Source organism: Diplotaxodon limnothrissa, linkage group LG22, assembly GCF_057381915.1.
Source record: "Diplotaxodon limnothrissa isolate DT_005_m linkage group LG22, D_limnothrissa_male_GT1.1, whole genome shotgun sequence".
In the NCBI taxonomy this organism is placed as follows: Eukaryota; Metazoa; Chordata; class Actinopteri; order Cichliformes; family Cichlidae; genus Diplotaxodon; species Diplotaxodon limnothrissa.
In genome coordinates this window covers 17,710,659-17,851,853 of record NC_140616.1, presented here as the reverse complement: position 1 = coordinate 17,851,853, position 141,195 = coordinate 17,710,659, and the positions used below count along the sequence as shown (strand labels likewise).

Here is a 141,195-nt window from a genome sequence, read left to right as displayed (position 1 = left end):
TTTGATCATAAATAAATACAGTAAACAAAGAGTTTAATTCAACACAAAGGTTTCAAGAATATTTTGGTTTGAAGAAGTGTTTAACAAAATGGTAAATTATTATGTTTAGACCTTTTACTTAAATAAAAGTAATAATCCAACTAAATAATAGTGCAAAATTGTAAAAATATAGGCTTATATGCATTAAAAGTAATAACTGTATTGTGGTCCGGAATCATATGCCAAGGTATGCAGGAATGTATCAACAACACACATCTTCACTACATCCATGAATCTTCTCTGTGAGCTTCCTCTTTTCCTCCTTCCTGGCAGCTCCATAGTCACCATCCTTGGTCCCATATATCCAGTATCCCTCCTCTACATGCCCAAACCATCTCAGCCTTGCCTCTCCCTGTGGTTTTATTTGGCAAATATTTTACGACAGACACCCTTCCTGATGAAACACCAACAGTTAACTTAAGTAATAAAAAAATACATTAAAGAACAATTAAATAGTAATTCAGATAAACGATAGCTGCTACATCACCATATTTCATCTCACAAACAATTTGACCCATTTTGATTCTTTATAACAACGATATGTTGGATTTCACTGTGGTAGCTGGCAGAACTAAATGAAAAGGTGACTCATAACCATTTCCCCTTCAGACTCCTGTGGAGGCTGAATTAAGCATTCCTGTGTAACTTGTATAATGTGGTGTATAAATTACATCTTTCTACACATTAAGAGTAAATCAGATATACAACCAATGCTTTGCTTTTTACACTCATTGATAGTTATATTAGGTACACTTGTTTAATCAGCCAAACACATGGCAGAAACTCAGTACACTGAAGAATGTAAATATGAAGACAATGTCAAGAAAAAACGGGCATCAGAACGGGGAAGAAAGGTGATCTAAGTGACCTTGAACATGACATGGTTATTGATGCCAAAAAAGTATGAATATTTCAGAAGCTGCTGATCTACTGGGAGATTTTCTTGTAAGTGGCCGTTCTCTGGTCCGTGATGTCAGAGGTCAGAGGATAATGCCGAGATTTCAACGAGCCACTTAAAAGGCAAGATGCATGTAGAAGAGCATCTCTGAATACAACACACCAAGTTTTAAAGCAGAAGAGCACACAAGGTGCTGCTCATGTCCGCTAAGAGCAGGACGAATCTATGTAACAAAAGGTTAAAGAAGCTCTGAAGGCAACCCAATACTAGAAACATGCAAGTAATAAAATGGCAGTTGAATATAGCTTTGCACTCACAAAATGTGTTGTAGAAAGCCATAGATATTTCAAGTACCCAGGGAAATTGTTCCTTTAAAATGTCAACAAAAGAACTGTAAAATTAATGTTTGTTGTCCTCTTGTTGTTGTTGTTGTTGTTTTGAGGGACACAGAGAACAATGAAATAAAAAAACATGAAAAAAAGACTACATTTATTTAATTTTTGTTTTAATTATGTGTACAAAAACAGTTCAGCCATTCAAATCCTTCATGGGTAGTAACATGTCATGCACTGTTTGCTGTGTTGTCTGCAGTTGAAACTCAATACATTAAAATAATCAGTGAAGAAAGTTAGCACTGAAATTAAAACTAACACTAAATGAAAGCTTATTCTACACATTTAACAGCTTATTTAAAGTAATCACATGTTGTATTATTAATGTCACATTTAGTCAATCCAGATCATAAAAAAATGCATTAAAAAAGATCTTTTTACACAAATATTGAGCCACTGAATGTCACAGTTCTGTGTTGGGTACATCACACATTCATACACAGCATCACACATCTAAAAAAACTTTAATAAAGGAACAGCTGGTTAAGTAATTCTTACACTCGTTTAAAACATAGACAAAGTCTATTTCCTGCTGATGCTGTTTTGATTGAAGAAACTTATAGACAGTAAATGCACCAGCATCATATAACCGTAAAAATATTAAACTGACAACATTAATAATCATCATCATCAAATCATCACAGAATCAACCCATCTACAACTCTTAAACCCAACAGTAATTGAGATCTTTAGTGTTTCTTAAAGCTATTAAGGTCAGTAAATAAAAACACACCAGTTAAAAAGGTTTAGTGCAAATAGTCTACATGAGTGTTGTACAGCAGCGGTCGCCAACCTTTTTTGCGCCACGGACCGGTTTATGCCCGACAATATTTTCACGGACCGGCCTTTAAGGTGTCGCGGATAAATACAACAAAATAAAACTAGTACCGGTACTGAAAAAAAGATTTATTTATAACACGTGTGAAAAGACCCAAGAAAACCGAGTTAACGATAAAAACGATAACAAAATAACGCTGAAAACCGATAAATACCCTGAAAACCATACATTTCACACCTGAGCCTCAACTCTTGCGGCCCGGTACCAAACAACTCACGGACCGGTACCGGTCTGAGACCCGGGGGTTGGGGACCGCTGTTGTACAGGATGGTGGGTGTGGACTGGTTGGTACACCCCTCACTTGACAACATTATTCCAGTGTTTAAAAACAATATTGGTTGTGGAATGACACAGACTGCTGTTACAGTCCAAATAAGGCACCATTTTCTCTCAAACTCCAGCACATATTACCTCATTACTTAAGTTTATTTAGAAACGTCTTTGACATTTAATAGAAAAGAAATTCAATCAAACTTTAAGCCTGCTGTCGTGTTCTGGCCTCCCACACCTTTAGAAGTTCAAACGGTTTATCAAGTAACACCGATATGATTTCTGGAATCTACTTTTTGGGGATTAATTGCACCAATGATGCAACTTACAATATTAATTAAATCCATCCACATAGTGCATACTGTATTCCTCTTGGTAAGCGCATCATTTCCTCATCCTCCTCCACAGAGGTCACAAATATTCAGTATCAGTTGTTGCTTATTGTCTCTTTCCTCCTTGACCATTTACAAATCTGTTCCTGCCTGCAGCTCTCCTCCGTTTTGCAGGCTGCACAGTTCTTGAGGAATATTCCTGAGCTGTGGAGCAAAGAGACACAAGACATGATAAACATTTGAGATGGAGTTTAGTGAAACGTTGTCATCAATCTGCATGTTATGAGACTGACCTGCAGCACCATCTGTGATGAAACCACATGAGTCAATAACACTCCTGTCATTGCAGTCGTGCCTTTGCAGAGAATTTCTCTGCCAACAAAAAGAAAACCAGAGTCACAAACACAAACAGTCTGTACAACTCACTCGCTCAAAACACTGCTCCGGCTTGGTTCAAAATATACAGACGGTTTCAGAGTCCTAGTTTTCTGCATCCATGCTCACCGTCATATTCTAATGGTGGTGCTGTGCCATGCTTACACACAGGGCACTTAGAAACAGTTAACTGTTGACATTAATGCTAACGCCAGAGGGGTGCACCGTGAAGGGAGATTAATGGCACAGTGAGCTATATCGAGGTTAAAGTCAAAGTTTTCTGTGTCAAGAAAGTGACTCTGTTTTGGCTAAATCACCATGGTAACTCATGCTGCACACATAACCTGGTCAGGAGCAGAGTTTTAATTTAAAATAATCAAGAAATGCTTTTCACTGATTCTTTTTTCTTTTTTTAAACATCATATCCATGTGATAAAGATCCTCTGCTGGGTAAATACATCTAATATGTGCAGCTTGTTAAGCCGTAGCTTACTAACACCACCGAACGTGCAGCTAAAAAGTTGAAGCAGTGCATTTTTACTGGGATTTGCATGTGTTCAGTTGGCGATGGAGGAAAAAATTAATATAAATGTTTTTATATTGGGTTCTGATGCTTACACAGCAGCACTGAGATTCACTCAGTATTAAAATAAACTTGATGTATTGACGAGAGTCAAATTTTAAAGCTATTTAACTTTGTTTTATTTATATGTTGTTGTCATTTATATATACTGTTTAATCATCATCATCATCATCGGAAAATAATCTCTGACTGGAGTAGCTGGCACTGAAAGAGATCACTTTGTGCAGAAGAAGCGTCATGTGAAACATTAAACGGCCCTTTTTATGTAAATTTGCACATAACCTTGAAGCAGAAAGCCCGGCTTAACAGAAAGGTTGATAACCACCACTGTGATACCTGCTGTGTGTGACTGGGATTTTAGGTTTTACCTCTTAAGCTTTCTTTGTAGTACATCCCTCTGTTCTATTCCACAGACGGAGGTTTCTACTATCACAAGCAAACCAAAACCTCTAGAAACATTTAAGTAAGCAAGCAGCCCAAGGCCCCATCTCACCTTCACTTTCTTTTGCTCATACCACACCATCCCATATAAGCACAGGAGCGTGATGAGTGCCTGGAAGGAAAAGTATGCAAAAAATGAGTCTGCTTAAAGAAAAAAGAAAATATAATCTGCTACTCCTGTAAAAACCACAGATAATATTTGTTCAGCACATCAGATGCAACATCCTGCAACATCTACCTTATTAATCACTTATTTTCAATCTGTTTTAATAATCAATTACTGTAGGTGACACATATCATTTAATTATAAATGCTCACTTGTCTTTTCTTACCAGACACAGCAGCCACAGGAGCACGTAGCGAATTTGTGTCTTGGAAAACAAGTCATGACCAAATTTTACACAAGCAAGCGCCTCCAGGAAAGCGATGGCTCTTAAAGAGAAATAGAGAATAAAACAGAAATGATGTGTTTGATCTGAATGATTCAAAAACAGACATCTGTATTCAACAATGGCCCCCTCTCTTGGCCATGCCTTTACACTGCGCTAAAATGCCTCTATTGATGCATGAGACTCTAAATGGATGTTGTCCATGTTACTGTTCCCACAGTATTAAGAAGCATAACTGATATTCATTCAGCACACTGTGCAGTGGGAAACTCTTTCATTTTTAAAGGTTACACTGCAGGGGTGAACCTCAGACAAGAGAGCAGCATCAGCGTTAAGTTGCTGACGGAGAGTGTGCCGGTCTCGTTGCTATAGTAACCGGAGCAGACTAAGGACATCAGCACCTTTGTGTCTGAGAGGACTACATGATGTTATGAATTTCAATTGACATGAAGCTACACTGTTATAAAAATGAATCCAAAAGGTTTAAATAAAGATTCAAACTGTAGTCTAATGCGACAGCTTGACACCCGTGCTTCGTGGCCTGATTTGATTATGGTTAAGCTGGCGCCAGTAGCAGGAAGTGTCCATTTACTCTCTGGTTGAAAATGAGCGAAAGCTTTGTTTTATGTGCTGTTCAACAATAGATTTCAACCATAAACAGAATTAGATGAGTAGTATGTGACACTTGTTACAATGTTACTTTGAATTTGCTCTGTTAAAACCAGTGTGGTGACAGCTTCTGCAAAGCATGCAAATAACTAATAAAAAAAGATTCAAGCCAATTTTACATAATGACAAAGGAAATGGACAAGCTATGGCTCTAGCTACAATTTTTAATTTTTACATTTTTTAAAACATCATCTGAAGATACTCTTAGATAAAGAAAATGCTTAAATTGACAGTAAAAAAAAAGATACTCACCCAAAAACCCAACACTGTGTGCCAACTCGCTTACACTGAGTGTCTGTCAGGTAAGCATAATATTGTCTAAAAAACAAACAAACCCCAAAACCCCAAAATCAGTAAGCAAACATTAACACAGCATCCTCACAGACGTGTATTTAGTAGGTACAACCTGAATAAGACCGCATAACATTGTAATTACCACTGCTCAAAGATTGATAAGTGATGTAAATTTGAGGTTTAATCATACCGTACAGTGGGTGCAGTGATGACTCCGATGAGGAGGATACGACACCAGCTGAGAGGGTGAGAGGCCTGGAAGACGAAGATGTGCTTGAGGAAGAATGTGTTCAGCTCTGTCAGCTGTGGAAATAAAGATGTGTAAGACAAAGAGGATTTCACAGGAAGTGTTGCTTATGTACAGTGAGGGTATTACTGAACATATGATTCTTCAAATGAACGATATTCAACGGACACATTAGTGAATTGATCAATGGCTCGCTATTTTGCAAGTACAACCCCGATTCCAAAAAACTTGGGAAGGGGTGTAAAATGCAATTATTTAATAAACCCATATTTAATTCCCCCCAAAACAAGGAAAATATATCAAACTAAGAAAATGGGCCATTTTAAGAACAAGTGAAGTTTTTTTTATTTCTTTTATCTCAAAAATGTTTCTCCATGTGTACCACTGTGTACCATCCACTCTTCTTTTAACAACAGTCTGTAAACGTCAGTGAACCGAGGATAGCTTTCCTATCTGATGTAGGATGCTCAACAGTCTTGGGTGTTCTTTGTTTAGTTTTTTTCTTTCTTGATGCTCCAAATGTCTTCAGTTTGTGAAAGGTCTGGACTGCAGGTAGACCAAAGCCAGGCTCTTGTCTGCAGTGTTTAGCATTGTCTCGCTGTAATATGAGAGGCCTTCCTTAAAAAATACATCTGAGCCACTAGTTTCGCCTTTGTTTTTTGTGTGGTCAGGTTTTTTTTATTTATTTATTTAAATTTGTTGAGCAGTTAGTGTGGATATACGTTTAGTTGCTATTTTTGGCTTTAGTTTAGTTTTATTCATTTGACCTCTTCTAAGGGTCCTGTCTTTTTTGTTCATTTTGTATATTTTTGCATTTTTGGGCATAAATAAAACATTTGATATCTTTTTTTATGTTCTACTGTGAATAAAATATAGATTTATGAGATTTGCAAATCATTGCATTCTGTTTTTAGTTTTTACGAAGCACCCAAACTTTTTAGAACTGAGTTTGTGTTTCTGAATCACGGTACACCCTACCTGCCACAGGATCATAAAGACATAAATGCCTGCAAGCCTCTGGAATGATGATTTTGGATCAAACCAGCGCACGAAGGTCCAGCTGGCTGGAGTGAACTGAAGCACAGCTCGCTTTATCTTCCCTGTGGTAGTGTGGATTTCCCTGGACAGAAACAGTGTATTGTGTCAGGGTTGCACTCATAATACAGAGATCTACTCATGTTTGAAACATTAAACATTTGAACATTATTCAAGGTGAACAAAAAGAAACCAATTGTTCTCCCTGTGGTCAATTATGTGAAAAATATCTCTGAATGTAAATCATTTGAGAACAAAAAGGGAAACAAGAACGCCAGGAAGTTGAATGATTAAGGTTTATTGATAAAGGTTTTAGAGGAATTCCAGAGATGCTTTTTTTTGGCTTTTAGGAATTTAAAAAGACAACTTTGTCTTACACATATTATATCTCTTATCATATTATTAGATTGTTTCAGCTGTTTCTAATGTTCATGGCAATTCTTTTACATATGGGAAAAAAGAGAAGAAAATACTGACTTGATGCTGGCCCAGCGATACGTCCTCATCTCCAGAAAACGGCAGACGGTCATTCCCAGCCAGATGCCTCCTCCATTACACAACAGTATGTCGAGTATCACCTGATCCCACCAGCACTCCGCAAAGTTTGGTAGAAGGTGCATGAAGAAGAGCTGTGACCAAACATGGGACATGAGTTAATATACAGTCAGCGAAATAGAAATTACAGCTTTTTACAGTTCTAAGGTTTATATAAGAGAACAAAGTCCATCTGGTCCCTATCGGGTTCCAAAATCATTTAAATATAAACTGATGGATAACAACACATAATAATTTATACTGCGTTATTCTTTATTGAACTAAAAAATTGTCAAAATGCAGAAGTAGTATGCAAAAATTATTCACCAGGTTGTTGAACCACCTTCAGCAGCAATAACTGGAACTACTCGTTTTCATCAGTCTCACACAACATTGTCGAGGAATTCTAACACAGTCTTCTATGTAGTGTTACTTTGGTTCATTGAGGTTTGCGGGCATATGTTTACGCACAGCTCGCCATGCCATTGCAACACAACGATTAGTTTCCTTTTCAGCCGTTCTGTTTTAGATTTGTTCCTCTGCTTGTCCTGTTGTATGAGCCAGTTTAAGCCAAGCTTTATCTCTCAGACAGATGGTCTCACATTTGACTCTAGAATACTTTAATATACAGAAGAGTTCAGGGCCGCCTCAATGACTGCGGGTGTCCAGAACCTGTGGCAGCAAAAAGAGCGCAAATCATTACCCCTCCACCACCAATGCTTGACAGCATGAGGTGTTTGTGGCGATATGTTGTGTTTGGTTCTCTCGAGATGTGGATTCTGGCCAGACATGTTCACTTAGGTGTCATCTGTCTAAAGGACGTAGGGTTTCTGTTAGATTTGTATTGTTGATTGTCATTTATGCTTAGAAATATTTACTTATATATGCTTAGAGTTTTGTAATTAGTTGTAGATTGGTAGAGGTTTTGATCCTTGATAGTCTGCAAACTTTGTGTGTATTAGACAGGACTTTGGGAGCATGAGAGGTCATACCGTGTCTTATTGTTTTATGGTAGGATTAACGTAGCTACGTCTGTTCTAGTCTAAGTGCTCTTTGTTTAGATGAACTGCAGGACTTCCTCACCGTGTTATCTAGGATGAACCATCTAGGGTGAGGGGGAGGCTACCCTCTTCCTGACCAAGGATGTTTAACCCTTTGATCAGCAACACACACACACACACACACACACACACACGCATACACACAGGCAAGGTACTCTTTGTTTGTATGTAGACGTCGTATGTTAATGAACCTATGCATATTCATGTAACCTCAATAAAAGGGCAGTGTTACAGGAGGACGGACGAGACCAACTGGAGTCAAGCGGTTGTCCGGTTCTCTCCCGTGCACGAGTAACATGAAGAACTTTGCCTATTTGTGTCTTGCTTAGCAGTGTAATTATATTGTCTTAACGTTCCAGCGAATAGGTTTATGCTACAAACCTAACATTAATTGGTCCTTCGAGAGCCGGATCCCTGGAATCGCATTCACCGAGGGGGGGAGAGGCACGCTGAAAGACTGACGTCAGCCAGGAAGTTCCTGTGGATTCGCGGTCTGTCTTTTCTCCTCGATGAATGACGGTCGGCGGGATTCGGGCTGATATTACACTCTAAGCAACGCCAAGTAAGTTTAAAGAGGCCGACTCTATAACCGTGTCGTTGTGCAGTCTCCGCCACTGTGTGAGGCGTTGAGAAGAGGCCGACTCTATAACCGTGTCGTTGTGCAGTCTCCGCCACTGTGTGAGGCGTTGAGAAGTTCGCTACTTTGTGTAGCGATACCCGGGTTCCTTGCTACTTTGTGGAGCAAGAGGTTCCTCGCTACTTTGTGTGGCTAGAGGTGAGTTCTCCGCCGCTTTGTGGGGCGTTGAGAAGTTCCGCGGGGTCCAGACTGTGCTGGACGATAGGCCTATTTTGTGTTGTTTTTGTTGTCGTTGTCATTGTTGTCATCGTTGTTGTTGTTGTGTGTGAGTGTGTGCGGAGCAGAACATGTGGTCTGTGACACCGACTGTTGTTGTTATCATGGGTTTCTAAGCAACCAAGAGTGAGTCGGAGGGAGACAGACGTTTGTGCTGGACTTTGCTCCTGGCAGCACAAAGTATTTATGTAAAAAAGAGAGAGAGCGACGGCTCCACAGCTGCGCGGGTTCACGCGAGCGCGGTCACGCGGGTTTCACGCGGACCTGAGCCGTGCGGTTAATCGCAGGCTTAAAAATGGAAGAGATTAAAATGTTAGAAGTTTTCAGAAAACACACCAGCCTTGAAGAGTGTGTGGAGAAGGCCAGCCCACATCAGCAGCTATGCTCTGGTGGGTGGCTGTCCCCCCACCCCTTGCTGACACAAAACGTTAACTCTTCAGCCTGTGTGCCAGACCATAGACGTAATTGAGGTGGATAGTTGTTAAAAGTCATCTACATTACGCTTGTGATTGCTTAAATTCAGTACGATGACATGTGAGGTGAAGTGATATAGGTAAATATTTAAACTAATGAAGTGCATAGAGGCACTTGACCTGTGTGGAAGACTTTCGTCTTATTATGAGCCATTGTTGAGATATAGAGCACATCTGTGAAAACAACTAATATGCTCAACCCTGTATGAAACATCTAAAAGTACATGATGGAGAAGCTGAGTTGAATATGAAAGTGTAAGACTTTGCCGCTGTGGGCAGAGCAACTACTGTGTGATGTTGCGTTGCAGTTTTTTTTTTTTTCTTCTGAGCTGATGAGCAGGCTACACATTATCAGATCAAGAGCTGTCTGAGAACTACTCTAAGAGAGGGAAACAGCGCTATGATAACTGTGATAACTGGAGTGTGCAACGTTTCCATGAGCAGTTTTCCTGCATCTTGACTTGTGTGTAGAGTGTTCATAACATCAGCATCATGTTTTTGATTATTTGTTTGTTGGGTTGAAAAATAGTTAAATAAACTGGTGATCATATTTACGGATCACCATGGCACATATCATCAGCCATGTGATTTATTTTTGCAGATGACAAAGTGAGTGTGAATGTGTCTGACATCACAGTGTTTTTGTGCACTGTGCAAGAGTAATTGCCTTTGATTGTGAGTGACAGCGGTGATTTTGCAGGTCACCAGCTATTGTAAATAAAAAAAATTAAAAAAAAGAGTGAATAAGAGGGAGAATTTATATTGTAGAAAAAAATAATCATAGGAAAAAGGTTTTGTGTTGATCAACCAAAAAAAAAAAAAACAACTATAATTTCATTTTCTGCTTTTAAGAAAGGACTGTTCACAAAAACACAGAGCGAGAGAGAGAGAGAGATATGTGTTGATTAAGCAGTGATGATAATAATGAAATGTCTTAGTTGTCACTTTCAGGTGAAAAGCAGACCTGAATCAATTTTCCACATGCAGCGGTCGGAAGAAAGTTATAGTTTAACATCATTGGAAACATGCAGGCCAAGTTTCTGGCTGACTTATTTACAGTGCCATGTGTTTCTCAACCTCACAAGCGAGCTCACTCCTCCCTGAAGATAAGGAATGCAGCTCCATGATAAAGAGACAGCAGCAAGTCCTGAGCACAAAAAGTCCCAGCAAAGCAGCAGCAATGTGGATAAACAGCAGCAGAAGAAAGCAAACCCATCTTCCTGTCTGATTGGATGAATTCCACGGAGGGGCGAGCAAGATGGCGGTGGCAGCATGTTGAAATGCTCAAAAAGGACTGAGTGACTCGGGCAAGCCACATGCAGCTAGCATGCTGGCTAGCGACATGAAAGAAATGGACCCTTCATGATGCGTTCAACGTGCCAGCGCTGTGGTGGGAAAGGCTCCATCATAAACACGCCCTGCGCCCTGCGCCGAGGTTCAGGCCAAGAAGAAGAAGACGATGACTTCCAAGCCCAAGAAGGTCAGCCTCAGCGTGGGCGAGCTGATTGTGAAAGCCGTGGCCGCTTCCAAGGAGCGCAACGGCCTGTCCGTGGCCGCCCTCAAGAAGGCTCTGGCTGCCGGAGGCTACGATGTGGACAAGAACAAGGCCCGTGTCAAGACCGCCATCAAGAGTCTGGTGGCGAAGGGCACTCTGGTGCAGACCAAGGGCACCGGGGCCTCCGGATCCTTCAAGATGAACAGGGTTACTGAGACCAAAGCTAAGACGCCCGCCGCGGCCAAAGCCAAGAAACCGGCAGCAGCTGCTAAGAAGTCGCCCAGGAAGGCAGCAGCAGCAGCACTTCAGCCACTAGCACGAAGTCAACCGCATCAGAGGACAATAGTGAGAGTGGCTGTGACTTCACTGTGCATGTGAAGAAAACGTTTGAGGAGAACTGAACAGTTGGAGTTTGACATTTGCCACCTGTGGAGTAAAATGGCAAGAAGAGACAGTGGGACACAGGACAAAGCTGAAGGAGAACTGCCGGCTGTTGGACTGTTGAAGTGGGAGAGGACAACAGAGTGAGAAGACTAGGTGAGAACACATAGGAATTATTTAATGTGGGAAATCAAAATTTGGGTTAGCAAACCTGGGGAAAAGAAAACTGACTGCTTAAGTTGGAAAATTGAGACGGAGTCTGAAACATTGCGAAAATAGAAACATATACAAAATCACACACACACAAGCAGAACATGCATTAACCCTACTAACAATTCCAAACACAAAATGACTCATGAAGACTCATAGCACATTAGTTAAGAAATGATTAAATAATAGCAGAGAAGTGTGTAGGAAAGGCAGCTTTAAGAACATGCTCTGCTGGAGATGCAGCTCCACAGACATGCATTAGACCTGCCTAATAACACAAACACATGTAATGAAAATTAGCTTGTTATCTTTCATCAGTGTTACAATAGTGTCAATTTAGCAGACACTTGTTATCAAATGCTGAATTTATCCTAAAGAAAAAAAATTGACTCTCCAAGTTGCAGGACAACAATTTAACTTTTGTGAGAAAAAAGATCCTGGTTTGACCAACCAGTGATCAGACAATAAATTTAGTTGTTAAAATGGTAAATTGGGAGAAGCTTCCTGCTTGATTGAGGCAGCACATGTAATTTACTGTATGAGGGAAATTGTCTTTTGTGATACTATTTTGAACATGCTTTTCTGTCGTCCTGTCAACTTAGTGGGTTAATAGCTGATATGCAAATTAGTTGATTGGTTTTAGATTAATGAAAGGTGACTGAATTCTAGTATGAGTGAATGAGATGTGTTGGAGTTGTTGTGTGTTGAGTAGAGACTCTAAAACACTGAGTTTCCTGCTTTGATGTGCGAGTGAATCCTGTATTTAGATACACAACTCTGAATACGTCAGAACAGACTGTTTTGTGAAGTGCATGACAGCATGTCACATGTTTTATGATGAAGGGAAAAGGAAAATTGAATAAAATAGATCTGTGGCCTAAATGAGTGAAGAGCACAGACCTGGTAATTAAACTCATAGCTAATAAGACATTAGGATTATGTTGTGTGTTGTGCAGCTGATGGTTGATTTGGAGTGAATCTAGCTGATGATTTTTCTTTTGTTGTGAAGTTGAGCCTGCCGATTAGTATGATGGTATGATAAACCATGCTAATGGTATGATTTACCCTCCTGAGATGAGGAGCTTGTGTCATGACTTAACAAGGCCTTTTTATTTTGATACTTTCACAGTGCACTGAAAGTTTTGTTTGATAATCTCTGTTCTTTAAGCAGATCTGCACGTCGGGAATTAAAAGCGCTACACGTCGTCGAGAAAATTGTGCCAAGTGAGTTCTCCACATTTAAATGGACTCTGGAGAAAGCCACTTATTTGGGACAATTATTAAATGACAGTCCCAGTCCAAAAGGATTCAGCGATGTAATCCAAACTAAAGTTCTTCTTTTTCTTTTTGAAATGACGTCATTTTGCTGAGAGTGGAAACTAAATGCGACGATAGGTTCCACTATCAGCAAAGAAAGAAAGAATGAATGCATGAATGAGTGAGTGAAAGGAAAACAAACTGACTGACTGGTAAAAGCTGACAAAAGCTGACAAGACTTTACTGATGTAACACGACTGTGTGAAGTTGACCCCCGCCTGGCAGGGGTGCAGATGAGTCTGTGTGTGCTTCCCTTTACAGGAGCAGAAAGATGACAGCAACACTCGAGGTTGCGTGATGATTTAACATTTTAAATGCCATTTTCTGTGTCTGTGAATTTACTATGTGTGCGTCATTCACTAGCTTGTGTGCTCACAGAGATATCTGTGACAAAGTATGCATACGCCTGCGCAAGCGCTAACATTTGCATTTTCGTTTTTACAGCATTATGGTTCTTCATGTGTTTGATCATGTGATTTATAGGAATACTGGCTAATGTTTCTCTACTACGAGATTTCTGGGTTTATGTGTGAAGAAAACTGTAGTTACAGGCATATGTTGATGGAGAAATTAATATAGTTTGAGACATACTGTGATGAGACCAGTGTTACTGTTTCCACAGCGAGTGTTAACTTAATGGTGTTTTATGGCACCTCTAGAATCCGTTGACCTGTGTCTGACCTCCGTCTGACCACAGTCAATGTGTATTGCTAATGTTTGTTTCTTTGAGAATGCTGTGGTAGATTCAGCTGAAGCGGACAAGTGACATGGGTAAAACAAATAAGAGATTACGGTATTTATGGAATAGTTTATTATGGGCTCATTTGCTGGCCACTTTTGAACCCATAATAATAATATATGAGTGGAGTGACTTTGCTTAAGAGAAGTCACTGATTACATTAATGTTAACAGAGTACATGGGATAATCCGTGTCTGAGGTGAATTAGGGTAATAGTTGTAGTTACTGATTTGAGAAAACCTGCACATGACACTTGTCTTGCTGATGTTGAATGCTTATTACTCTTATGATACAATTGTTTACAGGTATGAAGTTTGATTTCACTTCCAGATTTTGCTTTCCAGGCCGTGATGGTGTGTATGCAGGCTCCTGGGAGAGCCAGGTGTTAAGCAAACTTAATATGCAACACACGCTAACATCTTTTATTGCAGGGTTACGGAGCTACTCCAGAGGAGATGCCCTGATGTTGCCTGGGACATGATCTAGCTAATCTTTTTCTTTAAGACAGGGATCCAGGTTTGGTGAGTTGACGCATGGGAATGTCCATGCGTCAAGAGGTGGAGTGCAAGGATTAACATTAAACAATGTTTACTATTATTGTTGCAGTGATTTGTGTGATTAGCCGTTTTATTTACAAATATTAAACCTATGCAAGTGGTGCATCCATGTTCAGATGAGGCTTTGATGGCCTATAAGTGAAGTTCACTGAACTAAAGAATGTGGTTTGATGATTGTTGACATGCTCTCCAAATAGAAGTTTTTCTTCTTAGCAAGGAAATACAGGTGCAGCAGTAATCTCCTGAGAAATCTTCAGAGGCCCAGTGAGAAGCGTGAACCATTCCAGGCATAGCCGACAGCCAGGCAGTGGTTGAGGTCAAAGGTCAAGCTGGTTGGGGCCCATCATGAGATCAGACCTTGGAGCCACAGCAAGGACCATGAAACTGCCTGCAAAATAGAGGAGAGGATCGTCCACAAGATGGGAGCTGAGGCCAGGAGAGAGGCTTCAGGAGGATCAGAGATCATCTTCAGCACAGCAGACATCACACAGAGAGCTGTGCTACTGAGCTTCCAGGAGATTTTAAATAAAATGAAAGATTCAATATTGACGCTGAGGAAGACAACTAAGGTGTACGACGTGCTCTGCCTTAAACCTTCAGCAGCGTTGGAACATGAAAACTCGTGGGATGAGGGGAGCGTGCCAAGCTCCATCGACAGCGCAGAAGGAGTTCGGGGATGACATCATGATTCTATGAAAGCACAGGAACCAGAAGCTATGGTGGTGATGACAGCAGTTTCCTATGAACATCACCTAATGCTGTGCCACTATACTGTGCATACGATGACACTCTGAAGGCTGCTGGGATCATAACAGCAGTAAGACAACTGAACCCTGCACCCTTTCCACAGAGGTGTTTCTCTGCAGAGCGTGGACAATTAAGGAGTCATAAATATCCCCCTCACAAGACGAAGGTCTGAAGTCAGGTGATGGGGGCTGGTAAGAGGCCATAAAACTAGAGTGCTGAGAGGTCTGCAGCTTGGAAATAGCTGAGACCCATGTTGACGAACAACAAAACCAACTGGTATGTTTGAATGTCTATTCTACATACATTTGGACTCTGGTCCTATGGACAGTGATGGAAACAACTGGAAGAGACATTCATGACGCCCTGCAGAGCTTAAACCACTCTGCAGAGAGACATGTGATGTGCACACCCGGAGGAAGCACCACCAAGCTGAGATGTTTTTGAAAATGTTACTTTTTTAGTTTCACTATTAAATTAACAATTTCTTTGGTTGCTCGTAAGATGTAGTTTGCCATGAGATGAGCTCAATGAATGGGGTAACTGCTAATACATTTATTAAACTGTGTACCTTTTCAGTAATTTAGGGTGATTTGACATATGCTGAGTATAAAAAGGTTTGCATTGAAACTGTCAGACATGAGGTATTCATACCTGGGAACTTTTTAAGCATAAAGGTCAAAAAGGGGGGAAATGTTAGATTTGTATTGTTGATTGTCATTTATGCTTAGAAATATTTACTTATATATGCTTAGAGTTTTGTAATTAGTTGTAGATTGGTAGAGGTTTTGATCCTTGATAGTCTGCAAACTTTGTGTGTATTAGACAGCACTTTGGGAGCATGAGAGGTCATACCGTGTCTTATTGTTTTATGGTAGGATTAACGTAGCTACGTCTGTTCTAGTCTAAGTGCTCTTTGTTTAGATGAACTGCAGGACTTCCTCACCGTGTTATCTAGGATGAACCATCTAGGGTGAGGGGGAGGCTACCCTCTTCCTGACCAAGGATGTTTAACCCTTTGATCAGCAACACACACACACACACACACACACACGCATACACACAGGCAAGGTACTCTTTGTTTGTATGTAGACGTCGTATGTTAATGAACCTATGCATATTCATGTAACCTCAATAAAAGGGCAGTGTTACAGGAGGACGGACGAGACCAACTGGAGTCAAGCGGTTGTCCGGTTCTCTCCCGTGCACGAGTAACATGAAGAACTTTGCCTATTTGTGTCTTGCTTAGCAGTGTAATTATATTGTCTTAACGTTCCAGCGAATAGGTTTATGCTACAAACCTAACAGTTTCCTTTACAGTGCCTAGAACTGCACGAAGGCACTGTTGTATGCAAATCGTGTGTACAAATGTTTCACAGGAAAATCTGTAGTTGATGAGTATTTTCATACCTCAAATTGCTCATACTATAGGCAGAAATGTAGAAGTCCCTCTGATCATGCGTACAACCAAATCACAGCCTGTCTGACTTGGAAATTTAAACACAAGTCTTTGAAATTGACATAACTACTGCTACTAATTATGACAATAAAACTATGGTTACAGTTTTCCAAAACACCATAAGCTACAAAATGTTCAGAACTACAACAAAAAATGCACATAAAGAAAACAAAATATGTAAAATGGGAAAAATGGAAAGGTCTAAGCGTTAACCTTCCATTTTCTTCAGCTTATCTGGGGACGCGTCATGAAGGCTAAGCCTAGGCAGAGCAGCCCAGCCCAGGCCTCCCAACAGCCCCCTCTTAATTTCCTCAAACTTATCCCAGGGAACACCGAACACTTCACTCTTACACTCGGCTATCTCTTCACCACGACGAACTGGTGTGCTGCGTCCACAATCCCTCTACTTTAAACAAACTCCATTGACCCTTATCTCATCTTATCGTATCTTACATGTTCTCAACTTTCATTAAACATGACTTCTATCATTTCTGGATGTCATCACTTACAGTATAATTTCTTAACAGTATCCCATGGATGCTAGAGAATCTTTTTTTTTTTCTGTTGCAGTGAACTCCTCATCTGGGGTTATTCTTTTCACAAGAAAGAATAACTTTTATTGTAGTTTTGTAATTAGTCTTTTTCCACTTGAGCCACAGTGGGTGTCTCAAGGGAAAAGATATTTAGCTCTTCTGCATTATATGAGCCTGAGAGCTTTTAGTAATTTATTTTTAAACCATCGTCATTCCCATGGAAACACTTTGGAAAGCCGTGCCTCTTCTGGCGATAGTAATTTTGAATATGAACTCATTTTTTCTGCAAGGTAAGAATGTTGCCACGTAAATATTCGTTCTTTTTAGAGCGCAGAGGCTTTCTCCTGACAACCCTTCAGACTTTTTCCAGTTGTAAGATTTAACATTTCGCTCTTGTGTTGTTGCAGTTTGTCTGAGCATTGTACATTCAGACCATGGGGTGGATTTGCTGAGACTTCCACTCCTTGGCAACAGTCAAGACCACAGCTTTTGTTATGTGCAAAAAGCCCCTACTGCTATTATACTGTCATAAATGTCTCCCAGACAAACAATCCCTGTTCCCTGCACAGAATAATCTGAAGCACTGTCATTCTCTCGCATGAGCTGGATTACTACAAATGACTGATAATTACTCTTCTGTGACCTTGCAGACTCCCCGCTTTGTGAATATACAGCATGTTTATGACAGATTTGAATACAGGCAGATCAAGCCTGCTGTCATGCAGAGATCACATGAATGTTACCTCAGTGAGTTCCCAGGTTATGCTGATGGTCCAACACAGGCCGTAGCTGCGGATTAGCAAAGCCTTCATGGCCCATCCTCCAAAGTGGCCAAACGCAAAGATGTCAAAGTGGCTCAGGATGCGCTCCCACGTTATCACTGTACAGTTTACAGCATACTCCTGTTAGGGAGAAAACAACAGTAACAATGCTAACAATCACGCTGATCCCTCCTTTTGATTACATCTTTACTGCTACCACAATTACTTTATTTTACTGAAATCTGACTACAGAAGTGTGTATTCACTGGTCAGCAGATTCTCCAAATAGATCATATTATGGAGCATGTAAGAACATCACTACATAGATCATAAAACTTTATTGAAAAAATAAAACAACTATGCGGCATGATTATTCTAAAGCTATCAAAAAATGGCTTTAGAGGATTTTAAGTTTCACTTCAACAGGTTCCAAAAAATGTCAAAGCTATACTTACCATGACATCAGCCTCCCGTTTTGCATAGCGGAGGTTTGGGTCCAGCCAGTACATTAGAGTCTTCACTTGGTCCCAGTTAAGGAAGATAAGGAAGACAAGAAACAGGAAGTAGAGCACACTGAGACCTACCCAACACGGGAGAAAAGTGAATTAGTGACGATAAGGCTACATGAGAACTGTATCTTAGCAGAAAAGTTAAACACCCACCGAACACCATTCGCCATATTGCAGGGTGTGGCCTAACGAAGGGTCCTGAAATAGAAAGCATCATAAGGTGATTGTACTATTTATAATAAAGTGATCATGGAAAATACAGATCCAATGTCTTTTTTGCACAGTAATGTCTTTAAAAAAAAAAAAAAAAAAAAAAAAAATAATATATATATATATATATATATATATATATATATATATATATATATATATATATATATATATATATATATATATATATATATATAAAATTATACTTCTCCACCTTATATACATTTGGTCTCAATCAAATATACAAGCCGATTTCTGAATTTGCAACTTAAAAACAACTGCATTCAGACAAACAAAGATACCCATGAGGCCATGAATGAAATGTCTTTATGGCCCCACATCTCTGATGCATACAACAATACAGGTATGACGATCTGATTAAACAGCTAACTGAGTTTTAACAGGTAATCCTGAGTCTCTAGCTTTAGTTAACAAACTATAAAGAGCTTACTACATTTATTTTAAAGCTACACTTTAATGGTAGTTTATAACATAAAGTATACATATACTAATAAATTAAGACATTCTTACAGTCATTAATCATATTTAGTTATTTCGTGGGTAAAATCTATTTTTTAATCAAGTCTATTCTGGTCTGGCTAAGATGACATATTTGACAGATTTGAATACAGGCAGATCGAGCCATATTTTTAAAATGACAAAAACTGACAGATTTGATTTCATATTTTCCAGTCACCTAATTCAATCAACCAAAAGTCAAAAACTGAAAATACTTGTAGCCAGAAAAGTAGTAACTCCGTAAAAGCGATTAAACTAGTAATTAATCATCAAAGCAGTACTAATGAATCCACTGTTTCAGATCCACACGGTGACTTTATCACACTCGACCATCCACTAAAGGAATGTTATTATGAGTAGTTATTAACTCACCATTAGGAAAGGCCAGGACACTGATGACCAAGAAGAAGAAGACGACTACCAACAAACCGACACGGAGGTTGTTATCTGTGTGTTCATCATCCCTGTCACGGCACAAATTCGGGTGTGAACTAAAACATGAAGCTTTTTAAAACAATTGTAAACAGCAACGTACAATTTCAGCTTGTTATCTACCTGGTGAAGGCAAAGTACATCAGGCTGAGCACAGTGACTGTCAGCAGAGTGATGGTGTGCGGCTTATAGAAGAAGTCAATGGAGATATCCTCCACTTGTTGCTCGTTTATCATTCGGAAATGTAAGTTATAGTTCGCATCGTCCTTCCTCGGTATTCGGGGTCCAATCGTAGCTGCCATGTCGCTGAGACAAATGCCTCCTCCCCCAATCTTTACCGATGCAAATTTATCCGTGAACACTAAAGTTGTGAAATTATGAGGGGTGATGTAAAAACAGACCAACAATCAGGAACCTTGAAGACGGACTGAACCAAGCCTGATCGTAGGGGCGTGGTATGCCAAAGAGTTTTGTAATACTCCCCAGAGCAAAAGTTATAAACTACAGCAGTGCATTTTTTTAACTGTAGTAATGTTATGTTATGTTTTTAATTTTGTATGTATGACACTTTTTATCTGCTAAATATAAAAAAAGACATCAGGTATGCGTAAAAACACGGGGTTGTGGCACGTCCCATAAAGTGACGTTTACGTGAAGCACTTCCGTTAGCGCGCACGTGAAAATACTTGACATTGCAAGACGGTGAAGAAAATGCTTTGATTCATAAACAGTGAGTAATATAACACTCTATGAACTGACGCTGGATTTAAAGAATTATTATTCTGCTAGCATACAACGATGTAACCGTGTCCAGCTAGCCTCTCGTAGGCTAGCAAATCATTAACCGAGCTATCTGCATAGCTAGCTAATCCGGGGAAAGTATATATTAGTGACTTAAGGTTTTTGTAAATATGAATGACACGAGCATTTCATCTTTGTCTTTTTGAAAAACACACCATCGCGATGAGCAAGGCTGACCGTGACAGTGGTGAACTCCACTGTTGATCCTTTCCCAGTTCTGGCCCACTTGTCAACCAATCAACATTTAACCGATGCACAGTGCCAGTTGAGATTTTAGAGGACTGCACCCAAGCACTTTTGCAATTGGCAATTTTTTAGTGACACGACAGGTCCTTAAGGACCGTCACTTCTTCTTTTGTCCCCCACTTGTCCAGTTTCCTCAGATTTTTTTGTGAGGGCATACTGCAAACTATGCTGAGACATACCTAAAATGTGTAGACACAACACTGGTTCCCTTGAGTCTGCCTTTTTATGGTGGAAGGATTCGTTTGTCCGTGTTAAAATGAGGGAAATAAAAACATTTCTCTGAAGGCCAGATAAAAACAACTTGGCTTAAAATTGGTGAAAAAGCAGCCAATGTCCAAAGAAAACAAAGTGAAAGACCTTCAGAAAGCCTGGAGAACTGTTGCTCAAGACCACTTTAAAAATTACAAGAAAGTCTGGCTACTTGAAAGTAAAATATAAAGGAATGACAATTGACTGAAGACCTTTTCCCACTACTGTATGTTGCATGGTATGCCTCTAAAATATGTCATGTTCATTTCTTACAGAATAACCATGGCCTCTACTTGTGCACAGCTGTGTCTAAGAGGCACAGGTCCTCTTTACTCTAAGACGGTGAGCAGTACCTGGCAGTATTACACTCGGGTTCAGCAGCGGATTAAGGTGACAAGAGTACCAACAAAAGTTATTAGTGGATTATCGATCAGGGGGAATCACACAACAGCAACAACGCTGACAAGACTGAGGTGGAAACAACAGATTTGCTTCTACAGTGACTCAGCAGCTAAATATCTGACAAACGAGGCAAAGGAAGGCACGAATACACAAGAGCTGTCAAGAACTAAAGTTGGAGCACACAAGACCTCACTGTTACCAACCAGAGATGCTGCACTAACTACTGAAAATAGTCATATATCATTAGGTAGGTAGTAGTTTGCTGCTGTGATTGTTCATTAATTTAAAGGGTTTTTTGTATCACGTTGGAATCTTCTCATCTGTAATTTCTTTATCAAGCAGATTTGGATCCTGTGGCTCAGCCTTCAGCTTTAGAAGAGATCAGTGATGAAGAGGCCATCAGTATATCTGTTCCCTCTGCCATCCCTCCAGCCTCCACCACTCTTAGAGATTATGTCGATAAGTCTGAGACGCTTAGCAAGTTGGTACAACTAGGTAATCAAAATAACCACTTTGGAATCACAGTAAAACCTCATCTTCAAAATCTGAACTCAAATGTTATTATTTCAAATCATTCACCCACCCCTTCTCATTGCAGGGGTGAACTTGTGGAAGCTGGAAAAAAGGCCTAATGTAGGCTCCATGCTGCTGAGGCTCAACTTCAACACAGATGTGACCCCGCGGTTACTGTTTCTCAAAGACATCGGCGTGGAGGACTCTCGCTTCGGCTATATTATCTCACACAACCCCTTCATTCTCACTGAGAGTTTGGAAAACCTACAAGCCAGGTAGCTCAAAGGCATCTTAATGAAAAGCTTTACATGTCGAGGATCTTTATTGTAACATAAATGTGTCTGATGTGATTAAGTAAACCCATGAAATTTAAAAAATCTTATCTGATTTTGATTTTGCCTGATCTCCCTCTAAAAGTCATCTTCTCTTGTACATCTGGACCACTTTAAGGGCACTGGAGATGTTTTGTTGTTGTTGTTTTGGGTTTTTTTGCTCATGTAATGTCCCATTTTGAGCACCTGTTTTTTTTTTTTTTTTAAACAATTTAACCTCAGACTTGAACAAAGAGCAGACAACAACCTCTGTGTCATACTGACCCATAATGAGGCTCATCACTTGTAATGAGACCTTGTCTGCATAGTATGAAAGCCCGAAGGTCAGGAGCATGATGATGAGGATGCTCGTTGTTGTTTTTAATGTTCAGGACATTGTCCACATGAATTTGTAAACCAGAAACAGGCTGTCAGTGTGAGGTTTAGCTGTGTTGTCTTAAGGTGGCTGATGGAGGACGTTCAGTGGAAACAGCTGGAACTATGGAGTTTTTTGGCCACACTAAAATTATTGGCCCTCACCATCTGCCTATTTGTTAGATTTGCCTCCCTGGAGCTTACTCAAAGTGAAATCCAAGATAATGTTTTGCCATTTTTACATAATGGAGGTGATACAGTGAGCTTTGGCAGTGCAGATTCAAGGGGTCAGAATAGGATGGAACCCGTGAAAGAGAATAGCAGGACCCCCCGGAGCCTAAATGCTGGTGATGGAGAGGAAGGTGGCTTGAATGGAGCTTGAATGATGACAGCTGGAGATGAGGAAGAGGTGGGTTGTGTTATGACATCTGGGAAGAAGAAAAACGGATGGGCAGTGAGGTTTAAACCAAGCAGCGTAAATGCTGATTGGCCTGGAGAAGGCCGGAAGAAGGTGATTGGACTAGACCAGTGATGACAGAAATGGCTCAACAGTGTGGGGAAAGTGGAAGTGATAAAGTTTAGATTTATCCGGCAGCACCTGGAAGTGGACAGATGTGAGGCCATAGATCTTCATTATTGAACTTACTCATATACTTTAGGACCTTCTTGGTCGGGGTTCCAAGCGATGTGAAGTGAAACGATATGTGATGTCAATGGCCTTTCAGCTGTGTCGCTGTAATGACCCCACGCACATTAGGTGGTACTTGATTGTAATAGAAAACTTCTGAAATTGAGTTGAGTTGAGTAGGTACTGCTGGAAAAGAGCTATTTGTGTTCATGTGTTGTGTTACTGTTATGACACTATGAGTGTTCTCTCTCTCTCTCTCATTTGTGAAGGGTGAACTACCTCAAGTCAAAGAACTTCAGTTCAGAGACGGTTGCGTCCATGGTGTCCAGAGCTCCTTATCTGCTCAACTTCAGCGTGAACAGGCTGGACAACAGATTGGGTTTTTATCAGCAGCAACTTAGCCTCAGTGCTAACAATGTATGCAGCTATGATTGGAGATATAATATATGAGCCGTGCTATTATGCTTTTGTTATAGTGTGTTATTACAGCTTATAGGTTGTTTTGCATTTCTCCCCAGACACGGAATATTGTAGCTCGTCTTCCCAGGTTACTGTGTGGCAGTTTGGAGCCCGTTAAAGAAAACTTAAAGGTACAGGAAAAACAGGAGACATTATTAGAAGTTGTCAGTTTTCAGATGTGTTGTTCTCAGTAGATTTTGTTGATTTACTCTACAGGTGTGTGAAATAGAGCTTGGCTTTAAGAGAAACGAGATCCAGCACATAGTTCTCGCTGTGCCCAAACTTCTGACTGCCAATAAAAGGAAGCTGACAGAGATATTTGACTTCATCCACAACACCATGAAAGTACCCCACCACCTTATCACCAAGTTCCCACAGGTAGGCCTCTCTTGCGCTCATATTTTCAAGTTTTAAAGTACTATGAACTGATTTTCTTTGGCTGTTTTGAGGAATTCTAACTCCAGTATCTGACATCTTTTTCCAGGTCCTCAATTCCAAGTATTTGCGCCTCAGAGAGCGCCACCTTTTCCTCGAGTATCTCGGAAAAGCTCAGTATGATCCAACCCTGCCCAGCTACATCTCTCTGGACCGCTTGGTGTCTTTGCCAGATGAGACGTTTTGCACTGAGTTGGCTTTGGCCACACTGGAAGATTTTTATTTATTCCAAAAGACACTTTGATTTTTCACCAACAGCCACATCAGTTATGTGCCAACATTAAAATATAAACATGGAGCATCAAAAGAGCTTGAAATGAACTGTTTTGTAAATATAATGATATATTAAATAGTAATGTTTAAAGTAAATGGACTGATTCTTACATAGTGCTTTTCTACTCTATTTGAGCACTCACAACACAACTTGCCTCATTCACCCATTCACACCCATTCATGCAAGCAGTTTTTGCTCTTTCAGCCGCAGCAATTGCATAATACAATCATGCAGCTATTTAAATTATCTAAGTTGCATCCAATATTTTTCTGGTCGGGTACCGAAAACCAACATGGGAAATCTGCAATTACCTAAATGGGTTTTCCTTTTCTCATTTGAAAAGCTTGATTGTGAAAGATTCAAATTGCTGATGTCCGCAGTTTTAACTTTGGATGAAATAATAAACTATTTCACACATGCTTTAGAATGAGCAACCATTACTGAATGAAACTTTGAAATTATAAGGACATTTTTAATCTAAATAGGTATTTTTGTCATCCATTCATTTATAAAATCATAATAGTTATTTGGGTTGTGTGTGTGTGTTGTTTTTTTGTTTTGTTTTTAAATGTTGGATAAGTACAACTCTATTCCTTAATTGACCTCTGTGGATTTGAGCACCTGGCAAACATCATGCAAACTTCCTTTTAATTTTAACATTTTAATTTTTGGTTCTGATCAGCTCCATTTATTAATATTTTTAATTCCTCAGGAATACTCATAAACACTGAGGTCCTGGTATATGCAAACTTCTGTCTGGATCCTTACAAAACAAAGATGTGGAGCAATGTTAATAATTTTTGGGAACACTTTAAAAAAAAAAAAATTACCAGTTTCCGATACCATTGTTGTAAACAGTATTCTCTTAAAAATAACAATACGTTAACAACACTTACTGGACTTGTGGAGTTATTTTAAAATCCTAAGAGACTTGTAAACATCTGAAGAAAAATATTCTTTAATCATAGATGCAGACTCATGCAGAAATATTGAAATTTATTTTAAATTTCATTTTGTAGAGTGAGAACAGACGGGATTCTCAAAGTCAGTCAGTTTCTCTGGGTCTGACACAGAAACAGCACACAGTTTTGGGAAGAAGCCATTTTCTTTCTTCTTCGTAATTTTAAGGTCCTCGGACTTTTATGTATTATTGTAAACAGATACAGCTGGCTCAGACATTAATGGAGTTTCAGATGGAGGTTCCTCACAGGGAACATCAGGCATTATTTATACAGTAGTTACACTGATTTACGCTTTATCTTCCTGAGACCCAGCCTGTTCATTATGTCCTCTGTAGTGGACAAAAAACTGTAAGATACTTTTTTTTCCTTGTTTCCCAGGAGGATATTTATACTGCATTGATAACTATTTATACTGTATTATATTGTTTTATATTATGTATACTGTATTATCCCGATTTATAATTTATTTATACTATATTTTTACTGTATTTATTCAGTGTTTACGCTGATTTAAAGTGTATTTACACATTTTTAAACAAAATTTCCGCTGTCCGTGAACGTCGGACCTTACGACAGCGTGACGTCTGATAAAGTTACTTTTGAACGCATCTTTACCCACAACCCACCGCGTTCCTTCTCAGCGATAAACATGGCGACGAGGGCACCAGGTAAATTAACCCCTATCCTTTTTCATATTTCCAGGTTATGCTCGTTAATCCTCTCGTTTTTAACCTGTGGTCAGATCTGTTTTATTCTCTTGCTCACAGCAGGTCGTTATGTTTACTTTGTCAGTATAATTAGGCCTTCCGGTGCCTTTGACTAGTCTGTGTCCTCTAGTGTCCCCGTGCTAGCTGATGCTAACGGGTGCTGGTCAGCTAGCGTTAGCTTAGCGCTCTCCAGTGCTGGTAAAATAAGATAAATGGTATTAAACAAAGACCTCCATCCTGTTGCGCAATAATAAAAACTGTGTTTTACTAAATGACTGATGTAGAGCTCAGCCGTCGTTTGGAGTTAAATGTAAGAAATCAACCAAACTGCTGTTAGCTCATTGCTTATGGAGGTTAAAGTTTGTTTTCTTCAGTGAATAGTTACGTGTGTCTCACAATGACATCTGAGTGGTCGTAGTTGAATGGTTGTTGTCTGATATTCATACACCACATTTGACTAATTGCCTCTTATAAGATGACATATACTTTATGTTGGGAAATCACTGTTACAGCAGCTCATACTAAAATAGCTCAGTAAGATAAATAAAATATGACAAGATAGATTTCTCCCTGTATTTGTTAACTAAGACATCCATGTTTAACTACTAGGTCTCTGATCAGGTGATCAGTGATTGTTGGTGGTACTTTGGTCCAGGTTAGAGAAAGGAGACTGCTTTTGAGATTGAGGTTCCCTAGATCTGTGACACTACTGATACCATTAAAAAGAAGATTAAGGGCCACCTGTACAGGCTTAATTTTATTTAAACCTATCTATTTATACAGTTATAATTTTCTTATTTTGTATTGTAATGTGCTTCATAACTAAAGTTGACTGACTTAAATATGTATACTAAGTGGCTAGAACACTGTTCTCCTTCTTTCCTTCCATCCTCACTGATCCTGTCTGTTTCTGTCTCTTTCTCACGATTTTTTTTTTCTATTTCTTTACAGCTGCAACAGGAAGGCTCCTGGTTGGCTTCCGTAAATGGTATTACAACATGTGTGGCTTCAACAAACTTGGTAAGGCCAGAATATAATAATTTAAGATGATCAGAGTTCATTAGCTAAAAATGTTGCCAGTTTCGAAGCTTGCTAATGAAAACAGGATTGTCTTGAGCTTGTGGGTTTTCTGTTGCAGGTTTAATGCGTGATGACACGATCCATGAGGACCTGGATGTGAAAGAGGCCCTCAGGAGGCTTCCAGAGAATGTGTACAACGACAGGATGTTCAGGATCAAGAGGGCCCTGGATCTCTCTATGAAGCAGCAGATTCTTCCTAAAAACCAGTGGACAAAATTCGATGAGGTGCTTTCACACAAACAGACTAAATTAGCATTTTCAGTGCAGTGTAAAATGTAGTGTTAATGTTAACATGGATAGATGTAGTATTTTTCTGTTGGTCATTTCATTGGACGTGATTATTTGTTAAGTTTTCCACTGAGGCTTGAGTCATGCAGTCCTAAAGATTTGTCAGCACAGGTCTGGCAGCCACTGTTTGTTTGGGGAAAGTCTGATCCCCTGATTGGTTGTGAGTGGTCTTGGCACTTGGTTTGAAACTGGTAGCCACTGGTTGCTAGGGGCAAGTATGTATTCTGTAACTGGTTGGCGACTGGTTTCTGGAGGGTGTTGGGAGTCCATAGCCTGAAGGTGGTTGCAAAGTGGTGTGCAGTGCTGCTTTGTTGCTAGTAGTTTGCACTTAGGATGCTAACTTGTCTGCAAACTTATAACTAGATAAAAGTTGTGCAACCAATACATTTCAAAAGCCACAGCCTTCATTCTCCTTTCCTGGTATGTATCACACTTTCCTCACTACCAATTGAATAGTTTGCAAATGTTCACAGACAAGTTGTCTTCCCTGCAAACTACTGGCACCAGTTTGCTAGTGACTACTGTAATCATAAGGATGTTGTTGGTGCAGAACCCTCTCTATGATTGATTTCACCTCTTATCAGTCAGCTGGAATATAGCTGCTGATGAGTCCTAAGTGAATTCTCAGTGTAAGATATGAAATTTTAGTCAAAGTGTGGAAAAGAAAGATAAGTAAACAGAACTATCACAGAGGTTTTTGGAAAAAAAAATTATTATCTTAGTTTAGGGTGGGATTTTTAGCCTTTGCTGATTACTGATGTCATGTATTGTGCCTTGTGTTTTTCCTGCAGGATGTCCACTATCTGACTCCATACCTGGAGGAGGTGATCCGTGAGAGGAAAGAAAAAGAGGAATGGATGAAGAAATAGACCATTCCAGTTCGCAGCTGTTAATCTTAGTCTTCGGTTGGTTCGTGGTCGTCCCCTGGTGTAATATTTAACATGAAATGTAATCTACATATATAACACAGTGCTCATTAAAGAAATGTACATTTTGAAACATGTCTGTCATTTATTTGATATATTGATATGACAAATTACAGTTTCAGAATTACTATAGAAGGATCTGTCACATGTTTCAGTGTTGGGCTGCTTATAAATATAGTTACAGCATTTAAACAAGAATATATAAATTAAAACATGCACTGTATATACAGCTAATAAAACATCTTAGCAATAACCACTATAGTTGCTATCTGCATTGCACATCTGTTTAGTTTTATATAATTAAGTCCTGGAAGAAAACAGTTAGCATTTGTTGACACTAACATAATCCCTGTCTTAACTATAGTTAAATCTGGTTTACTGGATCCATTTTCACAGGTTTGAATGAAGCAGCAGACTTTGAGCTCAGGACTAGTCACAGTAAAAATCAATCGTCTTTCCAAGTCTGGGATCTCCTGTTGTTCACATCGGTTATCGTACCTATAAAAGTGCCGATGACGGCGTTAAAAGATTTCAACATGGACACCCCTAGCTCATTACTAGTTTCATTGATGTCTGGATCGTAGGCCCCCATGATGGGGGTGCACACTTCCACCCCATCTCTATCTGCTCTTTCCAGGATGGCCATCAGCTGGATCCTGATCTCCTGAAACAGCTCCGTGTTGTAACGCAGCAAGACCGAATCGTCCAGAGGATACGTGACATCATCTGCGTAACATTCACGGGGCACAGGTGCCTCTATGTACCTTAACTTGGGAAACCCTACAGATAGAGTGGAGAATAACCTAAGCAGGGCAACAGATGTCAGAGGGTTTCCCATAAGTCTGAGCTCCTCCAGTTGCTGACAGCAAGCCAGAGCATTAGTGAAAGCGTCCATGTGCTCGTCCTTTATGTTGCACTCCTCGAGAGCCAATCTCGCCAGAGTTCCCGAACTCCTGCTAAGCAATTTGTGTACAGGGGTGGAGAAAGAATCAAAGAGGTTGTGTCCACTGATGTCAAGGTGAACCAGGGTCTCACTGTGGAGACTGTTGGCCAGGTAGGTCATGTCTACACGGTTCAGGCAGCAGTTGGCCAACTCCAAGCATAGTAGAGGTGTGTTGAGAGGACTGAGAAGGAAACAAGGGAGAATAAAAATGACTCTGGTATGAAATGCTAATAGAGGTAGACATTTGTAGTCAAACAGGAGCGGTACAGGAAATGCTTAAAAAGGTACAGCTAACAGGTGACAAAGGATAAAAGAGAACACTCATGGCTCTTATACACTACAGGCTGGCACGTTTTCCTTAGACGGAAGTGTTACGTTAAATCAGTGAAGGACGTAGAGATCCACTTCATCAGTATGAAAATGTTTTTCATTATGTTGGTTGGTCACCCATCTGTACATCTTTGTAAACGCAAATTCAATCTTTTGTCAAAGTCTTTGCTCACTTATTTGTTAATTTTATGAACAATGTGCTGCAAGCTTTTGCTCATCTACACCTTGTTTATTGAGCATCAAAACATTTTACATTACAAAATCTATACTGTGCATACTCGCTCCTGTTCTATTTCCATTTGAAGGTGAAGAATACCCAGCGGGTCTTTGTCCTGCAGCCACCTGTCCTCGCACTGGCACCACATCAGCAATTTTAACAACAGAATACCTTCCACTGTTGACAAAGGTTAAAGGTGGGTATTTTGAGCTGTGTTAAAGCTCTTGGTGTTGTTGCTGATCAGGTCTACAATCAGCATGCATTACATGAATAGACAAACTTAGGGCACCTTGTTGTCTGTCTCTTTATTGCTGTGCTTGTACTCACTTTAGCAGTCTCCGCAGGTGTCCAGTGAGAGTAGAAAAACCAACATAGAGCTCAGTGAGGCTGCTCAGTCGTGCCAGCAGGTTGCCAATGGTGGCCAGCAGATCCTCGTCGTCAGAGCCGAGCCTCCTGACATCCAGGGCGCTGGCTGGCAGGGTCAGAGACTGTAATTTGGGGAATTCCACCCTGGACAGCAGCACCTCCAGGTGTGAGGCCTCTAGAGGAATATTGTGCACCACCTCCAGCTTTGTGATGGACTCTGGCTCTGCTAGGCGAAGAACATAGAACAGCTGCTTGAGAGTGAGAGAATCCGCCCTAAAACTAACAAAGCGAAGCTTCAGGGGACAGTAACGGAGGAGCAGGAAGGCCTGAGCTACCAGCTCGTAGTTGCGGCCTGTGACGAAGCCGTTCAGACGGACATCAACAGATGTTTCAAAGGCAGATTGGGACACGTCCGTATCTTGCATGGCCACCATGGTCTCGTAGCACAGTTTTGTCAGGAGCTGGGTTCTTGCCCATCGACCCAGGGTGGATTTACAAGGGCAGGCCTGATGCTCAGTGTCCTTAAGGGCAGTCAGGTCCACCGTGTGAAGGCTCTTGGCATATGTTCTCGGGGGAGACAGCACATAATCCTTAGAAAACAAGAGAATATTACATTAAAGGTGACTATTCATGAGTGTTTTAAGGCAATGACAACAGAAATGCAACTGAAATGAAAATGATTAGGGGTACATTCAAGGTGGGTGGTTTGGTACCTTTAGGCCGTTGAGAATTGCTTCCAGACAAAGCCGGCAGGTGCGAGATGTGAGGTCTAACTGACAGTCGGCTGTCTTTCCCAGAAGTCTTTGTAGGTTGAGTTCAGGAAGAGGCCACATCTGGACCAAAGCATGCAGCACCTCAGCCTGCTCGTGGAGGTAGCAGGCCTTGAAGAGAAGTGGGTAGAGGTTAAAAGACACACAGGTGAGGTTTTCCAGAGTTCTCGCACCAGCCTGAATGAAGCCCTCAGCAGCAAGGAATCGCAGGGACTTCATGTCTTTAGTTTTTTTTGTGTGTGTTGGTATGTATTTGATTCAGCGTCTTGTCTCTTTTGTAGCTGCTGCTCCGTTGGTATCTTCTGTTGCTGTCTCTCTGGGTGTTTTGCTCTGGTGAGGCAGGAGAGAGGCACAGAGGGTAAGTAAGAGGGTTGAGGTTATAAATAGCAACAGCTGTCTCACGTCCTTCGCTGGACGTGGTTTCTATTTGCAACTTTTGCCAGACAGATTAGCAGGAACAACATCTGAATCCTCACGAGAAGCTTCACTTTCCTCCTCACAGCACACCAAATGTTTGGCGTTTAAACACAGGTTTAACTATTTTGCCATCATGTACTTCATTTTATGTATCTGCTATTCTTTTCCAACCAAACTACTTTGTACAACATAGAGGTGCATGCTTGCAGGGCATTGTTGTGCAACTGAGGATTTTTGTCAGGGGAGATACTGTGGTCACTGCCCCTGTACTAACAGAGCCATCCTCATATAAATAATAACAGTCTAAACAACTTTATTGCATGTGTCTCACATTTGACATTATAATATCTGTATTGGGGCACTGATGAGAAAAGAAAATCCAGAATAAGGTGAAGACTAAGCTAAAATATTACTAAGCTGCTCTTACCTGTCTTATATGATGTGTATTACATGAGGTTATGATGGGTGGTAGTGGTGATGATGGTGATGATGCTCATGGAAGTGATGGTGCTCATGTCTCTGGGCCAGCGGGACACCAAAGGAAGGCTGAAGGCTGTAAAACGTCTCCCTGTCTTGTCCTGGCTGTGCCTGGAAGCCAGCGTGTGTATGGGGTGAGGCAGAATATTGTACCGTGGAATGAAGCTTCCTGCTGTGGGAGCGACGCGGGAGGCTCTGGGAGGCTCGAAGGAGAGTCTGGGTAGGATGGCACCACGAAGCAGGATGCCGGCCATGCAACCTGCAGGACTTTCTCTCAGCTCTGGTCCTATCACACATGGATCTGCTTCTCATGGAGTAAACAACACGGAGGTCTTGAGGTGACTCAGAATGCACAGTGTTCTCACAGTGCACCACTAGATGGTGCTGAAGAGGAGGTGAGTCTAAAAAAAAAAAAAAAAACAGAAGAAAAAAACCCTTAAGTGTATTTTCCAGAAGACAGACGGACGGACGGACGGACGGACACACACACACACACACACAGAATTAATGGAGCTTTTATGATACCTGCATTGTCAAACTTGGAGGCATAATTTTCAATGCCAGCTAGATCCTGGTAGTGCTTTCTGCGCTCTTTGTTTTCATCCACACAGAAGAGCCTTCTCATTGGACGTCCAGCTTCCTGAGATCCACTCTGCTCCTGCTCTGCATCTGTTTTCAGTGAGTGCAGGATGTTGGCATTGCTGACAGTTTAGAAGCTTATTAAAATCTTGACGGTCATGAACTGTTTAGTTTTGGGTCCTTAAATCCTAAAAATCACAATAACACGTACCTGTGTTTGAGCTCTTGTTTGGATAATGTGAGGAAGTTACAGCTAGCTTGATCCTGAGGGGCCTTGTACCACTGCAAGGTTGCTTCACCGATGTCTTTAAAACCTCAAACACGGAGTGCATCAGGCTGGACATGTCCTGCAGAACACAGATATACACACTGCATACAGAGACATTTTACATCTGAAATATGTCAGCAGCAAAAACAAAAACAAAAACCCCTCTCTTACCTCTTTCTTGACCTCATCTGTGTTGTCAAAATTGTACAATGTGAAGGTCCACTCCTGCTGAGAGTCGTCTCCAGGCTGCACGTTACCCTCCATGCCCTGTGTTCACATGCGAACATGCTGTCAGAATAATACTGATGCCATAGTTTGTCATTTACAGTAATATGTGTATTTGCTTATTATATGTATATGTACTGTAACTTTACACTCATGAGACATTTTATTATTATTATTATTATTATTATTATTATTATTATTATTAGGTACACCTTACTATTACACTCCCTTTTGCTTTCAGAGATGCTTTAATTCTTCATGGCACAGATTCAACAAGTGCTGAAAACATTCTTCAGAGGTTTTGGCCATATTGACAAAATATCCCCACACTATTACACCACAAGCAGCCTGAACTACTGACAAAAGGCAGGATGGAGCTACGCTTTCACAGTTTCCTGTTCTCAGCTGATAGGAGTGGCACCCGGTGTGGTCTTCTGCTGCTGTAGCCCTTCACAGTTCAGAGATGCTCAGAGATGCTCTTCTGCATATGACTGGTTATTTGAACTACTGTTGCCTTCCTATCAGCTCAAAGCAAACTGGCCATTCTCCTCTGACCCCAAAATCAAAAACTTCTACAAGGCCTAGAGATGAGCATGTGGGAAAATCCCAGCAGATCAGCAGTTTCTGAAATACCCATCTCTCTCTAACAATCACATGAGTTGCTCCCATGTGATTGTCTCAATAAATATAAGCACTTAAATGGCTAAAAAAAACCAAATTGGCCACTGAGAACATTACAGCCCCTTTATAATAGCAAAATCCTCCATAACAGCCTGCAACCAACCTGATAAGATAACATGTTTTATCAGGTTTGTTTAGTCCATTTCAAGAATACATATTTAAAAATGGGTGTTTATGCAGCTTTTTCTGCGAGACTTCTTCACAGTCAGGAGTCGTCGTCTCATCATGTTTTACTAGAAAACTCCACGAAGTCCCGGCACCCAACCCCACCAGTCTTGGAAAAACCAAAATCTGAGTACACACCAGTTGCTACAATTATACTATATTATAACGTTATTTGAATATCAAATAACGAGGTTACCAGTTACCTCACTCACAGCAGCACGGCTGCTGCTCCTCTTTGTTTCCTTCTTGCACTTGAAGTGAAAATTGGTCCCTTTATCGGGCGTCTTCTCTTCTTCTGGTGGCTGAACCACTAAACAGCACAAAAATGCATCATAATTCTCTTTTTTAACAGACTCACAGTTTATGGGTACTTAAAATTATTGCGGTCTATCTTGTATCTTTCTGATTACTCATGTAAGGCTCTGTCTTAGTCTTATATGAACTATTTCCATTGTTTCGTTTAAGTGGATAAAACCCGATGACATTCACTAAACAATTAAACCTTTAAAGACCTTAGACGGGAAACAGGATGACGTGTGATCGCCCACTCACCCTTCATGTCGCAGTTATGATCAGAAGTGCTTTTCCTCAATTCCACATACAAGTTCTGTGAAAAGAGTCAAGAGTGTAAATTATCAGAGGACACATTTAAGAGCGGGAGGAAGCAATTAAGTGATTTTCTTGTCCCGTGAGTGTGAAGATGGATCTCCAGATGTGAGCAATGTTGAATAATCTGTGCATTTTTCCTTTTTATGAACCCCAAAACACAAAGCAGTGGTATGAATACTTTTGGCTTACTTTGCACACGTTTAAACACACAAACATACGGCACTGCAAAGAAGAAGAAAGCCGGTTTACCCGCATGTTTTTGAATGGTTGACATCTTTTCGCATGCTTTCTTGCATAAATACACGAAGATGAAAACGCTCACTTAAATCCTGAGTCTTGGCTGGACCTCTTTGCACTTCAGGTTTAGGTTTAGACACACTGTATATGTGTTGACTGTTATAAGTCAGCTTACTTTAAATCCTCTAAATCCATTATATACTTATATGCATTTACACATATTTTCAAATCCTACAGCAGACAGGGTTGATGAAAGGACTTGGATCAATTTCTGTTACTTGAAAAATATCGAATAAATAATACTTCAAGAAAATTAATCTTTTTCTGCTTTAGTCTTCCAGTGCAAAACAAAAGAAGACAGGAACAAAAAGCCTCTTATCTGCCAACATGTCCCTCACCCGTGTCACACTGATGCTTCAGCAGATGCAGTTGAGCAACACAGGGAGTGATAATTTGTGGGCATGTCTGCACACCCGCATTCGTGTTCAGATGCAGGCAACACACCCAGCGTATCCTGCCACGCTCTGCCTGCAGTGAAGCTTTGATGAGAGAAGGCGGCATCACCCGTCAGTCCATGTACCCATCCTGATTTCAGTGAGCAGCTTGAGTTCATTTCACTAATGTGTAGCTGATGCACATCTATGCAACTAGGTCCACACCTAATAGCCTGTAGAACCACTTCAGTGGTCTCTCACATTGTTATGGAGGAATTTTGGCCAACTCTTCTTTACAGCATTGCTTCAGTTCATTGAGGGTCCTATGCATGACCTCGATTTTTTTTTTTTCAGCCTTTCTGTTTGCTGATGTTTTGGGGATCGTTGTAGTTTTGGCCAAGCTTTACCTCTCAGACATGTGGCCACACATTTGAATCTAGAATACTTTGGTATTCAGAGGAATTCAGGGTTAACTCGATGACTGCAAAGTGGTGAGTCCTGTGGCTGCAAAACAAGCCCAAACCATCCCCCCTCCACCACCGTGCTTGAAAGTTGGTGTGAGGTGTTTGTGCTGATATGCTGAGTTTGGTTTTCTCCAAATGTGATGCTGTGCTTTATGGTCAAACATTTCCACTTTGGTCTCATCCGTCCAAAGGACATTTTTCCAGAAGTCTTGCAGTTTTTTGAGGTCCAACTTTGCAAACCTAAGTTGTGCAACCTTTTTACAAAGAAGAGCATTTCTCCTGGAAACACTTCCAGACAAGCCAGTCTTTTTCAGTCTTTTTCTAATTGTACTGTCATGAGCTGTAACATTTAACATGTTAACTAAGTTTTTGGGCTTTTCTCTGAGCACTGAACAGTCTGACTTTGGGGTGAATATGCTGAGGCATCCACTCCTGGGAAGATTGACAGCTAGCTTAAATGTTTTCCATTAGCTGTAGAATGATGAACTTAAACTGTTTGGAAATGGCCTTTTAACTCCTCCCAGATGGATGGACATCAACAATTAAGTTTCTTTAAGATCACTGATGACATTTTTCCTCCTTGGCATTGTGTTAAAACACACCTGAATGCTCCAGACCAGCAAACCGGCCAAACATCTGTTTTTAGAGGTGCTCAAACTCTCTTGATCAGTTAATCAAATGCATTTAATTGGCAGCTCCCGGCTGCTGCATAATTCCTACGGAAGCGGTAAGTGTGGACTTAGTTTTCCTGCACAACTGTGTAAACCCTCTTTATCACATGACTGTATACTAATGCATATTTACATGTTTACCGATAGTTCACATTGAGCTGCTTCTATCAATCTGGTATTTTGAACATTTAGCTAAGTAACTAAAACAACTTCACATTTGGTAGAATTCAATTTGAGGAATGTAAGTGAACAAACTCAGATTGTTTGGTCTATAATTGGCTTGCGGGATGGACTATAACCCAAATATAATCACAAAATCCACATTTTGAACACATTATTTTTGAAAAGAAGTTTGGATTCTCTGTCTAAACCAAAAACTAGACAGGATTGTTTTCTTTGAACTTCAAGTTAAACTCGCCACGCCTTTTCTGCTCAGTATGCCAACATTTACTTAAAACTGTAATTATTCAGCCTCTTTTCTGCACACATACTTGACGGAAGATCATAGGAAAGGAAACAGGTTTGTCCGTTCTTTAGACAGTCAACCTGTCAACACCTGAGCCTGCCTCAGTGGTACTTGACAGGTATGTAAACATTCACCTATGAGTCGGCGTGTTTAAAATTTTTACCCACGGCGCTCCCCTCCTCCCCCCTCACTGGATACATCGAACGTTGCACATAAAAGACTTCATTGTTTAGTTATCTCTACAAAATCTTTTTTAAACTGTTCCAGCTTCTAAAAACCGTCTTTAATCTGTCACCTCTGCGAAAACTGTGACAAGGAAATGTTTTAAATGTGATTTTAAGGGGAAGACTTTCTAACAAAGATGCAAAGAACGGAGTCATCTTTTGGAAAAAGAGATGTTTTTGACATTACCACTTCACAGCAGTGGTGTCATGGGGGATAAAACTACATTGGGTTGGAAAATGTAATCGCAGGAAGTGCTCCAAGCGCAGAACCTCCACCACAGCCCTTTAAACATCTTGGCAGAGTCAACATCTTTTTCCAAACTGCAGAACTTTCCAGAACTTTTTTTTTCTTACAGCAGCCCTGTGCAAATATTGTCCTGAGCTTCAGACTTTATTGGCCTTAAAATAACAAGTTATGCCCAAAGATATTAAGAGATCAAACACTTGAAAAGCTGGATCAGTGAATTTTCTGTCCTTAAAGTGTGTAAGACAAATGCAATCAGTGTTTTTAATCAGGTGGTCTCAGAAGCAAACAAATTAAAAAAAAAACCCATTATTACACTTGATGCCATTTATGAAATGAAACAAGCCACACTTCACCCACTCCAGCCCCAAACACCCCACCTCACACCCTCACCCGTCTGGCTGGGGCAGGAAAGCAGTCCCAGATGTGGATTTTTTTTCTTCCTTTTTTCTCTTTTTCCCCCTCAGTGAAGTTGGGCATAAAGACCTCGCTGTCTGGAGGGGGGTGGGTGTGCTGAACTTCACAGACTTGGAAGTCTCTTTATAGAGATGGAGGAGGAAGGGTGGAGAAATAAATAAACGACCACCTTCCAAACATCTTTTATGTCTCCTGGATAGATGTGAGCAGTTTGTCCCCAAGCTGGCACGACTGAAATGAAGCCCTGGATGCTGTGTTAAAGGCGTTTAAAGAGCCAGTGCGGTTTTTTCTGCACTATAAGAACACGTGTACTTGGCTTTAATGTTGCCTCATGTGCATTTATTTATTTGTTGAAAGAAGCTTACACAAAATATGATTTTGCTTTTTGGGCCCTTAGGTCCTACATTATTACCGAAATCACTAGTAAAACCTGGCTGGTTTCCGGAGCTGAATAGTACCCGGGCAGTACTGCACCAGTATCAGGTCTAACCTCTTTTCTGTCAGCACCAGATCAGCGCAGTGATACGGGAAACGTAGGTGAGCGAGTTATAGGTTTAGCTTCTCTCGAATTAGTTATTAATATAAGAACAAAGATAAAACTCATTACCTCTGTCAGCTTTCTTCTGCATATGTGGCTACTCTGCGACTCTCTCAGCACACTGGAAGCCAAACTCCGTCCTGCAGAGGATAAAAACAACCACATATTTAAAAAAAAAAAAAAAAAAAAAAAAAAAGAAAGAAAGAAAAAAATATTATAAATTCATGTACAAATTAGCTATGACAGCATGTGTCTTTTCTGTCTTACCTTCTGGACTCTGCCGGGGCTTCGAAGCTGCCCAAATAATGAGATGACAGTGAGCGGTAGTGATAAGACATTTCAAGTATTTCATTTCTAATAATAATAAAAAAAAGAAGCTAACTAGATGTAACTTCTCACCGTGTTTGGACTGGAATTTGCCCATACTGTGATCAAGAAATGTTCACCATGTCCAGCTCAGAGAAAAAAAAAAAAAACTCAAGACATGAGGAAGTTTTCGCGGACTGGGAATTTCACCGACGACTCCAAAGTTTCACCGAGACGTTTATCCAGGAGTGCACAGGCAGAGAGCGATGACTACCGCGCACTTCCTGCTTCGGTTAAACTCTGTTTGATTGGTTAGAGATCGGTGATGCACGTGACCCAACCTTACGTCTGTAAATCAAAGTAACAGTGTGTTTATTGTTTAAACGACTCTGAACAGCATCCGACTGAGAAACGGACACAAACCACCGACTTAAAGACTTTACAATGAGACGTTCACGGTCAAGAGCTTAACTGACACAAGTGGCTTCATTCCAGTCTTTAGACACCACCAGTCTAACATTTTGACATAAATCAAACGTGACATTTGTTCAATCAGGATGCTGGAACAAAAACCAATCAGATCTCTGTTTGTTTGTTTTTTTTTAAACATTTATTTATATCAGTTTAAAAAAAAAAAAAAAAAAAAAAAGGAACAAAAGAAAAATCACAGGCAACAGTAGTGATGGAAAAGAGCTTTTTGTTTATTATCAAATACAAAAGTAACATTTTTTATGGAAACTTGTTTCTACCACTGGAAAAAAAAAAAAATGGTGTAAACAAGCTTCCATATGTTTCAGCATCACAGCTGTGAATAACACAAAGCAATAAGACACATCATTACCATCAACTTACAACTCGCCTTCAAATGTGAAGTAATGATCAGAAAACCCCAAAATCATTATCTCCTTAATAAATGAAGGAATCTCTGTATGCATTGGTCGTCTGTTCTCCTTCAAACTTGGCGGGTGTATGGACTGGAGGCAGTGCCAAGTTTGAAGTAATTCGGGGGGTGTCTCATTTGTGACGCTTCTTCCTGTTACTAGTCATTGAAAGACCCCGTCGCTCCTGTTGCTAAGCGTCACTAAAAACAAATGTCACATTTCAGACCGTCCTGCGTCCTCACAGATGACACAGTCCTCCCAGATATCAGTATTTATTACATTTAAACCTTATTTACATTTAAACCTCCACTGACTGCAACATCTACCTCTGCAGATGCTCTGCTGATGTGCTGGCGACTGCTGACCCTGCACTAGCATCATGTGAATGTACATTTATTTCTTTAAGAACAGAGTCCATGTCTTTAATCACAGTCCCACTAACTGCTGGCACTGACAGACTCTTTGACAGTGTGGGCCGGTGTGGGTCCTATGTGGGTCCAAATATAGCCTTTTTCTGGTCGTATTGGGATAGTAGGGAACGGGGTGCTCCGAGACTTGAAGTACTCAGAGGGGGCGTGGCACACAAACTCCAAATACTCCATCTTTCTGGGCAGATCCTCCTCTGGACCTATTGCAAAACATTTTTGTTTGTTTTTTAAAGCTTAAATGAACAAATTCCACTAGAGCACTGCATGATCCAGAATAACTGCTCACCAACAATATAGGTGCCAGGATCGAACTGGTCCTTAGGGCTGGCTTGAGTGGGGATGAGCCATGTCAGTGCTGCACTTTTTTCACAGTACTGATCCTGTACAAAGCCTCGAATCTGAGCATAGTAAGGCTTCCCATCTTCTTCATCTGTTACCTTAATCACGTCTCCCATCTGGTAGTATACACCCTGTGATATATTGACAATGATAAAGGATTTAAGGTTAATTTATATAATTAATGCTTTAAAAAGATCAGACCAGTTTCAAGTGAAAGTATTGTTTCTCATGCTTTGCAACAATAAACACCGTACCTTATAAAATATGGATTCTGACGTGATGATAGTCGCTACAGATTCTGGTGCTTTGATTGGCTAAAAAGTTGGCACACACAAGGGTCAAATGCATGAACTCAACAAGAAAGAAGAAAAATCAAATTTACATTATCAAACTTACATTTTTGAGTTTAAATATGTGTCGTCTTCCTTTTCCTTTGGTTGAGACTTTTTTCTCTGATGCAGGAGCTTTGTACTTGGTGCTTCTCAGACGTGCAGACCTCCTGTGGATCTCCTGCTTGGACTATAGACAAACACAAGAAGGGATTGGACAATTGACTGCAGCTTGTCAGTTGAAGAAGATGATGAAAAATAAACAATGAGACAATACTAAGACCAGTACTAACAACTATCAGTTTGTTTGTTTGTTAACTGATTAATCACTTAATGTGAAAAATATCTCAGTAAAATGTGAAGCTATGTAATGTTTAAGGCATATAGGTTTACCCTTCAAGTTTGATCTCACTTGACAACAGACTGCTATATTACCAATTTTAATTAAAAATAAGGGTTTAAATGATCTTGGGGGTTTGTTGAGATGTTTCGCCTCTCATTTAAAGATTTAAATACTTTCACTTTGTACAACACAAATGACTTTCATTTGAAGCATCATTTTTTTATGTTCTGCCATCTGTATTTCGCACAGGCTGCTGCACAAGAGCCTGAAAGTTGTGCCCAGTGCTTTCTCAGGCAGTTATTATGATCAAATCTGCGACACCACATGTAAAAACTCCTGGAGTCACACCGGCTTGTTTCTGTTAAACTGTTTTACACATGAACAGTGAAGACTACAGTCTTGAAATGAGACCTGTGCTCTTCTAATAACTTCAAACAAAAACAAAAAACAAACAAACAAAAAAAAAAAAACCCCACAGTGATCGTCAGTATTTAAACTGAAATGGAAAACCTTCCTAATTCAGCCCAGCGTGGGCTCCGGGAGCGCTATTATATTTTCCCTGTAGGATTATCTGTGAATGATGCAGCTGCAATGTCTGCACACAGCCCCACCAGTCTAAAAAAAAGAGCCCGAAGACAAACTCGTGAGGCTTTACACCATCACAAACAGGCCTGGCTCTAATCTAGAAACACTGGGTTTCACTGACCTGTTTCCCTCCGCCATTGCTGGGCTGAGTGATGGAGGACAGGGAGGGTCCTGACGCCCCGCCGCTGGCGCTCTTTCCCGTGCAGCTGTTACATAGGATCTCTCCCTGGTTTCCTTTCTTCCACATCGAAGAAGAATTAGTCTTGCAAACGGCGCAACATGGTTTCAAACCCAGCGGCATCGTGGCCGCTTCTTAAAACGACGCCGGTGGGCGAAGAAACAACACAGAACTCAGTGATAGGATGAAGATGCTCCGTTTGTGTGGCTGTGACTCTGGTAGAGAGGCTGAAATCTTCCTTCTGGGGCAGTTCGACTTAAAACAAACAGGTATGGCTCTGAGTTACTTACGAGAACAGCCAAATTGATCAGAAACTTGGGTTGTTTATATCTGTAGCCCATTTATAGCCACTACTAGCGGCACAATTCTTCTTCTGCGCTGGCGCCTGCCATCAGTTCTTCTTCTTTGGTTTAGATTTAGGTACATGACTAAATTATGCGACGCCACTGGACTGGAGGACACAACGCTAATAGACGCAGGCGAGCTTGTGAGAGTGTGAAGATGTTGATTAATTTTAACCAATCGTGTTGTGGTAGTGATAAATTACGATTGGTTAAAACGACACAATGAGTAGGTAATATGTTTAGCTGTTTTTCTTAGATGTATAATGTATAAATTATTAATTAATTTGCCCGCTTGCACAAAATGAGTCTTACCTTTCCGCTTTTTACTAACGTAATTTTTCTTTTACTTTTTCCGCTTTTTTGAAATCATTATTGTATATGTAAATTTTGATGTATAATGCCCTCACTATGCACCTGTGGCACTGCTGTTTATTTACTGTAAGTTGTACTATTTTTATTCATTATCCTGCTGTAACAAAGTAATTTCCATCCATCTATCCGTGTATAAAGATTCAAGATAAATGATCTATCTATCTATCTATCTATCTATCTATCTATCTATCTATCTATCTATCTATCTATCTATCTATCTATCTATCTATCTAAAACCAGCTAAACCATTTTTAACCAAAGTGCCTCCTCTTCAGCAGGGGGAGATGTTACAGCGTCGAGTCCGCCAGACGGTTTTAATCTGGTCAGACGAAGAAGAAACAAACCGCGTCACAGTTCAAAACAATACTTGGAAGTTCCGCTTGTCTCGCGCCCTGTCCTTATGAAGATGTCTCATAACAGCTCAGCCAAAGACGACCAAGCGTCGGGCAGCAAAAAGCCGATCTCTCTACCGATATCCAGGGTGAGGCTGATCATGAAGAGCTCCCCTGATGTCTCCAGCATCAACCAGGACGCTCTTTTCCTCACCACCAAAGCTACAGTAAGCTAAACATCATCCGCAGCTCATTCATTTGCTAACACTTTTAGCACCGTTAGCTTGTCTAGGGCATGTGAGCTGAAGCAGCGCGTTTGTGTGTGTCTCCTGTTGTTATTGTTTTAGGAGCTGTTTGTACAACACCTGGCTCTATCCTCCTTCAACAACGGCTCAGGGAAGGAAACAAACACCCTGTCGTACAGCGACCTGGCCAACACCGCTCAGGAGGCGGAGACTTTCCACTTTCTCACAGGTGAGAGGCACCTGCAGGCACCTCGGCGGTCCTATGATGCACCAGCTGGTTACAGATTATATCTCAGACTGCACAGAGTCCAGATTGTTAGAAACAGTGAATTAATACCTCCCCCGTTGCTCTACGCACTGACTCACACAACGCCCGAATAAAAGTCAGCACAAAATCGATTAATTTCCTATTTCACACGATGTCTGAACCTACCTGCAGTGGCCTCACCCACAGTCTAAGAACTACTGTAATGATAACTGATCAGACTTTGGATTATTAAAGTGTTTAAGGTAGTTAAATAACCCAGCATCAGCAAGTGTAGATAAATGGGAAACTGTGGTTCCGTTGTGGTTGTGTGTTTCCAGTTTCACGGGATTTATGCTTCTGTTTCAAATCTACACCATAGAAACGCCACCCTGAACATGTAACAGCTGTTCCATCACGTTATTGTCTCCCCTAAATAATTGTATTTTGTGCACCTCTCAGGGCCATTGTAAGGGACAAATATGTATGTCTCCAAAAACAAAAACAGAAAATAACTGACCGCAACAAAAAGGAAGAAAAATATTTCTGTCATAGATGGTACTGCATATAAAACACTGGGACATCACCCTCAAGTAATAAACACATAAAACACCACAAAAGCATCAAGACTGGTAACAGCGTCAGCCACTTAAGTACATTACCCTGTAGGCTCTACAAAAATTCATCACAGAAGTCTAAAGGGCAAACTGTGGTTGAGCTGAGGCAGTATATTTGCAGTCCACTGGCAGCTTCAAACTACCTGCCTACCTGCAGAGAGCATCTGCTGTCAGATGCATCAAAAACATGTCATGTAACTGTTCTGTGGGTCTTTCTTGTGCTGCTGATGGTCCGTCACCTGGCTGTGGAAAAGAGCAAAGTTATAACATACAAAAACCCAAAGAGAAACTGGGTGTTAAAAGCAATCAAAAGCGTCAATTTCAGACATTGTCTGTGCTTTTTATTCTGTATTTTTGATGTTTTTTTTCCCCCCTCATGCTTCTCCCGCTCCTGGCCGGCCTGTTAGCATGTGACCCTTGCAAAGCGAGCATTGGTTGACAGCCCTTGTCTGTAGGATCTCTATGGTCAAATACCACAACAAACGGACACAATTCCATAAATTAAGCACAAGCAGGAGGAGTACATCAGGAACGGCATCTGATAAAACATTTGTGCCAAATCAAACACGCAGATCAATCCACTATGGTTATCCCTTAGGAAATAAGGGAGCAGCTCACAGTACCTCCACCAGCTGAACACAAGAAGACCAGATTAATCGATGAATTTAAAAAAATAATTAAATTAACTGATTAAGAAAAGAATAAGTATTAGAAACACTGCTTGGTATAATGTAGTATAAACAAAAAGGCTCTAAAATCGCCATAAAACAAAAACTAATTTTAACAGTTTTAACAAAAATCTAAAGTTGTAACCTTCATGAAAGGATGAGTTAGTTTAGCCAGCTTTACTTTAAGGATTATTTGAAGTAGCACTGTTTTTAAGTCTCTCAGGCACTGCTTTAACCCTTAAACACCATCAATAAGACTTTTATCTCTCTCATAACTTCATTTTATCTCCTGTGGTGTTTTTGGGTCTGTATCCAAACAGCTCACACTCACTCCTTTGTTACTTTTAAACGTCGGGCTGTCTGAATCCAGCGATTCAGGGGGTTTAAGGTGGAAATGCTCGGGCATGTTGCTGCTCGTTTTGCCTGTGATATCTGCGGTACTTCTGGCTGCTCGATTGTTTTGGGAGAGGTCACCAGAGCGTGCATGTTTGGTTTGGCACAGAATTACACTGGCTGCCCTTCCTGATGGTTTCCTTCTAGCCATTTATCCAGGCTGGGGGCGGAGACTAGGTATACACCGGATTGTGTCCCATTCTGTCGAGGCTTTGTAAGGCGAACATGTTAACCACTACATCGTGGAGCCACTTGTGCTCAGCATGCGTCTTCTGGACATATGATTATGTCAAGGTTTTAAAAATGGCTTTTCTGTAAAAACATTTTGTAAACAGTTTGTTATAATCTATATAAAGTGAAATATCAGATGAATTTTAAATATACAGAAGCTTAAACGTTAATCTGAAAGTAGATTTTAGTGCAGCTGTGCAGTGTGTCAACTTTTTGACAGCCAAGTTTAAAACCATTTGAGTCTTCCTAATACTCTTGAGTTAATATCACTCACTGACCTGCAACAAAAAATGAGATCTTTTCCTTCAACTATGCATTTTTACAAATTTTTTGCTTTGTTTTCCTGGACAGATATTCTGCCTAAGAAGATCTTGGCTCAAGATTACCTCAACTCTTTGGAGCAAATGCAAGAAGAAGAAGGAGCTGATTACTGAAACAGGAGGATGGTCCACATTTCCCATCTGGACAGATGTTATCGCATCTACTCTTCCAGCCTGTCGCCGAAAGCAAAGTGACCGTCAGTAAAAGACACTTGAACTCTCGAGTTCATTTTCAGGGCTTTTGTAAAAAGTTAGAGGACGTGGAGCTAAACGCAAACTCACACGGGATCAATGTGAAATCAAGTGAAGACTCAAATTTCAAACTCCCCCCCAACAGTAAATGAAGTTCAGCGACCCTTTTCTGCAAACTGACAGATATATTTTGTGTGAGCTAAAGTACTGTCATTACTAATATATGATGCAAACAGGAGTTCAGAACAAGTTTGCATTTAAGCTTGTGTACTTAGACTGTTTATGGAGGTTCCCGGGTAGCACTGACTTAATTGGGCTGCTTGATTTGCGTGCACCGTTATCGGAAATGTTTCTGCATAACTGGCCAGTACGGACTTGTTCCACGTGAGCCAAGACATGGGAATCCAGCCCACGCAGCTGGAGCGCAGACGTCTTAGCTTCTGTGTTACTGTTGGCTTAAAAAAAAACAAGTGGGTGAAAACATTATTTTAAAGGTGCTGTGAAACATTGATCTCAAACTCAGATGTGCTGTTGCTACTGTTAACCATATATTCGTGTTGTGATTTGACTGTCAAGAACTTGAAATTTACTAGAAGTGGAAAAACTACAAAACAACTGAACATGCTCTGAAGTTCAAAATAAAATCTCAGACTCTAACAGATGTAAATATTTAAAGTGTTTCAGCTTAGTCGGCATATCGCCCTCTGTGTATTTACAAATGTGTGGTTTAGATTTGATATTAAAATAAAAATTCATGCTGTCTTGTTTTGCACTGAACGTTTTTATTTTTTTTAAAAATACCAGTTTATGAATTTGGTGTGTTAAACCACTCGCGTACTCTCCTCTGAGCTCCTCGTGTTTCCTGCAGTTTAGAGGTTTAATGTGACCATGAAATCTTCATACCTTTGCAAACAGGTAATATAGAGCCATGGTAAGATTTACGATTTTTATTTGACCTATTGTACTGTGTCATAATTTCTTTAACAAAAACTAAACCAGAATACATAAGCAGCATGTTTTAAAGAAAAAGAAGTCCATAAAACTAAAGTGCACCCCATGATTTAGCAGCTTGTCGAACCACCTTTAGCAGGAACTAATCGTTTTCTGTATGACTGTCAATCTCTCATATCGGTATGGAGGAATTATGACCCACTCTTCTTTATAACATTGCGTTAGTTCATTGATGTTTGCAAAGACTCATTTATGCACAGCTCTCACAGCATTTCACTAATGCTGAGGTCCAAACTTTGTGCCTCTGCAGCACCTTGATTCTTGATTCTACTCAACCCCCAAAGTGTTCCAGAGTCCAAATTCCCAAATAGCTCCACTTTGGTCTTGTCTGTCCAAAGATATCCTTTCAGACGTTATGCAAACCTAAGGCATGCTGCCATTTTCTTTTTAGAGAGAAAGGGTTTTTTCCTGGCAAACCTTCCAATAAACACCACACATGTTCAGGCTTTGTCTAATTGTACTGTCGTGAACTTAAACATTTAACATGCTGAGTGAGGCCTGTAGAGTGTGAGATGAAGCTCTTGGGTTTTTTGCAGTTTCTCTGAGAACTGACTTTGGAGTGAATTCACTGGGACGTCCACGCCTGGAACGACTGGCAACTGTCTTGAACGTTTTCCATTTGTGAATAATCTTTCTTACTGAAGAGTGATGGTATTCAGATTTTTTGAAAATGACCTTATAACCCTTCCCAGAATAATTGGCAGCAGCAGTCGCTTCTGTTGCTGATGTATTACCTCCTTGGCATTGTGTAAACACGCACTTGAACACTTCAGACCACCATAAACGTCTTCTTTTATAGAGGTTCTCACACATGCTGTTACTATTCCTATTAATTCCTATGGAAGCAATAAGAGTGTCCTTAGTTATTTTTATGCAATGTTTTTGCAGTATAGGTTAATTTCTATTAAATAAACAGTAATGTGGTGTAATGTGTTTATTTTAAGAAATGCTACAATGTTCATTTTGTTCTGTTGTGTCAAACGTTGACTGTAAAACTAGACTTTACAACTCTGTTCATCAGAACTCCAAGAAAATGTGACATTTATTCATTTCTGCTGATTCTTGGTTACACGTTTTATTTTGGCAGGCGAGCTGGTGACATAATAAGGTGCAAATCAAGTGTTTTGTTCTCATTACAAACCACACTCATCCTGAGCATGCATGCATGGACTACATCGTTATGAGACATTCATATCATATAAATACAGTTCAAATAAGGGGTTTCCAGCATCATCAGTGATGGATGAGTTTTCTAAGTCGAAGCTGTACATTGAGAAGCGTCGCCTCCAAAGTGGAAAACTTCTCCTCCAGGTGGTTAGCCATGTGGTCTCTGCCTTCGAGAGCATCCCTCGTATTTGCGAGATGCTCCTTCATGCTGCATGGGATGAAAAATCACAAGCAAACACGACAAGAAGTCAAATTTGAACAATTCCCTCAAATGTTCACATCTAATAGAGCCGAATGTCCAAACTTTCAATTTATATTTGTGCCAGAGCCTCGTCTCAACCAGATGTCCAGACAGATGTGTGCAGGGAAATACTGGAAATGACTCAGATTGGCTGGAAGCTGTTTTCACTCAGCATGTTAAGCAGTTAAACACTGGTCCAGGGTTCCCCAGAACCTCACTAATAATAATTTAGGACAAACCCCCAACAACTGGCCTTGGATCACTTTTTGGATCCAAGCCCAGCTGGAAATGTAGCTGCTTTACTTCTTTACTATGTGGCTCAAAGTTGCATCTAATCTGTAGTAAGTACAGTAGAGGAAGTCTGTCTATAAATATGCCAAAACCCTGATTAAAGCACCAGATTTTGCATCATTAAAGAAGAAATCAGGGGATAAGTATTAATTTTCTCTGCATGAAACCAAGTACTGCACTGCATTTTAAAATGAGCAATGGAAGACATCATGGCGTGGTTTCACAAGAGCAAGAAAAAGGGGAAAAAAGAAAGAAAACTGCGGATAACAAAGACAGATGGATACCAATATTTGGACCAGACCGGACAGTCTCCCACAGAAGCTATGATTCTTTCCGGCAGATTTTTTTCTTAAGTATTTTTATTCATTTTTAGCCCTGATTGAGGTTGTCATAATTCATGCATGACACGGTTAAATAACAATAATTAATTAATAATTATTAATGGAGTGACACATCAGTGTCCGATGTAGTGGTTTATGCGCAAGTACTGACACAAATACAAGAAAACAGCCTTTGAATAGCTGTCCAATGTAGTGACCACCTTGCCTGAAAGGGTTAAAACTCTGTTTCTTGATGCCACTGTTTATTTTGTTTATTGATGCCATATTATTTCTATGTAGCATTAATATCACTTTGACTTTCAGATCAATCCATAGACCTTGAGGGAAAGGTCGGAGGCCAACTATGATGTGTTTTAAATCATTATACAGTACTTTCTATATATTGACAACACACTGCCCACTTAGAATCATAGCTTCTAAATTATAAGGCTTTTTGTCAGTTTTTGACCAATAAATCATTAAATTGACATTGAAGACCTCAGTAGATGTAAATTTTAATTCATTGGGTGTGACATGACCCCACTCTAAACCTACAGAGTATTCATTTAAAACTTTAATAACATATAATAATATATAGCCTATTTTATAGTATTCACCTCTCCACCCACCCGCTGATCTCAGGTTATTCCTCCTGAATTCTCCACTGTTATTGTTTCTTACCTTGTAAAGACACCCCGCTCCTTGCCCTCTTTCCTCTTCTCTGCCAGAGAGACAAACACAGTCTCCACGCTTTGTATAGTTTCGGTCACTTTCTGGTGGTCTGATCGGATCCCCTGGACCTCCTCTCTAGCTTGGTGGTCGTAGGACAGCCCTCCCTCTTCCACCCCGCTGGAGGTGGACACCGCCTGCAGGGCGGCCCTGTTCTGCAAAACAAGCAGACGAGACCTGGCAAACTCTTTGGGTCCTGCTATGTTTTCCCAGCAGATTGGAGATGATGGAGGGAGCCAGAAGCGCTGCGTGCAGTTGACTGGCTTTTCTGAGGACTCTGTTGTGAAGGGGCTGTCAGCAGGGAAGCTGTGGAGCAGGTGCAGAAGAGACGATCCAGAGCCCCACTCCCAGTCCTCGAAATCCGACTCCCCTGACCCTTGCTCAGGGGGGAAACTAGGAGGAGGACTTGCTGGTCCTCCATCCTCTGCTGGAGAACAGATCCCCAACAGGAGACAGAAGGACAGGAAGAGCCAAGCCCTGCTAACTGTCCCCTGGAGCATCTCCAAACTGGCTGCATCAACAAGAAAAAGACTTAGACACACAGGAATCACCAAAGAAAATCCATTCACCGTGTTTATTATCAAGTATTCTCATACTTAAGCTTCCTGTACAAGAGAAAACTACTGTGTGAAGGGCAAGAAATTTCTACTGATCAATAGAAACATGAAAAATAACACTTAGACCTCTTGATTGCATGCATTCAATGACATAACATTCAAAATAAAAGCATGACGTTTATTATGTTAAGTTCAATAACAAATAAGCTTAAATAAATTTCTTAATAAATTACACAAAATAAATCCAGTACAAAACCAGAGAACATACATTTGTGTTTTTTCTCCTGCAGTTTAACCGGAAATTTGCCTCAGTTTGGTAGCGTCATAGTTGGCAACAAATCAAAACTGCAAACGCATCACTGAAGGAAATCCTGAACTCCAGATCACCGCGATGTTTTTTTTTTGTTTTGTTTTACGGATGTGATGCGAATTTTCATTCTAAGATGACTTTTGTTCAGCGGTCTTACCTTACAGAGAGAGCACAGAGCAGTCTCTGTTTGTGCGTAGCGGCGCTCCTCTGGTGCCTGCAGCCGTCGGAAAAAATGAGTCGTTCACTGCAGACTGTTACATGCAATCTGAATCACTTTTACTGGCCCGGTAACAGCAGAATCAGGAGCTTGGATTTTCCCTCAGTGGAAGGGGATGGGATGGGCGATTGTAAAATGCATGTGAGGTGTGGGTTACAGTAAAAGCTCCCTGCTGGAGGGAGAGAGCGCCATTCTCTGGATCGTATCCCTGATTTGAAGTGTATTTATTTCTTTGTGAGCTTCATTTTCTGTGCTCATTTGTGCTTTTTTTTTTGGTTTTTAGAAGTGAAGACTTTTTAATTTGAGTGGCAGGAGGAGAAGGAGGTGCGATGCTCTGGGTATTTATGAGCCATTTACAACATCCAAAACAGCTACAGCAAAACGCTCGAATTAAAACACCAAATCTGCTTCTTAAACTTGCTGGTCTGAAACCATCCCTGAGTTACATTTGAACACGATGGTGTCCTGCAGTTACTGGGGAGAAAAGAGTTTCAAAAAGTACCCAGACTGTCCATGAGCTCAAAACTCATGCAGAGCATCTGTAGTTATTTAGCGAGTTTTTTGAATGACCAGAGAGTGGATCCACACAGCCGGAGGCTTTCACCCTGACATAAGCTGCAAGGAATGGGACACATTTTGGCACAAACAAGCCAGGGTTTTGCAATTTAAGGGGAATGACGAGCAGTTTTCTGAAAACAAACAGTAAATTTAAGGATGAATTGTAAAACATAAAAAGGGTGGGACTTAAAAACATTACACCACCACGAGATTCTGTTTATGCAATAAATCACTGGTTTGGCTTAAGTGTGCCTCCTGCCTCGCAAAGTAACGTTTTAAAGGTATTCACTGGTTATTTTAGAAAATAACATGACAATAATAAGAAGTCGAATAAAATTAAAATATGAATTCCAGTTTATTTACATGGTTCAATAACACTTCATTTATTTGATCTGTTTGTAAGAGTTGACTACTTTTATAGTAATTTTGTATCTTTATGCTGTTGTTGTCACCAGAAAGTGACCTAATGTGACTTTGACCTTATTTTAAAAAACAACACTAATATTCTCTTGATGCAGCAAAGCACACAGGTGTGGAAAGAGTTCACTTTATGAGCATGTGTGCTGGAAAATATTGTGATTCACTTTTAATTTTTCTTTTTAGTGAGAGAAAAGCTTAAATTTTACAACTGCAATTCTGAAAAAAATTGGGATGCTGGAAAACATGTCGTCAGATGTTTAAACTTAGAAAGTGTATCTTTTTCAGTCAAACTGAAAAAGGAGTGCTGTTTATAGTATGAACAATCGGCTCTATGAAGGCCATCTGTGTGGTTCACAGATTTGTATAATTGTGTCCAAATGTTGTAAATACAGTGAAAAGCGAAGTCCAAAACTGACTCTGAAATAAAGAGAAATCTGACTCACAATACTTTGAAAATCCTGGCAAAAGCCCTGATCACTTGTATGTTTACCCCCTATTTTGGGTGGTTGTTATATCTGAGGCTATTACATGCCCAGAGTTTTTTTCTTTTGTCATTCATACTACACTAAAGTAATAGATACACAAAAATACAGACATTTCTAAAAAAAAAAAATTAATTATGATTTATTAGTTATGACTTACTCTCCTGTAGTTGCAATTGCAGGACAGTCTGAGCAGTGAGCTATCAGAACCTTTTCCTGCAGTTTTGTAGTTTTCTGTAATGATTTCTTTCATTGACTACAGCAGCATTCCTTTATCATGTACAATCCTGTACTGAGACTTACCATTATAACTGCACTTCTTATTCTTATATTAAATGGGATTAAAAGTGCAGTTAACCATATTTACACTGGGAGAAAACGGGAGGTATGCTTAACAGTTACTTAGTTTTGGTACTCGTGGTCCTCCATATTGTAAAATGAGTTTGCCACCCCTGGTCTACATAAAAAACACAACACAGCGGGACTTTGCTGAGTGAACCTGACACCACAGCCGTGTATAAATAGTAAAATATGGGGCGAGCGTGCTCTGACTGCACTGCCCCGGACCTCAGTAATCCCACAGTGACATCTAGTGGCAACAGCCGTGAGTTGCTGCTTTTTCTTGTCCCACCATTTAAATTCCCAAACTTTATCGTCGCGTTTGGATTTCAGTCATGTCGTTATTATTCTTAGGCTTAAATATGAATAAATATGTATTTGGGGTATTAAATGGAAAACGCTTTTTAAATCAATGCAGTTTATCAGGAAAAAATAAAAAAATTCCTTCAGTGTGCACCAGCATGAACTCTGCCCATGCCCGGGGCCATATCTGAGAGGGGCGTGGACCACCGCGGAGCTCCTCCCCTCTCCAGGCTTCCGTCAGCGGGGCTGCTGCTGCTGCTGGACCGGAGCGAGTCGGCACCAACAACCAGCCGCTGGCTGCTCCTCCGTGCTGAGGGAAAACTCGGTGCAGCCAGGAGCCACCCCGTCATTTCTCACGGTCAACGACATGGCCTCCGACGGCATGGACGAGCGATCTCCGCTGCTGTCGGGCCCCAACTCCGAGAATGTGACCCCAACAGCTCCCCCGTACCTGCAGGATTCAAGTCCCCGAGGTAAACACGCCACACGCAGCACCCCGCCGCTTGCATGCTGAATCATTTTCAGGGCGTATCGAGTTTGTGTGAGTGCGTAAATAAAGCTGCAGCAAGGCGAGGCAAGGGCATCGCTGGGAAATCAGTCGGCAGCTGACTGAAAGGTGGAGCTTGCACTGTGAGAACTGGAGCAGTGGGTTATAGAGGAGAGGGGCCTGCGATAATACCAGCAGTACCATCAAACAGTGTTTTCAGTGCAGAGATTTCTACATCACGATTCACTGGGGCCTGCCGTGATTTTGTCCAGCAAAAAAAAAAGAAAGAAAGAAAGAAAGAAGGTATGAGCTGAAGCTCTGCAAAGCCTCAGTAGATTTTGGGTTGAGTGTTGACGTGGGAGCACTGAGGCATTGCAGATGGAGGCAGGCGAAGCATCCTTTTGTCCAGCTGCAGATCAACAAAAACACCCACAGGTGTGCCCTTTATGGGAGAAATAATGCAGCACGAGTTAAATGTCGTGTTCTCCTGTTTTTAATGATGGTGAGTTTTGCTCGTTTGCATGGTGAATGCACTGTAAGCGACGAGCTTGAGCCTTCTTGCATGATTTGCAGCTTTCATACAGCAGAAAACATAAACATGTAGGTTACAGCCCACAGTGCTTATTCTCAGGACTGGCAGCAGCTGTCTGCACTGACCTTTGCTCTGAATATAATCTCCTCAAATTCTCAATATATTCTTCTCCACAAGAAGAAAGACGAAGCAAAGTGCCTGTGGGAGCTGCAGAAATGCATGATCTCACATAGAGCCCTCCTTGTGTTTTGCTGGCATTAAATATTGATTCAGGCTGTACTTTGACTTCAGTTCACATTCTCTTGTTTGAGGATTAGATTTTGAGTGCTACTTTCAGTAGTATTTGACCTTTTTTCCTGTTTCTGCTTCTACGTTTTTGTCAGCAGCCTGACAGAAACAACGTTTCTTTGCTTTGCAGCAGCTCGGGATGGTCGGCAGCAAATGAATGGACTCATTGACCGTGTAAATCAGTTTAAGGAGCATTTCAGGCCAATTTCAAACAAACAGAGGAGAGAGAGAAGTGCTTGTTGTTCTCGAGAAGTCTAATCCCACAGAATTCATATTTCACCACGGGATTAAACTCTTAATGCTGGACTGTAATAATCTAAGAAGCAAGAGCCTGGCTGGATGCTAACACAGTGACACAGTTCCTCCCCCCTCCCTCTCTGCAGACTGGATTATTGGCTAATTCCAGTTTGGGTTTGTAAAATCAATTACTTTGATCCTAAAATGCCAAAACTGTGACATTTCCCAGAAACACAATGACTGTGATGCTGCTTTGACTAATGAGCAGCTGCATTAAGGCACTAAAGTGAGCTGTGGCTTGAATTTAAATTTTAGGATATCCATGTAATACTTGTTGTGTTCACTGGAATTATTCTGTAGTAGCAGGTAGAAATTCAGTGGTTCCTGCTTGTTGTTTTTGTTTTTTTTTGCCCTAAAATAATCAAAGAAAAACAAGCATGTCTGCCTCGTTTAAAATGAAGCTTTACCAGCTTCACATTATCAGGACTAATTAGTCTAAGGTGAAGTCATGAAACGTCAATATTTTAACAGGTTTCTTTATATGAAGAGATCCAGTTACCCTGCTATTACAATACCGAAATAGAAAGGTCTGATTCTTCTTGTTAGCAACTCATGGTCACTTTAACAGGTACACCTGTTCAACCGTTCATTAATGCAAATATCTAATCAGCCAGTTGCATGGCACTAACTCGGTGCATTGATGCATGAAGACGACTAACTGAGAATCAAACTGGAGAAGAAAGGTGCTTTAAGTGACTTTGAATGTGGCGTTGTTGTTGGAGTCAGACGAGCTGGTTTGAGTATTTCAGAAACTGCTCATCTACTGAGATTTTCCCCACACAACCGTCTATACAGTTTACAGAGATTTGTCAGAAAGTGAGAACAAATCCTGATCTGATAGAACGTCAATAGCAACTGAAAAAAGCAAACGACCAAGATATGGAGAACAGGATCTCTGAGTGCAGAACATTTTGAACCTTGAAGCAGATGAGCTACAGCAGCAGAAGATCACCCCAAGTGAGACTCCTGTCAGCTAATAACAGGAAACTGAGACTACAGTTCACACAAGCTCACCAAACCTGGACAACAGAAGACTGGAAGACTTGTGTGATGAGACTTGATGTTAGATGGTAAGGTTACTGACCACATCCATCGCTTTATGACCGCAGTGTACCCAGCCTCAGATTGTTGCTTCCAGCAGCCATAAACAGGTTTTTTTGAACATGACAGTGAGTTCACTGTGCAGGCGACAGATTTGCAGCAACTGTGTGATGCCATCATGTCAATATGGGCATTACACCATGGAGAAAGCACCTTGTTGAAACCATGAAGAGTTAAGGAAGCTCTGAAGGCAAAAAAAAGGGGTCCCATAAAATCCCGGAAAGGTGTACCTAATAAAATGTCTGGCAAGTGTATATAAATTCAGTTACATTACTTTGAAAAATCAGTTAATTTACTTTCTCACTAAAAAAACATTGTTATCTTGTTTTGTTTTGTTAGTAGTAGAAACTTTCAGTGTTTTATTTATCATGAAAACACAAAGTTAAAAATATTAACTTGCTGACTCCACCATTAAAGAGCTGCCTCCAAAGAGAGAGCAGCTACCGTGTGGAAGCGGGTGGGTTACAAGAACATGTGACCAATGACGAGTCTTTATCACAGGTCAGTGGAAGAGAAAAGTAATTCAGTCTAGTTAAAATAAATCAGTTATCAGTCACGGATTTGCAAACAGAGCCGACCGAACCCAATGCCCTGTCTGACTGATTAACACTAATCAGACGAGTGGAGGAGCTTTATTGATATCTGGCTGAACTGTTCATAGGTGGAAGCTGAGATGACTAAGGCAAAGAACTGCCCAGCCTGGAAAGACTCCTCCATGAATAAAGAGATCAGCTGTCGAGACATGCTGTCCTTTAGTAAATGAACACAACAGGAGACACGGTACAATAACATTGATCTTAACATGATAAAAGCTGACTTATCATCTGAATCAGAGCAGCACTTTATTAGAAGACAACCCAAACCAGTGTGCTTATACACAACCAAGATGTTTAGATTAATAATGTATTGTAATAGTGTAAAACATAGATGTAATTAAGGCACATTGTTTGCAATTTTTATACTGTGTCTTACACACATGCACTAAATGTCTACTAACGTAGCTGCTTTGGGAGAGAACTAGATTTTCTTTCAAATTAACTCTCAAATTTGTGGCTAGATCTTAAAGACTTCAGATTAAATCTAAAATGTTGGCTGTAGTGAGGGATGGGCAGACGCATTGTTGTGTCGGTAAAAGGAAAACTGTAGTATTATTTTAAGATTAAAGAGATAATTTTTTTCTTGCCACACAGAAAGGTCTCCAGAGCTGCTGGTGTCTGAATACCAGATGTTCAGCTTGGCATTCTATCCCACAAACCACAAGTGAAGTCATCGAGTCAATACCCTTAAAGCAGGACTGTATGTTGTGGTGTTGGTGGTGGTTGCAGCAGAGTCTTCTCGTCTTTCCTCTGGCTCCTTGTGAAAACCTATAGCTGCTGTCTTCAGTGTCAGACGTGCATTAAAACACACAAAGCAGCAAGAGGAGGAGAAACAGACCTGAGACTAAGTTGGGGTGGATACTAACACGGCAGAAATTTAGATTTAATCCTAAGGTGTTGTGGAATAATAAAAAATATTCTCCATCTGGTCGCACTGTGTTACATTTTAGATTAACAAAGCGTAGTAGAGGAGGATTCACTTAGCTTTGTTGTGTAATAAGAGCCACTCTGCTGCCTGAAACTCAGTGGGAGTGTCCAGTCTTGGCATGCTCGCGTCGTAGTCGTAGCCAGGTTCGCCCAAATGTAGACGGGTGTCCCATCTGTCCCTGTGGTGTCAACCGGTTCAGAGTCTCTAAATGTCGGAGCCAAGCACGTTTACCCACCGACCCATGCCATTATCTCATTCAGGGCGAGATTAGATTCTAATAATTAGTCGATTGTTAGATTGGATGGCTTCTTCGTGTCACTGAGCCGTCAGTCGGGTAAATGAAGCCAAACAAAGAGACTGTATATTCTGATATAGCTGGTTAATATTTTTTTGGAAAGAAGCTTGTCATGAATCCAGAAAGCATGTTTGCGTCCTCACTTTTTCTCCGGTGCCTAAACATATTTAGCTTCCTGTCATGGAGGGGGAAGAGCAGCAGCTCTACATACCACATCTGGATTTAGGAAATGTATTTTGGCATTTTAGTTTAGAAAAATGTGAGACTGACATCTGAATGAGTATTTAAGTGTTGATCGATATAAATATGATTTCAGCTTGCCAGAGCTTAAGAATATAGATGGCGTAATTACTGTATACTCACATGTTATTTAAACCTCTGCTCCTGTTAATTAAAATTAAACTGATAGAGGTATTATGGTTAATTGTGTAACTACAGATTTTATTGGCTTTAGCTACGTTACAGACAAGCAGAATTTTAAATATGCCACAAAGCCATTGTAGTAAAGGCAGTGGCTGGTGCAAGCCTGTAGATTAAATGTTAAAACTCTGAAATACAGACTAAATACACGAGGTTAATGTGGGATTAAACAGTACAGAGGTCATTATGGTGGCCACTGTAGTCAGTTCACAGTAGGCCTTGCAGACATAAAGAGAAAATCTTGTCTGTAAATGGCAGCCAGTTTAATTTGGCGACTTATTCAACTAATTCAACAGTGGAAAATAATCTTTAACAAAAACCTTCAAGTTTAGGTGGAATTATTCAGGTACTATAAATTATTCTGTTTCCAAAGTACAAACTGGACACACAAAGCCAATTTTTTGTTCATGAAGCTGCTTTTCTCCAGATGCATGCCATTAACATCTGGCTGTGTGCTTTGCCTTCCTCTTCTCAAAGCCGAACTACCTCCTCCTTACACAGCCATCGCCAGCCCCGATGCCGGCGGTGTGCCTGTCATCAACTGCCGCGTTTGCCAGTCGCTCATCAACCTGGACGGAAAGCTGCATCAGCACGTGGTCAAGTGCACTGTCTGCAATGAAGCTACAGTAAGTGGAGGCTACATCATCACAGGTGTCGACAAACTAAAACCGTAACAGTTCAACATTCGACTTTCCTCTGTATCTGTTACAGCCTAAATTCCCTGTTGAATTTTATTGTCAGGCACATTTTTGCATGAAAGAATGTTTGATTGACTTTCAGTGCTCACATTTGGACTGCTTTTTCCCCACCTTTGCTTCTTTGCCTGCCTTTATCGCTTAAACTGATGTTGACATTCGACCAAATTAATCAGGGCCTAAGGCTGCCAGTGTGACAAGGAGTGCAGGGAGAATGAATGACTGTCATCACCAGCACTCGGGTGGGAAATGCCATTAGCACAGCTGATATTTTTGGTCGTTATGCATCCACACGGACATCTTATATTATGCTACTCTGCACCAAAACGATGCACGGTTTAGCATCTGGCCTCGAGCTGTTGTATCTTACTGTAAATATAAAGTTAGAGAGTCACATGACCAGAACTTGATTTTAACCAGGAGTTTCTCCAAGTTTTGTTTGATTTACACAGGCAGCGCAAAAAAAGTACACTTGAAATATTTGTTTTTAAGTGTGTTTGTAATGGTTTCATTCAGAGGATGGTGGTTTATGTTGGTAATTGACTGTTACAGTTGTTGACACCAGCTCCAATGTCGTTTTTAAGAGGGTTTAGTCTGCTGTGATGGCTGGATACAGAAAATCTGAAATAGAGGATAAATTCTCCCCCGAGCTCATTCTGCTCATTCTGTGTTGAAGTATAACGTGAACTGTGGATGAGCTAAATTTAAAGCAGTGCATTCTTTACTGGTTGTGCTTGTGGTGCTGCTACTGTGAGAGCCCTGGATTTAAAGTGCACCTACAATTTATTTTTTTATATTTACAATTCTTTGATGAAGTATTCACCCCTTTCCTGAGTTCCTTTTGTTTTCACGTGTTTGTCACACTTAAATATTTGAGATCATTGTCTAATATTAAAATTTGTTCAAAGATAGCCCGAGTAAATACAAAATGCGATTTTGAAGTCATGATTATGATTTCATTTATTAAGGGAAAAAAAGCTATCCAGACCCACTTGACCCTGTGTGAAAAAGTACTTGTTTCTCTTGTTAAACCATGTTTTAACTGTGATTAACAACATGTTTTGCAAAGTTGAGTTTCATTTCACTGGTCACACTCAGGCCTGATTACTGGCTGAACTGTTGAATCGAGACATAACTTAAACAGAACCTGTCTGACAAAGTGAGGCTAAAAGATCTCAAAAAACAAAAAAGAAATAAAATCATTGACATCTGTCAGTCTGGAAATGGTTATAAAGCCATTTGTAAGGCTTTGGGACTCTAGTGAATTACAGTGAGAGCCATTATCCACAAATGGAGTCGCTGGCCTACCAAAATTTGTCCAAGAGCCCACGGACGACTCATTCTTGAGGTCTTAGAAGAACCCAGAACAACATTAAAGAGCTGCAGGCCTCACTTGCCTCAGCTAAGGTCATAGTTCATGATTCGACAATAAGAAAGATACTGGACAAAAATGGCATCGATGAGAGAGCTCATGCTGAAAAACTCTGTGGCAAAGATAAAAAATCTGCAAAGAAGATTGGGACGAAATTCCTCCACAGCAGTGGGAAAGACTCATTGTTATCACAGACACTTGAATGCAGTTCTTGCTGCCAAGGGTGGCACAACCAGTTAACATGTTTATGGGACAGTTACTTTGTCACTTAGAGCCAGGTAGGTTTTGATAACTTTTCCCTTAATAAATGAATTCATCATTTAAAAAGATTTTTTCTACTCTCAACTTTCAGATCATAGTGGTGTCAGTGGGCCCAATAACCCTAATGTGGTCACAGCTTTGTGGCTCCATGCAAACGTGCTCAACAGGTGCAACCAATCAGAAGAAACTTGCTTAAAGGAGTTGTACTTTACTACTGAAACCAAAACTTTTCTAAGCATAGCAGTTTTAACTCATAGTTTTTTATGTTTCTTTTAGCCCATTAAGAATCCCCCTACAGGGAAGAAGTATGTGCGGTGTCCCTGCAACTGCCTGCTCATCTGTAAAGACACATCCAGAAGGATAGGATGTCCTCGACCAAACTGGTACGGAACAAGAAGAAACATTCAGACAGTTTACCCCACTGATGCAATAAGCCACACAGTGCTTCAAAACTGAATCTGGGGCTGTGGCAACATGTTGGCTCTGTAACAAGTCAAACAGTCGCGTAAGGTAAGGTAAGGTAAAGACCAAGGAGCTTGGAAAGAAAAGCGTGTGGACTTCTCTAAGTTTCTTGAGGATGTAAGAAGCTTTTCGGATGAGAGGTGAAATATCTCTTTAAAAAAACCATTAGAACATTACATTAAAACATTAGAGGTTATCTAGGTCTTTATGCCTTTAAGAAATTCCTGCAGTTTAACTAGTTGGTGTGTGTCTTCTAGCTTCATACATGGATAAAGCTGCATATCATCTGCTAAGCACTGAAAATTTATGCTGTGCTTTCGAATGACAGTGTCCAAGGGAAGGATGTATAATGTAAAAAGAATTGATCCCAGCATGAAACTCTGTGGAACTCCATAATGAACCTTAGTATGTAAACAAGACTCGCTGATCACATGAACCAGTTGGAGTTTTAGTTTTATCTATATCAGTTATTATTAATCATAAATGTCTTCTTGGTTCCTCTGACAGCAGACGCATCATCAACCTGAGCCCAGTGATGGTGATCCCCGAGGAGCAACCCGCCCAGCCAGCGCTGCCCATCCAACCCGAGGGAATGAGAGTGGTCTGTGGCCACTGTGGCAACACCTTCCTAGTATGTAAACCTGCAAATACAACCATCCTCAGTCAGGCACAGGCTTATTAATGCAGAATCTCATTGCTGTGCTGTTGTTGGTACGTGCATATATACGTAATTTTGAGAGCCTCGCCATATGTTCATGTTTACAGAAAACTACTGCAGTAAATAGATAAATTGCTGAAGGATTGTCTGCTAACTAGTTGTACTTTATGTGCGGTCAGCTATTCATTAAAAGCACAGAATTAGACATCTGCGCGTGGCTGGCATGCATTTTCTGCATGTTTTCTTTCATTGCGTGTCTCACCAAACATCCTGAGTACCTCTTGACTGAGCATGGCCGCACCTTTCCACACAAGTTTCCCTCTCTAACATGCTCTCAACCTGCTTTTTGCAGAGTTTTCTAATCTCGGATAAAAATGGCTTCCTGCCACTCTTTGTTGATGTTACTATCAGTGCATTTGACATGTTTGGGTTGAGTGTAACATGTCACACATGCATTTAATATTTCACATAAGCAAGGTTATGTACACAACCTGAGCCATTGAGTCAGTGTGACACAGACTCGAATGTAAGAAAAATAAAGTCAGTGCTGTTTTCCTCTTAACATCTGCACATTGCTGCTTGCGGCATCTGCAGGGCAGTGAGGACGCCAGGACATCACAGCCTATGTCTGGTCTCCCCAGTGATGGCTCTCCACCAGCACAACAACAGGTTGAGAAAGCTGGTCTTACTGGTGGACTTATTAACAACAGCCTAACCCGCTCCAGCTCAATTTGTGGCCTTATTTACTCTGACTTTGTGAACATCTGGCTTTGAGCAGAGCTTTGATCAATTAAAAAAATAAAATGTAAATTTTTTTTAATGCATTAGGCTCTAGAAGTCTGCGCTAAATTGTTTCTTTTTTATTGCCGCTTGCTTACCTTTAGGTATTTAATTTATTGTTATTTCTAACCTGAAGCCAGATGTTGTCACATGTTTAACTTCACCGTGACCCTTGAATTAATATGATTTGGAGTGATTTAACACTAGATGAAATATCAACTAACGAATTATGACTCTGTGTGCTAACTTAGCAAGAGTGCAGGATAGATTTAGACGGTTCATTAAAACTGTTTCAGATCATTTCCAGTAAGCCTTTTGCTGATTTGTTGTTTCTAAAAAGAGTAAGATTGTAGTGTTTCGTTTCATTTCTGTGAGCCTGTGCATGCGTGTGTGTCTCCGTGCGTGTATACGTTTTCTTTGTGCCTTAAAATGAAAATGCTGATTTCTTTTTATTCCCTCACAGTGGATGGAGCTTCGATTTAACACGCTAGCCAAGTGTCCCCACTGCAAAAAAATGTGAGTCCATCAAACTTTCACACAGAGTTCCCCTTCACACAGTCGCTTTAAGTGGATATCTGCATGTTTATATTCTGAATCAGTAGGCACAAACCAAGTTTTAATGAATGGGAGTTTTCTGGTTTCTGCATGCTTTAGTAGCATAAAGCTGAACTTTGGAGTAGGCTGTTCATGCAGAGAGCAAAAGAACAGTGGCATTTGCCAAAATGCAATCTTTAATCTTTAATGAGATCTGTGCTCACAGCCCAGCACTGTGCAGCTTGACAGGACCTCTCCAGAAAACACCAGAACTAACAGGTTCACCACTGGAGCCCCATTTTCTTCACAGAGGAGAGCAGATTCACACTGAGCACACATGACAGATACCACGCCATCTCCAGACTCTTTCACATGTGTATATTTATCTTCATAATGAATGACTGAATTAGTCTTTGTTGCGGGGTGGGGAGGAACACCATGACATTCCCATACATCTCACCAGCATGTACTGGGCTGATCCTGATGGGATATACCTGGAACACCTCACCTTGGAGCCACCCAGGAGGCATCCTGGTTAGACAGGAGTAAAAAACAAAAAATTAAACAAAAAAGCTAAAAAAAACCAAACAAACAAGCATAAAAAATAAAAGTAAAATTCAGGAAGGAAAAAACATTAAGTTCACTTTCCTTCAAATAGACAGCTGTACCAGTGTCTTCACAGCTGGCATCGGTAACAGTTCTAAATCTTGTGTTTGATAAACCCAAAGTTTGATAGTTTCTTGTGGTTTTCTTTCTACACTGAACAAAAATATAAACGCAACACTTTTGTTTTTGCTCCCATTCCCCATGGGATGGACGTAGAGACCTAAAATTCATTCCAGATACACAATATAACCATCCCTCCCAAACAGTGGTCACAAATCAGTCCAAATGTGTGGTAGTGGGCACATCTGCTATATTGAGATAATCCATTCCACCTCACAGGTGTGCCACATCAGGATGCTGATCTGACATCATGAGTAGTGCACAGGTGTACCTCAGACTGCCCACAACAAAAGGCCACCCTGGAATGTGCAGTTTTGTCTCACAGCAAAATGCCACAGATGCCACAAGCAATGAGGGAGCGTGCAATTGGCATGCTGACAGCAGGAATGTCAACCAGATCTGTCGCCCGTGCATTGAATGTTCATTTCTCAACCATAAGCCGTCTCCACAGGCGTTTCAGAGAATATGGCAGCACATACAACCGGCCTCACAACCGCAGACCTCGTGTAACCACACCAGCCCAGGACCTCCACATCCAGCAGGTTCACCTCCAAGATCGTCTGAGACCAGCCACCCAGACAGCTGCTGGAACAATTGGTTTGCACAACCAAACAATTTCTGCACAAACTGTCAGAAACCGTCTCAGGGACGCTCAACTGCATGCCCGTCGTCCTCATCGGGGTCTTGACCTGACTCCAGCTCGTCGCCGTAACAGACTTGTGTGGGCAAATGCTCACATTCAATGGCGTCTGGCACGTTGGAGAGGTGTGCGCTTCACGGATGAATCATGGTTCACATTGTTCAGGGCAGATGGCAGCTGAGAATGTCCCAGTTCTTGCATGGCCAGCATACTCACCGGACATGTCACCCATTGAGCATGTTCGGGATGTGCTTGACACGCCGGACAGTACCAGTTCCCACGAATATCCAACAACCTCGCACAGCCATTGAAGTGGAGTGGACCAACATTCCACAGGCCACAATTGACAATCTGATAGACTCCATGCAACGATGTGTTGCACTGCATGAGGCAAATGGTGGTCACACCAGATACTGACCGGTTCTGGGTCCCCAGACCCCCAATAGCGCAAAAAACTGCACATTCCAGGGTGGCCTTTTGTTGTGGGCAGTCTGAGGTACACCTGTGCACTACTCATGATGTCAGATCAGCATCCTGATGTGGCACACCTGTGAGGTGGGATGGATTATCTCAATATAGCAGATGTGCCCACTACCACACATTTGGACTGATTTGTGACCAATGTTTGGGAGGGATGGTTATATTGTGTATCTGGAATGAATTTTAGGTCTCTACGTCCATCCCATGGGGAATGGGAGCAAAAACAAAAGTGTTGCGTTTATATTTTTGTTCAGTGTATTATCGCAACTGTTGTTGGCATTTGGTGCCATACAAATAAAATTAAATTGAATGAACTCATTCATGCTGTACGTGAACATCAGCTGTGCTTCAGAGCTCTTCTGCTGAGAAAGTAAACTTCCCATGTGTTTCTCCTCATTTCTGCTGTGTGCTGCACAATGCAGTTCTGCTTTAAAAACTACAGTAAGTAAAAAAAAAAAAGTGTTAACTACATTTTATTTTCAGATGTCAGTTTCCAATTTAATCTGGGAAAATTGTCAGGTTAGCCCGTTAACTATGAAAATGTCTGGTTTGTTTTTTCCAACTTCATGATTTTGCAGTTACAGAAAGGAAGCCACTAATTTTACTTCATGTCTCATAGAAAGAAGTACTGCAGTCTGCTTTTTGTTAAAATGCATTTCATTATATTACAATTGCATTGTCTAATGCAGCTCCTGGGATGCAGTTTTAGTGCTTATGATAAAGCCAGAGGAGGTTTACAGCTCTGCAGTTAGTCAGCAGAGCAATGGTGACTTTTACCACCGTGCCCTGTTATGTTTGTTGACATCCTTCTGTAACTGAGTTCCTGTGGCTCTTAAACACTTCCACTCTGCAATAGCATCACTTACAGCTAATTGTGAAATGTCTGGAAAGGAAGAAATTTCACAAACTGACTTGTTGCAACTGTGACATCCTATTACAGCACCACGCTCCGAATTTAGAGCAACTCATTCTATCACAAATGTTTGTAAAGGCAGACTTTTGTCCACATAATGTACACAGAAACATTGAAAACAACGTGCAAGCTGAAAGTAACAACTTTCAGGAGCCTACACTGTTACATTTGATTGTAAAATAAAAATAAAAAGAACCCATTAATTAGCTGCCCCAAACAGGAGATTATAGAAAATAACTTTGAATTGCAGGATGCCCTTCCTGATGCAACCCCAGACACATTCATGTCTCGTCCCAGCATTGAACCAGACATCCTATGCTTCTTAAGCAAATGTGTAAACCACTACACTATAGAGCCAACTAGTGAACACATGCAAATCGGTATGATTCATTATATCCACTGAGCTTTGTGAAATCTAAATTTGGTCAGCAGAGTGAAGCTGAGGCTGTGTGAAACACTGTACAGTGTTGTTACACTAAAATCCCCACACAGCTTACTTTAAAGTTATTTATCTTTATTTATTGGAGAAGTAATTCACCATGAAGGCATACTGCACATGAGAAAAAGCAGAATAGAAAAAAACATAGACATTTCACTTCTGTATAGGCATTAACACTTCGCCATGTAGAGCTGTGGTCTAGTATGACTCAACTATGAAACCAAACACTTGAATACCAGGAGAAAAAAAGAGGGTGTGGGGCGATCGTGGCTCAAGAGTTGGGAGTTCGCCTTGTAATTAGAAGGTTGCCGGTTCGAGCCCTGGCTTGGACAGTCTCGGTCGTTGTGTCCTTGGGCAAGACACTTCACCCGTTGCCTACTGGTGGTGGTCAGAGGGCCCGGTGGCGCCAGTGTCCGGCAGGCTCGCCTCTGTCAGTGCGCCCCAGGGGAGCTGTGGCTGCAATGTAGCTTGCCATCACCAGTGTGTGAATGTGTGTGTGAATGGGTGGATGACTGGATGTTTAAAGCGCTTTGGGGTCCTTAGGGACTAGTAAAGCGCTATACAAATACAGGCCATTTACCATTACCTATTGAATTTATGTTTAAATTCACTGAGATGCAAAGGTTTAGAGGGCTGGATTTGCAGTTCTTGGAAGGAGGAGGGGAGGTAAGCAAGGCTAATCTAGACGTGTGACACGTATTAAAGTTTGGCCTCACATGTAATGTTAGTGGTATGAGGGTCACAGGTCTGAGGAGAGGAGGAGGGGTCACCTCAGAGGTTTTTGTCCTAATGAGATGATGCAGACAGTGATGGTGAGATAAGCAGCAACTATAACATGACACTACTTCTACCCTTGTTTTCTGTGTAGTTGGCTGATGTACTTCTTTAAGTCAGTGAACTTCATTTATTATCTCTGTGCAATACTTTTACCACTCATAGCTTTTCCAAAAATTCCTATCATCGTCTCTCTCATCCTAAAACCCCCTTTCCTTCTTTATTACAGACATAAAGGCTGAGCTAAATATTTTCCCTTAATTCTCATTGAGGAACTGAAACTTCTGTTCTAGTAACACCTTTCCAAAGAGAAGTCCTCTTAATTTAAGCAGATAAAACGGTAGTAATTTCCCTCTTCTGTCTACATTACTAAAATGAAGAGATGGTTCTAGTTCACTGAATAAACAGCTAGTAAAAGAAACAGGGGATGTGAATGCAGTAGAAAAAAAAGTAGAAGGCAGTAAATCAGGTGACCAGGCACCCCTAAGCCATCTGAATGCCAGTGATCCCTGAAGAATGCTTCAGTCCTGTCACATGAGAGGCATGTGAGAGCTGAGTGGGGGAAGGAAAGTGAAATTATAGTAAAGTTATGCCAGTCTGCTGCTTCAAGGCAGTTGAACTGTGTTTGTTTAGAGGCTGGATGGAGTGGAGGTTGTTTGGAGCTGGACATGTGACCGTCCTGGAGCGCTTACAAGTGTAACTTAAAAAAGGAAGTGAGACTTTTGGCAAACAGATTTATCATCAGAGCATGGTGAAGTAAGATCACTGGGACAATGTGTGGGGACTTCCACTGGATTACAAAATAAAAAAAATAAATAAGACAGTGTAACATCTACATGTAGTTTGTATGTTTCAGTCTGTATCCGTGTGGAAACCCTCTAAATGTTTCTCCCCAATTTCTTTCTTTTCTCAATCTCTCTCTGCAGATCCTCCGTCGGCAGTGCGCTCCCTAGGAGGCGCTGTTGTGCTTATATAACTATAGGAATGATCTGCATTTTCATTGGAGTGGGTTTAACAGTAAGTACGCTTTGATCAGTTTGTGCAGATACTATCCAAGTAAGTAAGTCACTCTTTTGACAATGAAAATGGACAAAAGCCACCAAGTTAGCTCAGTACAAGCAAGATGTACAGTGGGGCAAAAAAGTATTTAGTCAGCCACCGATTGTGCAAGTTCCCCCACTTAAAATGATGACAGAGGTCAGTAATTTGCACCAGAGGTACACTTCAACTGTGAGAGACAGAATGTGAAAAAAAAATCCATGAATTCACATGGTAGGATTTGTAAATCAGGGTGGAAAATAAGTATTTGGTCACCTCAAACAAGGAAAATCTCTGGCTCTCACAGACCTGTAACGTCTTCTGTAAGAAGCTTTTCTGTCCCCCACTCGTTACCTGTATGAATGGCACCTGTTTGAACTCATCATCTGTATAAAAGACACCTGTCCACAGCCTCAAACAGTCAGACTCCAAACTCCGCCATGGCCAAGACCAAAGAGCTTTTGAAGGACACCAGGAAAAGTATTGTAGACCTGCACCAGACTGGGAAGAGTGAATCTACAATAGGCAAGCAGCTTGGTGTGAAAAAATCAACTGTGGGAGCAATCATCAGAAAATGGAAGACATACAAGACCACTGATAATCTCCCTCGATCTGGGGCTCCACGCAAGATCTCATCCCGTGGGGTCAAAATGATCATGAGAACGGTGAGCAAAGATCCCAGAACCACACGGGGGGACCTGGTGAATGACCTGCAGAGAGCTGGGACCAAAGTAACAAAGGTCACCATCAGTAACACACTACAACGGCAGGGAATCAAATCCCGCAGTGCCAGACGTGTTCCGCTGCTGAAGCCAGTGCATGTCCAGGCCCATCTGAAGTTTGCCAGAGAGCACATGGATGATACAGCAGAGGATTGGGAGAATGTCATGTGGTCAGATGAAACCAAAGTAGAACTTTTTGGTATAAACTCAACTCGTCGTGTTTGGAGGAAGAAGAATACTGAGTTGCATCCCAAGAACACCATACCTACTGTGAAGCATGGGGGTGGAAACATCATGCTATGGGGCTGTTTTTCTGCCAAGGGGACAGGACGACTGATCCGTGTTAAGGACAGAATGAATGGGGCCATGTATCGTGAGATTTTGAGCCAAAACCTCCTTCCATCAGTGAGAACTTTGAAGATGAAACGAGGCTGGGTCTTCCAACATGACAATGATCCAAAACACACCGCCCGGGCAACAAAGGCGTGGCTCCGTAAGAAGCATTTGAAAGTCCTGGAGTGGCCTAGCCAGTCTCCAGACCTCAACCCCATAGAAAATCTGTGGCGGGAGTTGAAAGTCCGTGTTGCTCGGCGACAGCCCCAAAACATCACTGCTCTCGAGAAGATCTGCATGGAGGAATGGGCCAAAATACCAGCTACTGTGTGTGCAAACCTGGTAAAGACCTATAGTAAACGTTTGACCTCTGTTATTGCCAACAAAGGTTATGTTACAAAGTATTGAGTTGTATTTTTGTTATTGACCAAATACTTATTTTCCACCCTGATTTACGAATAAATTCTTTACAAATCCTACCATGTGGATTCATGGATTTTTTTTTTCACATTCTGTCTCTCACAGTTGAAGTGTACCTCTGGTGCAAATTACTGACCTCTGTCATCATTTTAGGTGGGGGAACTTGCACAATCGGTGGCTGACCAAATACTTTTTTGCCCCACTGTAACTGTAACTGAGCTAAAGTGAAATAAGGGTAAAACAACAAAACGTCACAAAAAGAGAATCTGATCTGCATCATATTTCATGACACAGCAGTAGAGACTTTAAACTCTAAACCACAATTCACTCCCTCCATGTGGAGGTGCTAGAGGACGAGTCTTCAGCAGCATCACCCAGTGGGGTTCACAAATTGTCAATGAAAAACTTCAGTGTAGAGCATTTGTATTTATCTGTACTTTATGAATAGGAGTAAAGATCTGGAAATTTCCATCAGACACTGGTGTTGTGACCTGAGAAAATGAAAACTGTATATATGTTTTAGAGATGACGAGAAAGATAAAAGTGACAAATCTACAAAACATCCAATGCATTTCCAACCACGCCTTGTTCAGTGTTTCACAGAAACATATTTAATATAATGAGCTTATACTTTTGCATTTCAGCTGAGGCATGGTCTCACAGGCTGGCCAAAAAAAAAGTGATTGTCCGGTTGGCTGCAGTAGTTTTTTGTCTTTGGCTGGGTGATATTAGTTGCAGAAGGTGCAGCACCAAAACTATCCTTTTCACTGCTTTGGTTGCTAACAGATTGCAGCAGTTTCCTATAGTTTGTTTGGAAGATGCCAACTTATCTGTCGCTAACCAACTACTGAGTGGTAGTGAAATTCGCAAAGGTGCTGTACAAATCATAAATGGACATCATTCCCCTTGAAAGTAAAAGTTGTGCCTTATCAGAAGGCACCATGTTTCAAAACATGCAGCTTTTACTGTGAGGGTAACTGTGTCTGTTTTAAGGTTTCCCAGTTTCACTCCTGCTTAGAAAGCAATTAGCAAGGATTTGCAAATAACTTGATAAACTACGAGCAGCCACGGCAAAATACAAGTGACCAAAGCAAACACAAGGAGGATTTCTGTGCAGGGAATACACTTTTCCCCCTAGCGCCTGCTTGCTGCCAGGCAGTCGCCCACTGATCTCTAGCCTTTTATGACTGGAGCCTAATCTGACAAAATGCATATAAGGGGATCTTTTTAAATACAAATCGATGATCTGTATTTCTATAGGTGTAACTATGATTTCCTCCATGCTGTCTTCTTCCTCCCTCCCCCCATTATGTGTAATTATAGGTCGGCACTCGGGACTTCGCCAGACGTTACAACGCCACCTACGTGTCCTGGGCATTTGCCTATCTGCTGGGCCTCATCTGTCTGATACGTGCCTGCTACTGGGGGGCTATCAAAGTGAGCTACCCAGAGAATAGCTTCGCCTAGAGTGATCAGAACATGTGCACGGCTGGAAGAACAAAACTTCACTTTTAGTTTTTTCATCTTGCTCAGATTTCAGTCATGTTCGGCGAAGTGGAACATCTGTAGAGTGAATGGACAGGAGTTTGTTCAAGAAAGAGTATGCTGGTGATTTTTCTTCATGTTCCGTTTGTGTCTGGAATATTTTTGACTTACTGAACAAACCTACTGCCTGTCAGTCAGTCCTGTACCGGTCCACTGAGACTCAAATCCAGTCCAAGTCTCCTAAAATTGTTCAAAGTACAGAATTAAGAAATTGAAATGATTTTTCTTGATGAATGCCTGAATTAATTGGTTCACATGCTGATTTTAGAAATGATAGTGCAAGAGACTGGCTGGGTTTAGGATTTTTTTTTTTAAAATCAGTTTTCTTTCCTTCAGCAGCCTGAATGACGTGACTGCACCCACTTGATTTTTCTCGTTACCGACCAGACCAAATTGAAACAACCTAAGAACAGTTTTCCCATTGCACTACAATTATATGCAATTGTGTTGTTTTGCTGCTAGTTAATGTCCAGCTGCAGAAAGCTGCATATTCATACTGCATTGTAACCATTTCTCATGCCTGTGTACACTGACATAGTATTGCTATATGATTTTAACTCCTGAAAATGTTGATTTTTGAGGAGAAATTATCCTTAAATACCCATGTGTGCCAACTTTGCTTCCAAGTGTTTAGTCAGGAAGAGTGTCAGATCAAGAGGAGCTTGTGTTTTTTTTTTTTTTTTTAAAAAAAAATCATTTCTTTGTGCCATGCAGCTTTTAACTCACTACAGCAATAACCAGTTTGAGTTGTTATGAAGCTTCCTGGTCCTCTGTCCCCAAGCTTTTCACCGTTACCTTCTCAAAATTATCCACAAAAACAAAACAAAACATGGTGACTCACGTTTGCATGCCAACTTTTTTTTCTCTTCCAGTTTTAGAGGTAGTTGAAGCCTATGATGTTCCTGTCTTTGCTCCTTCTGCCTGTGAGTTAGAATGTAAACCCTCCTCCCTTTGCTTATATCGCTGCTCTTTGACCTTCAGTGAACTCTGTCTAGCTAGCATTGCTATATGCTAACTCAGCATCCTATCTCTTGACCTTGACCGGTGGGCACAGTTCAAACTCCTAACCTTGTTTTGAATGTGATTATGACGATGAAGCAGAAAATACTAAGAAATACTTTGTACATAGTTCAAATTCAGTACTTGGGTAAGTGAGTATGTATGTAGCGTGAGCTAGAAGGTAAAGTTGGCTTTTTAAAAATGATAATTTATCAATAAAAAAAAAAAAAAATCTGCCTGTGCTGATTTGTTTGTTTGTTGAGTGAGATCAGAGTTTAAGGATAAAATATTGGCCGCTCGTTGTGTGATGAAGCAAATAGAACCAAATCAACAGCAAAAAGCAGTCTGCAAAGGTTTCTGTAGGATTACCACACAGCTATGCTGGTCCCTTTTTTCTAATGCTAAACTAGTTTTGCTTTTCTGGCAAGTCTGCAGCTGTTTTATTTATTGTTCAGTCTTTCAACAGTACTACCAAGAGATCTTACTAAAAATAGTCTTTGGCTCACCAGAAGTAATTCATGTTTCACTGGACTGAATTCTGATGCGTTTTTGCTAATCTAACAAATGCCCAGTTCAATAATGCAAGAAAGACAAGGAAAGCTGGAAAGAAAACATACAATGATTTTGCACCCTAATTTATGAGGTAGTCCGGCGTTGTGATTTTATTGTCATCAGAAGAAGATTTCAGAAAACGAGAAGAAATAAGCGGTAGTTAATTGTTTTAAGTCTAGCTGTATTTTCCAGGTGAGTCTTCAGCCAGTTAACTGTTCAGTTTTTTTTTTGCAGTAGCCGACCTACTATAGTGATGTGTAATACCAATTTTTTTTCTTTTCTGATCTGATACCAAGTAAACGCAAACAAGCAAACTTTATTACAACAAGCAATAAGGTTAAACACTACACAAGCTGTACAAGTACATTGTAAGAACACAGATCTGTTAATTAATGGCAAGTAACAGAGTAATAAAATATAATTTCACTTGATAATGGTGACAAACTGCTTGGACAATTTGGTTCTCCTTTTAAATCAGAATAGTACAGTGGCCCTGAGAGGCCAAACAGACTGCAGCTTCAGAAAACACCAGCAATAAGAAAAACACTGAAAAAGCACACAAAACAAAACGGAAATAGGAAAAACGAAGACACAAATAGGATAAACAAAAACAGAAATAGGAAAAAACAAGGGAAGTGTTTCCAGGGAGACAATAACCCGACGGACCAGTTGCAGGAACCCAAAACATGGTAGGCGTGTTTCATCATGATTCATATAATACTGATGACGGATTTTTAGGCTAATAGTTAGTCTAACACACTTACCTCTCCTCTTTTCTTTCTTCGCAAAACCAATAGGTCCTCCACTTTTAAGCGTCTCCCAGCGCAATGCTTAGCATATTTTGGTTCCTGCAACTGGTCTGTCGGGTTATATTCTCCCCCGAAACACATCCCTTGTGCTTTTGGAAATCAGATTTTTTCCTATTTCTGTTGTGTTTTGTGTGCTTTTGCAACGTTTTTCTTAATGCTGGTGTTTTCTTAAGTTGCAGTCCATTTGGCCTGTCAGGGCCACCGTAGAATAGCATCAAATCAGTGAAACATCTGGGATATTGATCTGCTCACTGAAGTAGCTGGTGGACTTTACAGGTGCAACAATGAGACAACCTCCAAATCAGAACCAAAATGAAAACTACAGAGGAAATTCCAAGAGACAATTACACAAGAAAAAGCTGGACAGGGCCATAGAAGGTCTTTTGAGCCCAACTGGCATTTCCCATAGAATACTAGGAATTGGCAAGTCCACCACTGATGAGAGCAGGTTCACCCTGAGAACATGTGACAGATGTGAAAGGGTCTGGAGAAGCTGTGGTAAACATTATGCTGCCTGTAATATCATTTAGTATGACCGGTTTGGCGGTGGTTCAGTGATGGTGCGGGAAGGCTGTGTGCACATGTGTCTTTGTCTTTCTGTGTGTCACTAGTGGGACTGTCACCCTTTGGCTCTTGGCACCCCATCTAGGGCCTCCTTACTTCTCATGCTGGGGTAGATGCACAGATGTCACCAAGATGTGTGGCCTCAGGTGTTCGGTACCCCCGGGGCCTGCAGATGGCGCTGTTGTCCTGGTTCCATCTCTGTCTGCCCCCAGGCCTCACCCCCCCTCTCTCTCTCATTCACTCACCAGCGGTGGATAGCGGTGGTAGAGAAACTTTCTTAGGGTGGCAAAATCAAAGCTTCTTTTGGTTAAAATACATCAAATGCAGTCAGAACACATGTTTTATATAAATATAGTCCATAACTTTATTTTCTTTGGCCCAGATAATTAAAGATTTCTGTTACATAAAACATGAATTTTCATTTTATATACACTGTACAGTCTACATGATAACTGTGTAGCCCAATAAGTATAAAATCAATAAAAGCAACACAACATGGAGTGGTTCATTTGGTTCAAACCCAAGTCTAACTTAAGTTTCACACTCTTTTGTTTTATTATTAGAAATAATCAAATTGTTACATGCTTAAATTTACACAAAATGCAAGAAATCCGTTCTGTCATGAAATGATAAAGTTATATACAACTATTTACCTAAAATGCAGCCACTGCATCTTTAGGTTTTTTGTACAACCATTTAAGAATACTACTAAAACTAAAATGAGAGATCAATCAGGTGTCACATTAAGATGCCACACAAATTATTTGTGCCAGTGCAAAAAACACTTTGACAGAGAGAACACCAAAGAGATAAAACCAGGTCTGACAGCAGGAGGTGTATCTCTCCTCCTGTTTTTCACCTGGAGCCAGTGTTTACATTGCAGTCTGCCTTTGTGGGTTTTTGGCCAGCAACTGTGACATTCAGAAGTCGCCTCACAGAACAACACAACACACTCCAAACACGCTAAATGCCACCGTCACTTCCAAAACTTTATCCTCTTCCTAAATAACCAAATCCCAAGTGTTGCCAAATAATTTTTATCAGTCAACATGGAACACCTTTACAACAGTAGGAAAGGAGTGGCATTTTTTTCCTTTTTTTTTTGCACTGTCCATCACGCATTTTTTTTTTTTTTTATCACAACTGTGATTGGATTATCAATAAAATGAAAAAACTGGTATATAGTTTTAAGTCTGAGCTTTCAACACAAGTTGAAACACACTCGCGGCTGCATCTAGTTGCTTTGATATCTTAAATCTGTCGTGTGATTTGGAGGTGTCGGCGTTTCTGTCGACCCCAGAGGGTCAATAACACCCACCTTCATTCCATTTTCAAAGTGTAACAATTAACCACCTGCATGAAAGCCTAAAAATGCCCATGGTGTTGATGCAAAATGTGTTCTGGCACAATCATGAGTATTGGTTGCTATGGACAACAAGAAATAAAGTCAGTCTGCACTATGGGCTGAACCATTTTTTAGTGGTGGTGGTGTTGGTAACTATAATATATTCAGTTTCAGAATTTATATTTAATGTTAATTGTAGCTAGGCTCAATGTGTTAATGCTAGTCATATGCAAAACTAAGATGGCACTAGGGGTAGCAAGAGTGGCCAGATTTCTAGAAATGAGAGCTGCTCCGTGCAAAGGGGGATGGATGCCGTCTCTCCTAAAAACAGTTTACAACATCTTAAAAGCATTTCCACTTACTTAACTGTCCTCTAGTCAGTTATGCCTATTGGGGAAACCCAAGCAATTACTCACATTAGCTCTGAAAAAACAACCTCATTCTTTACGTCAGGGGTGGCAAATCCCAGTCCTCGACAGCTACCTTCCTGCAGCTTTTAGATGCATCCTTGTTCCGACACGCCTCAATCAAATGAATGGCTTGTAATCAGTCCTTTTCCAAACTTGCTGGCATGCTGAAGTACCTCTTCAGCATGCCATCAAACCATTTGATTCAGCTGTGTTGGAGTAGGGATGCAACTAAAAGCTGCAGGACAGTAGCTCTCGAGGACTGGGATTGGGCATCCCTGCTTTAGGTGCTCCCAGCATGTTTGAGGTCTAGTAAAATCCCTCAGTGAAATGTGATGAACCCAAAATCCTATTCAGGGTGTTAAACAATGTGTCAGAATTCAGTACACATGTCAAAAGAACTCACAACTTTTGTTGCTCTGTATACTCAGACATTCAGGACCTAATGCATTTATGCATCGGGAACTAACATGCTTGAAAAGCAGTCTAGCTACCCTACAAAGTGTGCATAAACAATTGCTAGTCAAGTAGCTGTAAAGGTTGTATGCTATAATTACTCCAGTTGGTTTTACTCAGGCTGAGGACTCTTTCACCCCTCACTCTCTTGTTCCAACTCAGCTGTAGGTTGAAAGGGCAGAGCACGTCATACACCGTTTTGTCTTCCTCAGCATCTAACACAGGTCTTTCTTAACCTTTATGGTTATTGCTGTAGTTCTGAAATCTTTTCATGAGGACTAGCAGGACCCTAAATGGCACGACCTTTGACCTCAAGCACTGCCTGGGCTGTCAGCTGTGCGTGGAATGGTCCTGACTTCTCGCTGTGTCTCTGAAGATTTCTGATCAACACCCAGTTTCAGTCTGGAGATTCCACCCTTGGGATGATTCCTTTCAGCAAAACTTTGGCTACTGCACCTGTATCTCCTTACTAGAAGGAAAAGCTTCTAACCATTTAGAAAACATATCAACCATCATCAAACCATATTTTCATTTCCTTTCAGTGAACTTTACTTATGCGTCATGAAAACCTTATCTGAACATGGATGTAAAATACCTGTACATGAACTGTTAATCACACAAATCACAGTGAAGTCCTAGAAAAATCATCATGGAAAACATTGTTTAATGTTAAACCTGGACTCCCCCTTTTGACACATGGTCCCTCCCATGTGTCAACTCATCAGAAATAAGAGAATAAAAATGTTAGTGACATTATTTTTCAGACAACATCAGAAATTCTTCTCTGGAGTAGCTCCGCTTTGGCCTGTAAACCTGTGTTAGGAAATGAAATCAGTGTGGTTGTCATATTAAGTCTGTTTAAGTCCTGGCTCCACCACCACATCCACATTATTATTTCCTAGAAAACAAAACCTGTGGGTTAATATGAACTTCAGATTTGCACAATGATGAAGACGAGGTTTCTTGCCCTTACATCCTTACATTCAAGGACTGGAGGTGCACCACGCCTTTGTAATACATGTAAGTCATTAGAATACATTGTCATTGTTTTTTGAATTATTATAATGACATAATGGGAATGTCACAGTCTGGCGGAGGCAGACTGTATGTATTGTGAAGAGTGGACCCAAAATGCAGACTCCAAGGAACAGGGAACAAAACTTGAATGTTAACAAAAAGCGAGCCGTTTAATATGGCTGGTAAAAAAAAAAGGTACAAACAAAGGGCAAGGCAAACTGAAGTAAAACTAACATTAACTTAAACTGGGAGAACTAAACAAACAACAAGAAAAACCTAGACATGAAACTTGGAAACATGGCGTGGACAACAGACGACCTGAAAAGGAATGAACAGAAACACACAGGCTGTATCCCAATTCAGGGTCTGCAGCCTTAAAGTACGCAGCCTCAACGGTCCTCAAGGGCCGCGTACTCAAAGACCGCTAAGGCCGGAAGTGCGAGGCTTGTGAAATGGGACGGTCTAGCCTCTGTTGCGCTGCCCAGGTTGCCTAGCAGCCATGATACTAACAGCTGGAAACGTTTCATACAGCTTTGTTTGACAGAAATGAAGGAGAAAATCTTTTGTTCATTTGTTTGTTTGTTTCCACATGAGCTTTGATCATTCTCTGTAAGATTAAGGTCAGCTATTGAACGGCGTGTATTTTAAAGTAAAGGCTTTAAAAACAAGTTAGTACAAACGTCACTAACGTCACACAACTTTGCCGACATGTGGCCAACAGTAATGTTTTAATGTTCTTCGTTATTAAACATTTGCACATAAATAAGTGACATAATATTCAGTACTTAAAGTTTACTCTTCGGGCGCCCCTCATCCGCCGTTTTTTTCGGCAAAATTATCCACACCCACCGCTGCGCTATGCATTCTGGGATATATTGGGCCATGAAGTCTACACCACCACGTCCTTAAAATTCAGGGAAATGAAGGACGCATTTGAGGGCCGCATTTCGAGCAGCCTTCGAATTGGGACAGCCTTTGTCGCGTCGAGTCGCTGTGACGTAATCGGCCTTAAAATGCGGCCTTTAAGGCTGCAGACCCTGAATTGGGATACAGCCAGACTAAATACACACAAGGGTGATTAGGGGAAGTGGAAACACATGGGAAACAGCTGACACTAATCTGACATAATGAGACACAGGAAGCAAAGCTGACTATGCTGAACTAGGACACAGACTTTCATAATAAAACAGGAAACATGAGACACAGACATAAACTTGATAATATAAACTTGACAACATAAGACATGCAGCTTTAACACATAAAGGGCAAAGGGAGACTAAAACACAGGGGTAGAAGACGCAAGGGGAATCGAAATAGACAAATGAGCTTAGATAATCGAATGAACTTAAAAATAAACCATAAACATCAAACATAAACTAAAACCTAAAATGCTGGGTTAAAAGACCCAGGATCGTGACAGGGAACTTTAGTGTTTGTTGATATATAAACACTTTATTTAAAAACAAACATCTGTTTCAGGTCATAACAGCATGTGCTGTTTTGCACAACATCTGCCTCGGTGCTGGTGACATTGTGGCCCCGTAGGATGATGTTCAAGATGAGGGGGAGACTGGTTCAGAGGCAGTCAGTGGTGCTCTTTGGTGGGACCGCCTATCTGCTGAGGTGTCTGCCCTGGACCAAAATGATTGTCAACAGGCAGGTATTCATTCATTAGTACATTTTTAAAGTTGTAGATTATTACTTGTTATATCCATATTAACAGGATTGTTTGCCCAACTTTGTTCTTGCATCTTCCTGAAAACATTTTAGTGACATGGCAGCAGTCAGTTACATCAACCCTAGAGTTAGATGATGTGGTGAACTGTGGAAACAAGCATCCCTAAACAACTTGTGGAGACCACCCTTTATGATGCTCAACTTAGAAGGTAGAAAGGCAAATTGTTTCACTTATGGCGTCTCCTTCATCTCTTTGGTCCTGGTCCAGCAGATTCAGCAGCTCTGCCCGAGACTTCCTGCTCAGCTAAATATCAGGCCTGGTTAAAAGTGTGCATACGGAGACACTCAGCCTAATCCTGGACTTTAATAATAACTCTTAATAACTAATACTCCTGTTGTGTTTTTTTCACTGTTGTTATTTTCTCAATTTAGACAATTTAATAAATCAGTTGCAAATAAACAGTTATGTTGTACATAGTTTGAGAAAATGATTCAAATACAGTTAAAGTGTTTACAATGATTTTTATTTATAGAACTTTATACATTTTATGTTGGACATAGTTTTAAAAAATAATTCAAATAAAATTCAACAAACAGCAAGTTCAACTATGTACAGTGATTAATATTTAAAGAATGTTATTTGTTCCCCCCCCTTCTCTTGGCCAAGCTGGCCGTCATCCTCCTGCTCACTTTGGTGGACCACTGAATAACTGGGCCCTGGAGTGTCCTCTTGGATGGTGGCAATTAGGACTGGAGGGCCTCTCTGGCAAACCCGGGTGATGTCGCTGCAGTGGGCTTCTCACTCACTCCTTAACTGAGAGCCATGCTAGGCTCAGGGAGACTCTGCTGACCATCTGTCCCGCGGTCATGCAGGGACTTCATCAAGCTTGGTTGTCTGTTCTTTGTGTGTTTGATTAAAGAATGTTAGCTACCGCTCACCGCTCGTCTGCAGGCTTTATTTAAATGGAAAATTTCCACAACAGGCAAAAAAAAGCTTTTTGCTAAAAAAAAAGATTTAGAGCAGAAGTTTTTTGCACTGCATTTTAAAATGAAGACATATTGCATTTATTTACAGTTAAAGACACAGAGCAGAAAGTGTGTTACTGTTTTACATCCACAGACACACAAGAAAAGACGCAGGCAACATGAGGTCAAGTTATGGCAATTTTATTTGTGTGTTTCAGTACATGTATTTAGATTAGAGTTTTTAAAAAACAAACAAACGTCCCAAGAAGAAGGATGGGGTGAAAGAAAGGTGGAGAGAGGAGGAAGAAACTATTGATGTCCTCAAACTCGATGCTGCTGGGTCAGTTCTTTCTCAGCAGTCTGCTCCAGAATCCCCTCCTGTCCTCGGCTTTCTTCTCTTTTGCCTTCAGTTCTTTTAAGGTTTTGTTGAGCTGCTCCTCGGTATCTTTAAATTGTTCTTTCAGCTGCTGTTTGGCCAGTTTCACTTTCTGTTTGAGGAGCTCTTTAGCTTCCTTTTTGTGCTTTCGTATTTCTTTAAGTGCGTCTTTGCAGTCTTTCTTGGTCACCGCAGAGCCGCTCATTTCTTTCTTGAATGCCTTCTGTTATGATGATTTCTGATATGAGGTTCAGTTCTACGGTGGTGATCGCAGGGTGTGCACAGGTCAAGTGCCACTATGACCCTCCAGAAATTAACGAGGACAGGGGATGATCGTTCAGCTCTTTAATGGCAGATTTAGCGTGGGTGTGGGTATGTGTGTGTGTGTGGTTCTACAAACAGAATGGAAAATAGAACACAAATTACAATCAAATTATAGACAACAATAATCACCATATAACATATTACAGCCACATACTTGTCTTATAGGCCCTAATACTAAGCTGGCGGCTTTTACTTATAGTCTGAACCATATTTGACAACAAAGAAAATAAACATCTTCCCATCACTTAACTCTTGTGCCCCACTCACTTATGATGCCAACTAAAGAAGGCAAATACACATAACAAATCCCCAACTCAAACTGAACTCAGTTTGGCCTAGGCGAACTTAGCTTAGCTTAGCCCGCTTAGCTTAGCGATAACTTAGCTTATAGAAAATGTACAAACAGAGGACGTCCAGAGCAAGAAAACATACAGGCTATCCTTCTTACACAAGAAATATCCTGTAACTCACCAGTCTTATGGACGCACACTCTCATTGAACCCACATAAACTGCTCCCGAGCATAACTTGTGATTCACACTGCCTTCATGAACACCATTTTCCATCCCAGTCAAACATTACTCACAAAACGGCCGCGCCCTCTAGTGGCGAGGCAGAAAACTGCATCACAGTCCTGCCTTCAGAACAGCCGCCCCCAAACTTGCCCTCGCAAGTTTGCAGAATGTCATTTACTGTCCATTTTGTTCTGGTACTGCAGGTAGTCGAATAAGGCGGCTCACTGGGCGTACGTAGGTACGGTCCTTTACGTCCACTTCTGCAGATCGGATCAAACCATCAGCTCCGGGGAATACCCTGTTGATCTTCCCAACAGGCCATGATGCTCTGGGAAGATGGGGATCCACTATCATCACCACAGTGCCCAGCTGGATCGGAGCAGTGTCTTTCTGCCACTTTGACCGTGTCTGCAGTGTAGGCAGGTAGTGGCGTATGAACTGTGTCCAGAAGCGATCGGATAACACCTGACAGGTCCTCCATGATCGTCGTCCAATGAGCTCTGAGTCGTGGTATATCACTTGGGGTAGGGAAGGGTCTAGCCGCCCCATCAGCAACAAATTTGGGGTAATGGGGTCTGGGTCAGCCACGTCTGATGACACGTACCCCAAAGGTTTCGAGTTGAGTATTCCCTCGATCTCGATCAACACTGTTTGGAGTATTTCCTCTTTTACAACCTGTGAGCCCAATGTGGAGGCCAGAGCTGCCTTTATGGACCTGATCTCTCGCTCCCAGGATCCTCCAAAGTGGGGAGAACTGGGAGGGTTAAATCGAAACTTGATCTGCTGCTCTGCTAACTTGCCTTGTAAAGAGGGATGCAGGGCTTTGAAAGTTTCCTGGAGCTCCCGATCCCCACCTCGGAAATTTGTTCCCTGGTCACACAGTATCTCAGCTGGTTTCCCACGACGAGAGACAAATCTTCTTAATGCCACTAGAAATGAGTCGGTGTTGATACTAGACAACACCTCAATATGAATGGCACGAGTCGTCAAGCATTTGAAGAGCAGGCCCCAGCGTTTTTCATTTCTCCGACCAACTTTCACCTGCATTGGCCCAAAGCAGTCGATGCCTGTTGAGAAGAAGGCTGGCTGATGTAATCGTAGGCGTGCAAGGGGAAGGTCAGCCATCTTTGGGTTGGCAGGTTGGGCTCTCCATTTTTGGCACTCAGGGCAGGAGTGCTGTTCGCTTCTTACGGCTTCACGGCCGCGAAGAATCCAGTATTTCCTTCTCAACTCTGCAAACAATCTCTCTGCTCCTGGGTGTTTCAAATCACTGTCAGCCTGTCGGATGAGTAGTCTGGTGACTGGATGTTTAGGGTCCAATACTACTGGATGTATCACAGCAGCTTCCAAATCATGGCATCGTCTGAGACGACCACCTACTCTTATGAGTTGAAGCGACTTATCAAATTCCGGGTCTAGGCAAAACAGACGGCTGGATGAGAGAACTGGTTTCCCAGTGGTCAGGCACTGGATCTCATCAGGGAAACTGTCTTTCTGAGCAGCTCTCAGCAGAATAAGCTCAGCCTCCTTGTAGTTCTCTGATGTGAGATTGTCACCAGCCGCCCCGTGAAGGCACCTGGCTGTTTCTTCCAAAAGCTTGCTAAAACTGGTAAACTGCTGTGCATCAGGCAGGGAGATAGTCAGTAGACACAGCTAAGCAAGTTATTGGTTTACGCTGCTCCTCAGCAAAGTCTGTACATGGTGTGGCTGGGTGCTCTGGCCACTGGTCTCGATGTAGCTGCAGAAACGGGGGCCCACATGCCCACCGGGACTGGACTGTGAGGTCTTGTAGCCTTTTACCCCTAGTTAGATCATCTGCCGGATTGTCATATGTTGTCACATAACGCCAAGACTGGCTGTCTGTCAGTTCCTGGATTTCAGCTATCCGAGTTCCCACGAACACCTTGAAATGACAGGACTCTGACTGGATCCATGTTAGGACAGTGGTGGAGTCTGTCCATAACACCACTCTGCATAGTGGTAGGGTGAGCTCTTTGGTCAGCAGGCTAGCAAGTTGAGCTCCAGTCAAGGCTGCACATAGTTCCAGACGTGGCATGGACATCTGCCGTTTAGGGGCCACCCTAGAGCGGGCAGTCAGGAAAGCAACTTCCACCTTTCCAGCAGCATCTTCCGTCCGTAGGTAGGCAACGCTTTCATATGCTTGTTGAGATGCATCGCAGAAGATGTGCAACTCACGCCTACTGTCAGATTTGTCCAGCTCTGGGCTTACATAACAACGTTGTAGACTAATGTCGTCCAGATGTTGCAGCTCACCCTCCCATTCGTTCCATGCCGAGAGCAGGTCACTTGGTAACAGGGGGTCATCCCACTCACGCTTTTTGTCCCACAGCTGCTGGACTAGTACCTTCGCCCTCGTTGTGAAGGGGATGAGAAACCCTAGTGGGTCATACTGACTCGCCAGAACCCGGTAGATGTTTCTCATGGTAGGAGGATTCCTCTCCAACTGCATGGACTTGTAGTGCAGAGTGTCAGAGCAGCACATCCAGCGCAAACCTAGAGCAGGTTCTTGAGGGTCCATATCAGTTTGATTCAGCCACTGTACGCTGCTCTCCGATCTTATTTCCTTTGGTAGATGGCTGATGAGATCTGGGGTGCTGCTGGCCCACTGTCTGAGCTCAAATCCTCCCTCCGATAATAGTGACCGTAGTTTGTCCACAACCTCTGTGGCCACATCTGGAGAAGAGAAGCTCTGTAACCAGTTGTCAACATAAAAATTCTTCTCAATGGAGTCACGCACGTCATCTCCCTGGTCACTGTGGTCATGGACGTGTCGCTGGAGTGCATAAATTGCACAGCACGGTGAGCATGTTGTCCCAAAGGGGAGCACCTGCCATTCATACACCTTGGGATGGGTGTCTCGTTGCAGATCGCGCCAGAGGAAACGTAGTAGTGGCCGGTCCTCAGGCAGTAGTCTCACCTGGTGGAACATCCCCTTGATATCACTGCTAACTGCGATGGAGCGTTCTCTGAAGCGTAGCAGCACACCAAGAAGAGAGGCCCCCAGGTTCGGGCCTGGTAAAAGCAGCTCGTTGAGGTTCTGATCCCTATAGGTGAATGAGCAATTAAACACCACAAGGTTCTTTCCGTTGTGTGTCACCATGTGGTGGGGGATGAACCATGATTCTGTGGAGGCCCTCATTTCCTCCTCACTGATTTCTCTGACATAGCCTGCTGCTATCAACTTTGCCATCTCCGCTTGATAAGCTTTAGCCTTCTCTGGGTCTCGACTGAGGCGCTTCTCCGTGCCACGTAGATTGGGGAGTACTGCTTCAGGTGGCACCCGGAGTGTAGGCATATCACTGACACGCAGAAGGGGAGTTGAACATCTGTTTACTCCCTCGACATTCAGTCTTGTCGTCTTTGCCTCCAAAAGCCTCATAGCTTGCTCTTCCCTCCGAGACCGTGTCACTAGTTTCTCACTTCGATATGGGAGAGTGTCAAGTTGCCAAAGCCTCTCTACTTGACTATGAAGCTCTGATTGAGGAGAGGCAGTTGAGAGGAAGAGGCACTGTTGTGGTTGAGCAGAGTGCTTAAGGGAGGGGATTGGTCCCTGTAGTACCCAACCAAGTCTAGTCTTGACTGCAGCTGGTCCTCCAGGTAAGCCTAGGCGCACAGGTTTGATGGGCGTTACTAGGTGAGGACAGTCAGAGCCGATCAGAAGGAGTGGCTGGGCATTTGTGAAGGGCTGCAAGGGAAGCCTTCTCAAGTGTCTATATTTCTGTTGAAGTGCCTTCACAGGGTAGGAATGTTCAGCCAAGCCTAGGTCATCTGCTGTGAAGGCTCTCTCAATGGTGAATGTTCTGGATGGTTGGCTGGCAGGGGAGACTTTGACTGTCACTGATGCGCCATGCAAGGTTCTCAATCCTTGTCTCACCGTACGTAGAGTAAGACTCTCTGCCGTGCCCTGTAACTGCAGTCTTTGAGTGGCCTCAGGGAGAAGGATCGTCCTCTCAGATCCATCATCCAATATGGCGAATGTCTCCAGGGTGTGCTCACCGTTCTGCAGCAGCACTTTGGTTATCTTCAGAAGTACTTGGCTACAGCCAGCACGCCGGTCTAGATAAAGTACCTCAGTAGATGGTTTACTCCCCAGCTCAGCGACGTGTTCCATTGGTGGATTGGGTGCAGCAGGTCTGAGATTCACTTCATGCAGGGCCTCTAGGTGTTTTCCCCTGCATGTCTTACACTGCACTTTAAGTCGACACTGAGCGGCCTGGTGGTGCCGCCCACAACGCCAGCAGCAATTGTTGGACTTAATCCAAGTTGATTTCTGCTCCTTAGTCAGCATCTTGAAGTTGACACATTGATCTAGGAAGTGCAGAGTGTTATTACAATATGGACAATAAGCTGTGTGCTTGTCTTGGACCTCAGAAGTGGAAGGGGTTGTGGCTGAGGACCTTTGGGGGGCAGTGTTGTGTGTTGCACCATGCAGCACGGTGGTAGTCCTTTTGGTGGCTCGTTTATCTCTTTTCATGCTGCTCCTGTCTCTCGAGCTCTCCTCTACCTTCTCTGTGTGATCTCCGCCCTCTTGAATGACCAGCTCATACTCCAGCCACTCTGCAAAGTCTCTCAATGATGGTATTCCATCTTTCTGTGGGTAAAGGTAGCGGCGGAAAGCAGCATGTAGGTCTTGGGGTAGCTTTCGTGTCAGTCTAGCAACATGAGACCCGCATTGCAGCTCTATGTGTCCATCTTCCCCAAGTTGCTCTAACATGCCGACCAGAGCACGGACTCTCAGTGCAAACCTTCTGAATCCAGTTGTGTCACCTGGGCGGATGCTGGGCTCATCCATAAGCTCTGCTATCCTCTGCAGTGACAGCTGGTGCGGCTGACCGTAATGTTTAATGAGCGAGGCCATCGTGTCAGAGTAGGGGTGAGGTGAGTTACTGTAGGAGTCAGCAATTAAAAGAGCTTCCTCAAATTTAAGGTGGTCACATAAGACCTGATATTTGAACCTCTCCGTTGCATCAAAGGGGAGAATATTGTCTAGGGCAAGCCTTAATCTAGCAAACTGCCTGGGATCACCCTGCGTGAACTCTGGGATGGAGGGCGATGGTCCTCTGTAGGTCTTCTCCTTTACACCTATGGCTGTAGTGGGAGCCAGCATTTGTTCTGGGGGGAGCATGTTCGCGTCGAAACTAGGTCCAGCTAGTGATTGAGATAAGGGGGTGGACTGTGGCGCACGAGGCTGAAACTCAGGAGCTTCAGTGGCTGAGGGTTGCTGTAACTGTAGCTCTTGTAAGCGTTGGCTAAGCTCTTGTGCAATGGCTGGTAGCGGTGGAGGTGGAACAGACTGTACCTCTGGTAGATCAGGATGATCTCTTGGGAGAAAAACTGGAGGTGGTGGTACTGGCCATTCTTCAGCTGCATCCTGTGTGTAGGATATATTGTGCTGCTCTGGTCTCAGGGGAAAAGGCTGTGTAGTTAGAGGTGTGGAGACCCAAGTGTTATCAGCTGAAATGTAGCCCCCTGGTTGCTGGGCAGAACGTAAGCGGGTGGATTCCAACGTGCTGACATTACGATCCATCTGCCTCCTCATGTCTCCTACCATCATCTGAAGTTGCCTGTTGTCCTCCTGCAGTTGCTGCACAATGTTCATGAACTCCTGAGGGATGCTGGATGACACTGGAGTCTGTCCTGCAGCTCCAATAGAACCAGGAGTCTGGGTGAGGGGCGTCATCTTGGCGTATCCCTCTCTAGTCTGCTGTTGCTCCAATGTAGCAGTGGGTGGCAGTGTGTAGCCTTCATACTGAGTCATCCATCCTGGTGGTCGCACAGCCCTCCGTGGACGTGCACCTGCTCTCTGGGGGTCATAATCCATCTTCACTCTGTAATCACCTATCCGGCTCGAAGGACCAATTTTGTTATGATGATTTCTGATATGAGGTTCAGTTCTACGGTGGTGATCGCAGGGTGTGCACAGGTCAAGTGCCACTATGACCCTCCAGAAATTAACGAGGACAGGGGATGATCGTTCAGCTCTTTAATGGCAGATTTAGCGTGGGTGTGGGTATGTGTGTGTGTGTGGTTCTACAAACAGAATGGAAAATAGAACACAAATTACAATCAAATTATAGACAACAATAATCACCATATAACATATTACAGCCACATACTTGTCTTATAGGCCCTAATACTAAGCTGGCGGCTTTTACTTATAGTCTGAACCATATTTGACAACAAAGAAAATAAACATCTTCCCATCACTTAACTCTTGTGCCCCACTCACTTATGATGCCAACTAAAGAAGGCAAATACACATAACAAATCCCCAACTCAAACTGAACTCAGTTTGGCCTAGGCGAACTTAGCTTAGCTTAGCCCGCTTAGCTTAGCGATAGCTTATAGAAAATGTACAAACAGAGGACGTCCAGAGCAAGAAAACATACAGGCTATCCTTCTTACACAAGAAATATCCTGTAACTCACCAGTCTTATGGACGCACACTCTCATTGAACCCACATAAACTGCTCCCGAGCATAACTTGTGATTCACACTGCCTTCATGAACACCATTTTCCATCCCAGTCAAACATTACTCACAAAACGGCCGCGCCCTCTAGTGGCGAGGCAGAAAACTGCATCACAGTCCTGCCTTCAGAACACCTTCACCTCAATTTTCTCTTTTGCAAGTTCTTCTTGCACTTTCATCAGTTCCTTCTTCATGTTTTGAGTGTAACTCTTTGTATCTTCCATTTCTTTCTTTGCTTCCTGTATTTTAATTTTCTCTTCCTCCAGCACTTTTTGAGCTTCCAACAATTCTTTCTTCATATTTTCAATCTCATTTTCTGCCTCATGTTTACGTTTTTTCTCCTCTTGAAGTTGTTGCTTTACATGCAGTAATTCCTTCCTTAGTTTTTCAGCTTCAGCCATTACATTTGCAGCTTCTTGTGTTGCCAACTGCATTTTCCTTCTTTCCTCTTCAAAAGCTTCCTGAACCTCCTGTAATTCCCGAATCACATTTCCTGCCTCCTTCTTTGCAGTTTGATATTTACTTTTGGCTTCTTGTGCTGTGGTTTTCTCTTCCTCCAATGCTTTTTGAGCTTCCAACAGTTCTTTCTTCATGTTTTCATTCTCGTTTTCTGCCTGTTGTTTTCCCATTTTCTCTCCTTTAAGTTTGAGACCCACATGCAGTAATTCCTGCAATACTACTTCAGTTTCAAACTTTGAATTTTTAGCTTCTCCTCTTGATTTTTCTGCCTCTTCTTTTAATTTGACATTTTCAGCCTGTATCATTTGAAATTCTTCTTGCAGGTTAATCAGCTGTACTGTATTGTATGGTGAAGCACTCGCCGATCCTCTTCTCGTTCTCCCTTGATTCAATTTGGCCTTTTAAATCCAGGCAGAGGAAATCAAAAGTGGCAGTTAACAAAAACAGCAACAGTACAGGTTTACATGAATAAATTCAATACATTATAATTAACAATACATATTTCAGTACTACTGTGCGTACTTTGTTTTTTTTTTTTAAATTGTCCCTTTTCTTAGGCCAGCAAAGGGGTGATTTTCCCTGCCAGGCCCAGTAAGAACATTTATGTTTTATACTATGTTTTTATAAATGACTTCTCACCCATCAGCAAGCATACGCTGCCCAGCCCCAGTGTTACCAACTTAGCAACTTTGTCGCTACACCTAGCAAGTTTTCAGAACCTATCAGCGACTTTTTTTCTAAAAAGCGACTAGCGACAAATCTGGTAACTTTTTCTGGTGTTATTGGAGACGTTTTGATGTGAAAGCAGGTGTTGGCGTGGGCACCTCGCCCATGCCAAAGCGCTCACAGGCGGCAGATAGTCCTCACGCAGCAGTCGCCTCCAGCTGCTGTCAGAGCAAGAGATATTCACCCCTATGCGTACAAAACTGCAAATGAATCGCGCATGAGCGAAGCCGTTGCTCCTCTCCCACTGTAACGCAGGGCGGGAGCAGCGGTAAATGTACATTTTTCTTTGTCTAATATAAATCGGTGCACTATAATACATCATTCTAATCATTGCAAACTTAGAAATCGGATGTCCTTGCAGAGCCTTAACTCCATGTTGTACATCTGATTTCCACTGAAGAGGCTTGCTATTGTCACGGGGTGGAAAGGGACAAGTCATCTAAGTTTTTTTACTGTGCATGTTTTTGTTGTGTTTTATCTTTTTAATGTTTAATATTGTACATTGGGTTATTTTTATGAGTTTTACTGCATGTTTTAATGGTATTTATTTGGTGACTTGTCCTGGAAAGACTCCGCCCCTACCTGATAATAAACTGATCACACCTGCGAGAGATCCCAGAGAGGCCAATAAGAGGGCCTGACAGACCACAGGAAGGAAGTTCGACCGAGAGGCTTGAGAGACGGCCAGGAGTAAGTGGTGCCAGGCGGCAGCGCCTGCAAGCCGAAGGGGCTGGTGGAGCTTGGCGTTCAAGACGAGGACGGACAGCACCAGCGACTAGGGACGCAGAGCGAACAGGCGGACGGCAGTAGCAACAAGAGCCCAGCTTGTGCACTGCGGGAGAGCAGAGGCGGCGAGACAGCCGGTGCCGATTTGCAGTTTTAAAGAAGCGCCGGGCGGAGTTGAGAGCTCTGCCCACCCGGGGTAAGTCTTCGACTTATCCCCTTTTATTGAATGAAAACTGCCGAAAAGAATAGTGACTGCCGCTCCCTCCCTTTCTTCAGCGTACCAGGACGCGGAATGCGGGGAGGAAGGCGAGGACTCCGCTGGGTTTCCCTTTTACATCACTTCGCTGGACTTTTTTAGTTCTTTGTGACTTTTATATCGTGGCGGATGCCACTGGACTTTTAATGTTCTGTTTTATTGATTTTTATTGTGTTACCCCTTGGCCAAGGTTGTTTTAATTCATTTTACATTTTTAACTATTTAAATATAATAAATTATATTTTAATTATACAGATTTTATTCGTGTGCTTTCCCTTGGCGGCTCCACTGCTCTGTCCGTTTGGAGGAAGGTTTCCTTCCTTTAAAAAAAAAAGACACTGTGGAAATAAAATCACCTTCGCTCCGTTACACTATGTTCATTTTGATTGTTAATGGTTAAAAATTTTCTTTTTACTGTTACTTTTTTTGGATCACAAGGTTTAAAACCACTTAAAGGAACACACACACACTATAAAAAGTAACTCCGCCAGTGATTCCGGATAAAGGAGGAAGGTTGGAATTACTGAAAACAATAATTACTAAGAGAAAATTAATTTGTAGTTCTAAATATATTCTAAATGTGTCACGGTTCTGGGTCCGTTGGACCCAGTATTTTGAGTTTATTGTGTTTTGATTTAAGTTTGCATTAGGGATTGTGTTCTTGTTCTCTTGTCGTGTTATGATAATGTTTGTCTATTTAGAGTTCCATGTTTCTGTTTATCTGGGTTTAAGATGTGGGTTTAGTTTCATGTCATTTCAAGTCTGTCTCTGTCTAGTCTGTCTTAGTAAAGTGTGTTTTGTTTCCTGTTTTATTGTGAAGGTCTGCGTCTCATGTGAGTGTGTTCATTTTTACCTTTGTCTCGTCTTGTTGATTATTCCCAGCTGTGTCCACCACCTGTGTGTAATTCCCCTGTGGTTCTCTGTGTATTTAAGTCATGTCTTCCGTCATTGTTGTTGCTGGTCCGTCTGTGTTTCCACCCTGCTTCAACTGTGTGTTCTCCATGCAGTCAACCATCATCTGTTTCCGCCCGCTCTCATTCATGTCCAGGTTCGTGTTCTATAGTTAGTTTGTTCCCAGTTTAGTTTAGTCATTGCTCCGTTCGCCGTTTGTCCATTTCCTTTTTGTGTTTAATAAACCACCCTCACACCCATACAAGTGCCTGCGTTTGGATCCCCCTTTATTTTCCACACGGCTCATCTCACTCGCCGTGACAAAATGCTTTTAGGGTGTTTTTTTTTTTTTTTTTTTAACTCTGTCTCTTCCACAATGTTTTTTCTCTCTCCTACAGCGTCTGTAACATTTACATAGGCAGGACCAATTATGCAAATTAGGCGATGACATCATTTAGCGATTTTTAGGACAGCCAATAGCGATTTTCCTTACTGAGGAGTTGGCAGCACTGCTCAGCCCTCTTCCAACACCTAAAAAAAGTAGTTATTTGTGGCTGGTCGAGCATACAGGCAAAGCAGACTGGGTTTATTATCAACTCTGCAAAATGTTGTATAAAAGGGAGCGCAAGTGTCAACAGTGCAATGTAGGCCTTTGGCTACAGCTTGAGAGCAAGTGCTTTTTGGAGCTCTACCAGAAGCCTGAACTCATTTAGAAGAAAAGAGATGCGAAAAACAAACCACAGGGCAGAAAAACAAACACTTGTTGTTGTTTAGTGTTTTACAGTTCATACTTCAAATTGGCTATTCTAAATCTTTTATTCATGGACATTTTGAGTGCCTCATGCAGTAAAAACTGTAAAATTTCTATTTTATTTTTTGTCTATTTCTCTTATTAATCCCTGATTACACTGTTATAGTACACAGTGGAGAAAAAAACCTACCAGATAATAGTAATTGTAAAAAAAGTTCAAAAGCACACATTGATAGCAGATTTTATGCCATTTTCTACAGTTAAAACAACAAAATAACTCCAGACAGCCTGTTTAATATTATACGAGATAAGGGGTTAAAGAGATTGTACTTCTAGCATCACTGCACATTTACGCAGATTATGTTTAGAACTGTTATAAAATTCATTACCAAATTATTTTAACTCAAAGTGTATCTCAAAAATCAATAAATATGTTATAATTGCCACTAGGTGTGAATGTGCGAATGAATGTGAGTGTGAATGGTTGTCTGTCCCTATGTGTTAGCCCTGCGACAGACTGGCGACCTGTCCAGGGTGTACCCCGCCTCTCGCCCTATGACAGCTGGGATAGGCTCCAGCACCCCCCCCCCCCGCGACCCTGAAAAGGATAAGTGGAAGCGAATGGATGGATGGGAGGGAGATCCCCTATGAGCCCTAATATACTTATTATGACATGTTTAACTGCCAGTGAGACAAAGCCCATTTTTTACTGCAAATGAGAAATGAACATGCCAATAAAGACTAACTATTCATTTCTAAGCAAAGTTACCCTCTGTCGTGTCCTTTGGAGCAGAATCCATGAATTTTGTAGTAATTCATGGATTTCTTCACACTGTCCTTCAGACAGCTGTTGGATGCTCCTGACAATGACACAGGAAAAAGAATTTGCATTTCATGAAGCATCAAATGCATCGGTCACTCTGGCAGCCAGCTGTGCCAGAGTGACCGAGTCCCAGGCCGAGAAGCCGAGGGTACCCCACCCCCGAAGTGGCCCGAGCGAGCCCCGGGCTTCAGGCCCCGATAACCAGCCACCAGGAGTGAGCCGGTGTGTACCTGTACGCCCATCCCCAAACACAAAGAACCACCAACGCACCAATGTCTGAGGGCGTCTGCCACTGGCAGGGGAAGTGGTGGGGGGAGATAGGCCTCCATACCTTGGAGGGCCTGAGATGTCCCTAGAGAGGTGGCGTCTGATACCCAACCTGACATATAGACACAGACATACAGCCACACACAGATACAGACATCCATTCCCACCCTCATGCTCTCATACGCAATTACTCAACACTCACCCAACGTGGAGACAGACATAAATAAAGACACTGTACACACAATCACACTCCCCAAGCGTACTCTAAGCCCCAGGTCTAGGTACCCTTGCCCCTGGAGGGGGAAACTGCACCCAGACCCAGAAGTGTTACCCTTTTCCCTGCGGTGGAGAGAAGCAGACTGCCCTGGCTCGGCAGCAGCAGGGAGGCCCCACATTCCAGACCCCAATTGGACGGCCAACTCCTCCTCCTAGCCCCCCCCTCCCGCTCCAACAGGCTGCAGAGAACGTGTGTGTGCGAAGACTCCAAACCTCCCTCCGCCCGCTCATATGTAGTGTTGGTGTTGTGTTGTGTGTTCTAAGGTGCATTTAAAACCCAGGAGGGCATGGAGCAACCTGCGAGAGAGAGCAGCAGGTAAGTGCATAGCCCCTCCTGATAGCCCTAAATGTCTACATGTATTTAAAATTGAGAGGTGGGCAACAACGCCAGGGGCGGAATTGTACACCCTGATGGTCTTTTGGATTATGTGTAGCGTGCCCACCCCCAAGGTCCTATATGTATGTGTTATGAGAGTGTGAGTAATGTGAATGTCTAAGTTGTGGGATAAAATTGCACCCCCATACTTTGCAACCCACCAGGGAAAGGGGGCCCAGGCCCATCCGGACCGGGGCCCAGTTCAGCAGCGCCGCCTGGCCCCACAGAGCCCGAGACAGTCCACCCGACCCCACCACAGAGAAAAGTCTGCATACCAGAGCCATCATTAATGCACAACACATGTAGGATGGCCAAGAGAGCTTGCTTGACAACTTCCATTCCATATGATTTATCTGTGTGATCCACTATGTGATCACCAGGAAAATTGCATTTTAACCCAACTCACGTTCAGATGTGCTGTCTAAGAAACATAATTCTGAATGTTTTTCATTATATAATTATTCACCCCTGGCTGCAAATGGGACACCTAAGTTACCTGAGTAGAGAAAAAATGCATATGTAACCCAGATTATTTTCTGAAATATGAGATTTCTGATAATTTGGCAGTCATTGAATGCAGCACAGTGCCATGACCATAGCAGCCGCCTGTCCAGCAGCTGTAGAATTTCATTTTCCTCCTGTCGATCCGATGAGGAGCATGCTGTTTTCGTGTGCCCTGCCAGCTGGAAACTTGGGTACATTTAACATGAGTCGCCATGGATACGTTTACGAGATATTTGTACTTGAAACTGATGGTTTAATGTGTTATTAGAGAGAGAAGTCATGTAGTGGTACACACTTGAAGCTGAGCCGAATCTGACAGGCATTGGCTATTACATCTGGCGAGTTATCTTGCAGCGCATGGTCAAATTGAATGTTCTCGTTTGGCTCTTGGCGAAGGCGGTCGCACTTTTCTCCTCTCTTCCTTCCCCTTATCTTCCCTGCTTAGCCTCTTGTGTCCTTGTCTTGTTTCGTGTGTATTACTTTCCCTCGAACAGTCGACTCACAACGAACGCAGCATGGTTAACACCTTGGAGACGCTTACAGCTGCCGTGAAGACTCAAAATAACACCATTGAGCATATGATGGGATACATCAAAGAGAGGCCAGCTCAAAATGAGACCCTTGAGCGAAAGTTGGATCACATCACAGAACGGCTCACTGCAGTTGTGAGGTCTCAGAATCAAAAGAATGACAACACCACGGACCAGAAGTTTGATACCATCATGGGGAGGCTCGCGGCTCTACAACGGGAAATTGAGAGACCAGTGTCGGAGTGTTAAAGATCAGCTTTGAAATTCTACTGAGCTGCTTGCATAAAAGAAAAATCAACGACATCAACATGCGAACACCACGGCGCCAGCTGCACGGCCCAAGGCTGGAGCCGAACAAAAACTCCCTGATAACGACTGTGTGATGACTATTCTTCCCATCCCATGCAAGGCCACCTGGGTTGGCTGGAAGACTGTTTACTTAGCCTGATAGGGCGAAGGACATTGTCTCAGCTGAACTATGGACACGCACACACACACATACTTACACTGATAAGCACTCACACATCCCCCCTCCCCTTCCAACGCCTTCGATGCTTGTTGCCTCCTGGGAACACGAGGCGGGTCTGAGCCCGCGCTGGTGAGTCGGCGCAGTGGCAGGATGGCTGTTGTGTTGCCTGGGATTACTCCTTTTCCCTACCCAACCCTGTTGCTGGTCACGTGCTCCATAATGTTGTGCTGTGGACATTTATGTGCTTTTTTGTGCAGAGGAGTTTTTTTGTTTCCTGTTCTCATGCTGTCCTCCTGTAGCCCAGCATGAGTAGAGGTCTCTTTTTTTTCCTCTTGTACTTTTCCCATTGTAGTGTACATTTCAGTGTTTTTCTGTAATGCAACCGTTCTCTGACTTGTATCCCCATGTGATGTCTGTGTTGTGTGTGTAAGGTCGGAGGGCGGGTTCATTTCACTGCAGTTTACTGCATGTGGCGAATAAAAGTTGATGATGATGATGATGATGTACCTTATTATGCTGCAGCAAGATGTCAAATCCACCACTGTGATATTTTGTTAAGGAAGAAAGCTAAATGTTGTAGAATCTGTGAATGAGGTTATTAGCAGGCTGGATAGCTGACTGTTACAAGCTAGCGGATAAGCAAGGCTGGCTACCATCTTAATATGGCGGCCAATACAAGGACAATTATCGAGTTTATTTGTTTATGCCTAAGAAAATTTGTTGAATAGCATTTATTTTTTCTGTTTATATTTTTACATGAACAAGCCTGTATTTTTATGATGGTAAGACTGCTGGATGAGCCGTTAGGGACATTGACACTGACTTAGTGGTACTGGAAGTCATGAATATGCTTTGGTTAATTTCCCTGCACACTTGTGTGTAGGCTGTTTTTTCTTTCCTGTGGTAGTCTGTTCCTGCTGGATGAACCACTTTAGGAAAATCCTCATCTGATGACTCCACTGAACCATCCTTCCTGGTAGATGGCCGTTGCTGCTAGCTGGATGCTTCTGCTAGCTGGATGCTATTACTGGATACTACACTGTTCCAACAGCTTGGTAGGAACAAATTGATGGGCTCAGAAGATGCACTTTACCTTTCCTTGAGCTTTTTTGGACTCAGTGTTTTTTTTTGGAAACACTGAGTGGAAAGACACTAAAAGAAAAGGGTTGTTGTTTAATTAAAATTGTTTTAATAAATTTATTTTTTAAGTGAGTGTGGTGTTCATTATGTGCTGAAGGTCATACTGTTCCTATAGTGGAGCAGCTCAGTCAGAGTTGCTTTTCCTGTTTGGGTGTGAAAGAAAAAGAATTAGTAGCAGTGGCTCCTAGCTTCAGTACTGCTATCTGTCCACACAGTGGTGCAGTTTGCTTAGCTAAGTATATATATGGAAATAAAATGCAAAGCTTAAGTCAGAATGTGTTAGGCTTTAAATGTGTTTGCTTTGGTCTTATTCACATGACCCTGTTTTATTTTTAAGTAAATTAATGTAGATATTAAATAAGGCTAATAAATAACGCTTGTGCATGAAATATCACTTTTACGTAATCATAAAAATAATTATATTTTTATAATCATAATCATAAAAATATAAACAAAGAAAAAGGCTGATTTGTCATATTTAAGATATTGTGACGAGAGACAAATGTGAAAAAAACACCAAGAGAGAGATGAAATCATTTCCACTCACAGAATGAGAAAAAGAAGCCCACAAATACACAATAATATCGTCTTTATTTATGCTTTTATCTCATTTTAACTCAATAAATGCTGAAACAACAGTATTATGGTTTAATGAGTTCTCCAGAGCTGCTACAGTTGATACAATTTCATCAACTAGTCACTCTCAGTCACTCACACAGATGCATACACACACGTCACACACTCGTCTCACGCACACACGCACACACACACACACACACACACACACACACACACACACACACACACACACACACACACACACACACACACACACACACACCTATATACTTGTATGGCTATCTGTGAGGATATTCTTTAACAGACTTCCCAGCCCCAAATCAACTGAACCCTAAAACCAACAATGGGGACAAAAACTTTACACGCTGGTCTTCACGAATTAACCTATACAAACACACACACCTGTCTCATGAACTACTCTGGACTATAGATGATGTCATGTCAAACACTGCGATGAGATAATCAGATTGATCACTGTCTACTGAGATTGTTGCTTTTAGGATGGCCGAGGAACGTAAACAAACACGCGTGAGCTATTTGAGCTACCACCAAACTATGAAGGAACATGGAGGTCATAAAATAGATACTAATCACCATGACTTCACAAAATGTGTTCATCGTGTGTGTGTGTGTGTGTGTGTGTGTGTGTGTGTGTGCGTGTGTGTGCGCGTGTGTGTGTGCGTGTGTCAGGGGTAGGGCGGCATTGTTGCTCTTGCTGTGGACTTCCAGATGTGTTGGCCAGTTGCTGTTTGTTTGCACCCATCAGTAAAGAGAAGTGTGTGTCCACGTTCAGTTGTTGTTGAGGACCCACCAGGAGGCTGCAGTGGAAACACAAAACAAAAATAACTGGCCCAATGCTGAAAGTGACACTTTTAAAGGTAGAAATAGAAAAGAGAAGAGAAAACCCCCACAAAATAACCATAAAAAACACATGCTAAAATATTAAAAATTAAATTATTCCAGGAGAGCAAATTGTGCCACGTTTAACCAAGAAAAGTCACTGTTAACTGTGCAGACAAGTAGACTGAGTCGTTGTTGATTTCCCAGTGTCAAGCTCTTAACCAATCTCATTTCTCTGATGCTTAATCACATTTGTCGGGTGAAATCTCAAAGCAGAGATCTCTCAGCATGACCTTTGAATAACTTCAAACACTGCAGAGCCCTGATTTGAATCTTAAAAAATCGATTGTTTGTCTGGAGAGGATTCTTTTTATGATTAACGGCAGCCCCAGCAAAAGCTGCCTGAATCAGTCTTAATCTTTTTCCTGTTGATGTCACACAGTTCACTGTTGATGCTATGGATGTTCTTACCAGGAACCAACATGGTGGTAATGGTCTCAGGAGTTTCCAGGAAGTCCACGTTCCCCCTCTGGAAGGTTTTACTGTAGTTGGTCTGTAGGTGACTGAAGAGCAGAAAAGAGAAAACTCAAAGATGGTTTCAGGTCAGAGCAGCCGCGATCGTATAGTGGTTAGTACTCTGCGTTGTGGCCGCAGCAACCCCGGTTCAAATCGGGGTCATGGCAGGTTTTCTACATAATTTCTTTCTAGTAAATAAATGAATAATTCTCATATTGATTTTGAGTTCAGCTGTTTGCGTAACACTAGTTTTCCAAATTATTTGCTATTAAAAGTCAATAAATTAAAATTCTTTAAACAAAAACAGAAATATGTAAACATGTACACAAAAGCAACTAAAAAACTGCCATACCAACAATTCCTTAAAATGTGCTCAACCTGATTTACTTCCTGAAAGTTTATGATCTTTAGGGGCAGGACTTGCAGAGCTGAACACTTCTCATTGGCTAAGTGTTCATGGCAGTACATCCATAGACAACATGTGAACAATAGCATAAAAAACCATTAAAAAAATATATTTATATATAACAAACATGGTAAAATAAAATTTGGACATAAACAGTCATAAAGGTTTATTCATAAAATCCATAAAAGTGGATTGTTTTTCCAGCAATGGAAATGTGTCTATAACTTATAAGTTAGCTGAACAATCTGCAATAAAAAAAAATCGAGAAACTAACAACTGAGATCAGAAACTAGGAAAGTGTTTACTGAGGTAATCAAGTGAGCAGTGGGCTCATTTTCTTACAGACATCTATTGAAGTTTTGTGGATACATAACCACAAACTACATGATTGGGTCAAGTGAATAAGGCATCAGTCACGCTCGCCTAGAGACCTGGCAACCACTGGTTGCTAGGGAGAAATGTGTATTCCTTCACCCGTTGGTTTATGATTGTTTTGGTCACTATCAAGTTGCTGCAATCACCGGTTGCTGCAATCATACCAGCTTGTCTGGAAACAGTTTCCAGGTGGTAGTGAAACTGTGAAAAGTGCAACACAAACTGGAAATGGACTGTTGCCTAAAAAGTAAAAGTTGTCCTTTCAAAATATGACACAAAACTTTTAGTTTGAAGGACAACAATCTGTTTCTGGTTTGTGTTTTACTATCTGGTTGTATAATGTCCAATAATGTGAACAACTATGTGCACATGTAAGAAACCTCTATACAATCAGACCGCTATAGACGAAGCCCCCTGGTGGTCATTAGAAATAAATCAAGTTGATGCAGGCATTTCTGCTCTGGCCTCACTTCCTAAGGCAGAATTCTATGCCCAACTTTCATGATATATGATTTTATCAAGTTAACCACTCGGTCGAGCTCATAAATATCAAGTCCCTAGAAGCTCCACTTCAGATCCAGTGTTTTAGGTGTTTTGATTCTACTTTATTTAAATCTCCTCCATGCTTGTTGTTGCTACAGCCAGTGGCTTTCCTTCGCTTATCTGGTTTAATCTTTCTTATACAGTCTTTTGCATTTGTGACAATAGCTGGACTTCAGTGGAGCAGTTAAGGAAAAACAGCTGTCGCCTCAATATTTGCCTTCATGGTTCTTCAGACTGTGGCAGAAATGCAGCCTGAAGTCCTGAAATGCTGGCAGGTCTGCATTATTCACAACGGTTTTGTCTTTGATTTGTGATTTTAACCAAACAAAATGATCTTGTTATACATTTGCTTTCCCACGCTGTGCTTTTATATTACATTTAGCTATGTGATTTGACACTGGGAATGCTTGATTGCAAGCTGTTTGTTTGGGAAGGGATGGGTCAATGACTGTCTTTTTTTATATATAGAACTGGGAAAATTAAGTAGGATCATTCATTTTGATAAATATACATGATGTGACACAACAATATGTATAAAAATTCCATGTTAAAACATACATTCAAGTAACAACTACATTCTGACAGGCGAACACTTACTTCTTCCACACATTGTTGTGCTCCCAGAATTCATAGAGAATGAAGCGTGATTCATTTGCCAGCCGCTGAACTGCGATGCTGCCAAATACAAAACACGAGAGCGCACAAGTCATGCAGTTACTAATTAGTGTGCCGCATCATGTTGCCCAACACAGCTTCTCTGCCCGAATTGTGTCCTACACTCTGACAGCATGCGGGTATTGTGGGTCTGTCAAAAACACTGTGTGGTTTCGTCCTGATGTTGAGGCTTCATGCAGCAGGCTAGTGTTTTATTAATCACAGTTTAACTTAAAAGTGAGCCTGAAACATGACTGAGTATTTAGAGAAGCAATCATGACAAAGCATATAAATGTCAAGCTGTCCTTTAGGCTGCTGGGATTAGTCTAAAACCAGAGTGACAGTATGTGAGAGCAATTTGTTTTGTCCTGCTGAATTTACTCACGGAGCGACTCGGGTGACAGAGCTTCAGATTTTTGGGAGGTTTTGGCAGGCAGAAATGCAAATGTTATTTTATCTGCTTTGTTGTGATCGCACACAACAGTAGAACTCACAAAATGTCCTGAGCTATAACAGAAGACTGATTCTTTACTCCTATTAGGAGGACAATGGCTCAAACCAGCCATATGTATTTAATTTGATATAGATTTAAGTCACTAGTCAAGCTTAAATTTCACTACTACACTGTAATACACATATGATATAGGCCACAAAGGATGCTGTGTAGTATTGGGGAGTGGTGAACTAGTAGCTTATTAATAGTTTAGCAATGTTCATATTTCTCTAGTGATTTAATAAATTACTTTTTTAAATTAAAGGTTCAAATCATACAGTTCGACATATAAAGAATATGTTTCGGCCTTCTTCATAACTCTAACTAATCTTCCTTTAAACAAACATCTGACCTTTCTGTTTTTCATTTGTGCAAGTAAGCATTAATTTTTACTGTTTAGAAGAAGTTGCCGCAAGTTATTCTTGCTTGTTGCAGTAAGCCTGCTCAGGCTTTTGTGGAGGACAGGTGTCATTCCTGTCCTCCACAAAAGGATTAACAGTGGTGTAAAATGAAATAATATAAATAATAGTATCTCCCTCTGCAGTTCCATCAGAGGGACATAATACATTTAAGGCCAATAAGTCATTAAGTGACTGAGGCAGGTATGAGGCAGTATATTCCAGGGTCTTTTTATGCTAGAAAGATTTTACGCTAGGTGGCTAATACGTATTTACATATCAGTGTCTGTTTGAACACTTTCCTGTGATTATTTTCATGTTGGGTTGAAATAATTTATCTCCCTCTGCTGGTACTGCAGCTTATTGCAACTTCTTCATGCATGTGCATTTCACACTTTGAAGCAAAGGGGGAAATGGACACGCTGTCTATTACATGCTTTGCCATGATAGTGGGTTGGAATGTGTGTGTGAATGGGTGAATGGGACATGTTGTAGAAAACGCCTTATTTGCTTGAGTAGAGAAGCGCTACATGAAAACCAGTCCAGAAGTGCATTAAGGACCGGTTGAACATGTGTCCCTAATAAAGTGGGCATTTAATGTATATTGGAATTGAAGATCACCTTCATTCTTCTAATTGGTCCACGAGTTGACATAATTATCAAAAGGTCAAAGGTGAGGCTCTTGTCTTTATATCAGAGTGTGACTTTGTTTCCTTCACTGCTAGAAGATGTTTAGTTTTGCTTATGCAGCATTTCAGTGGAATCTTATTAAAACACATGCGTTATGATTTCTGTTCCTTAAGCTGCATAATTCATTAGAAATGCAAGCAATATGTTAAAAATAGTTTCTAATGCCAGAAAAGCAGCTGAAATATTTTTAGTCTCAGGTTAGGGCAGCTTCACAAGACCTGTCTGTCTGCCCGTCTTAATCAAGCCTTTACAAAAATGTGAAAAATAGAAAGGATAAAAATAAAAGCAATAAATCCTTGACACAAATGAACAAAGAGAATATAAACTGACTGCAAACATCCAGTCTGGGCACAGGCGCACTCCATGTACTGTCTGAGAGCCAAGCGAAACTCCTCCAGCTCTTCTTCCAGCACCGAGAGCTGCCTCTGAACTATTAGGATGTGCTGCAGAGACAAGACGCAAACACAACATTTAAAGGCGCACAGACGTCAGACAGACAGAGGCTGCTTCTCGTATGTTGAGAGGCCGTTTGAGCTGAGGTGTTTGGAAATCTGGCAGGATTTTGAATTTGCTCAGTGCATTGTGACTCACGCAGAAGTGTAAAGTGAAAAATGATCATGTCTCATAAGGTCTTGGCATCAGCTTCTGAATAAATGTGCCAACACATTTGCTCAGAGACCAGAATATGACCCCGAATACACATTTAGAGGTTCAAAGGTGTGAACAGCGGGGGGGGGGGGGGGGGGGGGGGGGAAGCTGGTGTACCCATGACTGTAGAAAACCTGCTAATCATTTCCTGTGGCTGATGAGGAATTGTTGACAGCAGCAGAGCAGATGATTAGAACAGGAAGTGAATGGTCTCCCTGTTGGCTATAAAGCAGGCAGTGTGTGTTAATGAGGGTGAGACTCTAGGAAATGAAGGTAAGTCAATATAATGTCTTTTGAAATGACTGAAACACGACTGCGGGTGTGTGTATATATGTGTATGGGTGTGTCTGATGAAATGCGCACACTTTCGCTCTCTCAGTGGCTAATTTGGGAGAAAGTCACCCTCGCACGCATGCACACACTCAGGGACGCATCCACTCAGGCATGTTAACGCACACAAACACACATCAGTCTTGTGTTGTGGGTCATTATTGGATTACTCAGCAACCCATTTATTCCCAGTGACACACAGCAAATTAAACAAAATTACATATTGATTAATTCACACACAAAGAGATGTCTGCATCAAATTAGTAATGAGAATGACATAGCATGAAACATTCATATGCATACCTTCATTTGGAGCTGCCTCTGCAGTAGGATACAAACACAAATCATTCCATAAACATAACGCACACATATTGTGTTATAAAATAGCCTCACTGATGCTCCTTAGGCGTCTTCTCTCTGAAACAAACTATTTAAATCCCACTTTCTTCTTGTTTGGGCACATATAGTACTGTACAAAAATCTCAAACAACCTCTTATTTTTTATATTTATCTTCAAATGAGCCAGACTTTTTGTAAATTTCCAAAAGTGGTCTTAACAAACAATGATCCAGACTTTCAGAAGGTCTTTAAAAGCGTTTTTTTGTGTGAGAGCCTTTTCAATAACTTTAATCAGTTCATTCCTTGTGCCTGACCATTATCAGAAGGGGCCATTCTAAAAGAACAGAAACAGGGAGAAAAGTTGATACACAAAAACATACTATAACACTATTAGCGATGGATTGAGCCTGGACCTCGTTATTATTGAAGCAGTGTGGGATCATCCTGACAGAGAACAGAACTAAAAGCAGTCAGAGAGGGGTAGCTAAAGACGTTTGCACAGTGCTGTATAAAAACAGCTTGCAAGAACTATTAGAAGTGTAAGAAGCATCTAAGGTACAGAAACTTTAGTTGAGCTATCCACTGAAATTATCAATATGACACAAAGATTTTAGTGGTTTCATGTCACTTACAGTTTTGAGTTCTCACTCATTAACACTGTCCTTTGCAGATAGCTCAGGATAGCAAATAATTTAGCTGCAGGACTTGATTTGGCCCTTATCTGTCAGAAACCTTCATCTTAACTAACGTGAGATTGTTGTTTTTTTTTTTCCACAATTTCATATTTGACATACGTGAATGTGTCACATCACGGACCTCCAGAGATGTCTAAAAAACCCTACATGCAATGAGGGGTTCTCATGTTAAACATGTTTCATGTGCTTCTCTCAGCCGTTAGACAAGATAAATGTATCTGTTTTATATTTACAAGGGTTAAGTGGCAGTAAGGTGTTAAAATATAAAATAGCTATTTCCCAAAATAATGATTGAAATTGCTTTTGCATTAAAACTTTGAAACTAATGCATGAAAAATATAAAATATTAGATGTTGGCTATGCTGCTGAGATTTTCATGATGGAAGAAACTAAAGAGAAATCCTGTTAGTGCTGGTGTTGATGTGATAGTCAGTGAGTCATCATTTCAGCCATGAAATGAGTGCCAGGCAGCTCAGACTGCAAGAGCAGTTACTGTTTCCTTTGGCATGTGGACACACACACACACACACACACACACACACACACACACACACACACACACACACACACACACAAACCGGCACATTCAGCGACACAAATACAAACCTGGAAAACATTTTGTTTGTCAGTAGAAGTTTTACACTTTGGGTAAAAAGAAATGCATGTCCTCCTGCAATGGTGGGAATCAAAAAGTAATCACAGTACAGTGGGTATGTGATGCGATGAAGACAATCATCTATGATACATCAAAATATCTGTGAAGGAGGAAGTGTGTGTATATCACTTTTAATCAACCTAAATGACATTGTTGTGCCTGACTGCCATTTTCCTTCTGGGACTTTTTTCTACTTTAGTCCAAGATTTTTAAGTTTTACTCACCCTCGTTTATCTGCAAGCACGAGGAGTAATGACCCTAATGCAGTCACGTGAAGAAGAAAGTACACCTTCAACCAGCTCAAAGCTTTAACGAATCAAGACATAATACAAAATGGTTCTAAAATTATGTAATATAACGTCAGGTGAACAACAGCACGTGACATTAAGACATATTGCAGCATGACATTATTTATTTAGCAAAAGCTAATCCAAGCCTCACGTCTTAACGATGCTGGTTCAGTTTATTGAGGTTTCTACCCATTTGTTTATGCATGGCTCTCCTCAAGTTCCACCACAGGATTTTAACCAGGTTGAGGTCTGGACTTTGACTGGATCATTGCAACACCTTGATTCTTTCCTTTTTCAGTCTTTCTGTTGTCAATTTGCTGCTGCTCATATTTGTCTCTAGGATACTTTGGTATACAGAGGAGTTCATGGTTGATTCAGTGACTGCAAGGTGCCCAGGTCCTGTGGCTGTCATCAAAGTTATCACCTCTCTACCACCATGCTTGACAGGATGAGGTGTTGTGCTAATATGGTGTGTTTGGTTTTATCCAAAGTTTGGTCTCGCCAGTCCAAAGGCCATTGTTACAGGAGGTTTGTGGTTTGTTCAGGAGAAACTCTGCAAATCTAATCTGTACTGCCATGTTCTTTTTAGAGAGAAGAACCTTTCTCCAGGAAAATATCCGAATCCTTGTTCAGTCTTTTTCTAATCGTACTGTCATGAACTTTTACATATAACATGCTAACTGAGGCTTGCAGGTCTGAGCCGTAGCACTTGGGTTTTGGTAGTTTCTCTGAGGATTCAGTGGTTTGGACCTTGGGCTGAATTTGTTGGGACTTCCACTCCCAGGAAGAGCTGTCTTTGAATGATTTTCTCTTCTTTCTTACTGTAAAATAAATAGTTTGGAAATGTCTTTTTCCAGATTGATGGGAAGCAACAGTTGCTTCTCTACGATCATTGCTGATGTCTTTGCTCCTTGACATTGTGTCATCACACCTGCATACAGCAAAATGCCAAAACTTCTGTTTTTAGAGATTTTTAGACCTGGTTAAGAGAAAGAGGATACACTTTTCCACATCTAGACTGCGCTTTTTGATGCAGGCAAAACATCAGAGTTTGGCTCCAGCATAAAAATAAGTGATGATGTATTGTTCATATTTTTTCCTACTGCTGGTCCTGTATTATTCACATGGCCAGTATTCTAAGCTATGGGTTTTTGCAGAAACAGTACAAGAACACAGAGGCACTGTCGACTCCCTAGCTCACACGTCCTCGCACCTTAATGTCTGCTCCCTACTCTAACTGAATATTGAGCCCTAAACAAACAGATGGAGGATAAAGACAGACAGAGCAACTTTAAACTCTGCTGTTGCTATGACAACACTGACTGGCCTCCATGTGAGAGCAGTGAAGTGGTCACTGTGGAAAAACAGGTGAACAGTAGATAAGTAAGGAAAAACAAACCGATTTGCTCTCCAAGACCTCTTCTTCAACGGGCTCCAGACGGATCTCCTGTGGAACAAAAGGAAGTGATGAGTCCTTTACCAGTGACTCATTTTCATTTATCTCAGTGTATAACCCGTCATTCACAGTCTTTATTTACAAGTATTACACGGCCCATTGGTATGCTTTTACAGATTTATTGTCACATATATGAGCTGTTACTACCATGAGCCATAAACTGCAAACAGCTCTAAATGCTCAGTTCCAGGAAGCCTTCTCTGCTCCTTGTTTCTGTACGAGTCTATGAAGGCAAATATCTTTCTATGACCATCTAAGGCCATATAATTACATGTCTAGTGTGAGCATAGAAGCCAACCCAATCACAAGAAAGCTGTCTTGAGAAGGAGAAGATAAAATGGGTTGGTGCAGACAGAAGATGAGAAATATGAATAATGAATTATATTATATATAAACTCTGAATTATACTAAGCCACTCAAAGATACTCCAGCAGCTGAAAAAGAGAAAATCAAGTCACCATAAAACCTGCAGTGACTGATTTTTCCAGCTGTTGGCAACACAAACAAGTTGCAGAACAGAACAAAGAAAGAAATATCCAGACAAACCAGTTGTTTTTTTTGTTTTTGTTTTGTTTTAGTAGAGCTCTTTTTTTGGTAATGATCTCATGAGCTCTAAGATTTATCTTCTGAGTCCTTGTGGTTACCATGTATGAGTATAACTACATAATAAATAAATTAATAAATGCATTCAATTAAAACAACATTACTGTATCGATACATTTTTAAAAATTAAAATATATAAACCAAAAATGAAAATAAAAAATTGAAATCTTCATAAAATAATTCAAAATGTATAAAAGGATGATTAAAAATACAAAGAGAGACATTAAATAATGAAATAAGGATATTCTATTAGATTCCTAAAAGCATTACAGTTTTTTACAGACGCTAGGACACATTTCTCAATACTTAGGTCACTTTTGCAAAACTCTTCACACAATCCTCCTAACTGACCGTCAGCTTGGCAAAGCAGTTCATTTCACATTCAAAATGCACTACAACTACCAAAACACTTCATTCAGGTCTCAAATAACCTCATTCTTCCAGAACACTAGCAAAGGTTGACAGCCGACAAACACACTTTGTCACCCACAAAACAATGACCTAAAAAACACTAACAACATGTAGCATTACACAGTGTTTTCTTGTGTAAAACAAGGACACATCTCTGTTTATAATTTCAATATATGTTACTGGAATGAATCAGACATCATGCAGAATTCGTTAATATTTGTTTATGTATTTTTTTTATTTTTTTGCACTAAGTAATCCCAAAATACAAGAATTTGTATACACACCATCCACTGATACACATACAATAGTAATGCTAATCTACTCGGTCTTCTCCATTTGGCCACAGGTTCTCATCCACATCACATCTTATGTCATCTGTCATGAACCGAAGTTCCGAGCGCAGGCAGGACCCAGTAGCAGAACACACACACTAGGGTAGGAGCGAATAAAGAAAGTAATATTTATTGCAACTAAAGGTGTCCCGTGAGGGTAGCCTGAAAAACAACGTATGGAACCAGAAGAAACCGAGGGACCGCGCAGGGAACGCCGAGAGCGGGGCTGTGAGAGGGGTGATAGCCGGGCCGAGTGAACCAGAGGGGGGTGGAGCTCCAAAAGGGGTCGAGACGGCGAAGCTGATGGTGAACCAAATCTCAGGCGGACAGGTGGACAGGCAGGTGGCTCGTAAACAAAAACACGCCGAGTTGTGATCGCTGAGAGGCGACTACGGACTGGCGTGGAGCAGCAGGTAGGGCAGGATTAAATAGTCCACCTGATGATCGCCTGGGATGGGATGCAGGTGTGGGGTTAGCAGCCATGCTCGTGGGCGTGGACATCCCAGCAGCACCCCGGACGCCGGGCCGCGGACCATGACAGTACCCCCCCCTCAAGGGTCGCCCCCAGGCGACCGGCCGGGACCCCGCCTGCGGAGAGAAGCACGGAAAGCAGAGATGAGACGAGGGTCCAGAATGAAGGAGCGCGGGACCCAGAGGCGGTCCTCGGGGCCGTACCCCTCCCAATCCACAAGATATTGCCAGCCGCGCCCGCGCCGGCGCGCATCCAGGATCCGCCGGACCGCATAGGCCGGATGGCCGCCGACGAGCCGGGCGAGAGGAGGGGGCTCGGAAGGAGGGCACAGGGGGCTGAGGCGGACCGGCTTAAGTTGAGATACATGGAACGTGGGATGCACACGCCGAGAGGCCGGAAGCCGGAGCCTGACCGCCACCGGGTTGATGACTCGGTCCACTTCGTACGGCCCGATGAAACGGGGAGCCAGTTTGCGGGACGTGCCCCGGAGCGGGATGTTCCCAGCAGCCAACCAAACCTTCTGTCCCGGCTGGTAGTCAGGGGCTGGGGCGCGGCTACGATCGGCGTAGTGCGCCTGTCGTTCCTTTGCGCGCAGGAGGGCGCGGCGAGCGCAGCGCCACACACGTTGGCAGCGCCGGAGGTGATGAGGGGCCGACGGGACGGAGAGGGACAGGTCCTCTTCCGGGAAGAGCGGAGGCTGATACCCGAGGGACGCTTCGAAAGGAGACAAGCCGGTGGAGGACGAGGTGTGAGTATTGTGGGCGTACTCCACCCAGGGCAGGTAAGTAACCCAGGAGGAGGGGTTTTGACTGGCTACGCACCTCAGCATAGTCTCCAGCTCCTGATTAAGGCGTTCAGTTTGCCCATTGGATTGCGGGTGGAAACCGGAACTCAAACTGACCTTGGCGCCGAGAACGGAGCAGAAGGTCCTCCACACTTGTGAGGTGAACTGGGGACCGCGATCGGAGACAATGTCCAGGGGAATTCCGTGGAGCCTGAAGACTTCCGTGACTAACGCTTGGGCAGTCTCAGCAGCCGAGGGCAGCTTGGCTAGCGGGACGAAGTGGGCGGCCTTAGAAAACCGATCCACAACGGTGAGGATGACACATTTTCCAGAAGAGGTGGGGAGACCGGTAACAAAGTCGAGCGAGATGTGAGACCAGGGCCGGTGGGGAGTAGTGAGTGGGTGGAGCTGGCCCATGGGATGTTTCGTGGATGATTTTTTACGAGCGCAGACGGCACAGGCAGACACGTAGTCCCTCACGTCCCGTAGTAGCGATTTCCACCAGAAGTGTCTGCTGAGGAGGCGCGCCGTTCTGCTCACGCCCGGGTGGCACGCGAATCGTGCTGTGTGGATCCAGTGGATGACTGCTCCCCGGGCGGCGGCGGGAACGAAGCACCGTCCTGGCGGTCCAGTCCCTGGGTCAGGGTCCCCCGGGAGCGCTTGGCGAATGGTCTCCTCAATCTCCCAGGTGAGAGCACCCACCACGCAGGAGGCAGGCAGGATGGTGGGGGGGGGGGGGGGGGGGGGGCCTCGCTGTCGGGGGAATACAGACGGGAGAGCGCATCGGGTTTGATGTTTCGTGACCCGGGACGATAGGAGAGTGTGAAGTTGAAGCGGGCGAAGAATAGGGACCAGCGAGCTTGACGGGGATTTAACCTCTTGGCGGTTCTAAGGTACAGTAGATTTTTATGATCCGTCCATATAACGAAGGGCTGTTCGGTCCCCTCCAGCCAGTGACGCCATTCCTCCAATGCGAGTTTTACCGCTAGGAGTTCCCTGTCGCCGATGTCGTAATTCCTCTCCGCGGGGGTGAGTCGGCGTGAGAAAAAGGCGCACGGCCGGAGTTTGTTCAGGGGCCCAGACCGCTGGGAAAGAACCGCCCCGACTCCCGCATCAGACGCGTCGACCTCAACAACAAACTGTTTAGAAGAGTCAGGATGGGTCAGAATGGGTGTGGACGTGAATAATCGCTTCAATTTAGCGAAGGCTGCGTGGGCCTCAGGGAACCATGTGAAAGACACCTTGGGTGAGGTGAGTTGGGTGAGAGGCGCGGCCACCTGGCTGTAGTTTCGAATGAAACGGCGATAAAAATTCGCAAACCCCAAGAAGCTCTGAAGCTTCTTTCGTGTCTCCGGAACCGGCCATTCCAATATTGCTTTGATCTTCACTGGGTCGGTCTTCACCTGCCCACCAGCGAGGATGTAGCCCAAGAAGGAAATGGATGAGGCGTGGAACTCACACTTTTCCGCTTTTACGTACAGTCTATTTTCGAGCAGCCGTTGTAGCACGCTCCTCACATGGATGCGATGGTCCTCGAGCGTCTTGGAGAAAATCAAAATATCATCCAGGTAAACAAAAACAAACACGTTCAGGAAATCCCGTAACACGTCGTTGACTAGGGCTTGAAAAACCGCCGGGGCGTTCGTTAACCCGAACGGCATCACCAGATATTCAAAATGCCCTAGTGGGGTATTGAAGGCGGTCTTCCACTCGTCGCTTTCACGTATCCGTACCAGGTGGTAGGCGTTCCGCAGATCTAGTTTGGTGAAGACCGTAGCTCCCTGGAGTGAGTTAAAAATAGAACTAATGAGTGGGAGGGGATATTTGTTTTTGACGGTGACGTCATTCAGCCCCCTGTAATCGATGCACGGGCGGAGCGTCCCGTCTTTCTTTCCCACGAAGAAAAAACCCGCAGCCACGGGAGAGGATGACGGCCTAATACGTCCTGCAGTTAGCGACTCCTGGATGTAATTCTCCATGGTTTCTCTTTCGGGGCGAGACAGGTTGTATAATCTGCTAGAGGGCAGCGATGCACCCGGGAGCAGATCGATAGCACAGTCATATGGACGGTGAGGCGGGAGTGAGAGCGCCTCATCTTTACTGAACACCTGCTGGAGATCGTGATAGTCGGGGGGCACGGAAGAGAGGTCCGGCGCGGGTGGCGGGGCGGGCCTCCGTTCCGTTGAGGCGGAGGGAACGGCTGACCTCAGGCAGTTCGCCAGACAAAACACACTCCAGCTCGCGATACTTTTTCCGGCCCAATCTATGTGTGGGTTATGTCTCTGTAACCAGGGGTAGCCTAGGATAAGCGGGGTGTCAGGAGCAGGAAAAGTGAAAAAGGACAGCTGCTCTTGGTGGTTACCTGATGTGATTAACCGTACAGGCGCGGTTTGGTGAGTTATGTATGCAAACACTTGGTTGTTTAATGTAGACGCAGGGATGGGCGGTTCGAGTGGAGTAAGAGACACAGCTAGCCTCTTAGCCAGCTTCTCATCCATAAGGTTCTGTTCCGCCCCGGAGTCCACTAACGCGGGGCATGTAAAAGTCTGATTAGAAGTCACGATAGTAACGGACAGTAACAATCGGGGTCTAGTAGTGCTTAGAGTGCTGCCCACCCGTATCCCCGGACTCACCGGTGGGCCGGGTCGTTTGGGCGGACCGGGCAAACAGCGATGCGGTGACCGGGCCTCCCACAGTACAGACATTCTCCAGCCCGAAATCGGCGTTCCCTCTCCTCCGGAGAAAGCCGAGAGCGTCCGATCTGCATGGGTTCGGGCGGGGGCGGCGACGGAGAGCGCGCACACGCAGCTGGGGGCGGGGGCGGAGAAACGCGAATCCCGGGGCGCGATACGGAGCCCATAGGCTTAGACCGCCGCTCGGCATCCCTCTCCCACAAGCGCCTGTCAATCCTACGGGAGAGGGAGGCCAATTCATCAAAGGATCTGGTCTCCTCGTGAAAAGCTAGTTGGTCCTTGATCTGGTCATTTAATGACCGTAAAAAAAACCCACGAAGAGCCGAATCGGGCCAACCCACGGCGACCGCTCGAGTACGGAATTCAACTAGGTACTCCGCAATACTGCGCCGCCCCTGACGGAGCCCCAGCAACTTCTGCGCGGCATCGTCCTCCGATACCGGAGGGGAAAACGTAGCCTGGAACTCCTCCAGGAATTCATCGTAATCGCAATCACGAATGGGGTGAGAATTTAAGTAGGCTTCAGCCCATGCTAGAGCACGCCCCCGTAACAATCCCACGAAGTGGGAGATCTTAGCAGCATCCGTGGGGAACGCGTGAGGCGTGCGACTGAAAAACAAGGAGCACTGGAAAAGGAACCCCCCACACAGGTCCAGCTCCCCGTGGAAGGGTTCCAGCGGCGGAGGTGACACGCCGCGGTGCACGGGGTCGGACGGCCTAGTTTGTAATTTATTCTGAGTGTCACTGAGCTCTTGACAACGGTCTTGGAGAGACTGGAGCTGCTGATCGTGGCGACCGAGAATAGCGCCCTGTTTATTAATAGCGGAGCGGAGTGGATCTGCTGGGTCCATACTGGCCAGTCCGTACTGTCATGAACCGAAGTTCCGAGCGCAGGCAGGACCCAGTAGCAGAACACACACACTAGGGTAGGAGCGAATAAAGAAAGTAATATTTATTGCAACTAAAGGTGTCCCGTGAGGGTAGCCTGAAAAACAACGTATGGAACCAGAAGAAACCGAGGGACCGCGCAGGGAACGCCGAGAGCGGGGCTGTGAGAGGGGTGATAGCCGGGCCGAGTGAACCAGAGGGGGGTGGAGCTCCAAAAGGGGTCGAGACGGCGAAGCTGATGGTGAACCAAATCTCAGGCGGACAGGTGGACAGGCAGGTGGCTCGTAAACAAAAACACGCCGAGTTGTGATCGCTGAGAGGCGACTACGGACTGGCGTGGAGCAGCAGGTAGGGCAGGATTAAATAGTCCACCTGATGATCGCCTGGGATGGGATGCAGGTGTGGGGTTAGCAGCCACGCTCGTGGGCGTGGACATCCCAGCAGCACCCCGGACGCCGGGCCGCGGACCATGACATCATCTAGGGCAATACACCTAGGAAAGAATCTTCTGGCATGCCAGAATTGAAGGAGTTGAAAAATTGAAGGAGTAACACCTGTGTAGATGTTCATCTACAATGAGAATAAGCTGTGGCTGGTTAAACTGCATTTTTAGATTTAAAATATGTTTCAATAAAATATTGTTGTTGAATTTTGCTGTCTTTTCAAGTTTTGCATTGTGTTATTGTTTTGGCCATAAGTTTAACAGTTTTGAAAACAGTATGTAAGCACATGCAAAATGTCCTGTACGTACAAAGATTTTTGGCAGGTGTTGTGTCTGAGTGAGAAGATAATTCATGAAATTTGAGAGATGTAGTCATTGAATGCATTTTGTGCCAAAACAATGATAACTGATCCTCAGTTTAGCCCACATAGACTTCTGTTGTGCTCACTGTGTTAGGAGTTTTGCAAACGTGACCTAAGTATTGAGAAATGTGTCCTAGCGTCTGTAAAAAACTGTAATCATAATAATGCTTTGAAAAAAATGAGCATTTAGAGTCAACTGGGGTTTAAATTTCAGATATTTATATTATTCATATTCATGCTTGCAGTTGTTCACAGTCTTACACTTGTAATGTAAACAGATCACAGCTTTTCTGGGTTTGCATGTCAATTTATTTTATCTACTTTTTACACCACATTTCATGCAGAGAGCAGCCATGATGGTTTGTGTGCAGCTGGTGCTGCCTCTATACGTACATATGTGCATGTGTCTGCATGTGGGTGGGTGTTGTTGGAAGAGTGAATATGTTGACACAGTTTTAAATCCACTTGCCATAATCTCAGGTTAGTTTCAGAAAATGATGCAAAGCTCAGATGGTTGAAACAGAGACAGGAGAAAGATGCGAAACAGGAAATGTCAGAAAGAGACCCACAAGAAGAAGGTAGGAAGGAGAGGAGACTGGAAAGGCTGAGCGAAAGGTCAAGTAACCTTTTGTTCTAGGCGGTCGATAAGTTTCTGCAGTCTGTTGACCTGGATTATCCACTGGCTGTCTTCATCATAAACACCTGGAGGGGAGAGAGAAGCAGAGAGAAGGATGGATTTCAGTCAGAAAGGTGGGGATGAAAGGTGCTGCATACATCGACTGTATTTTAAACACTTTCCATTGACTGCCTCAACAGTCACTGTTGTAAGGGGTGGCGGTGTGCCAGGAGGCATTTTAAGGATCCCTTTCATGTCATGCGACAAGAAACCAGGCCAATCAATGAGAAAAGCTTTGACCACTGTAATCGAAGTTCCTAGATGCTCTGTCGTTTTTTTGCAGATCTCCTAGCAACCACATCTGGCGCTATAATCCAGGTCGACGGTTAAAAACGTATAACAATGAAAATAAAAACCACTGGAAACATGTAACTGTCGTAGATAAATGAATATTTATCAGGATTCTAAGCAGAAATATTATAAAAATCATACCTAGATTTCATATTTATTTAATTTGAATCAGGTTTTATGACAGTTAAGTAAAATCTAGATGCAAACTAAAAAAATGAAGAAATTGCAGGTGATGGCAAAACAACTCCAGGAACAGCTAAACAAGCTGAAAACTAAAGCAGGTTGATTGATTGTATAGTAACTACAGTCCTGTACAATGTCAGAGCTTGTGGTAAACAGCACATACTGTGTAGTAGTATCTGGAGTTGGTTAGTAATAGATTATAGAACAAAAGAAGTAACTCAGATTATAGAAATAAGCAGCCATTAAGAAGCCATTTTTTCTCACTATAATTGACAGTGACTACGTAAACATAAAAAAAGCTTTGTAGATGTAATCAAAGTCAATAGCTGACCCCTAATTTGACCCTGCACCCCTGCTAAACTGATATTAGCAGGGGTGCTAATGTTAGTATGTTTTAGCTGCAGAGCCAACAACAGGACAGCCAATTACAGTGCGCTCTGCAGGTACTGCATTGAGACTTGCCACTGACCTCCAAATATGTGCAACCTCAAACCTCCACCTGTGCACCAGATAAGTGGCTTTGAAACTAAACATAGAAACACATGTGGTCACAGCCTTCCTCCACCTCAAGCTCCCTCTGTGTGTCTCACTGCACTGTTTCTTTCACACCTACATGACCTTCCTTCCCCTCCTGTGCTCTGCTCTCCCTCGGTGTGACTCTGGTCCAGCAGCTTTTTTTTGCTTCTGGCAGAAACAACGCAGGATAACCCAAGGAATGAATCACAGTCAAACATAACGCAACACAACATGGTGATGGAGAGTTATTTAAACATAAAAAACATTAAAAAAAAACCCCACCTGAACTGACGAGGCTAAAGAGAGGGTTGTTGGGGGAGAGGCTGTTGTTTCTCTGAAGCCTCCGATTAGAGCGACGACCCGACCACTGGATGGACAACACCTCTGGCTTCACAGGACCCTGTCTTGAATCAAAACAGGCCAGTAAATATCCTAAGCCTCACATATTTCAGCATACATTTTTACTTTCTTTATGTTTTTCTTAAAAAATGTCAAATCACTGAAGGACACACTGCATCACAGCCCTCTGTAAAGTACACATGCTCTTTCAGCACATGTCGTATGTGGTGATCACAAAATTACAGTTAAATTATTTGTTTTTTTCTTCTATTTCTTACAATCTGTGATGAGAATCAGGTGTCTGGAGCCACAGTTGTCTTGACTTGCTTTAAATTTCTATGTAATGCTGGTCTGACAGTGATACTAATGGCAGTGACAAGGTATGTGCACCTACAGGGTGTCTTCACCTAAGATTTATCTTACTGCTGTCAAGTTGTTGGTTCCCATACTTTGAAGGGACCTCAGGGTGTCTGTGAGCAGGCTGCGTGTGAACATGCATGATTGTGTGCATGTGTGTGTTTGCGCCCGCGTGCATGCATGTGCGTGTGTACATAGCATGTCATAATTCTATTTTGAACTCGTTCTACATTTTAAATACCCTACATGCTCACTTCTTTTTCAGTTCCAGGACTATTACCAGATACAGTCACATGGAAAAAAAGGTCCTGTGTAATCAGAGCATGCAATTATCAGAGTAACTACAAACCCAGCCAAACAAGAAATGATTGCTTACAGTACATTATTGCTTCTGTATTCTGGTTTACTTTTGTTAAACAAATGATGGCATGCTGTAATCACGTGTTTTTCTTCATCTGCAGTTGTGTTTAATAGCAAGAAAACCAACAAAGCCTTTGAAACTGAAGTTTTATAAGGGAGAATGAACAAAAATTTCAGGAAGCTGATGTTGGAGACTGATGGCAGATGAACAGCAAAACACAGTAAAACATTATTACTGCTAAAATGGAAGCAATTTGAGGTATAAGACCAACTTATACTCTAGATGTAAACTTTACAAACCCTTCACTTACTACAGCAGCAGGAAGGAAAAAGTGAATTAAGGAAATAATAGAAAAATAAAAAAGGAAAAATAAACAGTGAGAGTGGTATACACAGACATACATGTATATTTTAGCGCCATCCTACACAGTGGCCGTAACAGCTTATTGCTGAAGGAGCTGCTCAGGGCCTCCAGTCTCATGCAGGGGTGAGAGGTGTTACCTATAATGGGTATGAGCTTGGCTAACATCCTCCTCTCACCTACCTCCTTTATAGAGTCTACGGGGCTGGCCTGGACACATCTGGCCCTCTTCACCAGTCTATTAAGCTATTTTCTTCCTTATTCTTCTTTAATTCAAAAGAAGACTGAATCTGTTCTTTCAAACATGTTTAAACGTTTACTTTGATTCACACAGAAAACATTTTACATGGGATACACTTGTTTTTCAAGACTGTGTGATCGAAACTTTGTTTTTCAACTGTAACTGTGCAGTATTCAGGAGTGCACTCATTTCAGTCTTAATGTAATGACTTTTGAAACAACCAGGTTTTCTTCAGCTTGATCTGCTCTTGTTGGGAAGAGAGTGGTGGGACATAGCACAGTTTTTAATTCACAAGCTGTTGTCTAATACATCTATACCACTGAGACTTGATGAGGACAAACTGGGAGGGGCAGATCCCTTTTGATCTGCCAGTGAGTCACAATCTCACCTACATCGCTGCTTTAATTGCTAAAACTTTCAGAGATATCTAACAGATCAAAGCACAACAGCTTCCCCATCCACATGTTCCTCCTACAGTTTTTATGCCAAGTGAGGAGGAAGGAAAAGAGGTTTCGAAGCTGGAGAGCAAAGTGCGATCTCAATGCTCATCTTTTTCCAGAGAGAATGATGAAAAAGATAATGCTAACCCAATAGGAAACATAAAGCTCTTGAGCCATTGTTATGGCCCAAGCTCAGTTCTGAGTAATACCATCATAGCCTATTCACATATACCTACAACTGAATACAAAAACCTATTTTAAACCACCAGAGAGAACCACATCTCCGAATGTTTGGAAGGACGGAGCAATTCAAACGCACAAGGCAATTTCTCCAGTGAGACGGCTGCAGGAAGAGGAGAAGCTGCTTGGGGAGCGAGCGACAGTCACACTTTGAAATGACGTGAGAGTGAAAGAACGATGCATTTGGAGGGAAGACAGTCTGTGAAGGTCTCCTTAATTTAAAGGTTGTTTATCCCAGCGCATTATTTTCTGCCAATGAGAATAAATGTCAACATAATTATTGTGTGAAACAAAATATTATGGAAAGCAAAACTGTATCAACCCAAAAATATAACTGGAAGTAAAATGATTTGATGGTGATTTGGATCTTTGGTTGCGATTTCGATAGCTGCAGATGTAACGTGGGAAAACATAAGAGACATAATGTGGCTAAAGTAGTAGACTGAAGCCACCCCTCATTTCTCTACTGTTTCCTATTTTTATTTCTGAGATGAAAAATGAGAAAACTGGTTTAGTGAGCTCTTGAAACATGTACAAACATACGTGGAAATGCAGTATATAAGGCAAAAGCAGAGACTGTGCAGTTCTAATGAGCTTGGAAGTCAATAATTGGAGCTTGGAAAGAAAAGTGACTGGACTTTGAAGTTTTTTGTTTTTTTTTAAATGTTCAACCTCTCATCAGTTCAAAGTCACTATTGGGTATTAGGCCACCTTCATTTTCCAACACAGCATAAACTCTTTGGGAGGTTTCTGGTAATTTGTAGTCCTTATGAATAGTTATCCAGGCTTATTGAAGGACATTCAAAGCTCTTCTTTGGATGCTTGCTGCCTTTAGATGATCCCACACTGCTTCAGTAATGTTGAGCTCCAGACTCTGTGGAGGACAATCCATGAGTGATAAAGTTCCATTGTTTTTCTATCAAGGTTTCCTTTGGCTGCATTGGTAGTCTGTTTGGGATCGTTGCCATACAGAAAAATAACCTGTTGCAAATCAGATCTTTTCCAGATGCTGTAGGATTTTTGTTTAAAATCTGGTTGCACTTCTGTGCACCACCACCACCAGCTGAAATGCAACCCTGAACAATGACAGAGCCTCCATCATGCTTTACAGATGGCTGTAGACGTGCACTGCTGTGCCTCTTGCCTGACCTCCTCCGTACAAGCTGATGAGAACTTGAACGAAAAATTCCAAATTTAGATTCATCACTCCATCAGACTGGTTGCTTCTGATTTTCTGTTTAGTTTCTGTGTAATTTGGCATACCTCTGCCTTTTCTCCTTGTTTTGTTCCTTAAGCATATTCTAGTCAGCCACCCTTCCACTGAGATCGTTTCTGATGAGGCTTCAGTGAACAGTGGATGGATCTACAGATGCATTTCTCAGGTCCTGTGTTGGGGTTTTTGCATCAGAGATTCTTAGTAGCTGCATCCATGGTATGAACTTTAAAACCCTACTTCGCCTCACTTTTGAGTTACTGTACTGGGTGTCCATGTTTTCTGCCCTGAGGGTCAAAAATGAGCATAAATAAAAATTTTGATTTTGGAATCACTTGTGTCATTCTTTCTGAATCTGATCACAAATGTCAAGGAAAATTCTGTATGATTTCCAGCAGAAGGCATAACAATAATTAACATTGTTCCTGTACTGCACTCCAAAAGCCTCTCAGTGCTGGAGTGTCTCCACTGAGCTTCAACCTTTGCTGCATAAAGATTAAGGTGGCAAGAAAAAAACCCAAAAGGACTTAAGGACTGCGATTAATGTGTTTGGAATACCAAAATCCAGCATCCAATAAGCACTTAATTAGAAACACAGCAAGAGTTTGCAATGGAGTGTTTTCAGCAATATGTTTCCTCCGCAGAGACCGAAGAGCAATTAGAGAAACACAAAACAAGGACAGCCTGGAATAAAAAGACAAAACAAAACAAATGTATTATTTAGTAACAGTTCAATTTCAGAATCTGTTGAATGCAGGTTTGGTTGCAAATGGCAGCAAATTATTGCTCAATTGTTGATCTGAGATCGGTGACAGGTGCATCATTACCTGTGCTTTAAACACACCAGGATTATAATGAACACAGACATGACCTGCAGGGGACACCCATCTACATCCACACTCACACCATATATAATATGTTGCACGCTGGTGAGTCATCCTCACTAATGAGGCATGTCTGATTCCTGAACGCAGATCCAGACTGATCAAATACTTTGAGCACATGCGGGAAACAGAGTCCACTAAGAACATGAGCCTCGGGTTGAATCATCACTCCTTCACTTTTCACGCTCAGAGGCGAGTATTCATTAGCAGTCAGTGCATTTAGAAAAATTATAATAAGATCATGACCACATTAAGGTCATATTTTTAACATTCTAGTATTCATAAACATGGCTTGCAGTAGTAAAAACAAACTGCCATTTTTGCACATTGCACAACAGTTGTGACAACACAGCAGCAGAAATCCAACAACCCTGATTCTGAAAAATAATGCTGTATAGACTGTTAATAAAAGCAGTGATTCCCAAACCACATAAACCCATATTTCATTCACAACAGAAAACATATCAAATGTTTAAACTCAGAAAGTCTACCAGTTTAAGAAAAATACTAGCTCACTTTTAAATTAAAGGCAGGAATATGTCTCAAAAATGTTTTTTCAGGGCCATGTTTACCACTATGTAGCATCCCTCCTACTTTCTTCAGCAGCCTGTAAACAGGGAACTGAGGAGAGCAGCTGCTGGATATTTGGGAGAGGTTGTCCCATTCTTGCCTGATAGAAGAGTCTAGCTGCTTAACATATGTTTTGTTTTATGATGTTCCAAATGTTTCAGTTGGTGAGAGGTCTGGACTGCAGGCAGGCCAGTTCATCACTCTTGTACTTCAAAGCCATGCTATTGCAATAAATGCAGTATGCAGTTTAGAATCTTCCTGCTGAAATATGCAAGGCCCTCCCTGAAAGATCATCTGGATGTTATATGCTGCATATGTTGCTTTAAAGCCAAATCCAGATGTGTAAGCTTCCAATTTCACAGGCACTGTAATGTACCTTGAGACTATCAGAGATGCAGGCTTTTGAGCTGAGCGTTGATGCTGGATAGTGCCTCTCTACTTTAGTCCAAGGGATGTAGTGTCCAACATTTTTCAAGAAGAATTTTAACTTTTCCTCAGAAACGGATCATTCTGTTCCCATGCAGTGTTAATACAATACTACCCAAAGACCTGAAGATCGCAGGCATCAAATATTCATCCCTGGCCTTGTTCCCTGTGCACAGGGAGCAAGGCTTTACTTTTCCAGCCTTTTGTTGCTCTTGTCTCAGTTTTCTTAGATGTGTTGTTAGCATGAAATTCAAAATGAGCAAATATTCTTCATGAATCAGTAAAATATCTGAACTTAAACATTTGATATATGTTCGGTATATTAAATCATATCAAATTAGATTTCACTCAGTGTTTTTTTTATGCCATTCTACATTTAATCATTAGTCATTATTAATCTCTGGTTATATTTCACAACTTGCTTTTTGTTCTGCATTCCTGCCCTTACCGCTGGCGGTTTCTTCCTGTTAAGAGGGAGTTTTTCTTTTCCACTGTTACCAAGTGCTCGCTCAAAGGGGTTTGTTTGATTTTTGGGGTTTCTCTGTACTATTGTAGGATCTTTACCTTAAAATATTAACCACCTTGAGGTGTTGTTGTGATTTGTCACTATATAAATAAAATAGAATTGAATTGAACTGAACCGAACTGAAATATTTATAAATATTTTTATATATATTGTATTGTATTTTACACTGCACTGACTGATCTGGCACCATTTGTTAACGCAACATTTGGCACCTTGTCTGTGCAAAAAGAAAGAGAAAGAGCTGAAAGATTCTAAAATGCAAAAGAGAACTACAATAGATGTTTTAGCTCAAACCAGCACTGTGCTTCAGTTCTCTCAGATATTCCTTCATGGAGAACGAGTTAATCAGATAAATTAGGACAAATAACTGCTGGATTGCAACAGAAAGCAGGTGTGTTTCACAAACACTTAAGAAGAACCTATGCTGGCATCAAGTCTAAAATGTGGGAGGCAAACTGGTGTGTGTGGTTTAAAAAAAAGTGAGAGCTGTAATTATTGGTGCTATTGTACAATATATTCTGCCCAAGTTTGAAAGACTAATTGTGTGTGTGCGTGTGTGAATGACCAGGGGAGGTTTGTTCTTACTTCTCCTGGCGAGTCTGCTCAGCTGTGGTTTCCATGGCACACTCGAGTGAGCTTTGAAGTGAATGAAGCTGATTGGTAGTCTCCTTCAGCAAGAAGCGGGTCACAAACTGCTCCAAGTGGGTGGACTCCTGATAATCCTGTCAATCAAGGCGATTAGAGGAGGACAAGTTAGAGTAGGAGGCATGGTGAAGGAGGGCCGAACGAGGAGAGCTGTGACACGTTTCACATGCCAGCCGGGAGTCACTCGACGCCCAGACCTCCTCTGCTAATTAAAAGATGCCCACGAGATCATTCATTTAGAAAAGATTACACAACAGTGCTGCTGGAAAGAGAGGAGAAGAAAGAAGCAGATGTCAAACCTTTGGTCTTCTTATTAACTTATTTAATAAAAGAATCCCTGTTAGCTGTGTTTGATCCACCACACTAGACTGATGTCAGCAATGTGTCAGTCGACATCGAGTTAAATGTAGGATGGAGAGCTTAACCCGAGTCGAGTTTAACGACAGAATGTTTCTACAAAGTGAAAAGTGAATTCTTCCACTTAACATTTAACAACGTTACAACTCATTCTTTGTTTATGTCATGATTTAAATGGAGAATTATGTCCATGAACAAAAGCTTTCAGCTAATATTTTATTAATGTTGTTGACATACTTGTGGTATGGGCAAATGCTTTGATGTGGTAACTGTAAATGCAGGTGGATGATATACTGTAAGATAAACCCAACTTGACTCAGTTGAGAAAGCTGCAAATGTGGGTAGTTCATATATTTGCTTCTATCTGAGATCAGTCATTTTTATTTGAATAAATCTTTTTTTGGCTCTTTGGATCCAGGATCCGTGTTCACAAAGAAGCAAAAATCTAAACAGGAGGTGACGGCACAGAAAATGACAGGAGGTGATTTAATAGGAACTGAACTGCTGGTATGTGTGTGTCAACACTGATATACAGTTAGATCCATCATTTGTTGGACAAAAACTCTTTTGTTGTTGTTTTGCCTCTGTACACTGACATTCTGATTGTGCGCTTTAATTCAAGAGGTTTTGCAAAAAAGAATTACCAGTTTTATAACCGGACTTCATTTTCAGAGGTTCAAAAATAACTGGAGAAACTAATATATTTGTGTTCTAAATATAAAGATTTTAATCCTTGGATGAAAATTGTTTGCAGTCAATGGCTGCTCTGCTGGCCCTTTAATGCAGCCACCTTTAGTTTAGATGCGTGGGTCTCTCTTTCAGTTTTGTCTTCAGTCACTGAAAGCTTCTCTGTTGGGTTGATATCAGGTGACTATCTTGGTCATTGAAGAATATCCCTTGAAAAACTGTTGGATTGCTTTTGCACCACACTTTGGGTCATTATTGATGTTTGATTGATATTTATTTATTCATCCAGTCATCACATATTACACAGACTGTGTACTGTCCATATTTGGTTAAATCTGAGCAGAGAGATTAGCGCTGTACACTTCATCGTGCTTCTGCAAGCAGTCACATCATCAATGAACACCAGGGACCCAGTTCCACTGGCAGCAATACATCCAAATACTATAATATCATGTAGATCAGACATCATGTTTGACAGATGATGTGATATGCTTCATATCATAAGCCGTTTCTCTCCTTCTGCATAATTTCTCTTCCCATTATTTTGGTACAAGTTCATCTTGGTTTAATTGGTCCAAATAATTTTTACAGAACTGTGAAGACACTTTTATTCAGGTGAAGTCTAATCTAGCCATGCTGTTCTTTGGTGTAAACAGCGGTTTGTACCGTTTTGTTAACCTGCTGTAGTTTCCTCTATTATGAAGGTATCAGTTGATTGACCCTGACAATGTTACATTTACCTCTTTGAGATTGTTTTTTACTTGGTTAGATGTTGTGCAGTTGTTTTTCTTCACAACGATTCTGTCTGTTTGTGAAGGTTCTCAGTCATCCAGGTCATCGTAGCCTAGAGCGCTTGGAAAGAAATGCATCTGGAAATTTCTTGCAGATGTTTCACCTCTCATCCAAGAAGCTTCTTCAGTTCTAAGAGCAATTGGTGGACAGTCCCAGATTTTAAGCCCAATGGGAGTGTCTAATCACACATGCAAAAGTCACAATCAGGGTGTGGGTCACAATCAGCCAAGGTTTCAGGTAAACCCATTGTGAAACCCTAACCTGTCATGTGATTTACTGAGGTCAAATGGCGCAGGATGTGAGTGGGCGTTAAGGTGTCTGGGAGGGGATCTCAAAACTGGATTATAGACGGCAGACAGTTGGTGTCGTAAACCAGCCCTCTGTTCAAAGATGGTCATTCACAGTGGACACAGATGGCTTCTTTCACTCCTCTTTCAAACCACTTGTCTTCTCTGTCCAAACTGTGAACACTGGCGTCCATAAATGATTGACCATTGTCTTTACGATGCAGATGAACAGCTGAGTCTTGTCCCGTTGAAGTGGCTCTGATTCTTTAAGGCCTTTTGGTGTTGCTGAGCTGATAATCAGAATGGACCAGACTTTTGATTTTTACTTCTCCTTGTTGCTATCTGATAAACTCTCTTGCTTGAATCAACACGTCTTTGATCTTATAGTGAAAGCTCTAGTGAAAAGTTGTCAAAGACAAACCAACTCCAGAGCTTTTCTCTGCTTATTTGCAATAAAACACCAAGGACTCAGCTCTGATCTGTTTCCCAACTGTACATTTCCTTTTTGGCCTCTGAAAATGGGGGCTGTGTATAAAAGTGGCTGCAATTTTTAAACATATAAAACAAAATATATGTGAAACCCTGTAAGTTAAAGCTGGAAGTCTGTAAGTACACCTTTAAATACTTTGAACTCTACTTTTAAATGTGTTATGGGTAAGAGGTTAGCAAACATTTTCCAATTTACATATTCCGAAGCTCTATTTATCCACATGGTCACTATTTGCTGCCCCTTTGGTTTGTTTTGATCTCTACTGACTCCCCCAAAACATGTCAGGCTGCTAACAGCCTGAACACATTCATTAGTCTTCGCTCCGTAGGGTATTTATTTATCAGAGAGAGAGTGAAAGGGTCTAAATGATGATAAAACAGTGTTCTCAGTCATGTGATACCATGTGCATAGTCGTGATACTATAAACATACACATGCAGTATTGAGAAGTATGACTTTAAAGAATTAAATGTGTTATTTTTGCGGCTTTATAGCTGTAAACAAACAGCATCAATCACCACCTCTTAATGATGCATCCTTTCTTCGGATTGGTGTAACAGGTGTTTGCCTGCAGTTATTTATGAGAAATAACATGTTTACATTTCTGTTGTGTTGGCAACAATCAGCTTCTTGTCATTTTGTGAGTCAGAGTTGGATATTTTTTCATGGCAGGTTGGAAAATTAGACTCAATGAGGTTTTGGAGAGATGTCATTTGTTATGTGTGGAACAGCACAGCAGGGCTAAGTGCTGTTTTGAATCTAATCAAAGGAGAGTGAGGGATGGTCAGCACAGCAGTTTGCTGTTTGCATGGCAGACCTGCTCCTACAGTTCTGAGGACCATGAGCATTCGTACACTCCACTTACAATGAGGCATTTGAAGGCAAACGCTAATGCAACTTGGATTAGAGAGTGCGTAATGCATGCATCGAAGCAAAACAAAAGATAGTGTTTCTTTATTTGGGTAACTGCTGTGTTTTTCAGTAGTACGAGGAAAATGGCTGAATTTTAAAAGCTGGATTTGTTTATATGTTGTGTACATGTGTGCGCAGACACACTCACTAATTACAGTTTGTTGAGTGGGTGCCTACTGGGAGAGAGATAAACTCTTAGCAGCTCCTCTAGCATTCAGATCATTAAGACTCTTCCCCATCAGTCCTTTTAACAACATACATACACAAAACCATATGTAAGCAGACTAGATTAGGAGTACAGATAACACAAAATCTCTGCAGTGTTTGCAGTATTACTTTTTTTTAAAGTCTCATTATCTCTCATGCACAGATATTGTTTGATCCCCTGGCAAACACGCACACATGTACACACCTGCACACATGCCTGCGCGCTCGCTCAGCCAGAGTGAGTCACGACAAAACTGGTAAAGGTCAGTCTCCTGTGATCTCCACCTTTGTGCAAGTGTGTGTTAGCGTGTGTGTGTCCATCTCAACAATGAAGAACCATTTTAAACAGCTTCATGTTTCTTTTTTTGGCCTCTTCTTTGATCTTTTATTTTCAGTTGTACAAAAGGTCAAAGGAGAGCTTTGTTGAAGGCAAAACCGTGTGGTTTTCTATAATTTTCTACCTCATTCTCTGACCCAGAACTGCTGCTAAAATCATAGCATTTAAGTCCGCACTGAATAAATGCAATCCCAGCCCTGCAATCATACCTCAGCTTCAGCATCAGTTGTTTTACCCTTGGTAATTATAAAAATCCTGATTAACAATTATAATTAAATAACATCAAAAGCAAGCTGATTGAGCACAACAACTATGCTAAGTAAAACTCAGTTTGCATGTTTTAATCTGTTTCTGGGGAGTGTGTAAATTTCCACTAATTTTAAACTTACCAAACAGCAAACAACGCGGCTACATTTTACCAGGCAGCAGCACTGCATATTATTTTTTATTAATTAAAACTTTAGATTACAGGTTTGGCATCAGTATTTGTATAAAATAAAAGACGGACTGACTATGATCACATAGATTTGGCTTCAATGCTTCTTCCAGCACCCCCGCACGTGTACATAAAGACATGAGGCATGGACACAAATAAATTCGCTTGTGTGCACACACTTATTGTATTCCAGTGCAAAATTAAAATATATATAAAAAAAAAAACACCTTGCAGCCCCCTCACGTACATCCCCAGCCAGAGACTACCCACTGAAATACATACTCAGCCCAACAGAGACGATTGAGCTTTATTCCTGTGACTAAAGGAGCATCTGTTCTCCTTCTTGCTCAGCCAATACCCAGAGACAATCAGAGAAACACGGGGATTTTTTTTTTTCTGTGACTCATTTCTAAGGTCAAAGAAATCTTATAAAAAGCGCAAGCAGAAAGACTTCATCGTGGTGAAAACCTGTGTGTCTTTCACAGTCCAGTGTTGGAATTTCATTTGGAAGTTATTGCACATTCTGTCCAATTTGTGCAGAATAATTTGTCTTCATTTAGGCTCAAATATCCAGTGTGAGTGTTTTCTAGGGGGAGCACTAGAGATTTTCTGAGAGATTTGCAAGGTGAATAGCATCAGTAGAAAATGATAAATCCTTAGCATACACACTGCCTGGTTCTCCCCTCCGCCACCGCCCCGCCGATGTCTCATTTCCGGCTCTCAGTTATCCTCTTGGAGAACAGAAAAATGATTTGAGGTGCGATTTGATTTTCACACCTCAGCTTAAACGTGTTGAGACCCTTGAATGATTGCAAAAGGGGTTGCAGAGCTATGTGTATTTTTCTCTGCAGAAATGGTGAAATTTCAAGCAGGTGTACTTCACAGCTATGCTACTTCATGTCTAACCTTTTTTCCACAACGCCTTTTTGTCTTATGAGCTTCTACTACTTTTTTGCACCTCACATTTTCTTAATAAATCTGTTTTGATCCAATTTTTTCTATAAAATCTACCTTTACTGCTGTTTTTTCCCCAACACACGCTATAAACCAATGCCTTATCTGAGATTGGCCATCATTTATCTTTGACACTACAACTTTTACATGTATAAGTTGGATGTCATCATTTGTTACCTCGTTCTGTGCTAGTAAAAAAAAAAATACAACTGACAAATTAATGGTTTGACTCCCACACAATGGCCACGATGAGATGTGTCTGCTTCACTGAAGATCTGAGGGGCGATTTGAGCTTCACAGCATGTGTTGTGTGCACCAGCTGAGATACTACAAAGAAGACGAGAGAGTGCGACAAAGAAATAGAAGCTCTCCCTCCAGATCTAATAAGCCACCTCTCTTCCTTCTGCTCACATCCTTTTCCCATTTCTCTTTGTCATTTCTCCTTTCACCCTGCCATTTTTCTTCGTGTCTGATCATTCCTGTCTTTTTGACTTTATGTCTCATGCCACTCTCATCTTCCTTCCTCTCGTCTCTGATAATGCAAAGGGCATTCTGCTTCAGACAGTAAGATCAAGAGGACGTAATACATAAAGATCAAAAGCCATATTTGTTTGGTAACGCAGCCACAATCCATTCAATTTGTCATCTGTGCTGGCTGCAAGTCCAAAAAGAATTATAACATGTTTTGTTCTGGGGGGTTCATTAGTAGTATGCATGAGCCGTGGCTTGTCCTTTTTGGCTCTGTAATGGAAATGTGACTAATGGGAGATCTGAGAACGCCAGCTGGGCGTCCTCCCAGGAGCATGCTTATTTTCAGCATGTAGCTTTGGACACATTCTGGGAAAATCAAACATGCCTTCCTATTGTCTGTACATCTTCTAAATTTAATCAAAAGTTTCCTGTGTTACTCCAATTGACACAACTTATCTCAAATGTCACATCCACTGAGTCTTAACTCACTCACTGTGAAAAAAAACACACACATATTATTGTCAAAGGAATATGGATCCTTTTATTACGATGACCTGGATGACTGAGAACCTTCACAGACACACACATATTATTGTGATGTCTGATATCTAGCAAAAAAAAAAATGTATAAAGGAAATTATCATTAGATACATTTATTTTATTGTGAAATAAAATTAAAAATTAGTAGCCTTTGCCAGTACTGTGAATGCAGCTTACAGCCATTTGCCAAGATAAAGCTCTATTTTAACATGCAGGTATAAATAGTTCTAATTTATTATCAGAGGTGTGGACTCGAGTCACATGACTTGGACTCGAGTCAGACTTTTTTTTTTTTTTTTTTTTTTAAAGACTCGAAAGGACTTGAAATTCAAAATTTCAGACTTGTGACTTGACTCGGACTTTTACACCAGTGACTTGAGACTCGACTCTGACTTGCCTGACATTACTTGAGACTTGACTTGAGACTTGAGGATAAAGACTTGAGACTTACTTGAGACTTGCAAAACAATGACTTGGTCCCACCTCTGTTTATTATATCTAATTTTTGTTGTTGCCACCATGTCTGCATGCCTAAGCGCACAGAGTTGGACTGACTGATTCTCATATAGTGCTTTCCTCCTCTCCCAGAGCACTCAGTGCCACACTCACCCATTCACACACTTTCTTCTATGATTTTCAGTGTTTCCAAGTTAACGTTCACACACATTGATATTCTAATGGATGCATCGGGTTAGTATCTTGCTCAAGGATACTTGGCATGCAGACTGTGATTGAACCACTAACCCTCCAATCTAATCTGCCAATCAGTAGACCACCTGCTCTAATTCCTGGGCTACAGCCACTTGTCAGGGTCCTTGGTTTTTTCGACCCAGTGTTTTGAGTTTCCTGTGTTTTTGTCATTTTGAATTATGTATTAAGTCCTCAGTGTCAGTCTTTAGTTATTCTATAGGGTAATGTTCCTTGTATACCTTATTTAGAAATTTTCCCTCTGTGTAGCGGACCCATGCGTCTCCCTCTGTGTGTCTAAGGCTACGTTCACACTGCAGGTGCATCCAATCCGACTTTTTTGATCCTATGCGACCCATATCCGATCATGGTATGACGGTGTGAACGGCACAAATCCGATATTTTCAAATCTGATCTGGGTCACTTTCTTATGTGGTACTGAATCTGATACATATCTGATGTTTTAGAAAGCGACTGCTGTTTGAATGGTCATGTCGCATTAAATCCGTCTTTTACGTCACTGACACAAGACAGACGCCAATTATCAGCGCTGGAGAAGACATCGCAAACGCTTCCTGGCCATCCAGTGAAACTATTGGGAAGACAACGTTGGAGGAACATGAACATTTTATTTGTACTGTATAATCTGCAGATTCTGACAGAAATCCGCAACTATCCTTTGAAGCACCGCTCCTCTAAAACAGCAATAAGGATAATTATTAGGCCATATGTAAAAAACAAAATAACTTCATAACTTAAAGCAAAATTTGGAAACGTAAAGTCCAAAACAAGTCTTCATATTAACGGCCATCAGTCAAACAATACTGTTTGGTCTGGGTCTAAACAGAGCGCGTTGTGTGTGACGTCTTCTTTTGTGCATGCGGGCCGCTTTGAGGGTTCACACTAGAGCATGTTTGCGGTCACATTTTATTTGTAGTGTGAACAAGCAAACAAATTTTTTTTTAAAAAATCGATCAAAAAATGGAATTGAGCATTAAGACCTGCAGTGTGAACGTAGCCTAAGTGGATATAGTGATGTGAGTGTTGTGCTTTGTTCCCACTCCTTGTGTTCTGTGTTTCCTCACCCGTCATGTGCTCCTCCATGTTCTTTCTCCCTCCAGGCTATTTCTGTATACTTCCTGTTTTACTTTGAAGGTCTGTGTCTCATGTTGCTTCCTTGTCTTGTCGGTTCTGATTTCTCCCAGCTGTGTTTCCCTCCTGTCTCCTGTTTCCTGATTGTCCCTGTGAATATACAAGCCCTGTGTTTTCTCCTGCTGGTTGCTGGTTCGTCTGTGATGTCTCCCTGTGTTCATCTGCATGTTATCCTGTGAGTTTTAGATTCAGCGCCGTGCGTTTAGGTTTTCCCTGTTTAATTATTTCTTAGTTCCTGTCCTCACCGTCTCCATTTAAATAAACTCACTCCTCATACCAACCTCTGACTGCACTGGGGTCCTCACTTTACCTCCACACGACCTGCCTCGTCAGCCGTGACGCCACCCATGTGATTGGCTGATTAGATATTGAGTTGGACACGTGTAATAAAATTGCTGATGACTATACAGATACACACACACACACACACATGCATATTTGGCAAGATTGTTACACCAAAGAAACAGTTGACAAACACAAATTATATTACTTTTTTATGCTACGTTTATAATAATAAAGGTGCATTTAAAATATCTGTTATGTCAGTAGCTTCATCAAGACGACCTCCCTGATAGAAAGAACCCAAAAAACAGTCTAATGCCTTAACTTATTTTGTTTTAATAAGAACTGGAATTTGCATAAAATCTGAAATGCAGAAATCATTGTGAAAAAGAAAAACACACTTTCAAGAGAATTTCAAAAACATCAATGCCCAAAAGATATGTGAATATTCACACAGGAAACATCATTACTATTCACATCTAGTGTTCCTGTGTATGTTCCCCCTGATTACATTCATTTATAGCATCTTACCTTCTTTGTTTTGTCCATCGCCTTCAGGATGGACATGTTCAGGTCTTCTAAGGCAGCAAGAACGTTCTCGTATTCACCGAGGTGCTGGGAGAAGTACTCTTCGAAGCAGAAAAACCAAAGCAAAAAACATTTTGTGAGTCAGACAACTGGGACAGGGCTGTAGGTGTTTTGTTGAAGAAGCACTGGTGTGACACCTCACTCGCACTGCCTTAGGGGTTTGGTCTGGGAGCATGTGACCATGTCTAACATCTTACTTTCCTATCTTTACTTTTCTGTCTGCATTTAAAAGACTCAACTTACCACAGAGTTCATCCGTGTCCAAGTTGCTGTAAAAGAAGAAAATGACAGGTATTTAAATTAAAAACAGACGTCTCCAGGGACAGAGGTACATTTTTCCTGCAAAGATCTCTTTGACACAGTCTTCGCTTTGATGAATCAATGTGATGACAGATAGAACTGAGTAAAATATGCGATGAGTAACAGAATAATTTTGGTGTTTTGGCCTCCAGAGGCATGAGTGAGAGACAAATTGGCCAAATGGGGAGTTTCAGAAATGTTGGCCGTTTCTAATAAATGTTCATGCATGGATGCTTTTCTGGGTGGTCTGAGTATTTTTGTTCCTGAAAGAGAGAGCCCAAAAGAGAAAAGAAGTGGAACAAAGGAGAGGTGACGAAGTGAAGAGAATATTAGGCACTGTATCAGCACTACAACTATCTTCAGACGACACAAAAAACACATCTTATTTCTTGCTCTAGTCATTGATACCAGGGGATTTCATTCGTTTAAACCGCATTTCATGCAAGCCGTGGCTGCTGTTTGCAAGAGGAGAGTGCTGCAATCAATGATCCAAACAGGAGAAAACGGAGAGAGGAGCCAGAAGTCAGACAACTAAGTAACGCACCATTAGCCTCTCTCCTGTTTTGCTTGAAGCCTGGTTGCTCTGACACTGAAGGTACATTACCATTGCTCTGAAAATTTGTTACCTTTATAAATAAATAAAACAGCCTTGAAATACTGTAAATACAGTTAATTCCATATCAATAATCTGTCATCCATACATGCAGCATGCTGTGTGTGCCTGTTTAAATCCGCTGTATTGAATAATGTCAGTGTTCGACATGGACCTGAGCAGGTTTAACAGCCTGTCAGGGAGACCTTACAATCTGGTTACTCGTTCTTTAATCAATATAGGATTCAACCAGAGACTTCCAATTGACTTCCTTACAACTTTGTCATCTGCCTCCTCCTGTGTTCATTTCACAGGTGGAGGCACACATTAACACGGAGTCTGGTAAAGATAATAGGAAACTGGACTCCACTGTATGTCAACAGTATGCATTTTTCTTTTTTTGTTGTTGATATTTTCTTGAATACATATCTGATACAATCTATATAATAAAATTAAATATCATTAATTGAGTTCTGCTGAGCTCTGCTTAGGAATAAAGGGACATTTTAGGTCTCTATTCTCATTACAAATATCACATCAAATCTACACATACACACTGAAAGGTTGTTGGTTGGTTCAATTCCAGCTATAGCCACAAATCATCTTTAATACTGAGTCAGGAAGAGATCTGGTGTAAAAATGTGTTTGTGAAATAATTATTATCACTTTAAAATATTAAGGAAGTAGACAGACGTTTAGATGGTGATGACTGTAGGAGCAAGTGGTGACAAAGCCAGATAATTTCTTCTTGCTTTTCAAATGGCCAAATAATTTCTTTTCTTTTTGTTAAGTCACCCCTATCATTGGCTTATCTTGTTGAGGCCATGTAAAAGTATACGATGAGGACTTAGGCACTAATGACCTCTTAACTAATTACACCTTGCTGTTGCTGCAGATCAGAAGATGCATACACTTTGGGTATAAAGGGATGAACATGGTCAGCAACAATAATCAGGTAGGCTGTGGTGGTTAAATGATGCTCAGCTGGTGCTTAGGAGGCTGAAATGTACCAAGAAAATATCCCTAACAACATTAAACCACTACCTTCTGCTTGAACTGCTGATACAAGGCAGGACTGATATATGCTTTCATGTTTTTTATCAACATGCCTATAAAGTTGCTGTCATGTGATTGGTTGTGTGTATATAATAAATTTAGTTAGTAACTATATTCTGATTTTAAGAAATCTGGTTTTGTTTCTGAAGTTGTCCTTTTAAAAATGTTTATAAAAATCAATTAAACTTCAGTTTTGATGCCTCTGTGCTCAGTCTGCAAAAAACATTTCTGAAAAAACTGAAATTCAGTTGTTAGTAAGTTTAACTTTAGCTCTGTGAGTGGATGCACAACCCTTCAAAAGGCTCTATAACTGGTTAGGTGAGGAGGCCAGACTTACTGATCGCTGTGGCCTCCCCAGAGCTTGTTTTTTCTTTTGTCCACTTGCAGTTTATGTGAGTTTGGACACCAAAACATTGAAACTGTTTAACATATTGATTTAAATATAAATTTTCCAAGGTGATCGTTGTGTGATGTAATGCCGAGTGCAAATCCTGCATTCTTATAATTGTTGTGATGATGTGATGAGCTGCAGCAGCTATTTATTTAGAGAGAGAATCAACCTGTATCAAACCACTTGAGTCAGAGTGTTTAATTTTCTGGTTGTTTAATTACACCAATGAAGTACGTAACATGATTGACACACCACTGTGTGGAGTGAACAGAGATATTTTAATAAGCTTCCTGATAAGTGTACTCATTAAGCAGTGTTAATAGAATTAGCACTGTTTGCTTCGGGTGATATAGACAACAACAACCATCCTGTGACTATTACTCTATCAACAGACACTAGGGCCCAGTGTGTAAACTACAAGCCCAACAACATACACACACAAGTTCCTTTACATCCTTGTGTAGTTTTAAGCCAGCTCTTTGTTTATAACAGCTGGCTGAATGCTCAACAGCTGCTTGCTTTAAAGCTTACAAAAGTCTCTTTCTAGTGTTTTTAGACCACTGATGCAGAACCTGCATCTGATTAATGTGAGGCACACCAAAGAAAACTAATAGCTTACACAGAATGAAGTTTCTCCAAGCACTTTTTGAAGAACTATTTTCAACCTGATTCAGACTGCAGATCTTTATTAGTACACATAATCATCATTATTTTTCAATGTCTAACGTCAAACTGAGGGCCAGGTGAGGTGGTTTATTCAAAGTGGTAATTCATCATAAAAAATACTGAGTGCTCTCGAGTCTTTGACATCTCTATTAGAAAATGTATTTCTATTGAAATAAATCACTATCATCACTTCTTCTGTTGTGAATAGCTTTAGTTTAGTTTCATAAAACCAAATGTCCAGCAGTGTTGATTCAATGCACAACAGAGTCAGTGGCTAAAGTGCTAAAAGTGGCGCTCTGTGTGAAACCGCTAACACTAACCATAAATTCTCCATTTCTTTGGCAGGTAATGAAGGGTAAACCAAATAATAATGTGTGATTACATACTGGTTGTACACGGTGATAGATGATACAGTTACTCTATATTATACTTTGTATATTTATGACAGCACTTGTTAGCTTGTTTGTGCACATGCTAATTGAAGCGTGGCACAGAAGCTAGCATGGCTTTACACTTTTATTTCTCTTCTGTTATGACTATCTAAACATTAGATCAATAACAGATGCTTTTACTAACCTAACCATGTTCTACATCACTCTACAATAACACACATATATTTAGTTCTACTTGTTTCCTTTATATAAAACTTTGATCGGGGACTTTAGGGTTAAGGATGCCAGTGTTATATAGCTGGAAGACAGAGATTAGAAATACTTACATACTAATCTAAGCTTTGTCAAAATGGCACTAAAAGGTTTATTCACCTGCTAAATGCCTCTCAGACAGAAACAGTGCTTCAGTGCTGCACTGCTATTATATAACTGAAACTAGCAGCTATTTCTAAATATCTTGTGGCTCAGCGGGTCATTTGCTCACAAATGCCTTCAGTGTAATCACAGAGGAGTGACTGTATAAGTATTATCTGTATCCTGATTGATGCAGGAGCTGGTTCACATTATAATGTCTGCAGGGAGCATAAGTAATGTGGTTTCTCATGTGTGTGATTTAAAAGAATTGGTGTGAACTAAAAAGCAGAAAAATCAGTGCAAATCGGTCGACAGTGAAGTGTCAGTGTGTCTTTGGCTTCCTCTCACCGTTAGGTGTTTGGGACATTGTGAATATAAAGGGAACATTGCACATCAGTGCCTGATTTTTAAAAGTAGATGATCTGTATTTACTGTGCTTCCACCTCCAGCTGAGTCTTGCAGAACAAAGCTGCAGGTCAGGAGGAAAAGAGGAAGACCACAGAGAAAGTTCACAGGTGTAGTGAGGGAGGACTTTGGGATCATCATTAACGATGATTTAGGCCTCATTGTGATGCGTTGACGGTTTCCCTGATTGAAAGGTGACTTATAATACACAAGAATTTGGAAACCACGTTAGACAAGCCTGATATTTGAGAGTAATAATAATAATAATAATAATAATAATAATAATAATAATAATAATGGATTGCATTTATAAAGCACTTTTCGAGACCCTCAAAGCACTTTACAATTCCACTATTCATTCACTCTCACATTCACACACTGGTACACACTGACATGGTGTACAAGAAAAGCATGCAGAAGCTCACTTTATTTCTCTACTTGTGGCAGTCTCTCAGGGTGAAACAAAAATCTGTACAGGTATTACAATAAAAAAAAACAAAACTCTTTTTGAAAGCAGTAACTAAATTCAAAATGACCTCTCAAAGCCTCAGTGGGAAAGCTCCAAACAAATTTTACCAGCCATTTCATTTATATTGTTGTATTATTTTAGTTACTTCACAAAATAATTTGAGCAAGTAAATCTCTTCTTACTTTTAAAAAGATGAATGTTATTAAAAGGGAAAACACAACGATATCGTTCAGAATTTTGAAACCGATTACTCTCGCCCCTTACCTCTCCTCATCTGAATGGAATAAACTGGTAAGAAGGTAAAGCGAGTCTTACTCTGTGTTATGGGTATCGATCGTGTGAAAGAGCTCCTTCAGTTCCTCAGCTGTCAGGACTCCGTCAGAGAAGTAGGATTTGAATTCATCAAAGGACAGCTTTCCATCATCTGGGGGTAAAGAACAAATCTTCTCAGGATGGCTTCTTTCTCAACACTTTAAAACATCGTGGATTTGGTTTGTGTTTGCAAGACATCAGACTATAAGAAAATGTGTCCAAACAAATGTAAAAGTGAAACTGGCGGATCATTTTGTTATAAAACTGATAAGATGACATTGATAAAGAATATTTGTCTTGAGCTGGTTTGACCTGAGGTGTCTTTAGATGTTAAAAATTATATCAGTAAAATATGGCATCAAGTTTAAACATCAGATTCTATTTCACATCAAACGAGGAGTAATATAACATAACAAAATAAACCAGCAAAGGTACATTGATCTTGTTTTTATTATCCCTCTCTCCATATATAAAGCAGGTCATCACCATTTGTTCCACTAGACTAACATTATATCAAACAGTCAGTCATTTTTTATGATTTGAGGCGCTGCAATTATGAACAGAATAAAAGTAGTATGAAATATTCATGAGCTGAAAATAAACAGAATTTCAAAACAGAGCGCTCCAAACTGAACGCCCTCCAGCGAAAACAAAGACCAACGACATCTCGTTTTTCACGCAGCTCTGGCTCCAGTGGTGTCTTCCTGTTTTTGTGACACAGTGTGGCCGATCTTCAAATTGTCACTGCTGACCTGATCTGGAGGAAATGTGTAGCATGTTTCTATAGCTGCTGTAAGGGAACACAATCACATGCCCAAAAATAGAGCCTACAGTGAGTCACTGTCAGTGCATTCAGAAATACGCTCGGAGCAGGTTCGGCATGTGCTGCTCCTTGTGCAACAATAAAAACAAACATGTGGGATGACTTCTATTGCTGCATGACAAGGCTTCAAATCATACACGGCGTGGGATGGATATTTAGTAGATGATGGAGCATGTCATGCCATGTGAAAAATACTGATTTGCTATTTTTGGTCATTTCTGCTAAATTCAACTGGACTGCATTTATGTTGTTTACACAACAAGCCACAGTCACACATTCATGCAGACTTTTAATGGGTAGATATAACAAATATACTAATGACATGAGGGGCAAATGGGTCAGCAACTTGTCCAAGAACACTTCTACATGCTGCCTGGACGAGTTGGGGATCAAACCCTCAACCTCCTGCTACAAACTGATGCCCCAAATTAAAAATATATGCAGGTCAAAGAAAGACAACTAAATATAGAGGTCTGTTAATTTGTCGGTATGTTATATGACTTATAGGAAAATTGATTCTACTATTTTCCTTTTTAACATTTTAAAACAAACAGCTGTTTCCAGAAATGGGTGCTGATGTTTACTTGTTTACAGCAAAGTACACCCGCCAGGTTATCGCTGATGGACGTTATAGGATGGACATAGCGGCAGTTTTTCGTAACGTCCCCTTCTGAACCCTCGACATGAACATTTTGGTCATTTCCAGCTTGTTTCTATGAAACTGTCAAACAGGGTGAATCTCAGACATCGTGGCTACTGCACGCATGAGTCCACAGTCACACAGACCAGTCGGGAAATCCCTGGGAAACATCAGTTGCTAGAAAAAATGTGTATTGCCCGACCAACTGGCAATTGGCTGCAGGTAGTCACTGGGTGAAAGTGGTTACAAAGAGGTATACAGTATTGTATCAAAAACAGTGGGATTTGTTTGGGCGCTTGCAGGTTGTCATGGTTATGTGCAGTCTGCAATGCAACTCGCCGAGCAGTCGTGAAACTTGAAAAAGAGTGACCCAAACCAGAAACAGAGACTACTCGCCTTCAACATAAAAGCTGCACCTTTTGAAACGTGTTGGTTGCATCAATTAAGAGCAGCTTTTAATTTGAAAAGCAAACGTAATAATTTGCACAAAGTATCACGACTGCTTTCTAACTCCTGACAGATTTCAGCAGGGGTCATGACTTTTTGTGCTTTTTTGCACCTTCCTTTCTTCGTATGATCAACACATTTTCTCTCTATCATTTCTTCTATTTACCCATAACTTAATTCATGGACATTTATGGTGTGATTTCTTTGCATGCATGGATTGGATGGGTTGTTACCAACATCTGGTAAGAATTTCCTTATAAACTGATCTATTTTTTTCTTATATTTATTGTTTTGTGGAAATTAATGAATGGTTTGGTCACACTTTTCACAGTATTTTCACAACAAATAGTTTGCAAGTGTTTTCAGACAAGTCAGGATCTTCCATGAGTGACTGAGGTCTAAGGTTGGCGCTTGTCAGTCACAAGATAACCACAACTTAAAGCATCATCTAACCAAATTGCTAATTTTCCTACTCCCCTGGCTAAATGTTAAATTGAAATGGTAAACTGTGATTTAGCATTATACTCTAATGAACAGCACAAAACCACAGAAGATGTAATGTAATGAGGCGGTGAATAGACTCTAAACTAGCAAATGTGTTTAAAAAGCAATCAGAAAAGTGAGCTAAAAAATAAAGCCGCCCCCTGCAGGTCATTAGAGTAAATGCAGATTTGAGGCACTTTGACATTTGTCCTCATTGTTCAGACCCAGAGGCTACTTCCATCTTTTATATACAATCTATGTTTATAATACACTTCAGTAAAAGTCAGAACATCAAAGTCATTTCTTACAAAAACATTATTTAAATTAAAAAAATTTAATTCTTTCCAGAATTAAATGAAAGAAATTTAGATCTTGTTTTATTTATTTCAAAGCATATTTATTATCTCAGCAAACAAAGACTTGCTTGAATTGTGTGGGGTCAAAACAGTTTTTAAATGAAAAGTAAACAGTGAAGCAGCTTAAAGAAGCTAAGATGGAGGATTTATGTACATCCTATATTACACTTGCATGTGTAACAGAAAGAGATTTATTTATTATTTTAGTGCTTTTTGGATTCCCTTTGTTGTCTGCACTTCTCTGATCAATAAGAACATAAAAGATGTATTTTTGTATGTTTATCCTGCATTAGAGAGTGGAGGTGAAACAACAACATAATTTGCCACCTGATAGGGCACCTCTGAGTCATTTTGTGTGGACCACTATCATAAAAGTGTTCACAAATGTCAGTGTTTTTCTTTGTAAATGCTCTGAAACTGAACCTCAGTGGGCATGGTCAGTTTCCTGTTTCCATGGAAACTGACAGAGTATCAGCAGAGAGTCATGATCGGAATTTCATTGAGAAAGTAATCTGTGAAAGAAAGGTTGAAGTGACGCTCAACACAGAAGAGAGTGGTGTTGGTGTGCGAATCTGAAATGAGCCAGATGGTGAAATACTCACCGTTTTTATCGGCCCTCCGTAAGATCTGTAATTAGGAAATGAAGAAAAAAACAACAGGATATTAAAGCAGGTTCCACACCACCAGAGTTAAAGTAAGCAAGTGTGTGAGTGCGAGGATCATCGATCACTCTGCCGAAAGCAGTGCGTCATTAAATTATTGATAGTGCTGTCCCAGAGTCCAAAGGAGATGAAAGGCGGAGTGGCAATGACCACATCAGCTGTAAAAGGCTTGAGCCACCATCCTCAAAATAGCACATCCTACTTTTACTTACCATGAAGAAGACTCTGCACAGGCGGCTTTGGAGGATAAATCTATATCTAAATGATGTCTGTTTTAAATTCATTCATTTATTTGTGGGATTTCCAGACTAAGAGGATTCTAGCCCAAAGCTGCACACAGGTTAAAAAAAGAAAGAAAAAGAAAACTACTATAAAATATCCACCCACCATCTTCAAGCTCCTGGCAGTCGATTCTGTGCTCTGATTTACTTTTTTTTTCCAGTTTTTTTTTTAATCTGCTGTACAAATACTGCTTCTCTGTCTTCATCTCTTAGTTAAATTCAGTTCCTCTACAAAGCGACAAAGCAGAAAAAATTGTTTTGTTTCATTATTATTTCAAATATGTAATCAACCATTCACTTGGCAGGAACCATCACAACCATGTTAGAAAGTGGTCCAAAAAAGAGAAAGAAAATATCCAGTGAGTGGCTGTTCTCTGGATGAAAATTCCAGAATGAACAGACTGCTTTGAGCTGATAGGAAGGCAAGAGTAACAAGAGTAACCACTCGTTGGAACAAAGATATCCATAAGAGCATCTCTAAATGCCCTACATGTTGAATTCTGAAGTAGATGTGCTACAGGAGCAGAAGACCACACTAGCTGCTACTTTTGTCAGCTAAGAACAGGAAACTGAGGCTACATGTCACACTGACTCACCAAAACTGGACAACAGAAGACTAGAAAAAAACAAAACATTATCTGGTCTAATTAGTTTCAATTTCTGCTGCTACACTCAGAATTTGTCATAAACAACATGGAAGCATGGATCCATCCTTGTATCAGTGATTCAGGCTGCTGGTGATGTAATGCGTTGGAAAATATATTCTTGGCACAGTTTGGATCCATTAGTACTGACTGAGCATCATTCTAAGGCCACAGCTTACCTGAGTTGCTCATCTTTATAACCACAGTGTCCTCATGTTCTCACAGCTGCTTCCAGCAGGATCACATATCATCTCACTAAGTTTAAAATCATCTCAAAATGCTTTCTTGAGCATAACGATGAGCTCCCTGTACTCAAACTAGTACTAAGCTTCATGGTGTACCTAAATAAAGTGTCTGGTGAGTGTACATAAATTAGAAAAGACTACCAAAAAAGACATCACTTTGTATTATATGAAACTAGAATAGGATATTTTTAAGTCATGGTATTTTAATTACATATAATTAAGTTTTTATCAATTAAGTATAAAAATAATATAGATATTAATAAATGCTCAAAATAAGCACCTGCTCCTGATGTAATTGTGTCTGCTCTCTAAAGCTGTTGTGTCTGTTCTTTATCACCCCGTGAACGCATTGTCACAATCTTAATAGTACAGGCTTAAATAATATTTAGAGTAATCTTGATGACTACTCCTGCCGTTTCTGCTTTTACCCCTGTAATTAAACTCAAGTCCGGGTCTCATCTCATTTCATACCTCAGCTCACCCAAATGAATCTTTCATATGCTATTAATAAAATAAATCTCACACCGCAACAACGGCAGCAGAATAAAAATGCAAACATCTGAGATAATGTCAGTGATTGGGTTGAAGATATGTGTATTAATGAAGCACACTGAGGTTGAAGCTCAGAAGAAACAAAATATACCCAAGAAGCAACAATTTGTGACCAGCTCTCCCCTAAAAACAAGAAATGGTTTGATTCCCTGTAATCCAGTTGGAGAAGACAGATAATGAGTTTGCCATTGGCTGGATAGATAGAGGTCTCTGCCTTTAATAACTCTGGTTAAATGCTAAATGTATTACAAAGCACTTTTCTCCTCTTACCGAGCACTCAAAACACTTCTCTTGGTTCATTTGCTTTCCTTCTATGCCTTCCCGAAAATACTGATGGCAGCCAACAGGTTTATGATTAAGATATCACAAATGAATGAAAGCATGGAGGGAAATTGAATCAGTAGGTGGATAAGAGGCAGAAGGCAGTCTGATTAAGAGCAGGGGTAAAGCTGCTAAGACACAAACACTTGGAGAAGGGTCATTAGATCAGGATGAGAGTTTAAGATGTGTGAGGAATCAATCCTAGGCTTATTTTATTGTCCACACTTACACCCTCTGCACTTGCCTCCATCCCTAACAAAAACAGGACCCAAACAGAAGACCCGCTTAAGGAAAAATCACCAGCATGTCTACAACTACCACCTATGGCTTGGTTTGTTTGTTTTTCTTTGCACAGATTTGCAGTGAAAATTAGGAAATTAAGTGAATGATGTTCATAATTTAATTGAATATGTACCCCCACCCCCTGCACAATACTCAAACAAAACCTACATCCATGTTTGCATGATCATTTCCCCCACAAAAAAATACAGGTTTCTCTTTTCAAATTAGAAATATGTTAATGTTAATTAGATTTTTCATATTTAAGCTGGATTTGTGAACAAACATATCAACAAAACGGGGCAGATTTCTACTAATTAATTATTTTACTGTGTTTGATTTTAAGGCTGAGGAGAAGCGAAAGGAGTAAGCTTTGAAATCCTTCTACCAAATAGATAAAGTACATGTGAGTTGTATGAAATAATTACTAGAAAGAAAGCCCTCTGTACACGTCATACATTAGAGGAATCCATATTAAATCAAGTGAGCCACAATCAACACTAATAGGTCTTCTTTATTTCTAATAAATTGAAATCTGTAAACTGTAATGCATTTTGTAAGGATCACATACCGGTAATCCTGGTATATATATTTTTCTACAGTTATGTTTTAACAGTGTTGATTTTTAAGTGTAATTTTGGTCTTAATAAGGATAAAAAACACATGATACTTACATCAATGAAAATGGACATTCCCTTTTTGAGCTCTATTTGAGCGCTGGGCTCCTCGGACACCGGCTGAACCTCTTCTGAACAATCCATCATCCACAGTGTAGCTTCACTTGTGATCTGCAGAGGAATGTGTGTCCGCTTGAACCTCTTATTCTCTGACTCCGACAAGACACGCGAAGTAACGCACAAGTTCCGGGCTGGAGTGCCACAATTAAACGTTTACTTTTAAAAGCCGAAAATAAGAGTTAATGCGATCCTTACAGTGCACGTAACGAAGCCCAAATATAACTGCCCTGCAGTCAGCTTTGAGACTGCTTTTTCCTCCCCGTTAGGCAGCGATGTGCAGCTATATGCTTTTATTTTGACAGCTAAATCAACAGCCTGCCATATACTGACTGTCTGTGTTGATCCCGCCTCAGTTGATGCGAAGTGTTCGTGTTTTTCACACTGTGATGCACAGGCTTTAAAATATATAATTAAATACATAGAAACTTCACCTGAGACACTCTGACAACATCGCTGCATTCAGCCAAATGAGCAGCACTAATAGCTTACTCCAACAGAGGGGCTGTTACATAAATGTGAACTTTTTGTAAAAGCTACAAAGGCCACATAAAAGGTCGGCTTATGATGTCCTCTCTAGACAGATCCCCCTCCCCCCAGGTAGTTGAATGCTTGAAAACGGTGGTCTCACTTCAACACACAAAAATGGCCAGTCTCTCAAGGACTGACATTTCTGTGTTTTCGCTGCAGTATATGCTCTCTTTTAATCTGACCATAATGAAAATGTATACAACTAAAAAACAA

At 41.5% G+C, this 141,195-nt stretch overlaps 10 protein-coding genes and 1 pseudogene across 14 annotated transcripts; 5 read left to right on the top strand and 6 right to left on the bottom strand.

The window, feature by feature from the left end:
• Positions 1 to 2,330: 2,330 nt before the first annotated feature.
• On the bottom strand, positions 2,331 to 19,958 carry ptdss1b (phosphatidylserine synthase 1b). The gene is made up of 13 exons (XM_085345947.1): positions 19,713 to 19,958; positions 19,530 to 19,621; positions 18,582 to 18,626; positions 18,375 to 18,499; positions 17,902 to 18,060; positions 7,280 to 7,431; positions 6,746 to 6,887; positions 5,711 to 5,823; positions 5,479 to 5,544; positions 4,501 to 4,600; positions 4,221 to 4,280; positions 3,063 to 3,141; positions 2,331 to 2,973 (listed from the first exon to the last, which is right to left on the bottom strand). Exons 1-13 carry the CDS (start codon positions 19,889 to 19,891, stop codon positions 2,876 to 2,878), a joined length of 1,410 nt encoding a protein of 469 aa, XP_085202073.1. The 5' UTR covers positions 19,892 to 19,958; the 3' UTR covers positions 2,331 to 2,875.
• On the top strand, positions 10,480 to 12,228 carry LOC146609739 (histone H1-like; annotated as a pseudogene).
• A 300-nt stretch (positions 19,959 to 20,258) lies between the features above and the next one.
• mterf3 (mitochondrial transcription termination factor 3) lies at positions 20,259 to 24,301 on the top strand. Its single transcript, XM_085346516.1, has 8 exons — positions 20,259 to 20,319; positions 21,161 to 21,534; positions 21,630 to 21,782; positions 21,886 to 22,075; positions 23,384 to 23,531; positions 23,633 to 23,704; positions 23,790 to 23,951; positions 24,058 to 24,301. The coding sequence occupies exons 2-8, from the start codon at positions 21,168 to 21,170 to the stop codon at positions 24,250 to 24,252; spliced, it is 1,287 nt and encodes a 428-aa protein (XP_085202642.1). The 5' UTR covers positions 20,259 to 20,319; positions 21,161 to 21,167; the 3' UTR covers positions 24,253 to 24,301.
• A 1,560-nt stretch (positions 24,302 to 25,861) lies between these two features.
• Positions 25,862 to 28,303, top strand: uqcrb (ubiquinol-cytochrome c reductase binding protein). The gene is made up of 4 exons (XM_085346498.1): positions 25,862 to 25,912; positions 26,903 to 26,971; positions 27,090 to 27,256; positions 28,111 to 28,303. The coding sequence occupies exons 1-4, from the start codon at positions 25,894 to 25,896 to the stop codon at positions 28,186 to 28,188; spliced, it is 333 nt and encodes a 110-aa protein (XP_085202624.1). The 5' UTR covers positions 25,862 to 25,893; the 3' UTR covers positions 28,189 to 28,303.
• An 83-nt stretch (positions 28,304 to 28,386) lies between these two features.
• Positions 28,387 to 31,098, bottom strand: lrrc14b (leucine rich repeat containing 14B). Its single transcript, XM_085346383.1, has 3 exons — positions 30,815 to 31,098; positions 30,063 to 30,691; positions 28,387 to 29,369 (listed from the first exon to the last, which is right to left on the bottom strand). The coding sequence occupies exons 1-3, from the start codon at positions 31,088 to 31,090 to the stop codon at positions 28,691 to 28,693; spliced, it is 1,584 nt and encodes a 527-aa protein (XP_085202509.1). The 5' UTR covers positions 31,091 to 31,098; the 3' UTR covers positions 28,387 to 28,690.
• A 47-nt stretch (positions 31,099 to 31,145) lies between these two features.
• On the bottom strand, positions 31,146 to 38,411 carry LOC146609734 (protein naked cuticle homolog 2). The gene is made up of 10 exons (XM_085346384.1): positions 38,387 to 38,411; positions 38,255 to 38,281; positions 38,057 to 38,127; positions 34,236 to 34,290; positions 33,896 to 33,993; positions 32,784 to 32,879; positions 32,556 to 32,691; positions 32,291 to 32,434; positions 31,716 to 32,166; positions 31,146 to 31,201 (listed from the first exon to the last, which is right to left on the bottom strand). Exons 1-9 carry the CDS (start codon positions 38,409 to 38,411, stop codon positions 31,745 to 31,747), a joined length of 1,074 nt encoding a protein of 357 aa, XP_085202510.1. The 3' UTR covers positions 31,146 to 31,201; positions 31,716 to 31,744.
• Positions 38,412 to 39,611: 1,200 nt separating this feature from the next.
• gatad1 (GATA zinc finger domain containing 1) lies at positions 39,612 to 41,508 on the bottom strand. The gene is made up of 5 exons (XM_085346562.1): positions 41,320 to 41,508; positions 40,338 to 40,460; positions 40,196 to 40,255; positions 39,889 to 40,072; positions 39,612 to 39,802 (listed from the first exon to the last, which is right to left on the bottom strand). Exons 1-5 carry the CDS (start codon positions 41,497 to 41,499, stop codon positions 39,612 to 39,614), a joined length of 738 nt encoding a protein of 245 aa, XP_085202688.1. The 5' UTR covers positions 41,500 to 41,508.
• A 976-nt stretch (positions 41,509 to 42,484) lies between these two features.
• chrac1 (chromatin accessibility complex subunit 1) lies at positions 42,485 to 45,978 on the top strand. The gene is made up of 3 exons (XM_085346576.1): positions 42,485 to 42,651; positions 42,772 to 42,898; positions 45,174 to 45,978. The coding sequence occupies exons 1-3, from the start codon at positions 42,493 to 42,495 to the stop codon at positions 45,254 to 45,256; spliced, it is 369 nt and encodes a 122-aa protein (XP_085202702.1). The 5' UTR covers positions 42,485 to 42,492; the 3' UTR covers positions 45,257 to 45,978.
• Positions 45,979 to 47,280: 1,302 nt separating this feature from the next.
• On the bottom strand, positions 47,281 to 50,181 carry LOC146609731 (uncharacterized). Of its 2 annotated transcripts, none has more exons than XM_085346672.1 (3): positions 50,118 to 50,181; positions 49,046 to 49,604; positions 47,281 to 47,720 (listed from the first exon to the last, which is right to left on the bottom strand). In XM_085346672.1, exons 2-3 carry the CDS (start codon positions 49,591 to 49,593, stop codon positions 47,579 to 47,581), a joined length of 690 nt encoding a protein of 229 aa, XP_085202798.1. In that variant the 5' UTR covers positions 49,594 to 49,604; positions 50,118 to 50,181; the 3' UTR covers positions 47,281 to 47,578. The 2 variants fall into 2 exon arrangements, with proteins under 2 accessions (XP_085202798.1, XP_085202799.1); XM_085346673.1 differs by having other exon boundaries at positions 49,046 to 49,600; positions 50,118 to 50,165.
• Positions 50,182 to 52,536: 2,355 nt separating this feature from the next.
• pip4p2 (phosphatidylinositol-4,5-bisphosphate 4-phosphatase 2) lies at positions 52,537 to 70,694 on the top strand. 3 transcript variants are annotated; one of them, XM_085346301.1, is made up of 8 exons: positions 52,537 to 52,752; positions 57,725 to 57,849; positions 59,828 to 59,934; positions 60,521 to 60,644; positions 61,266 to 61,340; positions 61,915 to 61,967; positions 66,884 to 66,974; positions 69,794 to 70,694. In XM_085346301.1, the coding sequence occupies exons 1-8, from the start codon at positions 52,647 to 52,649 to the stop codon at positions 69,935 to 69,937; spliced, it is 825 nt and encodes a 274-aa protein (XP_085202427.1). In that variant the 5' UTR covers positions 52,537 to 52,646; the 3' UTR covers positions 69,938 to 70,694. The 3 variants fall into 3 exon arrangements, with proteins under 3 accessions (XP_085202427.1, XP_085202426.1, XP_085202428.1); XM_085346300.1 differs by having other exon boundaries at positions 57,701 to 57,849; XM_085346302.1 differs by lacking the exon at positions 61,266 to 61,340 and having other exon boundaries at positions 57,701 to 57,849.
• Positions 70,695 to 96,075: 25,381 nt separating this feature from the next.
• Positions 96,076 to 140,481, bottom strand: necab1 (N-terminal EF-hand calcium binding protein 1). 2 transcript variants are annotated; one of them, XM_085346598.1, is made up of 14 exons: positions 140,392 to 140,481; positions 137,336 to 137,360; positions 133,988 to 134,096; positions 129,291 to 129,316; positions 128,991 to 129,088; positions 119,810 to 119,946; positions 113,550 to 113,671; positions 112,227 to 112,303; positions 104,558 to 104,605; positions 101,483 to 101,500; positions 100,532 to 100,644; positions 98,564 to 98,641; positions 96,598 to 96,689; positions 96,076 to 96,104 (listed from the first exon to the last, which is right to left on the bottom strand). In XM_085346598.1, exons 1-14 carry the CDS (start codon positions 140,479 to 140,481, stop codon positions 96,076 to 96,078), a joined length of 1,062 nt encoding a protein of 353 aa, XP_085202724.1. The 2 variants fall into 2 exon arrangements, with proteins under 2 accessions (XP_085202724.1, XP_085202723.1); XM_085346597.1 differs by lacking the exon at positions 101,483 to 101,500.
• Positions 140,482 to 141,195: the final 714 nt, after the last annotated feature.

What these genes read in the sequence shown, in the direction of transcription:
- LOC146609731 (XM_085346672.1), bottom strand. Translation starts at nt 49,593, where the DNA reads ATGCTCCAGGGGACAGTTAGCAGGGCTTGGCTCTTCCTGTCCTTCTGT. An exon ending in GAGCGGGGTGTCTTTACAAG is followed by an intron (nt 47,721 to 49,045) that starts GTAAGAAACAAT and finishes CATCCCATGCAG; the next exon opens with CATGAAGGAGCATCTCGCAA.
- chrac1 (XM_085346576.1), top strand. Translation starts at nt 42,493, where the DNA reads ATGAAGATGTCTCATAACAGCTCAGCCAAAGACGACCAAGCGTCGGGC. An exon ending in TCCTCACCACCAAAGCTACA is followed by an intron (nt 42,652 to 42,771) that starts GTAAGCTAAACA and finishes TTATTGTTTTAG; the next exon opens with GAGCTGTTTGTACAACACCT. An exon ending in GACTTTCCACTTTCTCACAG is followed by an intron (nt 42,899 to 45,173) that starts GTGAGAGGCACC and finishes TTTCCTGGACAG; the next exon opens with ATATTCTGCCTAAGAAGATC.
- pip4p2 (XM_085346300.1), top strand. Translation starts at nt 52,647, where the DNA reads ATGGCCTCCGACGGCATGGACGAGCGATCTCCGCTGCTGTCGGGCCCC. An exon ending in CTGTCTGCAATGAAGCTACA is followed by an intron (nt 57,850 to 59,827) that starts GTAAGTGGAGGC and finishes TGTTTCTTTTAG; the next exon opens with CCCATTAAGAATCCCCCTAC. An exon ending in CTCCACCAGCACAACAACAG is followed by an intron (nt 61,341 to 61,914) that starts GTTGAGAAAGCT and finishes ATTCCCTCACAG; the next exon opens with TGGATGGAGCTTCGATTTAA.
- ptdss1b (XM_085345947.1), bottom strand. Translation starts at nt 19,891, where the DNA reads ATGGCAGCTACGATTGGACCCCGAATACCGAGGAAGGACGATGCGAAC. An exon ending in ATGTACTTTGCCTTCACCAG is followed by an intron (nt 19,622 to 19,712) that starts GTAGATAACAAG and finishes GTGCCGTGACAG; the next exon opens with GGATGATGAACACACAGATA. An exon ending in TAACCTGGGAACTCACTGAG is followed by an intron (nt 7,432 to 17,901) that starts GTAACATTCATG and finishes GTTTGGTCACAG; the next exon opens with CTCTTCTTCATGCACCTTCT.
- necab1 (XM_085346598.1), bottom strand. Translation starts at nt 140,481, where the DNA reads ATGATGGATTGTTCAGAAGAGGTTCAGCCGGTGTCCGAGGAGCCCAGC. An exon ending in ACGGAGGGCCGATAAAAACG is followed by an intron (nt 134,097 to 137,335) that starts GTGAGTATTTCA and finishes CTTTACCCCCAG; the next exon opens with ATGATGGAAAGCTGTCCTTT. An exon ending in TACCACCATGTTGGTTCCTG is followed by an intron (nt 96,105 to 96,597) that starts GTAAGAACATCC and finishes TTTCCACTGCAG; the next exon opens with CCTCCTGGTGGGTCCTCAAC.
- LOC146609734 (XM_085346384.1), bottom strand. Translation starts at nt 38,411, where the DNA reads ATGGGCAAATTCCAGTCCAAACACG. An exon ending in GGAGCAGCAGCCGTGCTGCT is followed by an intron (nt 32,880 to 33,895) that starts GTGAGTGAGGTA and finishes ATGTGAACACAG; the next exon opens with GGCATGGAGGGTAACGTGCA. An exon ending in CAGATGAGGTCAAGAAAGAG is followed by an intron (nt 32,692 to 32,783) that starts GTAAGAGAGGGG and finishes TGTGTTCTGCAG; the next exon opens with GACATGTCCAGCCTGATGCA.
- uqcrb (XM_085346498.1), top strand. An exon ending in GTGTGGCTTCAACAAACTTG is followed by an intron (nt 26,972 to 27,089) that starts GTAAGGCCAGAA and finishes TTTCTGTTGCAG; the next exon opens with GTTTAATGCGTGATGACACG. An exon ending in AGTGGACAAAATTCGATGAG is followed by an intron (nt 27,257 to 28,110) that starts GTGCTTTCACAC and finishes TTTTTCCTGCAG; the next exon opens with GATGTCCACTATCTGACTCC.
- lrrc14b (XM_085346383.1), bottom strand. Translation starts at nt 31,090, where the DNA reads ATGAAGTCCCTGCGATTCCTTGCTGCTGAGGGCTTCATTCAGGCTGGT. An exon ending in CAATTCTCAACGGCCTAAAG is followed by an intron (nt 30,692 to 30,814) that starts GTACCAAACCAC and finishes TTGTTTTCTAAG; the next exon opens with GATTATGTGCTGTCTCCCCC. An exon ending in CACCTGCGGAGACTGCTAAA is followed by an intron (nt 29,370 to 30,062) that starts GTGAGTACAAGC and finishes TTTCCTTCTCAG; the next exon opens with TCCTCTCAACACACCTCTAC.
- mterf3 (XM_085346516.1), top strand. Translation starts at nt 21,168, where the DNA reads ATGGCCTCTACTTGTGCACAGCTGTGTCTAAGAGGCACAGGTCCTCTT. An exon ending in AAATAGTCATATATCATTAG is followed by an intron (nt 21,535 to 21,629) that starts GTAGGTAGTAGT and finishes TTTATCAAGCAG; the next exon opens with ATTTGGATCCTGTGGCTCAG. An exon ending in CCGTTAAAGAAAACTTAAAG is followed by an intron (nt 23,705 to 23,789) that starts GTACAGGAAAAA and finishes TTTACTCTACAG; the next exon opens with GTGTGTGAAATAGAGCTTGG.
- gatad1 (XM_085346562.1), bottom strand. Translation starts at nt 41,499, where the DNA reads ATGCCGCTGGGTTTGAAACCATGTTGCGCCGTTTGCAAGACTAATTCT. An exon ending in GCAATGGCGGAGGGAAACAG is followed by an intron (nt 40,461 to 41,319) that starts GTCAGTGAAACC and finishes GTTTGTCTATAG; the next exon opens with TCCAAGCAGGAGATCCACAG. An exon ending in TCCTGGCACCTATATTGTTG is followed by an intron (nt 39,803 to 39,888) that starts GTGAGCAGTTAT and finishes GTTTTGCAATAG; the next exon opens with GTCCAGAGGAGGATCTGCCC.